General features: G+C 44.0%; 1 protein-coding gene across 2 annotated transcripts; it reads right to left on the reverse strand.

The window, feature by feature from the left end:
* Nucleotides 1–54,106: 54,106 nt before the first annotated feature.
* LOC118376619 (kelch-like protein 25) lies at nucleotides 54,107–103,157 on the reverse strand. 2 transcript variants are annotated; one of them, XM_035763346.2, is made up of 4 exons: nucleotides 103,006–103,145; nucleotides 97,850–97,967; nucleotides 75,044–76,903; nucleotides 54,107–55,119 (listed from the first exon to the last, which is right to left on the reverse strand). In XM_035763346.2, exons 2-3 carry the CDS (start codon nucleotides 97,911–97,913, stop codon nucleotides 75,084–75,086), a joined length of 1,884 nt encoding a protein of 627 aa, XP_035619239.1. In that variant the 5' UTR covers nucleotides 97,914–97,967; nucleotides 103,006–103,145; the 3' UTR covers nucleotides 54,107–55,119; nucleotides 75,044–75,083. The 2 variants fall into 2 exon arrangements, with proteins under 2 accessions (XP_035619239.1, XP_035619240.1); XM_035763347.2 differs by lacking the exon at nucleotides 97,850–97,967 and having other exon boundaries at nucleotides 103,006–103,157.
* Nucleotides 103,158–111,468: the final 8,311 nt, after the last annotated feature.

Consider the following 111,468-nt stretch of genomic DNA (forward strand, 5'->3'; position numbering starts at 1 on the left):
AGTCACCTGGAATGCATTTCAATGAACAGGTGTGCCTTGTTAAAAGTTCATTTGTGGAATTTCTTTCCTTTATAATGCGTTTGAGCCAATCAGGTGAATTTTGACATGGTAGGGGTCTGGTAAAATACCAAGTCCATATTATGGCATATTATGGCAAAAACGGCTCAAATTACAAAAGAGAAACAACAATCCATCATTACTTCAAAACATGAAGGACAGTCGATCCATACATTTTCATGAACTTTCAACGTTTCTTCAAGTGCAGTAGCAAAAACCAACAAGCGCTATGATGAAACTGGCTCTCATGAGGACCGCCACAGGAAAGCAAGACCCAGAGTTACCTCTGCTGCAGATAAATTCATTAGAGTTAACTGCACCTCAGATTGCAGCCCAAATAAATGCTTCACAGAGTTCAAGTAACAGACACATCTCAACATCAACTGTTCAGGGGAGACTGCGTGAATCAGGCATTCATGGTCGAATTGCTGCAGAGAAACCACTACTAAAGGACACCAATAATAAGAAGAGACTTGCTTGGGCCAAGAAACACGAGCAATGGGCATTAGACTGGTGGAAATCTGTCCTTTGGTCTGATGAGTCCAAATTTGACATTTGGAGTGGGTGAACGGATGATGTGTGTGTGGCATGGAGGAGGTGTGATGGTGTGGGGGTGCTTTGCTGGTGACACTGTCTGTGATTTATTTACAATTCAAGGCACACTTAACCAGCATGGCTACCACAGCATTCTGCAGCGATAAACCGGCCCATCTGGTTTACGCTTAGTGGGACTATCATTTGTTTTTCAACAGGACAATGACCCAACTCACCTCCAGGCTGTGTACGGGCTATTTGACCAAGAAGGAGAGTGATGGAGTGCTGCATCAGATGACCCTGACATCCACAATCACCCGACCTCAACCCAATTGAGATGGTTTAGGATGAGTTGGACCGCAGAGTGAAGAAAAGGCAGCCAACAAGTGATCAGCATATGTGGGAATGCCTTCAAGACTGTTGGAAAAGCATTCCTCATGAAGCTGGTTGAGAGAATGCCAAGAGTGTGGAAAGACGTCATCAAGGCAAAGGGTAGCTACTTTTAAGACTCTCAATTATAAAATATATATACCTAGATCTCCTACACAGATAATGTCAGACATGGGCCCTGAGAGTAAATCTCACTAAGACAAAAATAATGGTGTTCCAAAAAAAGGTCCAGTCTCCAGGACCACAGACTCTGCATGCAGAATTCTGCAAAAATATCCTCCACGTACAACGTAAAACACCGAATAATGCATGCAGAGCAGAATTAGGTCGATACCCGCTAATTATCAAAATCCAGAAAAGAGCTGTTAAAGTCTACAACAACCTAAAAGGAAGCTATTCTCAAGCTTTCCATAACAAAGCCATCACCTACAGAGAGATGAACCTGGAGATGAGTCCCCTAAGCAAGCTGGTCCTGGGGCTCTGTTCACAAACACAAACAGACCCCACAGAGCCCCAGGCCAACAACACAATTAGACCCAACTAAATCATGGGAAAACAAAAAGATATTACTTGACACACAAATAATTTACATAAAAACAGAGCAAACTAGAATGCTATTTGGCCCTAAACAGAGAGTAAGTACACAGTGTCAGAACACCTTACCACTGTGACTGACCCAAAATTAAGGAAAGCCTTGCTATTGAGAAAGATTGCCTTTGACAGACCTGGCTCTCAAGAGAAAACAAGCTATGTGCACACTGCCCACTAAATGAGGTGTAAACGGAGCTGCACTTCCTAACCTCCTGACAAATGTATAGAGACACATATTTCCCTTAGATTACACAGACCCACAAAGAATTTGAAAACAAATAAAATTTGGATAAAATCCCATATCTATTGGTTGTTACGGTTACATAAGGCAGAAGATTACTTAAGGCAAAAAATGTAAGTAAGGTGGGTGGGTGTATAACGTAAACGTCTAACAACCCAAGGTTGTGTTTGAATCTTATCACGGACAACATTAGTATTTGAGCTAATTAGCAACTTTTCAACTACTTAGCTAACCCTTCCCGTAACCTAACGCTAACCTTAACCCTTTTAGCTAACCCTTTCCCTAACCTTAACCATTTAACCTAACTTAACCCTAACTCCTAGCCTAACTAACGTTAGCCACCAAGCTGACGTTTGCAACAAAACATTTGAATTCGTAACATATCATGTTGGCAAATTCATAACATAACATTACGAAAATATTCAGACCCCTTGACTTTTTCTACATTTTGTAAAGTTACAGCCTTATTCTAAAATGGATTAAATATTTTTCCCCCTCATCAATCTACACACAATACCCCATAATGACAAAGCATAAACAATTTAGAATTTTTTACAAATGTACATAAAAAAACACTGATATATCACATTTAGCTAAGGATTCAGACCCTTTACTAAGTACTTTGTTGAAGCACCTTTGGTAGAAATTACAGCCTTGAGTCTTCTTGGGTATGACGCTACAAGCTTGGCACACTTATTTGGGGAGTTTTCACATTCTTCTCTGCAGATCCTCTCAATCTCTGTCAGGTTGAATGGGGAGCGTCACTGCACAGCTATTTTCAGGTCTCTCCAGAGATGTTCGATCAGGTTCATGTCCGGCCTCTGTCTGGGCCACTCAAGGATATTCAGAGACTTGTCCCAAAGCCACCCCTGCATTGTCATGGCTGTGTGCTTAGGGTCCTGTTGAAAGGTGAACCTTCCTCCCAGTCTGAGATCCTGAGGGCTCTGGAGCATGTTACCATCAAGGATCTGCCTGTACTGTGCTCCATTCATCTTTCCCTCGATCCTGACTAGTCTCCCAGTCCCTGCAGCTGAAAAACATCCCCACAGCATGAGAATGCCACCACCATGCTTCACCGTAGGGATGGTGCCAGGTTTCCACCAGAGATGACGCTTGTCATTCAGGCCAAAGAGTTCAATCTTGGTTTCATCAGACCAGAGAATCTTGTTTCTCATGGTCTCAGTGTCTTTAGGTTCCTATTGGCAAACTCCAGCGGGCTGTCATGTGCTTTTTACTGAGGAGTGGCTTTCGTCTGGCCACTCTACCATAAAGGCCTGATTGGTGGAGTGCTGAAGAGATGGTTGTCCTTCTGGAATGTTCTCCCATCTCCACAGAGGAACTCTGGATCTCTGTCAGAGTGACCATTGGGTTCTTGGTCACCTCCCCGACCAAGGCCCTTGCTCAGTTTGGCCAGGCGGCCAGCTCTAGGAAGAGTCTTGATGGTTCCAAACCTCTTCCATTTAATAATGATGGAGGCCACTGTGTTCTTGGGAACCTTCAATGCTGCATACATTTTTTGGTACCCTTCCCCAGATCTGTGCCTGGACACATTGCTGTCTCGGAGCTTTACAGAGAATTCCTTTGACCTCATGGCTTGGTTTTTGCTCTGACATGCACGGTCAACTATGGGACCTTATGTAGATATATGTGTGCCTATCCAGATCATGTCCAATCAATTGAATTTACCACAGGTGGTCTCCAATCAAGTTGTAGAAACATCTCAAGGTTGATCAATGGAAACAGGATGTACCTGAGCTCAATTTTGTGTCTCATAGCAAATAGTCTGAATACATACGTAAATAAGGATTTTCAGTTTTTTATTTGTAATAAATGTGCAAAGATTTTGAAAAACCGTTTTTTGTCTTTGTCGTTATGGGGTTGTATGTGTAGATTGATGAGGATCCATTTTAGAATAAGGCTGTAACGTAACAAAATGTGGAAAAAGTCCATGGGTCTGAATACTTTCCCGAATGCACTGTATCATACAAATTCTAATTCGTAAACATGTCATATGAAATGGTTGATGTAAATCCTCAAATTGATACATACCATACGAAACGTAACATATAATATTAAATGGAGTGTGCAAATTTTTGTATAGAAAAGTACGAAATGCTCTGAGACTAGGTTGGGCAGGCATGCAGTTGGGGGGTACGGTCATCATCTTCTGTGCTCCAGTAAATGCTGCCCCTCACAGCATGCTTTGTCATTTGGCTGTTATTTTCTCCACCACCACCTTCTACTCACCAGCCTACCACGACTAGGCTCTCTCCTAATTCTCCTCCAACATCGCCTAGCTTTGAGGCGGCAACTACAAAGGGTGAGAGGGGGAACATGATGGGGGAGGGGAATGAAATTAAAAGAGCATCTTCTTCACCCTCCCCAAAATTGGAGGCTGGGAATATAACGCAAGATTCACAGACACAGGCCACTATAGGACCTATGGGTTGTAGCCGAAGCTGAAGCAATTAAATCCTTTTTGCTCCATTATGGATGTCAACAAGTGTCTTTTAATGTGCCCGTTCACTGGGAGCTTAGCGCTCACGCAGCCGTTGGAGCTGGACTAGTGGAAGGTTCTGGGCTGATTGTGTGTGCTTTCATTAGCACTAGGCTGACCAGGCCCAGCAGCCAGCTAGTGGTGAGCAGGCAGGAAATCGCTCTGGCAGAACAATAGATCAAAGGGGCCGCCGGGCCGGGTGAAAATGTGAGAGTCCAATGGGCTCATGCTTTACTTGCTCTGTGAGAGAGAGAGGATGACTTCATCGCATGCCAACCATGGGCTTGGGGCTCCACCATGCTCTGCTCTGGACAGATCAAACGGACCGTTTATTGATCTGACTGGGCCTCCTGGGGGAGCTGCACCTCACAGCCCACTGGGTGTCCTCTAACCAATTACCACAGCCCTCTGTGTCTGTCTGTCTGTAGGTAAATATACAGTTTTTTGAGGAAGTGCTCATGCCTGTCACAGTACAATATGTTGTATCGGTTGGTAGGTGTTTCTGTGATATTAAAATATTGTTGGTGTCTTTGAAGCAAAACCACAGAGTAGGGGAGAGTGGGGTATGTTGAGTTATTCTTTTACATTCAGCATCACTACATCAAGGGAAATGTAATATTCTTTCTAACAAAGATATCCACATTCAGGATGTTGTATATCCCTGGATCAGAATGCATGTAAACATAAGAGTTTTGAAAACATAGCTTGTCCCGAAAAAAGGTCTCTTGGCACAACTTGGTTAGGGTAAGTTGAGCATAGGGACATGGTAAGTTGAGCCACCTTGGGGTAAGTGGGTGATGGTGCTGGTAGGTCAAAGTTTAATTCATGGAATGGGGGTGTGGTATATTTAAATCTTAAATGTCTGCCTACATTCAGATATAAATAACTATGTTCAATATCACTTACCCTTCCATTGCTTGACCAGTTGTCTGGGACAGGGATATTGTGTCAATGTGCCAATTCGTAGTTCTTTACATTTGAGACAACTAAGCCCATGAAACTGGTGCGCGAGATTGTTAATATGTTTAGCAAGCTAGACTCCATGTCATCAGATAAGACCTTGTGTGCCTCTGCTACTCTACCATAGCCTCTCTTTTGCACAGTTCCATTACATCTTTTGTCAATATACCTCTTCAGTGTCATTCAGTCTATTTTTCATCCCTTGCTGCTGCTCTCATGGTTTTCCCTTCTCTCACTTCCTTGGCTGCTCTCTCAAGAACCTCAAGGCAGGGGCAAAGCCAGAATATTTTTGTTGTTGTTGTTAGGCCTAGAAATATTTAGATAGGCATTTTGTCTACTTGTTTATTACATTATTTTGCGATGTGCACCGTATATTATTTCATAATACAATCATTTATACTAGTGCATAGTACTTGGAGTGACCTCGTTACATGTACAAATAACTACCTATCCCAGCATATTAAAATAAGACAGTAACTTTAGACCAGTTGCCAACAACATAAAACTCATCTTCAGGAGCATTTTAATCTCAATGGACAAACAAGCCTATATTTGATGTTACCATGTACAGTTGAAGTCGGAAGTTTACATACACCTTAGCCAAATAAATTTTAATTCAGTTTTTCACAATTCCTGACATTTAATCCTAGTAAAAATTCCCTGTGTTAGGTCAGTTAGGATCACCACTTCATTTTAAGAATGTGAAATGTCAGAATAATAGTAGAGAGAATATTTTATTTCTTTCATCACATTCCCAATGGGTCAGAAGTTTACATAAACTAAATTAGTATTTGGTAGCGTTGCCTTTAAATTGTTTAACTTGGGTCAAACGTTTCGGGTAGCCTTCTACAAGCTTCCCACAATAAGTTTGGTGAATTTTGGCCCATTCCTCCTGACAGAGCTGCTGTAACTGAGTCAGGTTTGTAGGACTCCTTGCTCGTACACACTTTTTCAGTTCTGCCTACACATTTTCTGTATGATCTAGGTCAGGGCTTTGTGATGGCCACTCCAATACCTTTAATTTGTTGCCACAACTTTGGGAGTATGCTTGGGGTCATTGTCCATTTGGAAGACCCATTTGCGATCAAGCTTTAACTTTAACTGGTGTCTTGAGATGTTGCTTCAATATACCCACATTATTTTAATATAATAATAATAATATAATAATAATATAATATAATAATAATAATAATATAATTTATTATTAATTTATTATTATTTTCCTTCCTCATGAAGCCATCTATTTTGTGAAGTGCACCAGTCCCTTCTGCAGCAAAGCACCCCCACAACATGATGCTGCCACCCCCGTGTTTCACGGTTAGGATGGTTTTCTTCGGCTTGCAAGCCTCCCCCTTTTTCCTCCAAACATAACAATGGTCATTATGGCCAAACAGTTCTATTTTTGTTTCATCAGACCAGAGGACATTTGTCCAAAAAGTACAATCTTTGTCCCCATGTGCAGTTGCAAACCGTAGTCTGGCTTTTTTATGGCACTTTTGGAGCAGTGGCTTCTTCCTTGCTTATGTCAATATAGGACTCGTTTTACTGTGGATATAGATACTTTAGTACCTGTTTCCTCCAGCATCTTCACAAGGTCCTTTGCTGTTGTTCTGGGATTGATTTGCACTTTTCACACCAAAGATCGTTCATCTCTTGAAGACAGAACGCGTCTCCTTCCTGAGCGGAATGACAGCTGCTTGGTCCCATGGTGTTTATACTTGCGTACTATTATTTGTATAGATGAACATGGTACCTTCAGGTGTTTGGAAATTGCTCCCAAGGATGAACCAGACTACAATTTTTTTTCTGAGGTCTTGGCTGATTTCCTTTGATTTTCCCATGATGTCAAGTAAAGAGGCACTGAGTATGAAGGTAGGCCTTGAAATACATCCACAGGAACACCTCCAATGGACTCAAATGATGTCAATTAGCCTATCAGAAGCTTCTAAAGCCATGAAATCATTTTCTGGAATTTTCCAAGCTGTTTAAAGGCACAGTCAACTTAGTGTATGTAAACTTCTGACCCATTGGAATTGCGATATAGTGAATTATAAGTGACATAATATGTCTGTAAACTATTGCTGGAAAAAATGACTTGTGTCATGCACAAAGTAGATGTCCTAACCGACTTTCCAAAACTATAGTTAGTTAACAAGAACTTTGTGGAGTGGTTGAAAAATTAGTTTTAATGACTCCAACTTAAGTGTATGTATACTTCCAACTTCAACTGTATACCACGGCGGCGGCGGGCAGTAGTACTATAAAAAGTTACCTTAACTTTAGTAAACGTGTCATAAGGCGTGACCTACATCACAACGTGCGGCGAGGCTTTGAGTTGAATATGGTGATGATTTCATCATAATCCAATGTACAGTGGGGAAAAAAGTATTTAGTCAGCCACCAATTGTGCAAGTTCTCCCACTTAAAAAAGATGAGAGAGGCCTGTAATTTTCATCATAGGTACACTTCAACTATGACAGACAAAGTGAAAAAAAAGAATCCAGAAAATCACATTGTAGGATTTTTTTAATTAATTAATTTGCAAATTATGGTGGAAAATAACTATTTGGTCAATAACAAAAGTTTATCTCAATACTTTGTTATATACCCTTTGTTGGCAATGACAGAGGTCAAATGTTTTCTGTAAGTCTTCACAAGGTTTTCACACACTGTTGCTGGTATTTTGGCTCATTCCTCCATGCAGATCTCCTCTTGAGCAGTGATGATTTGGGGCTGTTGCTGAGCAACACGGACTTTCAACTCCCTCCAAAGATTTTCTATGACCTATTTAATCATTCCAGCATTAATGGCGGGGGTGAACCTGCAGTAGGTCCACCGACAGATTTGTCTGCCGTTGATGAACCAGCCTGTCAACCAAAGTTAACAAAGTTCCCTTTGAGTATGATAAATGGCAAATCACGCTACTTCGCTTCAAGGTGGTATGACCAGTTCGTGTGGATTGAGTATAGTAAAGCAAAAGATGCAATTCAGCATCGAGAACGAGAGGAGAGGAGACAGTGGGGTAGGCAAGAATGCCTGGCTCAACATGGTATTATTGGTGGTTGTGATGGCGATTGCGGTTGTTTCTATCCTGGCGCCACCTGTTAAATGTCTCATTCTGGAAGCTATCGGTAGATTGATCCAAATAATTTTCTGGCACCCACTCTTTTTCCTCCAGGTGTCTTTTTTTGAAAAACTGAGCGATCGACATTTGATTTGCCATTGCTAGAACTACTAAATGACCTTAGCTGGTGAGTCATTTCGAGTAAGCTAGCGTGGTAGAGCTAGCTAGCTTATGCGCTACAAGGTTTATCCACGTGACGTTGTTCAGATAAACCACCGTATTACTATTATTTTTAAATGTGACCAATATTCGGAAGCCAACTTGATTGTCGCGGACTATTTCTTTATTACATTATATTAAAATGACCCATAGAAAATACATCTCACATGCATTTATTTTAAAAATGTAATAAAATAAATACAAATACAAAATGTATATTGAATAATAATAATAACTTTTTATTATTACAGGCCTGACATGACACATTGTAAAAATATTACGCATAGAACTGACTAAATTAAATAATAATTTGTATGGGGTATTGTGGCCATAGGCTCAACTAACCCCATGGCTATTGGCTCAACTTACCCCAAGCGTTTTGACTATATTAGCCCACACAGCTACAAGGATGAACTTTCATTCTAGGTTTAGGACCTCATATTGTAGTTTATATCAAATAATCTATATTGGTTTAGATACAAGCATCATGAAACCTCTAACTTGCTTACCACTTTTTCCATGTGGTTTCTTCCTTCACAGACTCCATGAAAGGATGACCTCTTTCTAAATATTTGGTCACATGATTCTGTGTATGGTTTCCTAGAAACAAGGGGTGGCAAAAATACAACCACTTCAACTTACCCCACTCTACCCTAATAGTTGTTTTTTTGCTACTGTGCTGCACTGGCTTCAGTAATGGGTTTGTGGATTAATGCAGATGTATAGAAACCCCTAGAATGCTGCATATAGAGTAGCGAACGCCACAGTCCATGGACTGAGTACAAAAACAACTGTGCAGCAAACGCTGTAGTCAGCTTTTTCATCCCCACTCACAGGACATTGTTTGTAATCTAATTATGTGAGAGTATTTTTTCCACCAGTTTGTTGATGTACTTCTATGAAGAAACTCCTTCTATGTCTAGACATGTTATACTGAACAAAAATAATAAACACAAAATATCTTGGTCCCATGTTTTATGAGCTGAAATAGAAGATCCCTGAAGTTTTCCATAAGCACAAAAAGCTTACTTCTCTCAAATGTTGTGCACACATTTGTTTACATCCCTGTTCACAAGCATTTCTCGTTTGCCAAGATAATACGTCCACCTGCCAGTTGTGGCATATCAAGAAGCTGATTAAACAGCATGATCATTACACAGATGCAACTTGTGCTGGGAACAATAAAAGGCCACTCTAAAATGTGCAGTTTTGGACTATGCATTTGGCATGCTGACTGAAAGAATGTCCACCAGAGCTCTTGCCAGAGAAATGAATGTTAATTTTTCTACCATAAACTATCAAGTCGTTTTTTCGAGAATTTGGCAATACATAAGTGTTTCCAGTTTCAGACCACGTGTAACTATGCCAGACCAGGACATCCGCCTTCTTCACCTGCGGGATCGTCTGAGACCAGCCAACCAGGCAACTCATGAAACTGTGGATTTACACAACTGAAGAATTTCTGCACAAACTGTCAGAAATCGTCTCAGGGAAGCTCATCTGTGTGCTCGTCATACTCACCAGGGTCTTGAACTGACTGCAGTTCGGCGGGCAAATGAGGGAAAATGCTCACCTTCGTTGGAGAAGTGTACTCTTCGTGGATGAATGCAGGTTTCAGCTGTACCGGGCAGATGGCGTGTACGGCGTGTACGGCGTTGTGAGGGCGAGCGGTTTGCTGATCAACATTGTGAACAGAGTGCCCAGTGGTGGCAGTGGGGTTATGGTATGGGCAGACAAAAGCTATGGACAACGAACACAATTGCGTTTTATCGATGGCAATTTGAATGCACAGAGATACTGTGATGAGATCCTGGGCCCATTGTCATGCCATTCATCTGCCACCATCACCTCATGTTTCAGCATGATATTGCACAGCCCCACGTCACAAAGATGTGTACACAATTCCTGGAAGCTGAAAATGTCCCAGTTCTTCCATGGCCTGCATACTCACCCGACATGTCACCAATTGAGCACGTTTGGGATGTTCTGGATTGACGCGTACGACAGTGTGTTCCAGTTCATGCCAGTATCCAGTAACTTTGCACAGCCATTGAAGAGGAGTGGGACAACATTCCACATGCTACAATCAACAGCCTGATCAACTCTATGAGAAGGAGATGTGTCGCTGCATGAGGCAAATGGTGGTCACACCAGATACAGACTGGTTTTCTGATCCACATCCCTACCTTTTTTTTAAGGTATCTGTGACCAACAGATGCATATCTGTGTTCCCAGTCATGTGAAATCCATAGATTAGGTCCTAATGAATTTAATTCAATTGGCTGATTTCCTTACATGAACTGTAACTCAGTAAAATCTTTGAAATTGTTGCATGTTGCGTATATAATTTTTGTTCAGTGTAAGTAGGGCCTCTGTCTAAAACAAACATTTGTCGACCACAGCCAAAAGTGGTGAATGTGAATATTTTGTAGGCTGTGATTCAGATGCTTCCTATTGGGCATACCTCCATGGTTACAAGGCTGTCGACACACAACGGCCGAAATTTCCTCAGTGACAGCTGGTTGGCAAATACCGCCCTGTAATGAGAAAGAGGAGGGAAAGAAGACATGTAGTTTGGGGGAATCTTGGCTGGAGGCCAGAGCCATAGTCAGGGTAGGGCACCTTGACTAGTCAGTTGGAATTTCATGGTCTGACCACTCGAGACGTCTCATCATGAGGCATTCGACCAGAAAGAAAGTGTTTTAGGGGTAGAGAAATTGTCTTCTGCACGTCAGAAGGTCACCACACAAACAAATTAACTAGTGAGATTGTTCATTGTATTAATTCTAACAGTATGTACAGTATACACTGGTAGTCTCCCCTTTCTCTTTCAATAAATATATTTTTTGATGCTTAATAATTGCAGTTAGGATCCCCGACAAACTATCTTGAAACTCAAAGTGAAACCTGTTGATTAATGTGTGGGTACTATACAGTATGTAGTGACAGGTAGATGAAGTAGGGGGAGATGAAGTGATGCACAGAGAGGCCTTGGCCTCTGCTCTATATAATAGGGATGAATAAGGTTAGTGAGACTGACTGACAAAAGGCCCTTTTCAGCCACCCTCAAAGGCTGAGGCAGGAGAATAGTTTGGTTGTGAGAGAAACCTCTGCTTCTCACCACCCGGCAATGTCCTCCCTAGCTTTCCCTCCTCGGCCCTAGCCTCCTCCAGCTCTTTCAAATGCTAATCTAGAGGAGAAAAACCCCACTTGGCCCTGCTTTGAGAGCATCAGTTCTAGTGTGCTCCCTGACTGACTGGTAAACTTTCAGAGGCCCTTTCTGGGGGCAAAAATAGGGTTAAAAGCTGCTCTTGGTTCAAGCCAATCAGTGTCCGCTTTGCTGAACTTCACAGTTGAATGCTTTGGAATGGAATGCAGCGAGGAGAGGAGTCACCTTCACTGGGGGAGCTGTGGGAGGAAACTGGGACTCTGATGTCTCAATGTGACGTCCCAACTCAGTCTATGCCAGACTCACAGACAGGAACTTTAATGACCAGCTACAACCACTATGGACAGGTCTCTCCATTGGGCTAGGAGTGTTTCTTTGATGTGAAAACTAACCAGAAAAAACCTCTGTGACCTAGTTATAGCCTTAGATAATAATTCAAAACTAGCTATAACATTTTACTGCAGTGGGATAAATCAGGGTCAGTCACACAGAGTGTTTGTTGGTAGTCTTAAACAAAATCTACTTTGGAACAAAAGTATACACCTCATACACATGGATATGGGCTTACAAAAAAGAAGACAATGTAGACAATGAGTTTGCATCCCAATATTACACTTTATATACATCACAGAAGACTGATCTAAAACAAAGCCGTTTGACATAGAAACACCGGATTATCTGCAGGTTTAAAAGAAAAAGCTTATTAATTATAAAATTATGAAAAATATGAATAACATTCCACTCATAGGTCATTTGACTGCAGGAAAGGGCTACAAGTTTTTTCTGTTATGTAAGTCTCGTAGTCCCTATAGGGTACACTGCTCCTGCTATCTCCCCCTCCTTTCAGTGAACCCTATGGCATGCAGAGTGCATATCTTGGAACAGTTTGATAAAGTGATCAGTCCCGGTGGGTTGCAGGGTTCTTGTGAGTTTTCAGACGGCTGAAGTGCTTGTGCTCAGGACGGACAACTCCTGGGTCTTAGCTGGCTGAAAATAGCTCCTCCACTCAGTTCCTGCACCCATTCCACTTGACTGGAACTCTCGCGACTTAGACTCACAGGAATGCTTTTAAAAAAGAAGATGTGGTTTCTCCTGTGAGTTTAGAAACTACATTATTAGTTACATCAGACATTTATAGACACAGCAACCTACAGACGAGATGGAGTCCTCATATATAATGTATAGGGCTATGATTATTTGGACTCCTGAAAGGGTTTGGTGAAATAATGTTCTGCCCGAAGCTCAGAAGTTCCCTCAGGCCTGTGTTGCAGAACTTGTGCCTGAGGCTGTAGATCTGTAGGTAATTGTCACGTCCACTCCCGTTACCCTCTCCGGCGCTCGCAGGTCTACTAACCACCAGTCCTGGCAAACCCATCATTATGCACACCTGGCAACCTTCATTACGCACACCTGTGCCTCATCATTAGACACACCTGGACTTCATCACTTCCCTGATTATTTACCCTTTGTCTAGCACTCCATTGTTATCACCCATCGGAGAGTATTGTTTCTGTTCATATGCTACGCTTATCCGTGTATTCACGCTTATGGAACTCACTGTCTGTGTCTTTGTTACAGTAGTACACTGAACAGAAATATAAACGCAACAATTTCAAAGATTTTACTGAGTTTCAGTTCATATAAGGAAATCAGTCAATTGAAATACATTCATTAGGCCCTAATCTATGGATTTCCCATGACTGGGAATACAGATGTGCATCTGTTGGTCACAAATACCTTTAAAAAAAGGTAGGGATGTGGATCAGAAAACAAGTCAGACACTGCCTCACGCAGTGTGACACATCTCTTTCGCATAGAGTTGATCAGGTTGTTGATTGTGACCTGTGGAATGTTGTCCCACTCTTCTTCAATGGCTGTGCAAAGTTGCTGGATATTGGCGAGAACTGGAACACACTGTCATACGAGTTGATCCAGAGCATCCAAAACATGCACATTTTTTAAAATGTATTTCACAAGGCAAGTCAGTTAAGAACAAATTATTATTTTCAATGACGGCCTAGGAACAGTGGGTTAACTGCCTTGTTCAGGGGCAGAACAACAGATTTTTACCTTGTCAGCTCTGGGATTCAATCTTGCAACCTTTCGGTTACTAGTCCAACACTCTAACCACTAGGATACCTGCCACCCCAATGGGTGACATGTCTGAGTATGCAGGCTATGGAAGAACTGGGACATTTTCAGCTTCCAGGAATTGTGTACACATCTTTGTGACGTGGGGCTGTGCCATATCATGCTGAAACATGAGGTGATGGCGGCAGATGAATGACATGACAACGAGCCCCAGGATCTTGTCACGGTATCTCTGTGCTTTCAAATTGCCATCAATAAAATGCAATTGTGTTCGTTGTACATAGCTTATGACTGCCCATACCATAACCCCATCACCACCATTGAGCACTCTGTTCACAACGTTGACATCAGCAAATTGCTCGCCCACACAATGCTGTCTGCCATCTGCCCAGTACAGGTGAAACCTGGACTCATTCGTGAAGAGCTCACTTCTCCAATGTGCCAGTGGCCATCAAACGTGACTGCAGTCAGCATGTCAATTGCACGCTCCCTCAAAATCTGAGACATCTATGTGACAAAACTGCACACAATAAAACATCCTTTTATTTTCCCCAGCACATGCTGTTTAATCAGCTTCCGAATATGACACTCTGTCAAGTGGATGGATTATCTTGGCAAAGGATAAATGCTCACTAACAGGGATGCAAACACATTTGTACACACAATGAGAGAAATAAGCTTTTTGTGCTTCCTGAAAATGTTGGGGATCTTTTAATTCAACTCATGAAACACTTCATATGATGCGTTCATATTTTTGTTAATTATAGATCTGTGGTGGAAACAGATTTATCTCTTGGCTATAGTGATCCAGACAGACACAGGCTATGAGGGTTCCAACCCTTCCCACTGTTCAGTCCAATACTATACCACAACTACTGACTGAAACCCTTATTGGTCTGAGGCCAGAGCTGGCTGTAATTACCCGACAGTAATACATGTACATGCTATAATGTGCTCTATATATAAGCTATGGTTCACCACAGAGGTGGAAGACAAGTCGTTATTGCTCCTGCAGCAGCTCAGAATCAAACGTTGTATTTGAGAGAGTGTATTATTAGTGAGTCCGTTGCATATACTGTAGACATTGAAATGCATCTGACACCATATATCTAGAACGTGATCATCTACAATCATCTACAATGATCAGTCTGGTCACACAGGCATTAAAGCCAGTCCTCTCCCATCCCAGGCCGTGTCCAGAGCGTGATGGATTACACCTGGGAGACAGGCGTAATTAACCCGGCTAATATGGTGTGACTATTGAAGACGAGAGTTAATTCTGGAGAGCCTTACTAAACAATGGCATTCTCTTACTGCTTCACTTTTGTCTCTTCGCTTTGGGTGCCTTTGTGATTACGGATGTGTTTCCTTTCCCTTAATTACTTCTTGGACTGTAAATCCAGACAGAGAGTGTGTCTCAGTACAAACAGAGACCAGAGTGTCAAAACATTATGCTTAATTATGGTCAGCCTTTGATTTCCCCGAGTACTTTTTTATGCTGGATGTTGATAAAGACACTTTTCCCATGTCAGTGGAAGGATTACTGTATTTATTAGATTGTTGTTCCTTCAAAATGATTGTACCAATGCCCATCAACCCCTCTCTCTCTCGCCCCCAACCTGCTCTCCTTACAGTCCCTGGCACAGAGGGAAGTTGACAGGTGAGTTATAGAAAGCAGGGTGTAATTACACTGAGCACTGGAGTGTGGAGAGGGGAACCTCAAAACATCAAATAAGGGCCCAACATTTGCTGTCAGGTCATGTTTGTGTGTTCCAATCAGGCTGTCATGCTGCCAGGCAGCATCAAAATAACTCTTTAGATGTGCCATTGACCTTGTAAGAGTCAAGGCAGTGACTTATGTGAGTGATACACAGCTGTGTGGTTGAGTAGTTCAACCAGCTGTCCTCTTCCTAACAGCGTTGGTTACCCCCACACCTGTTTTCACCTGTTTTCAGGTCTCTCTCATTTCATTCATAAAAGAGGGTATACTTTCATTGCTTGTAGTTTAATTGTGTTATTTGTCCATGTTCGTCTGAGAGAAGTGCTGTGAACGTCTAATTCTGCTCTTAATGATTACATTGTACGTGAGGTTGCAGGCTAATCTGCTCCGCAGGAAATGTGACTAGATCAGACTATATATATTAGGCCATATTGGTTCTGGTTCCACATACTGTCCAAGTTGCTGAAGGCTACAGTAAGTGCTTGAACATGCTTATTTTCCTGTGGTTGTGTGAAGAATTCATCCTAATGGCAGCAACTCAGATAGATAGCGGGATCTGCTGTTTTTCACAGAACAGCAGATCCCGCTATCAACCTGATTTTGGACGGAATTACTTGGTATCACCTGGAACGCTTCCTACACCCAAGGATTATTATTCCCAAGCTATACAGAGAATGTTCTGGCAAACTGTCACGGTTTTCATGTGGTGAAGGAGAGTCGGATCAAACTGCAGCGTGTATATTGCGATCCATGTTTAATCACACAACGTAACACGAATCCAAAACACAAACTCTACAAAACAATAAATGTAGTGAAAACCGAAACAGCCTTAACTGGTGCAAACTAACACAGACTAAGGACATCAAGACACTCAGGACAATCACCCACCATACAACCAAAGAATATGGCTGCCTAAATATGGCTCCCAATCAGAGACAATGATAAACACCTGCCTCTGATTGAGAACCACTTCAGACAGCCATAGACTCTCCTAGAATACCCCACTAAGCTACAATCCCACTAAGCTACACACCACATACAAAAACCCATGTCACACCCTGGCCTGACCAAATACATAAAGAGAAACACAAAATACCCGACCAGGGCGTGACAGAACCCCCCTAAGGTGCGGACTCCCGAACGCACCTCAAATCAATAGGAGGGTCCGGGTGGGCGTCTGTCCATGGTGGCGGCTCCGGCGGGGGACGTGGACCCCACTTCACAATTGTCTTAGTCCCCTCTCCTCGCGTCCCTGGATAGACCACCCTCGCCGCCGACCATGGACTAGTAGTCCTCACCCAGAACCCCCCTGGACTGAGGAGCAGATCGGGACTGAAGGACAGCTCGGGACTGAGGCAGCTCGGGACTGAGGGGAAGCTCGGGAGTGAGAAAAAGCTCGGGAGTGAGAAAAAGCTCGGGAGTGAGAAAAAGCTCGGGAGTGAGAAAAAGCTCGGGAGTGAGAAAAAGCTCAGGAGTGAGAAAAAGCTCAGGAGTGAGAAAAAGCTCAGGAGTGAGAAAAAGCTCAGGAGTGAGAGGAAGCTCAGGAGTGAGAGGAAGCTCAGGAGTGAGAGGAAGCTCAGGAGTGAGAGGAAGCTCAGGAGTGAGAGGAAGCTCAGGCAGGTTGATGGATCTACCAGATCCTGGCTTGCTGGTGGTTCCGGCAGATCCTGGCTGACTGGCGGATCCTGGCTGACTAGCAGACCTGGCAGATCCTGGCTGACTGGCGGATCCTGGCTGACTGGCGGATCCTGGCCGACTGGCGGATCCTGGCCGACGGGCACTTCTGGCGGATCCTGGCTGACTAGCAGATCTGGCAGATCCTGGCCGACTGGCAGATCCTGGCCGACGGGCACTTCTGGCAGATCCTGGCTGACGGGCTCTGGCGCCTCTGGGCTGAGGGCTCTGGCGCCGGACAGGCGGCAGACTCCGGCAGCAGCGGCGTCGGACAGGCGGGAGACTCCGGCAGCGGCGCCGGACAGGCGGGAGACTCCGGCAGCGCAGGAGAGGAGAATGGCTCCGACAGCGCACGAGAGGCGAGGCGCACTGTAGGCCTGATGCGTGGTGCTGGCACTGGTGGTACTGGGCCGAGGACACCCACAGGAAGCCTGGTGCGGGGAGCTGCTACCGGAGGGCTGGGGTGTGGAGGTGGTACTGGATAGACCGGACCGTGCAGGCGCACTGGAGCTCTTGAGCACCGAGCCTGCCCAACCTTACCTGGTTGAATACTCTCGGTCGCCCTGCCAGTGCGGCGAGGTGGAATAGCCCGTACTGGGCTATGTAGGCGAACCGGAGACACCGAACGCAAGGCTGGTGCCATGTAAACCGGCCCAAGGAGATGCACTGGGGACCAGATGCGTAGAGCCGGCTTCATGGCATTTGGCTCGACGCTCAATCTAGCCCGGCCGATACACGGAGCTGGAATATACCGCACCGGGCTATGCACCCGCACTGGGGACACCGTGCGCACCACTGCATAACACGGTGCCTGCCCGGTCTCTCTAGCCCCCGGTAAGCACAGGGAGTTTTTGCGCAGGTCTCCTACCAGGCGTTGCCATACTCCCTGTAAGCCCCCCAAGACATTTTTGGGGCTGATTCCCGGGCTTCCGTCCGCGCCGTCGTGCTTGCTTCGCCAACCTCATTCTCCTGTAACCTTCCGCGCACTGCTCCATCGAATCCCAGGCGGGCTCCGGCACTCTCCCTGGGTCGACCGCCCACCTGTCTATCTCCTCCCAAGAAGTATAGTCCATACTGTACTCCTCTTTGGGCTGCTCCTGTTTCCTCTTCTCCTGCTGCACCTTTGGGCGGCTACACTCCCCTGGTTTAGCCCAGGGTCCTCTCCCGTCAAGGATTTCCTCCCATGTCCAGAAATCCTTAATACGCAGCTCCTCTTTGGGCTGCTCCTGCCTGTTGACACGCTGCTTGGTCCGTTTACGGTGGGTGATTCTGTCACGGTTTTCATGTGGTGAAGGAGAGTCGGACCAAACTGCAGCGTGTATATTGCGATCCAAGTTTAATCACACAACGTAACACGAATCCAAAACACAAACTCTACAAAACAATAAACGTAGTGAAAACCGAAACAGCCTTAACTGGTGCAAACTAACACAGACTAAGGACATCAAGACACTCAGGACAATCACCCACAATACAACCAAAGAATATGGCTGCCTAAATATGGCTCCCAATCAGAGACAACGATAAACACCTGCCTCTGATTGAGAACCACTTCAGACAGCCATAGACTCTCCTAGAACACCCCACTAAGCTACAATCCCACTAAGCTACACACCACATACAAAAACCCATGTCACACCCTGGCCTGACCAAATACATAAAGAAAAACACAAAATACTTCGACCAGGGCGTGACACAAACAAACAGAAACCTGAAAACACCGTCCAACCTGGAATGTTTTACTTTAAAAAGCCAAGAAGAAAAATACATTACAATGATACATTTTACTTTATAAGGACTGAATGCTAAGGCTACACAGCTTGCTGGACAAAAATATACAACATCAATTAGCACTGACGTGTGAAGCAAGAGGTGTCCAAGCCCTTGAGCCCAACAATGGCAGGAGAGATCCAGCCAAATGGAGAGGCCTTAGAAGCTGCCAAGCCTAATTAACATACAGTGCCCTCTGTATGTAAAGAATAATAAGACACAAAAAGAATACAAAAGGAAGCTCCTTATGGAAAATCAAGAGACACTTTTTGCTGACTATTATAAAAATGGGAACATAAGCAACCTTATCTTCCACACACACCATCCCCTGGCATGGCACAGCTATATTAGCACGCCAGCCCTCTGTAAGAGGGGGGGTGTTACCAATTGGTGGAAACTCAGGATAGTAGACAACGAGGACTCTGAGTCAGCTAATATAAATCTCGATAAGTCTGGAGCAGTATTGGTACAGGGCAACCCCAAACAGTTTCAGCTGGACTTTCCCCTAATCAAATAAATAGCTCAGCAGGAGAAGCTCTCCCTTGAGAAAGATACCCCAACCCCGGGCAGGTAAGACCAGACTTTTCATTAAACCCCACAGACGAGCAACCCCAAAAGGTGCCCTAAATGCCAGAACCGGAAAATAACCTGTCACCCTCAGCACACAGGGGGACAAATACCTGCCTGGAGGTGACAGCATTCCCTCCCCCATATGCCCCACTAGGCACAACTATGACAACATAACCAACAAAAATGGGTCACAAATCCTGCAGCTCTGTCGCACGCTGGGTATGTACATAGTCAATGGTAGGCTTCGAGTGGACTCCTATGGTAGGTACACCTATAGCTCATCTCTTGGTAGTAGTACTGTAGTCTCTTAGTGTTCACAGTCAGCCCACTGACACCCCTATCAGATCACAGTCTATTTGAACAGAGCAATACTCAATAATGAGGCATCAAAGCCAAAGGAACTCATTAATATTAAGAAATGCTACAGATGGAAGGAACGTAGTGTGGAAACTTACCAAAAAACAATTAGGCAACAACAAATTCAATCCCTTTTAGACAGCTTCCTGGACAAAACATTCCACTGTAATAGTGAAGGTGTAAACTTGGCAGTAGAAAATCTTAACAGTATATTTGACCTCTCAGCTTCCCTGTCAAATCTAAACATTTCAAACAGAAAACCTAAGAAAATTAACAAAAGATGAAGAATGCAAAAACCCAAGAAAGAAATTGAGAATCCTGTCCAACCAAAAACATAGAGACTCAGAAAACCTGAGTCTACGCCTTCACCATGGTGAATCACTAAAACAATACAGAAATACACCACGGAAAAAGAAGGAACAGCACGTCAGAAATCAGCTCAATGTAATTGAAGAATCCATAGACGTACAGGTAAGCCACATCTCCAATATTTTTGTCTCCATAACAAGGAAGAAACAGCAAAAACATATACATGATCAAATACAAATCTTAGAATCAACTATTAAAGATTACCAGAACACACTGGATTATCCAATTACCTTGAATGAACTACAGGACCAAATAAAAACCCTCCAACCCAAAAAGGCCTGTGGTGTTGATAGTATCCTTAATGAAATGATCAAATATACAGACAACAAATTCCAATTGACTAAACTCTTTAACATCATCCTTAGCTCTGGCATCTTCCTGAATATTTGGACCCAAGGATTTATCATCCCAATCCACAAATGTGGAGACAAATTTGACCCCAATAACTACTGTGGGATATCGTCAACTGCAACCTTGGGAAAATCCTCTGCGTTATCATTAACAGCAGACTTGTACATTTCCTCAGTGAAAACAGTGTACTGAGCAAATGTCAAATTGGCCTTATACCAAATTATCGTACGACAGACCACATATTGACCTGGCACACCTAATTGACAAACAAACCAAAACAAAAGCAAAGTCTTCTCATGCTTTGTTGATTTCAAAACAACCTTTGACTCAATTTGGTATGAGGGTCTGCTATACAAATTGATGGAAAGTGATGTTGGAGGAAAAACAAATGACATTATAAAATCCATGTACACAAACAACAAGTCTGCGGTTAAAATTGGCAAAAACATATTTCTTTCCACAGGACTGTGGGGTGAGATTGGGATCAAGCTTAAGCCCCACCCTCTTCAACAGATATATCAACGAATTGGCGAGGGCACTAGAACAGTCTGCAGCACCCGGCCTCGCCCTACTAGAATCTGAAGTAAAATGTCTGCTGTTTGCTGATGATCTGTGTCACGATCGTCGAAGAAGCGGACCAAAATTCAGCGTGGTATATGTTCATTATGATATTTTCATTAAAGAAAGCACTGAACACTGAATACAAAACAATAAACAAAAAATGACCGTGAAGCTATAAGACCTGTGCTGACACAAGCAACTAACATAGACATACAAAGCAAACTATGGTCAGGGGTGTGACAATCTGGTGCTTCTGTCACCAACCAAGGGGGCCTACAGCAGCACCTAGATCTTCTGCACAGATTCTGCCAGACCTGGGCCCTGACAGTAAATCTCAATAAGACAAATATAATGGTGTTCCAAATAAGGTCCAGTTACCAGGACCACAAATACAAATTCCACCAAGACACCGTTGCCCTGGAGCACACAGAAAAACCTTGGCCTAAACATCAGCGCCACAGGTAACTTCCACAAAGCTGTGAACGATCTGAGAGACAAGGCAAGAAGGGCCTTCTATGCCATCAAAAGGAACATAAAATTTGACATACCAATTAGGATCTGGCTAAAAGTACTTGAATCAGCTATAGAACCCATTGCCCTTTATGGTTGTGAGGTCTGCTCACCAACCAAGAATTCAACAAAATGGGACAAATATCAAATTGAGACTCTGCATGCAGAATTCTGCAAAAATATCCTCCATGTACAATGTAAATAATGCATACAGAGCAGAATTAGGTCGATGCCCGCTAATGATCAAATTCCAGAAAAGAGCCATTAAATTCTACAACAACCTAAAAGGAAGCGATTCCCAAAACTTGAAAAAACTGAGCAAACTAGAATTCTATTTGGCCTTAAACAGACCCAAACTTAAGGAACGCTTTGACTATGTACAGACTCCGTGAGCATAGCCTTGCTATTGAGAAAGGCCGCCGTAGGCAGACCTGGCTCTCAAGAGAAGACAGTCTATGTGCACACTGACCACAAAATTCCTGAGAGAGAGAGAGAGAGAGAGAGAGAGAGAGAGAGAGAGAGAGAGAGAGAGAGAGAGAGAGAGAGAGAGAGAGAGAGAGAGAGAGAGAGAGAGAGAGAGAGAGAGAGAGAGAGAGAGAGAGAGAGAGAAAGAGAGAGACAAAGAGAGACAAACAGCCATACAGTGCCACCCATTCTTTAGGTTAGTTATCATTGTTTTAGTTCACAATGGAGCCCCTAGATCCACTCTGCACACCCCTGTTACCTCCTTTGTCCCACCCCCCACACATGCGGTGACCTCACCCATTACAACCAGCATGTCCAGAGATACAACCTCTCTCATCATCACCCAGTGCCTGGGCTTACCTCCGCTGTACCCGCACCCCACCATACCCCTGTCTGCGCATTATGCCCTGAATATATTCTACCATGCCCAGAAACCTGCTCCTCTTATCCTCTGCCCCCAACGCTCTAGGCGACCAGTTTTGTTAGCCTTTAGCCATTCATGAACTTCTTTGAGGAAAAGATTATGATTATTAGAAAGCAAATTACGGACTCCTCTTTAAACCTGCGTATTCCTCCAAACCTCAGTTGTCCTGAGTCTGCACAACTCTGCCAGGACCTAGGATCAAGAGAGACGCTCAAGTGTTTTAGTACTATATCTCTTGACACAATGATGAAAATAATCATGGCCTCTAAACCTTCAAGCTGTATACTGGACCCTATTCCAACTAAACTACTGAAAGAGCTGCTTCCTGTGCTTGGCCCTCCTATGTTGAACATAATAAACGGCTCTCTATCCACTGGATGTGTACCAAACTCACTAAAAGTGGCAGTAATAAAGCCTCTCTTGAAAAAGCCAAACCTTGACCCAGAAAATATAAAAACTATCGGCCTATATCGAATCTTCCATTCCTCTCAAAGATTTTAGAGAAGGCTGTTGCGCAGCAACTCACTGCCTTCCTGAAGACAAACAATGTATACGAAATGCTTCAGTCTGGTTTTAGACCCCATCATAGCACTGAGACGGCACTTGTGAAGGTGGTAAATGACATTTTAATGGCATCGGACCGAGGCTCTGCATCTGTCCTCGTGCTCCTAGACCTTAGTGCTGCTTTTGATACCATCGATCACCACATTCTTTTGGAGAGATTGGAAACCCAAATTGGTCTACACGGACATGTTCTGGCCTGGTTTAGGTCTTATCTGTCGGAAAGATATCAGTTTGTCTCTGTGAATGGTTTGTCCTCTGACAAATCAACTGTACATTTCGGTGTTCCTCAAGGTTCTGTTTTAGGACCACTATTGTTTTCACTATATATTTTACCTCTTGGGGATGTTATTCGAAAACATAATGTAAACTTTCACTGCTATGCGGATGACACACAGCTGTACATTTCAATGAAACATGGTGAAGCCCCAAAATTGCCCTCGCTAGAAGCATGTGTTTCAGACATAAGGAAGTGGATGGCTGCAAACTTTCTATTATTAAACTCGGACAAAACAGAGATGCTTGTTCTAGGTCCCAAGAAACAAAGAGATCTTCTGTTGAATCTGACAATTAATCTTAATGGTTGTACAGTCGTCTCAAATAAAACTGTGAAGGACCTCGGCGTTACTCTGGACCCTGATCTCTCTTTTGAAGAACATATCAAGACCATTTCGAGGACAGCTTTTTCCATCTACGTAACATTGCAAAAATCAGAAACTTTCTGTCCAAAAATGATGCAGAAAAATTAATCCATGCTTTTGTCACTTCTAGGTTAGACTACTGCAATGTTCTATTTTCCGGCTACCCGGATAAAGCACTAAATAAACTTCAGTTAGTGCTAAATACGGCTGCTAGAATCCTGACTAGAACCAAAAAATTTGATCATATTACTCCAGTGCTAGCCTCTCTACACTGGCTTCCTGTCAAAGCAAGGGCTGATTTCAAGGTTTTACTGCTAACCTACAAAGCATTACATGGGCTTGCTCCTACCTACCTCTCTGATTTGGTTCTGCCGTACATACCTACACGTACGCTACGGTCACAAGACGCAGGCCTCCTAATTGTCCCTAGAATTTCTAAGCAAACAGCTGGAGGCAGGGCTTTCTCCTATAGAGCTCCATTTTTATGGAACGGTCTGCCTACCCATGTCAGAGACGCAAACTCGGTCTCAACCTTTAAGTCTTTACTGAAGACTCATCTCTTCAGTGGGTCATATGATTGAGTGTAGTCTGGCCCAGGAGTGGGAAGGTGAACGGAAAGGCTCTGGAGCAACGAACCGCCCTTGCTGTCTCTGCCTGGCCGGTTCCCCTCTTTCCACTGGGATTCTCTGCCTCTAACCCTGTTACGGGGCTGAGTCACTGGCTTGCTGGGCTCTCTCGTGCCGTCCCTGGGGGTGCGTCACCTGGGTGGGTTGATTCACTGTTGTGGTCGGCCTGTCTGGGTTGCCCCCCTTGGGTTGTACCGTGGCGGAGATCTTTGTGGGCTATACTCGGCCTTGTCTCAGGATGGTAAGTTGGTGGTTGAAGATATCCCTCTAGTGGTGTGGGGGCTGTGCTTTGGCAAAGTGGGTGGGGTTATATCCTTCCTGTTTGGCCCTGTCCGGGGTGTCCTCGGATGGGGCCACAGTGTCTCCTGACCCCTCCTGTCTCAGCCTCCAGTATTTATGCTGCAGTAGTTTATGTGTCGGGGGCTAGGGTCAGTTTGTTATATCTGGAGTACTTCTCCTGTCCTATTCGATGTCCTGTGTGAATCTAAGTGTGCGTTCTCTAATTCTCTCCTTCTCTCTTTCTTTCTCTCTCTCGGAGGACCTGAGCCCTAGGACCATGCCCCAGGACTACCTGACATGATGACTCCTTGCTGTCCCCAGTCCACCTGGCCATGCTGCTGCTCCAGTTTCAACTGGCCTGGGCCCTAGGACCATGTCCCAGGACTACCTGACATGAGGACTCCTTGCTGTCCCCAGTCCACCTGGCCATGCTCCTGCTCCAGTTTCAACTGTTCTGCCTTACTATTATTCAACCATGCTGGTCATTTATGAACATTTGAACATCTTGGCCACGTTCTGTTATAATCTCCACCGGCACAGCCAGAAGAGGACTGGCCACCCCACATATGCTCTCTAATTCTCTCTTTCTTTCTCTCTCTCGGAGGACCTGAGCCCTAGGACCGTGCCCCAGGACTACCTGACATGATGGCTCCTTGCTGTCCCCAGTCCACCTGACTGTGCTGCTGCTCCAGTTTCAACTGTTCTGCCTTATTATTATTCGACCATGCTGGTCATTTATGAACATTTGAACATCTTGGTCATGTTCTGTTATAATCTCTACCCGGCACAGCCAGAAGAGGACTGGCCACCCCACATAGCCCGGTTCCTCTCTAGGTTTCTTCCTAGGTTTTGGCCTTTCTAGGGAGTTTTTCCTAGCCACCGTGCTTTTACACCTGCATTGTTTGCTGTTTGGGGTTTTAGGCTGGGTTTCTGTACAGCACTTTGAGATATCAGCTGATGTACGAAGGGCTATATAAATAAATTTGATTTGATTTGATTTGATTTAGCCGCACCCTCATACTACTCCTTCTCTGTTCCGCGGGTGATGTGGAGGTAAACCCAGGCCCTGCATGTCCCCAGGTACCCTCATTTGTTGACTTCTGTGATCGAAAAAGTCTTGGTTTTATGCATGTCAACATCAGAAGCCTCCTCCCTAAGTTTGTTTTACTCACTGCTTTAGCACACTCTGCTAACCCTGATGTCCTTGCCGTGTCTGAATCCTGGCTCAGGAAGGCCACCAAAAATTCAGAGATTTCCATACCCAACTATAACATCTTCCGTCAAGATAGAACTGCCAAAGGGGGCGGAGTCGCAGTCTACTGCAGAGATAGCCTGCAAAGTAATGTCATACTTTCCAGGTCCATACCCAAACAGTTTGAACTACTAATTTAGAAAATTACTCTCTCCAGAAACAAGTCTCTCACTGTTGCCGCCAGCTACCGACCCCCGTCAGCTCCCAGCTGTGCCCTGGACACCATTTGTGAATTGATCGCCCCCCATCTAGCTTCAGAGTTTGTTCTGTTAGGTGACCAGCAGGTGTATCTCACTGATCATCCCTAAAGCCAACACCTCATTTGGCCGCCTTTCGTTCCAGTACTCTGCTGCCTGTGACTGGAACAATTAAAAATCGCTGAAGTTGGAGACTTTTATCTCCCTCACCAACTTCAAACATCAGCTATCCGAGCAGCTAACCGATCGCTGCAGCTGTACATAGTCTATAGGTAAATAGCTCACCCATTTTCACCTACCTCATTCCCATACTGTTTTTATACTGTTTTTATTTATTTACTTTTCTGCTCTTTTGCACACCAATATCTCTACCTGTACATGACCATCTGATCATTTATCACTCCAGTGTTAATCTGCAAAATTGTATTATTCGCCTACCTCCTCATGCCTTTTGCACACATTGTATATAGACTGCCCATTTTTTCTACTGTGTTATTGACTTGCTAATTGTTTACTCCATGTGTAACTCTGTGTTGTCTGTTCACACTGCTATGCTTTATCTTGGCCAGGTCGCAGTTGCAAATGAGAACTTGTTCTCAACTAGCCTACCTGGTTAAATAAAGGTGAAATAAAAATATAAAAAAATTAATAAAAAATCCATCTTTCTGATGGTCATTTATGATGACATATTGGAGATCAAAAAGGATCACTGATAGGTTCAATGGTTGTGCTCAAGGCTGACCTAGCAGTCAGTCTCAGTCTGTTGCTGTTGCATATGATTTTATTGATTTGGTTTATAACAGTGATGGAACACTCACCAGATAGAAACAGCCAAACCCAGCTCCTGTGCTGGTGCTGTATATATCTGGATGTTTAGCATTATGCTTAGCTACCAGGTTGTGCTCTGCCATGTTGTGTTGCTACCATGCTGTGTTGTTGTCTTATATCTCTCTTTATGTAGTGTTGTGGTGTCTCTCTTATCGAGATGTGTGTTTTGTCCTACATTTTTACATGTTTTTGGCCATACGTTAACGACCATTTCAAATATACAGTAGGCTACACAACCACTCTTATACAGTCAGTCAGAGTGACACATAGAAGCGTGCTCTTTTCTCTGCCGATTATAATTGCCGCACATGAATGTTCCATCTGTCAGATCTGACTGCTTCTTAATGATAGTGTCATGGTACTTTAGATTTCTGCTGGAATGGTAACAGCTGATGGATGGCACTGAATTAATGAAGAATTAGTGGTACTATGATAGAATGACAGGAATCTTTTATATCCATCATATATACTCTTCTGATCCACATGGATAAAAGATGGTAAGCTTTGAGGGAGGACAGACATCAATTTCATTGTGTTACATGGCCTTTAAGTAACCTTTGAGGGAATCTAACATACATGCCAGACCAGTAATACAGTATCTTTGATGTGTATACAGGTTTATGGTGAATCCTTCACCTTGTTTCCCTGTTTTCCCCTCCCTCTGACAGTACAGCGTGTTCTCTCTCTCTCTGATTTAATCGGGAAGCTGTGAAATGGGATTTGTAACACCCTGTGCTGAAATCCTCAACACCTAACTTGTAAAAAACAGAAAGTCTCTACTAGAAAGTGTCCTCTTAGCGACCTTATTTTGTCACTCAATGTTTCCTTTCCTATATTCTCTCCTTTTCTCATGAGAATGTGTCATATATTTAACCCAACACCTGCCCAAACACCTTCCTTTGCCCTTCATGGAAACCTAATATCTCAGCCTTGGCTGTGATTACTGTCATTGTCATTCACTAGCTTCTACGGGACCAAAATTACAGCTTGCACCACCTCAGGGGGATAACTCTCCCAGACATAAGTGATGGTTACCCCTCTAAACATGGGGTTTATACCCTTTTCCACCCCCACCTAGTCACAGTGTCCTAAGAATGTCACACAAACATACAGCAACAAGGTGACTCCCAGGCAACAGGAGCATGTGGCGGAGCCCCCTCACTGACCGCCTGAGCCCATCCCACCCCCACCCTGTCACTCCCCTTGGCCCCAGCAGCTGGCTCTGCCAGCCTATATAACCTACTGCAGGAGGGAGGTAAGGAGCAGCTGTATTTACCCTGCACACCGCAGGAGACAATGCGACAGGGTGGCAACTTGAGCCAGAGTAATGTGTTCCACTGCAGTACTGTGAGGGGAAACCAGGGTTATGTGTTCTACTGCAGTACTGTGAGGGGAAACCAGGGTTAGGTGGATGACTGTCCTTCTGTAGCTCAGTTGGTAGAGCATGGCGCTTGTAACGCCAGGGTAGTGGGTTCGATTCCCGGGACCACCCATACGTAGAACGTATGCACACATGATTGTAAGTCGCTTTGGATAAAAGCGTCTGCTAAATGGCATATATTATTATTATTATATTAAACCAGGGTTAGGTGTTCTACTGCCGTACTGTCAGGGGAAACCAAGGTTATGTGTTTCTTGCTGTCCTGTCAGGGGAAACCAAGGTTATGTGTTTCTTGCAGTACTGTCAGGGGAAACCAAGGTTATGTGTTTCTTGCTGTCCTGTCAGGGAAACCAAGGTTCTGTGTTTCTTGCAGTCCTGTCAGGGAAACCAAGGTTATGTGTTTCTTGCTGTCCTGTCAGGGGAAACCAGGGTTATGTGTTTCTTGCTGTTCTGTCAGGGGAAACCAAGGTTATGTGTTTCTTGCAGTCCTGTCAGGGAAACCAAGGTTCTGTGTTTCTTGCAGTCCTGTCAGGGGGAAACCAAGGTTATGTGTTTCTTCCAGTCCTGTCAGGGGAAACCAGGGTTATGTGTTTCTTGCAGCCCTGTCAGGGGAAACCAGAGTTATGTGTTTCTTGCAGTCCTGTCAGGGGAAACCAGGGTTATGTGTTTCTTGCAGTCCTGTCAGGAGAAACCAGGGTTATGTGTTTACATTTACATTTACATTTAAGTCATTTAGCAGACGCTCTTATCCAGAGCGACTTACAAATTGGTGCATTCACCTTATGACATCCAGTGGAACAGCCACTTTACAATAGTGCATCTAAATCTTTTAAGGGGGTGAGAAGGATTACTTTATCCTATCCTAGGTATTCCTTAAAGAGGTGGGGTTTCAGGTGTCTCCGGAAGGTGGTGATTGACTCCGCTGTCCTGGCGTCGTGAGGGAGTTTGTTCCACCATTGGGGGGCCAGAGCAGCGAACAGTTTTGACAGGGCTGAGCAGGAACTGTACTTCCTCAGTGGTAGGGAGGCGAGCAGGCCAGAGGTGGATGAACGCAGTGCCCTTGTTTGGGTGTAGGGCCTGATCAGAGCCTGGAGGTACTGAGGTGCCGTTCCCCTCACAGCTCCGTAGGCAAGCACCATGGTCTTGTAGCGGATGCGAGCTTCAACTGGAAGCCAGTGGAGAGAGCGGAGGAGCGGGGTGACGTGAGAGAACTTGGGAAGGTTGAACACCAGACGGGCTGCAGCGTTCTGGATGAGTTGTAGGGTTTAATGGCACAGGCAGGAGCCCAGCCAACAGCGAGTTGCAGTAATCCAGACGGGAGATGACAAGTGCCTGGATTAGGACCTGCGCCGCTTCCTGTGTGAGGCAGGGTCGTACTCTGCGGATGTTGTAGAGCATGAACCTGCAGGAACGGGCCACCGCCTTGATGTTAGTTGAGAACGACAGGGTGTTGTCCAGGATCACGCCAAGGTTCTTAGCGCTCTGGGAGGAGGACACAATGGAGTTGTCAACCGTGATGGCGAGATCATGGAACGGGCAGTCCTTCCCGGGAGGAAGAGCAGCTCCGTCTTGCCGAGGTTCGGCTTGAGGTGGTGATCCGTCATCCACACTGATATATCTGCCAGACATGCAGAGATGCGATTCGCCACCTGGTCATCAGAAGGGGGAAAGGAGAAGATTAATTGTGTGTCGTCTGCATAGCAATGATAGGAGAGACCATGTGAGGTTATGACAGAGCCAAGTGACTTGGTGTATAGCGAGAATAGGAGAGGGCCTAGAACAGAGCCCTGGGGGACACCAGTGGTGAGAGCGCGTGGTGAGGAGACAGATTCTCGCCACGCCACCTGGTAGGAGCGACCTGTCAGGTAGGGACGCAATCCAAGCGTGGGCCGCGCCGGAGATGCCCAACACGGAGAGGGTGGCGAGGAGGATCTGATGGTTCACAGTATCGAAGGCAACCGATAGGTCTAGAAGGATGAGAGCAGAGGAGAGAGAGTTAGCTTTAGCAGTGCGGAGCGCCTCCGTGATACAGAGAAGAGCAGTCTCAGTTGAATGACTAGTCTTGAAACCTGACTGATTTGGATCAAGAAGGTCATTCTGAGAGAGATAGCGGGAGAGCTGGCCAAGGACGGCACATTCAAGAGTTTTGGAGAGAAAAGAAAGAAGGGATACTGGTCTGTAGTTGTTGACATCGGAGGGATCGAGTGTAGGTTTTTTCAGAAGGGTGCAACTCTCGCTCTCTTGAAGACGGAAGGGACGTAGCCAGCGGTCAGGGATGAGTTGATGAGCGAGGTGAGGTAAGGGAGAAGGTCTCCGGAAATGGTCTGGAGAAGAGAGGAGGGGATAGGGTCGAGCGGGCAGGTTGTTGTGCGGCCGGCCATCACAAGACGCGAGATTTCATCTGGAGAGAGAGGGGAGAAAGAGGTCAGAGCACAGGGTAGGGCAGTGTGAGCAGAACCAGCGGTGTCGTTTGACTTAGCAAACGAGGATCGGATGTCGTCGACCTTCTTTTCAAAATGGTTGACGAAGTCATCTGCAGAGAGGGAGGAGGGGGGAGGAGGATTCAGGAGGGAGGAGAAGGTGGCAAAGAGCTTCCTAGGGTTAGAGGCAGATGCTTGGAATTTAGAGTGGTAGAAAGTGGCTTTAGCAGCAGAGACAGAGGAGGAAAATGTAGAGAGGAGGGAGTGAAAGGATGCCAGGTCCGCAGGGAGGCGAGTTTTCCTCCATTTCCGCTCGGCTGCCCGGAGCCCTGTTCTGTGAGCTCGCAATGAGTCGTCGAGCCACGGAGCGGGAGGGGAGGACCGAGCCGGCCTGGAGGATAGGGGACATAGAGAGTCAAAGGATGCAGAAAGGGAGGAGAGGAGGGTTGAGGAGGCAGAATCAGGAGATAGGTTGGAGAAGGTTTGAGCAGAGGGAAGAGATGATAGGATGGAAGAGGAGAGAGTAGCGGGGAGAGAGAGCGAAGGTTGGGACGGCGCGATACCATCCGAGTAGGGGCAGTGTGGGAAGTGTTGGATGAGAGCGAGAGGGAAAAGGATACAAGGTAGTGGTCGGAGACTTGGAGGGGAGTTGCAATGAGGTTAGTGGAAGAACAGCATCTAGTAAAGATGAGGTCGAGCGTATTGCCTGCCTTGTGAGTAGGGGGAAGGTGAGAGGGTGAGGTCAAAAGAGGAAAGGAGTGGAAAGAAGGAGGCAGAGAGGAATGAGTCAAAGGTAGACGTCGGGAGGTTAAAGTCGCCCAGAACTGTGAGAGGTGAGCCGTCCTCAGGAAAGGAGCTTATCAAGACATCAAGCTCATTGATGAACTCTCCGAGGGGACCTGGAGGGCGATAAATGATAAGGATGTTAAGCTTGAAAAGGCTGGTAACTGTGACAGCATGGAATTCAAAGGAGGCGATAGACAGATGGGTAAGGGGAGAAAGAGAGAATGACCACTTGGGAGAGATGAGGATCCCGGTGCCACCACCCCGCTGACCAGAAGCTCTCGGGTGTGCGAGAACACGTGGGCGGACGAGGAGAGAGCAGTAGGAGTAGCAGTGTTATCTGTGGTGATCCATGTTTCCGTCAGTGCCAAGAAGTCGAGGGACTGGAGGGAGGCATAGGCTGAGATGAACTCTGCCTTGTTGGCCGCAGATCGGCAGTTCCAGAGGCTACCGGAGACCTGGAACTCCACGTGGGTCGTGCGCGCTGGGATCACCAGATTAGGGTGGCCGCGGCCACGCGGTGTGGAGCGTTTGTATGGTCTGTGCAGAGAGGAGAGAACAGGGATAGACAGACACATAGTTGACAGGCTACAGAAGAGGCTACGCTAATGCAAGGAGATTGGAATGACAAGTGGACTACACGTCTCGAATGTTCAGAAAGTTAAGCTTACGTAGCAAGAATCTTATTGACTAAAATGATTAAAATGATACAGTATTGCTGAAGTAGGCTAGCTGGCAGTGGCTGCGTTGTTGACTTTGTAGGCTAGCTGGCAGTGGCTGCGTTGTTGACACTACACTAATCAAGTCGTTCCGTTGAGTGTAATAGTTTCTACAGTGCTGCTATTCGGGGGCTAGCTGGCTAGCTAGCAGTGTTGATTACGTTACGTTGCGTTAAAAGAACGACAATAGCTGGCTAGCTAACCTAGAAAATCGCTCTAGACTACACAATTATCTTTGATACAAAGACGGCTATGTAGCTAGCTATGTAGCTAGCTACGATCAAACAAATCAAACCGTTGTGCTGTAATGAAATGAAATGAAAATGTGATACTACCTGTGGAGCGAAGCGGAATGCGACCGGGTTGTTGAGTGCGGAAGTTCTATTTGGTAGGCGTTGGCTAGCTGTTGGCTAGCTAGCAGTGTCTCCTACGTTAAGGACGACAAATAGCTGGCTAGCTAACCTCGGTAAATTAAGATAATCACTCTAAGACTACACACTCTAAACTACACAATTATCTTGGATACGAAGACAGCAAAGACAACTATGTAGCTAGCTAACACTACACTAATCAAGTCGTTCAGTTGAGTGTAATAGTTTCTACAGTGCTGCTATTCGGTAGACGGTGTTTCACTGCTGTCCTGTAAGGGAAACCAGGGTTATGTGTTTCACTGCAGTCCTGTCAGGGGAAACCAGAGTTATGTGTTTCTTGCTGTCCTGTCAGGGGAAACCAAGGTTATGTGTTTCTTGCTGTCCTGTCAGGGGAAACCAAGGTTATGTGTTTCTTGCTGTCCTGTCAGGGGAAACCAAGGTTATGTGTTTCTTGCTGTCCTGTCAGGGGAAACCAGGGTTATGTGTTTCTTGCTGTTCTGTCAGGGGAAACCAGAGTTATGTGTTTCTTGCAGTCCTGTCAGGGGAAACCAAGGTTATGTGTTTCTTGCTGTCCTGTCAGGGGAAACCAGAGTTATGTGTTTCTTGCTGTCCTGTCAGGGGAAACCAAGGTTATGTGTTTCTTGCTGTCCTGTCAGGGGAAACCAAGGTTATGTGTTTCACTGCTGTCCTGTCAGGGGAAACCAGGGTTATGTGTTTCACTGCTGTCCTGTCAGGGGAAACCAGAGTTATGTGTTTCTTGCAATCCTGTCAGGGGAAACCAGGGTTATGTGTTCCACTGCTGTCCTGTCAGGGGAAACCAGGGTTATGTGTTTCTTGCTGTCCTGTCAGGGGAAACCAAGGTTATGTGTTTCTTGCAGTCCTGTCAGGGGAAACCAGGGTTATGTGTTTCTTGCAGTCCTGTCAGGGGAAACCAAGGTTATGTGTTTCTTGCTGTCCTGTCAGGGGAAACCAGGGTTATGTGTTTCTTGCTGTCCTGTCAGGGGAAACCAAGGTTATGTGTTTCTTGCTGTCCTGTCAGGGGAAACCAAGGTTATGTGTTTCTTGCAGTCCTGTCAGGGGAAACCAAGGTTATGTGTTTCTTGCTGTCCTGTCAGGGGAAACCAAGGTTATGTGTTTCTTGCTGTCCTGTCAGGGGAAACCAAGGTTATGTGTTTCTTGCAGTCCTGTCAGGGGAAACCAAGGTTATGTGTTACTTGCTGTCCTGTCAGGGGAAACCAGGGTTATGTGTTTCACTGCTGTCCTGTCAGGGGAAACCAGGGTTATGTGTTTCTTCCAGTCCTGTCAGGGGAAACCAGGGTTATGTGTTCCACTGCTGTCCTGTCAGGGGAAACCAGGGTTATGTGTTTCTTGCTGTCCTGTCAGGGGAAACCAAGGTTATGTGTTTCTTGCTGTCCTGTCAGGGGAAACCAAGGTTATGTGTTTCTTGCTGTCCTGTCAGGGGAAACCAAGGTTATGTGTTTCTTGCAGTCCTGTCAGGGGAAACCAAGGTTATGTGTTTCTTGCTGTCCTGTCAGGGGAAACCAGGGTTATGTGTTTCTTGCAGTCCTGTCTGGAGAAACCAGGGTTATGTGTTTCACTGCTGTCCTGTCAGGGGAAACCAAGGTTATGTGTTTCTTGCAGTCCTGTCAGGGGAAACCAGGGTTATGTGTTTCTTGCAGTCCTGTCAGGGGAAACCAGGGTTATGTGTTTCTTGCAGTCCTGTCTGGAGAAACCAGGGTTATGTGTTTCACTGCTGTCCTGTCAGGGGAAACCAGGGTTATGTGTTTCATTGCTGTCCTGTCAGGGGAAACCAGGGTTATGTGTTTCTTGCTGTCCTGTCAGGGGAAACCAAGGTTATGTGTTTCTTGCTGTCCTGTCAGGGGAAACCAAGGTTATGTGTTTCTTGCTGTCCTGTCAGGGGAAACCAAGGTTATGTGTTTCTTGCAGTCCTGTCAGGGAAACCAAGGTTATGTGTTACTTGCTGTCCTGTCAGGGGAAACCAGGGTTATGTGTTTCACTGCTGTCCTGTCAGGGGAAACCAGAGTTATGTGTTTCTTGCAGTCCTGTCAGGGGAAACCAGGGTTATGTGTTTCACTGCTGTCCTGTCAGGGGAAACCAGGGTTATGTGTTTCTTGCAGTCCTGTCTGGAGAAACCAGGGTTATGTGTTTCCTGCTGTCCTGTCAGGGGAAACCAAGGTTATGTGTTTCTTGCAGTCCTGTCAGGGGAAACCAAGGTTATGTGTTTCTTGCAGTCCTGTCAGGGGAAACCAAGGTTATGTGTTTCTTGCTGTCCTGTCAGGGGAAACCAGGGTTATGTGTTTCTTGCAGTCCTGTCTGGAGAAACCAGGGTTATGTGTTTCACTGCTGTCCTGTCAGGGGAAACCAAGGTTATGTGTTTCTTGCTGTCCTGTCAGGGGAAACCAAGGTTATGTGTTTCTTGCAATCCTGTCAGGGGATACCAGGGTTATGTGTTTCTTGCAGTCCTGTCAGGGGAAACCAGGGTTATGTGTTTCACTGCTGTCCTGTCAGGGAAACCAGGGTTATTTGTCTCTTGCTGTCCTGTCAGGGGAAACCAGGGTTATGTGTTTCTTGCTGTCCTGTCAGGGAAACCAAGGTTATGTGTTTCTTGCTGTCCTGTCAGGGGAAACCAAGGTTATGTGTTTCTTGCTGTCCTGTCAGGGGAAACCAAGGTTATGTGTTTCTTGCTGTCCTGTCAGGGGAAACCAGGGTTATGTGTTTCTTGCTGTCCTGTCAGGGGAAACCAAGGTTATGTGTTTCTTGCTGTCCTGTCAGGGAAACCAAGGTTATGTGTTTCTTGCAGTCCTGTCAGGGGAAACCAAGGTTATGTGTTACTTGCTGTCCTGTCAGGGGAAACCAAGGTTATGTGTTTCTTGCTGTCCTGTCAGGGGAAACCAAGGTTATGTGTTTCTTGCAGTCCTGTCAGGGAAACCAAGGTTATGTGTTACTTGCTGTCCTGTCAGGGGAAACCAGGGTTATGTGTTTCACTGCTGTCCTGTCAGGGGAAACCAGAGTTATGTGTTTCTTGCAATCCTGTCAGGGGAAACCAGGGTTATGTGTTCCACTGCTGTCCTGTCAGGGGAAACCAGGGTTATGTGTTTCTTGCTGTCCTGTCAGGGGAAACCAAGGTTATGTGTTTCTTGCTGTCCTGTCAGGGGAAACCAAGGTTATGTGTTTCTTGCTGTCCTGTCAGGGAAACCAAGGTTATGTGTTTCTTGCAGTCCTGTCAGGGAAACCAAGGTTATGTGTTTCTTGCTGTCCTGTCAGGGGAAACCAGGGTTATGTGTTTCTTGCAGTCCTGTCTGGAGAAACCAGGGTTATGTGTTTCTTGCAGTCCTGTCAGGGGAAACCAGGGTTATGTGTTTCTTGCAGTCCTGTCAGGGGAAACCAGGGTTATGTGTTTCTTGCAGTCCTGTCTGGAGAAACCAGGGTTATGTGTTTCACTGCTGTCCTGTCAGGGGAAACCAGGGTTATGTGTTTCACTGCAGTCCTGTCAGGGGAAACCAGAGTTATGTGTTTCTTGCTGTCCTGTCAGGGGAAACCAAGGTTATGTGTTTCTTGCTGTCCTGTCAGGGGAAACCAAGGTTATGTGTTTCTTGCTGTCCTGTCAGGGGAAACCAAGGTTATGTGTTTCTTGCTGTCCTGTCAGGGGAAACCAGGGTTATGTGTTTCTTGCTGTTCTGTCAGGGGAAACCAGAGTTATGTGTTTCTTGCAGTCCTGTCAGGGGAAACCAAGGTTATGTGTTTCTTGCTGTCCTGTCAGGGGAAACCAGAGTTATGTGTTTCTTGCAGTCCTGTCAGGGGAAACCAGGGTTATGTGTTTCACTGCTGTCCTGTCAGGGAAACCAGGGTTATTTGTCTCTTGCTGTCCTGTCAGGGAAACCAGGGTTATGTGTTTCTTGCTGTCCTGTCAGGGGAAACCAAGGTTATGTGTTTCTTGCTGTCCTGTCAGGGAAACCAAGGTTATGTGTTTCTTGCTGTCCTGTCAGGGGAAACCAGGGTTATGTGTTTCTTGCTGTCCTGTCAGGGGAAACCAGGGTTATGTGTTTCACTGCAGTCCTGTCAGGGGAAACCAGGGTTATGTGTTTCTTCCAGTCCTGTCAGGGGAAACCAGAGTTATGTGTTTCTTGCAGTCCTGTCAGGGGAAACCAGGGTTATGTGTTTCACTGCTGTCCTGTCAGGGGAAACCAGAGTTATGTGTTTCTTGCAGTCCTGTCAGGGGAAACCAGGGTTATGTGTTTCTTCCAGTCCTGTCAGGGGAAACCAGAGTTATGTGTTTCTTGCAGTCCTGTCAGGGGAAACCAGGGTTATGTGTTTCACTGCTGTCCTGTCAGGGGAAACCAGGGTTATGTGTTTCACTGCTGTCCTGTCAGGGGAAACCAGGGTTATGTGTTTCACTGCTGTCCTGTCAGGGGAAACCAGAGTTATGTGTTTCTTGCAATCCTGTCAGGGGAAACCAGGGTTATGTGTTTCACTGCTGTCCTGTCAGGGGAAACCAGGGTTATGTGTTTCACTGCTGTCCTGTCAGGGGAAACCAGGGTTATGTGTTTCACTGCAGTCCTGTCAGGGGAAACCAGAGTTATGTGTTTCTTGCAATCCTGTCAGGGGAAACCAGAGTTATGTGTTTCTTGCAGTCCTGTCAGGGGAAACCAGGGTTATGTGTTTCTTGCAGTCCTGTCAGGGGAAACCAGGGTTATGTGTTTCACTGCAGTCCTGTCAGGGGAAACCAGGGTTATGTGTTTCTTGCAGTCCTGTCAGGGGAAACCAAGGTTATGTGTTTCACTGCAGTCCTGTCAGGGGAAACCAGGGTTATGTGTTTCTTGCAGTCCTGTCAGGGGAAACCAGGGTTATGTGTTTCTTGCAGTCCTGTCAGGGGAAACCAGGGTTATGTGTTTCACTGCAGTCCTGTCAGGGGAAACCAGGGTTATGTGTTTCTTGCAGTCCTGTCAGGGGAAACCAAGGTTATGTGTTTCACTGCAGTCCTGTCAGGGGAAACCAGGGTTATGTGTTTCTTGCAGTCCTGTCAGGGGAAACCAGGGTTATGTGTTTCACTGCAGTCCTGTCAGGGGAAACCAGGGTTATGTGTTTCTTGCAGTCCTGTCAGGGGAAACCAGGGTTATGTGTTTCACTGCAGTACTGTCAGGGGAAACCAGGGTTATGTGTTTCTTGCAGTCCTGTCAGGGGAAACCAGGGTTATGTGTTTCACTGCAGTCCTGTCAGGGGAAACCAGGGTTATGTGTTTCTTGCAGTCCTGTCAGGGGAAACCAAGGTTATGTGTTTCACTGCAGTCCTGTCAGGGGAAACCAGGGTTATGTGTTTCTTGCAATCCTGTCAGGGGAAACCAGGGTTATGTGTTTCACTGCTGTCCTGTCAGGGGAAACCAGGGTTATGTGTTTCTTGCTGTCCTGTCAGGGGAAACCAGGGTTATGTGTTCCACTGCTGTCCTGTCAGGGGAAACCAGGGTTATGTGTTTCTTGCTGTCCTGTCAGGGGAAACCAAGGTTATGTGTTTCTTGCTGTCCTGTCAGGGGAAACCAAGGTTATGTGTTTCTTGCTGTCCTGTCAGGGGAAACCAAGGTTATGTGTTTCTTGCTGTCCTGTCAGGGGAAACCAAGGTTATGTGTTTCTTGCTGTCCTGTCAGGGGAAACCAGGGTTATGTGTTTCTTGCAGTCCTGTCAGGGGAAACCAGGGTTATGTGTTTCACTGCTGTCCTGTCAGGGGAAACCAGGGTTATGTGTTTCTTGCTGTCCTGTCAGGGGAGACCAGGGTTATGTGTTTCTTGCTGTCCTGTCAGGGGAAACCAAGGTTATGTGTTTCTTGCTGTCCTGTCAGGGAAACCAAGGTTATGTGTTTCTTGCTGTCCTGTCAGGGGAAACCAAGGTTATGTGTTTCTTGCTGTCCTGTCAGGGGAAACCAGGGTTATGTGTTTCTTGCTGTCCTGTCAGGGGAAACCAGGGTTATGTGTTTCTTGCTGTCCTGTCAGGGGAAACCAGAGTTATGTGTTTCTTGCAGTCCTGTCAGGGGAAACCAGGGTTATGTGTTTCACTGCTGTCCTGTCAGGGGAAACCAGAGTTATGTGTTTCTTGCAGTCCTGTCAGGGGAAACCAGGGTTATGTGTTTCACTGCTGTCCTGTCAGGGGAAACCAGGGTTATGTGTTTCACTGCTGTCCTGTCAGGGGAAACCAGAGTTATGTGTTTCTTGCATTCCTGTCAGGGGAAACCAGAGTTATGTGTTTCTTGCTGTCCTGTCAGGGGAAACCAGGGTTATGTGTTTCTTGCAGTCCTGTCAGGGGAAACCAGAGTTATGTGTTTCACTGCAGTCCTGTCAGGGGAAACCAGGGTTATGTGTTTCTTGCAATCCTGTCAGGGGAAACCAGGGTTATGTGTTTCACTGCAGTCCTGTCAGGGGAAACCAGGGTTATGTGTTTCTTGCAGTCCTGTCAGGGGAAACCAAGGTTATGTGTTTCACTGCAGTCCTGTCAGGGGAAACCAGGGTTATGTGTTTCTTGCAGTCCTGTCAGGGGAAACCAGGGTTATGTGTTTCACTGCAGTACTGTCAGGGGAAACCAGGGTTATGTGTTTCTTGCAGTCCTGTCAGGGGAAACCAGGGTTATGTGTTTCACTGCAGTACTGTCAGGGGAAACCAGGGTTATGTGTTTCTTGCAGTCCTGTCAGGGGAAACCAGGGTTATGTGTTTCTTGCAGTCCTGTCAGGGGAAACCAAGGTTATGTGTTTCACTGCAGTCCTGTCAGGGGAAACCAGGGTTATGTGTTTCTTGCAATCCTGTCAGGGGAAACCAGGGTTATGTGTTTCACTGCTGTCCTGTCAGGGGAAACCAGAGTTATGTGTTTCTTGCTGTCCTGTCAGGGGAAACCAGGGTTATGTGTTCCACTGCTGTCCTGTCAGGGGAAACCAGGGTTATGTGTTTCTTGCTGTCCTGTCAGGGGAAACCAAGGTTATGTGTTTCTTGCTGTCCTGTCAGGGGAAACCAAGGTTATGTGTTTCTTGCTGTCCTGTCAGGGGAAACCAAGGTTATGTGTTTCTTGCTGTCCTGTCAGGGGAAACCAAGGTTATGTGTTTCTTGCTGTCCTGTCAGGGGAAACCAGAGTTATGTGTTTCTTGCAGTCCTGTCAGGGGAAACCAGGGTTATGTGTTTCACTGCTGTCCTGTCAGGGGAAACCAGGGTTATGTGTTTCTTGCTGTCCTGTCAGGGGAAACCAGGGTTATGTGTTTCTTGCTGTCCTGTCAGGGGAAACCAAGGTTATGTGTTTCTTGCTGTCCTGTCAGGGGAAACCAAGGTTATGTGTTTCTTGCTGTCCTGTCAGGGGAAACCAAGGTTATGTGTTTCTTGCTGTCCTGTCAGGGGAAACCAAGGTTATGTGTTTCTTGCTGTCCTGTCAGGGGAAACCAGGGTTATGTGTTTCTTGCTGTCCTGTCAGGGGAAACCAGAGTTATGTGTTTCTTGCAGTCCTGTCAGGGGAAACCAGGGTTATGTGTTTCACTGCTGTCCTGTCAGGGGAAACCAGGGTTATGTGTTTCTTGCTGTCCTGTCAGGGGAAACCAGGGTTATGTGTTTCTTGCAGTCCTGTCAGGGGAAACCAAGGTTATGTGTTTCTTGCAGTCCTGTCAGGGGAAACCAGGGTTATGTGTTTCTTGCAGTCCTGTCAGGGGAAACCAGGGTTATGTGTTTCACTGCAGTCCTGTCAGGGGAAACCAGGGTTATGTGTTTCTTGCTGTCCTGTCAGGGGAAACCAGGGTTATGTGTTTCTTGCAGTCCTGTCAGGGGAAACCAGGGTTATGTGTTTCACTGCAGTCCTGTCAGGGGAAACCAGGGTTATGTGTTTCTTGCAGTCCTGTCAGGGGAAACCAAGGTTATGTGTTTCACTGCAGTCCTGTCAGGGGAAACCAGGGTTATGTGTTTCTTGCAGTCCTGTCAGGGGAAACCAGGGTTATGTGTTTCACTGCAGTACTGTCAGGGGAAACCAGGGTTATGTGTTTCTTGCAGTCCTGTCAGGGGAAACCAGGGTTATGTGTTTCACTGCAGTACTGTCAGGGGAAACCAGGGTTATGTGTTTCTTGCAGTCCTGTCAGGGGAAACCAGGGTTATGTGTTTCTTGCAGTCCTGTCAGGGGAAACCAAGGTTATGTGTTTCACTGCAGTCCTGTCAGGGGAAACCAGGGTTATGTGTTTCTTGCAATCCTGTCAGGGGAAACCAGGGTTATGTGTTTCACTGCTGTCCTGTCAGGGGAAACCAGAGTTATGTGTTTCTTGCAATCCTGTCAGGGGAAACCAGGGTTATGTGTTTCACTGCTGTCCTGTCAGGGGAAACCAGAGTTATGTGTTTCTTGCAGTCCTGTCAGGGGAAACCAGAGTTATGTGTTTCTTGCAGTCCTGTCAGGGGAAACCAGGGTTATGTGTTTCTTGCTGTCCTGTCAGGGGAAACCAAGGTTATGTGTTTCTTGCTGTCCTGTCAGGGGAAACCAGGGTTATGTGTTTCTTGCTGTCCTGTCAGGGGAAACCAGAGTTATGTGTTTCTTGCAGTCCTGTCAGGGGAAACCAGGGTTATGTGTTTCACTGCTGTCCTGTCAGGGGAAACCAGGGTTATGTGTTTCTTGCTGTCCTGTCAGGGGAAACCAGGGTTATGTGTTTCTTGCTGTCCTGTCAGGGGAAACCAAGGTTATGTGTTTCTTGCTGTCCTGTCAGGGGAAACCAAGGTTATGTGTTTCTTGCTGTCCTGTCAGGGGAAACCAAGGTTATGTGTTTCTTGCTGTCCTGTCAGGGGAAACCAAGGTTATGTGTTTCTTGCTGTCCTGTCAGGGGAAACCAAGGTTATGTGTTTCTTGCTGTCCTGTCAGGGGAAACCAGGGTTATGTGTTTCTTGCAGTCCTGTCAGGGGAAACCAAGGTTATGTGTTTCTTGCTGTCCTGTCAGGGGAAACCAAGGTTATGTGTTTCTTCCAGTCCTGTCAGGGGAAACCAGGGTTATGTGTTTCTTCCAGTCCTGTCAGGGGAAACCAGGGTTATGTGTTTCACTGCAGTCCTGTCAGGGGAAACCAGAGTTATGTGTTTCTTGCTGTCCTGTCAGGGGAAACCAGGGTTATGTGTTTCACTGCTGTCCTGTCAGGGGAAACCAGAGTTATGTGTTTCTTGCAGTCCTGTCAGGGGAAACCAGAGTTATGTGTTTCTTGCAGTCCTGTCAGGGGAAACCAGGGTTATGTGTTTCTTGCAATCCTGTCAGGGGAAACCAGAGTTATGTGTTTCTTGCAATCCTGTCAGTGGAAACCAGGGTTATGTGTTTCTTGCTGTCCTGTCAGGGGAAACCAGAGTTATGTGTTTCTTGCAGTCCTGTCAGGGGAAACCAGGGTTATGTGTTTCTTGCAATCCTGTCAGGGGAAACCAGGGTTATGTGTTTCACTGCTGTCCTGTCAGGGGAAACCAGGGTTATGTGTTTCACTGCTGTCCTGTCAGGGGAAACCAGGGTTATGTGTTTTTGCAGTCCTGTCAGGGGAAACCAGGGTTATGTGTTTCTTGCAGTCCTGTCAGGGGAAACCAAGGTTATGTGTTTCTTGCTGTCCTGTCAGGGGAAACCAAGGTTATGTGTTTCTTGCTGTCCTGTCAGGGGAAACCAGGGTTATGTGTTTCACTGCTGTCCTGTCAGGGGAAACCAGGGTTATGTGTTTCACTGCTGTCCTGTCAGGGGAAACCAGGGTTATGTGTTTCACTGCTGTCCTGTCAGGGGAAACCAGGGTTATGTGTTTCACTGCTGTCCTGTCAGGGGAAACCAGGGTTATGTGTTTCACTGCTGTCCTGTCAGGGGAAACCAGGGTTATGTGTTTCACTGCTGTCCTGTCAGGGGAAACCAGGGTTATGTGTTTCACTGCTGTCCTGTCAGGGGAAACCAGAGTTATGTGTTTTTGCAATCCTGTCAGGGGAAACCAGAGTTATGTGTTTCATTGCAGTCCTGTCAGGGGAAACCAGAGTTATGTGTTTTTGCAATCCTGTCAGGGGAAACCAAGGTTATGTGTTTTGCAATCCTGTCAGGGAAACCAGAGTTATGTGTTTTTGCAATCCTGTCAGGGGAAACCAGAGTTATGTGTTTCTTGCAGTCCTGTCAGGGGAAACCAGGGTTATGTGTTTCTTGCAGTCCTGTCAGGGAAACCAAGGTTATGTGTTTCACTGCAGTCCTGTCAGGGGAAACCAGGGTTATGTGTTTCTTGCAGTCCTGTCAGGGGAAACCAGGGTTATGTGTTTCTTGCAGTCCTGTCAGGGAAACCAGGGTTATGTGTTTCTTGCTGTCCTGTCAGGGAAACCAAGGTTATGTGTTTCTTGCAGTCCTGTCTGGAGAAACCAGGGTTATGTGTTTCACTGCTGTCCTGTCAGGGGAAACCAAGGTTATGTGTTTCTTGCAGTCCTGTCAGGGGAAACCAAGGTTATGTGTTTCTTGCAGTCCTGTCAGGGGAAACCAGAGTTATGTGTTTCTTGCTGTCCTGTCAGGGGAAACCAAGGTTATGTGTTTCTTGCAGTCCTGTCTGGAGAAACCAGGGTTATGTGTTTCACTGCTGTCCTGTCAGGGGAAACCAAGGTTATGTGTTTCTTGCAGTCCTGTCAGGGGAAACCAAGGTTATGTGTTTCTTGCAGTCCTGTCAGGGAAACCAGAGTTATGTGTTTCTTGCTGTCCTGTCAGGGGAAACCAAGGTTATGTGTTTCTTGCTGTCCTGTCAGGGGAAACCAGGGTTATGTGTTTCACTGCGGTCCTGTCAGGGGAAACCAGGGTTATGTGTTTCTTGCAGTCCTGTCAGGGGAAACCAGGGTTATGTGTTTCTTGCAGTCCTGTCAGGGGAAACCAGAGTTATGTGTTTCTTGCAGTCCTGTCAGGGGAAACCAGGGTTATGTGTTTCTTGCTGTCCTGTCAGGGGAAACCAGGGTTATGTGTTTCTTGCAGTCCTGTCAGGGGAAACCAGGGTTATGTGTTTCTTGCAGTCCTGTCAGGGGAAACCAGAGTTATGTGTTTCTTGCAGTCCTGTCAGGGGAAACCAGGGTTATGTGTTTCTTGCAATCCTGTCAGGGGAAACCAGAGTTATGTGTTTCTTGCAATCCTGTCAGTGGAAACCAGGGTTATGTGTTTCTTGCTGTCCTGTCAGGGGAAACCAGGGTTATGTGTTTCATTGCTGTCCTGTCAGGGGAAACCAAGGTTATGTGTTTCTTGCTGTCCTGTCAGGGGGAAACCAAGGTTATGTGTTTCTTGCTGTCCTGTCAGGGGAAATCAAGGTTATGTGTTTCACTGCTGTCCTGTCAGGGAAACCAGAGTTATGTGTTTCTTGCAATCCTGTCAGGGGAAACCAGGGTTATGTGTTTCTTGCAATCCTGTCAGGGGAAACCAGGGTTATGTGTTTCTTGCAGTCCTGTCAGGGGAAACCAGGGTTATGTGTTTCTTGCTGTCCTGTCAGGGGAAACCAGGGTTATGTGTTTCTTGCTGTCCTGTCAGGGGAAACCAGGGTTATGTGTTTCTTGCAGTCCTGTCAGGGGAAACCAGAGTTATGTGTTTCTTGCAGTCCTGTCAGGGGAAACCAGGGTTATGTGTTTCACTGCTGTCCTGTCAGGGGAAACCAGGGTTATGTGTTTCACTGCTGTCCTGTCAGGGGAAACCAGGGTTATGTGTTTCACTGCTGTCCTGTCAGGGGAAACCAGGGTTATGTGTTTCTTGCAGTCCTGTCAGGGGAAACCAGGGTTATGTGTTTCTTGCTGTCCTGTCAGGGGAAACCAAGGTTATGTGTTTCTTGCTGTCCTGTCAGGGGAAACCAGGGTTATGTGTTTCACTGCTGTCCTGTCAGGGGAAACCAGGGTTATGTGTTTCACTGCTGTCCTGTCAGGGAAACCAGGGTTATGTGTTTCACTGCTGTCCTGTCAGGGAAACCAGGGTTATGTGTTTCACTGCTGTCCTGTCAGGGAAACCAGGGTTATGTGTTTCACTGCTGTCCTGTCAGGGGAAACCAAGGTTATGTGTTTCACTGCTGTCCTGTCAGGGGAAACCAGGGTTATGTGTTTCACTGCTGTCCTGTCAGGGGAAACCAGAGTTATGTGTTTTTGCAATCCTGTCAGGGGAAACCAGAGTTATGTGTTTTTGCAATCCTGTCAGGGGACACCAGAGTTATGTGTTTTTGCAATCCTGTCAGGGGAAACCAAGGTTATGTGTTTTTGCAGTCCTGTCAGGGGAAACCAGGGTTATGTGTTTCTTGCAATCCTGTCAGGGGAAACCAGAGTTATGTGTTTCTTGCAGTCCTGTCAGGGGAAACCAGGGTTATGTGTTTCTTGCAGTCCTGTCAGGGGAAACCATGGTTATGTGTTTCACTGCAGTCCTGTCAGGGGAAACCAGGGTTATGTGTTTCTTGCAGTCCTGTCAGGGGAAACCAGGGTTATGTGTTTCTTGCAGTCCTGTCAGGGGAAACCAGGGTTATGTGTTTCATTGCTGTCCTGTCAGGGGAAACCAGGGTTATGTGTTTCTTGCAGTCCTGTCTGGAGAAACCAGGGTTATGTGTTTCACTGCTGTCCTGTCAGGGGAAACCAAGGTTATGTGTTTCTTGCAGTCCTGTCAGGGGAAACCAGGGTTATGTGTTTCTTGCAGTCCTGTCAGGGGAAACCAGGGTTATGTGTTTCTTGCAGTCCTGTCAGGGGAAACCAGAGTTATGTGTTTCTTGCAGTCCTGTCAGGGGAAACCAGGGTTATGTGTTTCACTGCTGTCCTGTCAGGGGAAACCAAGGTTATGTGTTTCTTGCAGTCCTGTCAGGGGAAACCAGGGTTATGTGTTTCTTGCAGTCCTGTCAGGGGAAACCAGAGTTATGTGTTTCTTGCAGTCCTGTCAGGGGAAACCAGAGTTATGTGTTTCTTGCTGTCCTGTCAGGGGAAACCAGGGTTATGTGTTTCTTGCAGTCCTGTCAGGGGAAACCAGGGTTATGTGTTTCTTGCAGTCCTGTCAGGGGAAACCAGAGTTATGTGTTTCTTGCAGTCCTGTCAGGGGAAACCAGGGTTATGTGTTTCTTGCAGTCCTGTCAGGGGAAACCAGGGTTATGTGTTTCTTGCTGTCCTGTCAGGGGAAACCAGGGTTATGTGTTTCTTGCTGTCCTGTCAGGGGAAACCAAGGTTATGTGTTTCTTGCTGTCCTGTCAGGGGAAACCAAGGTTATGTGTTTCTTGCTGTCCTGTCAGGGGAAACCAAGGTTATGTGTTTCTTGCTGTCCTGTCAGGGGAAATCAAGGTTATGTGTTTCACTGCTGTCCTGTCAGGGGAAACCAGGGTTATGTGTTTCTTGCAGTCCTGTCAGGGGAAACCAAGGTTATGTGTTTCTTGCTGTCCTGTCAGGGGAAACCAGGGTTATGTGTTTCTTGCTGTCCTGTCAGGGGAAACCAAGGTTATGTGTTTCTTGCAGTCCTGTCAGGGGAAACCAGGGTTATGTGTTTCTTGCAGTCCTGTCAGGGGAAACCAAGGTTATGTGTTTCTTGCTGTCCTGTCAGGGGAAACCAAGGTTCTGTGTTTCTTGCTGTCCTGTCAGGGGAAACCAAGGTTATGTGTTTCTTGCTGTCCTGTCAGGGGAAACCAGGGTTATGTGTTTCTTGCTGTCTTGTCAGGGAAACCAAGGTTCTGTGTTTCTTGCTGTCCTGTCAGGGAAACCAAGGTTATGTGTTTCTTGCAGTCCTGTCAGGGGAAACCAAGGTTCTGTGTTTCTTGCTGTCCTGTCAGGGGAAACCAAGGTTATGTGTTTCTTGCAGTCCTGTCAGGGGAAACCAAGGTTATGTGTTTCTTGCAGTCCTGTCAGGGGAAACCAGGGTTATGTGTTTCACTGCAGTACTGTCAGGGGAAACCAGGGTTATGTGTTTCTTGCAGTCCTGTCAGGGGAAACCAAGGTTATGTGTTTCTTGCTGTTCTGTCAGGGGAAACCAAGGTTATGTGTTTCTTGCAGTCCTGTCAGGGGAAACCAGGGAGAGAGGAAAGGCCACTCAGAGAATTGGAGAGAGCAGGGGAGATAAGACTAGACTAGAGAATAACAGAAGTTTGGCTGCTCTGCTATCTGGGTATAATATCAGGGCAAATAGATTACTATGCACCAACTGTGACCTTTCATAACAGTTTCATACTGAAAATCTATATATCCATTTTCAAAAATGTTGGTAAATTAGCTTTTATTGTTTGAAGAACTTCTGAAAGAGATTTGTGTGCTTTTTCACCATCTATTCATGTTATGGGGTTGTTCGATAACAGACATGTATTTGTTTGAAATCTGTCACTTGAAGGTTTCATTTCAGAAATTTTGTAAATCAATTTTATAAATCAATATAGCATATGAGATTTGTATGTAAAATATTCGTAGTTTAGCAGATACTCTTATCCAGAGCGACTTACAGTAAGTGCATTCATTTTAAGATACCTAGGTGAGACAACCACATATCACAGTCAAATATACAGGATACAGGCATTCTATTCCAGCTAAACAATGGATATATAGTGTTTTGGAACATAACCCATTTTAAAACACAACAGCAATATTTACACACACATGAAGGCAATGATAAGCAATCACTTCTGATGAAAAAACACAAGTAAATTACTGTTTTGGAACGAAAATCGAATATTATTGTCACAACACCTTACCATGTACTATATCTAGGAAATAACTGGATAATATGTTGTATCAAAGCTTGAAACTAAGGTCTCCTTTGCAGTGACTTGTAATATAACATAGTTAAAGAGCTTTTATTGTTATATTGTATTATGACCCGGTATCCTACTGTATTCTTGAGAGGCATGGTGCCTTTAATCCTCTGTGCAGCAGAATGATTCAGCATATAGCAGGGTAGCAGGGTTGGGTTCTAAAGTGCAGAGTGATTCGATAAAGGACCGGAGTGCCAGGTAAGGTCCATTATACTGCACATCCTGTCTCTGACTCACACTGCCTGTGCTTTGAACCCATGGCTGCCTGCTATTGATTTCCAGAGAGAGGTAGAGCGACTCCTCGCAGAGAGGAGACAGGTAGACTGCTCCGTACACCAGAGATCTCCCTCCAACAGGCCAGGACAACAGCATTACACAGGCTGTTAATTGTGCTGTTAAAATGGATGAGCCCTGGGTGGGAGGAATCATCTGTCCAGGGGACCACACCTCTCTCCTCTCCTCCCCTCTACTGTCTTAACCACATCTGTACAGAGGGCCCCTGGCAGCCCCGGTGCTCTACCTGGTGCCTGCTCCCTGCACCGCACTGTACACTTGTACCTCTTGTGACTAACAACGGGCCCTGTCACACCAATGTCGCCAGGAATGGAAGCGGTGGGAGGCCTTTGACCTTCCATCCACCTTTGTGTATCTAGAGAAAATATTTCACAGTGATATATTTACTATGGAACAGCAAAGTATTACAATTGCATCAGTATAAAATGTGTTGGGGGAATCTATAGAACAAGATTACAGTATAAAAAGGAACAATACAAATAAATGATGACTGATGCCATGTTATCTGTATAGTATTCCTCTGGGGGTAGAAAGACAGCAGGCTGTGCTGCTACAGGTTATGCTCTCTGAGTATTAGGAGGACCCATCAAACCCCCCACTGTGCCCCATTCACACGCCTGACATGACTGCCTCCAAAATAACTTCTTCCATGCGGCGTGAGGATAGAAACTACTCCCCCCTCCAACCCTCCTCCCTCCTGCAATCTTTACACCCCCCCCCTCTCCCCATCTTTCACCAGTGAACATAATTGCGTAATGTGCCTCTCACATCCGAGACAATGGAAGCAGCAACGCAAACAATGACAACAAACAAACAGAGTCCTATTTTGAAAGGCAGTGCAGCAAAGTGGCTAAATCCCTGTGCTCAGATTCATTCCTCTGTGTGCTGTAGACATGAGCACACTGCTCTCCCCTGGCGTGCTGCTTCCTCCACTCAGCTACAGGAAATGTGCATTAGAAGATTATCTCTCAAGGATTGGCAAAGATTAAAGAGTTGTACAGTGGCTTGCGAAAGTATTCACCTCCCTTGGCATTTTTCCTATTTTGTTGCCTTACAACCTGGAATTAAAATTGATTTTTGGGGGGTTTGTATCATTTGATTTACAAAGCTTTGAAGATGCAAAATATTTTTTATTGTGATACAAACAAGAAATAAGACAAACATACTGAAAACTTGAGCGTGCATAACTATTCTCCCCGCCAAAGTCAATACTTTGTAGAGCCACCTTTTGCAGCAATTACAGCTGCAAGTCTCTTGGGGTATGTCTCTATACGTTTGACATATCGAGCCACTGGGATTTTTGCCCATTCTGCTCCAGCTCCTTCAAGTTGGATGGGTTCCACTTTAAGTCATACCACAGATTCTCAATTGGATTGAGTTCTGGACTTTCCAAGACATTTAAATGTTTCCCCTTAAACCACTCAAGTGTTGCTTTAGCAGTATGCTTCGTGTTATTGTCCTGCTGGAAGGTGAAACAAGTTTCCCTCAAGAATTTCCCCGTGTTTAGCCCCATCCATCATTCGTTCAATTCTGACCAGTTTCCCAGTTCCTGCCGATGAAAAACCACCATGCTTCACTGTGGGGATAGTGTTCTTGGGGTTTGCACCAGACATATGGTTTTCCTTGATGGCCAAAAAGCTACATTTTAGTCTCATCTGACCAGAGCACCGTCTTCCATATGTTTGGGGAGTCTCCCACATGCTTTTTGGCAAACACCAAACGTATTTGCTTATTTTCTCTTTAAGCAATGGCTTTTTTTGTGGCCACTCTTCCGTAAAGCCCAGCCCTGTGTGGTGTACAGCTTAAAGTGGTCCTATGGACAGATACTCCAATTTCCGCTGTAGAGCTTTGCAGCTCCTTCAGGGTTATCTTTGGTTTCTTTGTTGCCTCTTTGATTAATGCCCTCCTTGCCTGGTCCGTGAGTTTTGAAGGGCAGCCCTCTCTGAGCAGGTTTGTTGTGGTGCAATATTTTTAAAATGTTTAAATCATGGATTTAATGGTGCTCCATGGGATGTTCAAAGTTTTTTTGAACAAGTAATTTTTTTCATTTCACTTCACCAATTTGGACTATTTTATGTATGACCATTACATGAAATACAAATAAATGCCAAGGGGGATGAATACTTTTACAAGGAACTGTATATTGTAGTTTGTGTGTGTGTGGATCTGTTCGTGCACGTGTGTGTCCGCGTGGCTTATGAGTGTGTGTCTGTGGCATCCGGCACAAGCTTTGTTGTCATTGCCAAGTTTTTCACTGCTGCTGCAGCTAACATGTTTCAGCACTGCTCTGGGAGGTCACCTCCGATTTTACAGTAGCCCTTTTCACATAGTTCTTCCTACACTTGGCACTTGTACTACCAGACAGACAGAAAGATGACATCACCCCAGAGTAATGCAGACAGAGCACCTGGGTTGGCGAGCACTGGGCTTACCTGTACTGCAGCTCCAGACTCCGTTATGTAAACTTAAAATCTTAAGGAGTCGGGCTTTCCATAGAACCTAGGTGGAGCGTGTCTCAGCTTGACCGGAAAGCACACACATTTCTGTAGAATTGTAATATTCTCTCCTACATTCCCCTCTTTTTGGAATTAAACAGTACAGCATTAGTCAGATGAGGATGTTCTCAGCAGGTTTACATAAAATGATTCACATAACGGTAAATAATGATACAATTATTCGCTGAACAGGTGCAGGATCTTAATTTGACCACCCTGTTGTTGCAGGAAACTTCCTTTAAAAAGGATTCTAAAGTCTGTAATATCTACTTTAAAATGTCTGAGTTGATTTGCCCTAACTAAAAATGTATCAATCCCTACACAAATGTCCATTAAAGCTGGAATCTGCATTAAGTGAAAAATCACCACCGTTTGCCCCAGCAAATTTGTTAATGTTTTGTTTATGTTATGTAGGAGAGGCGCCTCCGGCACTGTGAGAAAATGCATTCACATGTTCTATCGCTCGTGCAGTGTGGGGCTTCACAGATGCCCATCGCTCTTCACTTGACACATCATAATTCCATTCTCAAGCTTGATTGGGTTGTTTTGAAGGTGATCTCAGTCATCCATCCACTAGACATTCCCCTCTCCATTCCTTTGCATGAATAGCTACTAGGCTCAAAATTCCAATATCACATTCCTGATCCTAAATGTAATAAGACATTCATGAAAACTGGATATGTGAAAACCTGCAAATAGGAACTAATGAATAAATTCAGCTTTTTGGAAAAAATAATCTAGAATCTAAAACCATGGCTGCTATACATTATTTACAATAAAAGGGGGTTGTGTCCTTCTGGAAACTCTGGGTTTATAATATTTAGCTCTGAATTCCAGCTCAGCTTAAAGTCCATGGATAGTTGAAAAATATTGTATTTTCAAAGGCTTTTCAACCTTATGCACTACACCTTTTTTTTTTAAATGTATTATTTTACCCGTTGGGAACTTGGTACCTGTAGGTTGAGTACATTTAAGATAAACTCTTATAATAGCTATCTATATAATACACTATAATTGTAGTACTGTTCGTAGTGGAAGTGTGTTGTAGTTCCTGTTTATCAGCTGTCTGTCCCAGTGGTGCAGTCAGGCCAGTCCAATCCTGCTGCTCTCTTCTCCACAACGACAGAAACACCAGCCACCCCTTACAAACAATACGGCTGCAGCCAACCATCAGCTTGACCTCTGACCCCTCAACCCCCCAGGAGAGTCTGTGTATCCAAGGCGTTCAGAGAGAAGGTCGATAAGACATCCTGCAGAACAGAACTGCATGTTAAGCAATTGGGGTTAAGAGCAGCAGACCACTGTCAACCCCATCGGTGGGGAGGGAGATGAGCTGCTCATGTTGTTGACCTATTATGACACACAGGGCTAATGGAACTTGTTTTTTTTCACATCTGTTAATCAGCGGTAAATAAAAGATGAGCTGGTGGAGCATCAGACAGGCCCTGATCTATGAATGGCATTACAGCGTGAAGTGAGTGTGAATGACTCTGTGCTCTTAATGGGATGATTTTCTGACCATCATGCATTACTCCTCCACTCAACTGTACTGTGTCCATGACCTCTCTGGGAAGCTTCCAGGTTATTAGCCTTTTATATGTACAGTATGGCTCACAGTATGGTGGTCACACAGTGTGGCTCACAGTATGGTGGTCACACAGTGTGGCTCACAGTATACGTCGGATCCTTTTCCTTGTTCATTGAGAGATACTCAAGTTTACAGACAGCAAAAGCCTTTTAAAACACCAAAGCATTTCAGAATTTCAATAGCTCTAGTCGACAGAGTTCCAGAGTTGTGAACAGCTTCATGGAGCTTGCAGGGGTAAGGGATTGTTCATGTTCAAGCCTTATGAACAGTATCATTTCAGAAGAGATTTACTAGATGTCAGTTATCTCAAAGTGATGCACATGGCAACACTAAAGGAGAGACAAGAGAGAACTGATATGGATGAATGTTCCTACATAATTGGACATCGAGAGATCTGTATTTATTGCTAGCTGGTTCTTTTATTGTTGGGGACGAACTGTCACGTGTAGTGATTGTGTAAATGCAGAAAATGCAAGAAATGAGCTTGAAAAAAAAAGGCATTCTTTATTCTCTTTTCGGGAACAGTAAAAAAGCTGTTGGCTAAAGGATATTTAGTTATTAAAAACAGTAGACAAGACTTCAATGTACTATGTAATAGCATTTCATGAAAATAAAATTGTTGCACTTCATTGTACTTTGAACTCCTGTGAAGTTTAGCGAGAGTTAAGTATTGCTTGAGGGATTTTGTGAACTGGGAAGAGAGGTGTGGATATGCTCAAATATACATGAGCAAGGATGCTCCAAGATTGCTCAATCATGAAGCAGCTAAGGGGAAAAAAAGCAGAACAACTCTGCTGCTGCATTTCAATGAGTCCCTGTGAATGCTTGCATGCTATTACTGTCATACACAGACTATCCCATTAGGAGTTTAGTGGTGCTGCAGCCTGAAAGCAGTTAGGTGGAGTAGCTCATTATGTAGTACAGTGATATACCTCTGCCATCATATTAGAATGTAAAACAGCATAGGCCTATACTGGCAAATTCTGTTTTCTCAGTAAAATAAGTATGGAAAAGCAACTCATATATTTTGTTTTTGGGGGGTGGGGGGGATCAGTTCCATCCCAATTCAACACCTGGCTGTAGTTCCTATGCAGAACAAGCCCAGAGATCTACTAGGTCATTGAAAACATACAATCTTAATTGTTCATAATGTAAAAGGAGTGCGATGGTAGCACTCCCTCATAGAACCCTAAGGGCATTGTATGTGTGTTGGAAGGAGGGTGATCTTGGATGATATGTGATATCAGTGATGACAAAGGGCAGCAGGTGGTCTGTCCAGACGGCTGAGTGGCAGGTCGGACAGTCTCCTGGCAGAGGACTCACCTTCCACCTGCCCAGGGGGCTTGCTATGCTGCCTGGCGACGCCTGCCTGTGCCCTTGGCTGCCTTTGGAACTCCTGCTAAAGCTTCTGGGCTGACTAGAGAGGAGGGGAAAATATGTCTAATGGGCTATAAAACAGCAATGCAACAGCCTTGTGGCCATTCTGTCACTGATTGGCGAATGGGTGGTTGACTAAATGACTTCGGGTGGTTGTTATTTGGACAAACATAAGGATGAGTGAACGTCTAAAGGAATATACCCATTTAAACTTTTTTTTTTATGGCTGGAGCCTAGGGATTACTTGTTCCTTTCAGCTAAAAAAAATAGAAGCTGAGAGAATCAAACGTGTGTTTCTCTTAACCCTGAGGGGCCATGAAGAAGCAGGAAATATCACTGATGTGGTCTGCGTCCACACCAGTCAGTCCCATCCTAATAGCTTCTCACTGTAGCAGTGCAAACATTACAGAAGACCCTTGTATCCTGGGGAGGAGAGGATCGTTAGGCAAACTGAGTTATGAATAAAACCTTAAATCATTCATTTACGCAGACAATGTATTCAGCAGGCAGAGCCAGGCTAACTTACCGTTGCCTTCGCTAGGTTTGTCTTGGGGTCTTTATATTGGTGCTCATAAAGGAAGGAAAGATTGTATATACATTTTAAAATACAGGAGTCATTTGAGTTTGCATACTGCAATAGTTAGTGTTTTCCTATAGCAAAATAAAATATGGACTGAAGTGTGCTTCCAAAAAACCTTGCATTAAATAATTAATCATGAGAACATTATTTGCATTGTTGAAGTGAGCTTACTACCATTTCTACCATTTGGCTGACTTAGCAGAACACTTCTGAGTGACCTAACATTCTCATCAGAGTAACCACGTCAGAAAATAAATCCCCACTGGTTTTAAGCCAACTCAAATTATTATCATAAGCTGATTTTCTCTACTTCAAAGCCCTCTGGAATGTCTGCATTAGAGTTGTCACAAATCAAGACAAGTTGAGGCACTTATTTAAGCCATTTCCCTGTACTTATGGAACCAGTCAACATGCATCAAAAAGTCATTTATTCAAACACTTCAGAGTGAAATGACAAACCTTCCTACCAGTATTAGGCACAAGGAATTCAGTTCACAAAGAGGCCTTATTACAGTCCTTGAAGGCACCCCTCACATGGAAAACTGCAGTTTAAAAGTGAGTCCTTATCATTAAAACGTTCCTGTTAAGTTCTCCTTCCTATCAGGGACTGCTGGGAAAAAAATGTTGCTTCTGTGCGGCTGTCATCCCACAAACTAACTCCAGAAATAAAACACAATTCAGAGAAAAAAAATGTCTTAGTATCAAAAGGTTAGTACCCTCATTGTACCATTATCAACAAACCGAGCAAAAACTGGTTGAATCAATGTTGTTTCCATGTAAAAAAACAACTATTTCCTTTGAAAAGGTCAATGATACAATGTGTTTCTTTGATATATCTCATTGTTTTATAAAGTTGACTTGCACTGTAGGCTATTTGTTGGATATGAGCGTTTGCCGAGTTCATAAATCCGGTGTGCTGAGAGCCTACAGCACCACCTATGATGGAACGGATAGTGTTCCTGCTTACTGTAGTTTATCAATTGTCATTTACAAAAACACATCAGCCCTTGAGGCTATTTCACCCGGGTTGAGAGGTGGAATGATCTAGTAGTGGATCCCTCAAAAGAAAAACACATTTCAAAAATAGCCTCAGTCAAAAATACTGAGCAATAAACCCAACCCAAGTCAGTGGTCTGTCTATAAAGTGTCTCTCTCTCTCTCTCCATGGTCATGGATAAGACAGTTTGGAAGCATGGTGTGGATGTCTCTTTGTGCTATGAAGGAGTAGAGCCAGTTGATGACATCCCTCTTGGAGGACCTTGTGTTCAGATCATCTGGAACGGGGAGGGGGGTTTGGAGGAGCAGGAATGGGCGACGCTGGCGGAGCCACACCCGTCACCCGATGGACACACGTCACGCTGTGCTGCGGGCAGGCAAGCCCTAGCAAGCCTCTGCCAGTCACTACGGTCAGAAACATGTGACACCTGTGAACAGAAAGGATGGGGGGGACAACTGTGAAACCCAAGTCTCAGGAGGGAGAAAACAGCAACCGACACAACAGCTCCAATGAGAAATACAGACTCATGCCATCTCAGTTCTGGATTGTGTAAGCGCAAGATGATTACTGTACATTCATGTCGTGCAAAATATTGATTCACAGTAAGACTACTGTACAATAAATCATGCAGTTCAACAGTTGTTTTTAAAGCCCCCCATAAACAATGTGTACGGAATTGACAGAGGCATGACTTCTCTTGGGAAACGGGTGCACACAGTTTGTACATCTGCTGTTGTATTCCTCTGGTTTTGTCTTTGAGGCAACCCCTCCCCCAGCAACCAATCCCTGTTGTCAGCATTCCATATATTGTGCAAATGATCCTGCATACTACTCCCTTCACAGAACAGCACAAACTAGCCCTAACCAGAATAGAAAGAGGAGTGGGAGGACCCGTTGCACAACTGAGCAAGAGGACAAGTACATTAGAGTGTCAAGTTTGAGAAACAGAAGCCTCACAAGTCCTTAACTGGTAGCTTCATTAAATAGTACCCACAAAACACCAGTCTCAACGTCAACAGTGAAGAGGCGACTCCGGGATGCTGGCCTGGAGTTCCTCTGTCCAGTTCTTTTTTGCACATGTTAATATTTTATTGGCCAGTCTGAGATATGGCTTTTCTTTGCAACTCTGCCTAGAAGGCCAGCATCCCAGAGTCACCTCTTCACTGTTGATGTTGATGTTGAGACTGGTCTTTTGCGGGTACTATTAAATGAAGCTGCCAGTTGAGGACTTGTGATGATTCTATTTCTCAAACTTGACACTAATGTACTTGTCCTCTTGCTCAGTTGTGCAACGGGTCCTCCCACTCCTCTTTCTATTCTGGTTAGGGCTAGTTTGTGCAGTTCTGTGAAGGGAGTAGTACACAGCGTTGGACAAGATCTTCAGTTTCTTGGCAATTTCTCACGTGGAAAAGCCTTCATTTCTCAGAACAAGAATAGACTGACGAGTTCCAAAATAAAGTTATTTGTTTCTGTCCATTTTGAGCCTGTAATCGAACCCACAAATGCTGATGCTCCAAATACTCAACTAGTCTAAAGAAGGCCAGTTTTGTTTCTTTAATCAGAACAGCAGTTTTCAGCTGTGCTAACATAATTGCAAAATCAATTAGCCTTTTATATGATAAACTTGGATTAGCTAACACAGGAAGGATGGTAGCTGATAATGGGCCTATGTTTAATGGAATATCTTCATAGGCATACAATCTGCTGTTTCCAGCTACAACATTAACCATTTCTGACCAATTTGATGTTATTTTAAATGGACCAAAAATGTGTTTTTCTTTAAAAAACAAGGACATTTCAAAGTGACCCCAAATTTTTGAATGGCAGTGTGTATATATAAACATCTTTTTTAAATTATTTTTTTTACAAAGGAGTTACTGCAGTTACTATCGGTCAGGTATCACATCCCTTTTCATGGGCAATGTCAACTCCCAGAGGTAGGATAAACCAAACAGGTGTGGAAACATGCTTATCGTGTTAACTGATGCGTGACATGGTTTTACAGGATTATTTACAGTATGGAGACTCCTGAGGACAGGCAGCATGGCTGCTCAGTGCTTACATTAAACAGGTATTAGAACTAGGCCATGCGTACAGTTTCTAATTCAACTTTGGCCTACACACTTCCGGAAAGGCTGAGAAATCCCACTAGAGGTAGAACTGGTTTCAAAATCCCCCAGCGAGACTTTTTTTTTTTTTTTTTTTGCATTAAGAAATGGAATGCATCTGGATTAAATGAGATGGTGAGAGCCTTTCCTCTGAGCCGCTCTCTTTCTCCTGGTCCTATAGAGTGAGGCGGGGATTTGAAGTTAAGCTTTCTTTACGTTTCCCTTCCTCTGCTCCTCTGTGATCCGCTCTCGGCAGTAGCAGCAGCCGCGAGCAGAGTGTTTACCCAGAGGATTTGGAGAAGAGAAACCCCTCGTCCCACCTCTGCGGTCCTCCGAGCTAAACACCGTTAATCCTCTTCTCGTCACCTTGACATGTTTTCACTGCACTCCAATTTAATGCTAATCCTTTCCCTTTGAGAGTGCAGAGGCATTAAATAGCAGCAATCAAACCATTTCAGAACATACCGGTGTACTGGATATTATGGGTGCATCCAGGTAGCAAGGGGAAAGATACATTCACACAATGCACTGCTGTGCTTACACACCTCTTTGATCATCACTACAGAAGTCACTAAATCACATAAAGATAACATTTTCATGTAATTCACATCTGTTCACTGGGACTCATGAATAAAGCAATAAGGTTTCTCTCTCAGGTTTGCATATTTATTGGACAACAGCAGCATAGCATGCAGCATGAAGTTTTAAAAGTGAGTTATCATCCCCTTCCTATCAAGGGCAGCTGAAAAAAAAGAAGGTTTTAGCTTCTGTGCGGCTGTCATCCAACAAACAAACTCTAGAAATAAACCAAATTCAGAGAAAAAATACTTTTGTAGAAAATGTTATGATCCATGTGGAATTAAATGAAATTCCAGGAATCTTGAAGTCGTTTTAATTACGTACAAAATTGCTGCTGCATTAAGTAGCTTAAAGGCAGCTAAAATGACAGTTTACGATGACAATGTTGCTTCGCTGGTAATGAAAGGGGTTAAAACACTTTAAACAGGGAATAATATTTATGAGTAATCCTGCAGTATCAACCTCCAAAGCCTGTAAAGGACTCTTCTAACAAATCAGTAAAGGGAGAAGACAGACAATTAAGCCCAATTATCTTTTAATTCCTTCTGCATCAGCCTACGATTGTGTCGCTTTTAGACAAGATGCAACAAGCCCTGGAAGTGGAGACCAACAAGGCTCCATTAAGTCTACCAAACCTTTGTGTTGGTAACATCTCTGCACATCCTGCTCTTACACCCCATACAGAGAGTGTCATAACCCTTTACACTCGTGGGAATTGGCCTATGTGGATAGGGCTACATTTCATTGTTTCTTACAGAAGAAATATGAAAAGCATAACCATGATAGCAATTGAAAGTTCGGGAAAATGATTAGACCAAAGTTGAGGACAACAGTTCACCTGACAAGTCTGAATCCAAACATTACACTGTTGATTTTACATTTACTGTACTTGTCGCCACAGTCTGTTGATGATCAAATCTGAAAACACTCTGGACACATTCAGTAACATAAGATTATTCCTGGAAAATGTAGGGTCGGTGCAACATGACAAAAACATTGCAAGGGTTTGAGTGAGACGACCAACTCGTGTCTCAAAGTGGCACAAACCTATCCAGTGTGCACAGTTCCTAAGCAATTTCAATGCACATTTATGACTCAAAGAAGAGTCTTCCACTATAAGGTACCTTTTGAGCTCTACTAGCTGGTCAAGAACTAGAGCAAGCACACTAATAGTTTCATTTGGAATACAACCCCGCATCTCTGCCAGCACACAATGACTGCCGTTGCAGTCCAATGGTTCATTATAAAAATCGCAATCTGGGTCAGGTGGGCATGATTTGAAAGCCTGTTCTATTGCAAACATGACTAGCTAAGTTATAAAATACAATTTTACAGTGCTGGCTTTCACAAGACTATTCAGAGAAACAGACTGTAATTGTGGTGTGCATAGAAGGAGTCATGATTGCATTCAGGTGTGTGTGTGTGTGTGCACTGGTGAATTGTGAATCAAATCAAACTGTATATATACACACTATATATAAACATTTCAGCCACACCCATTGCTGATGGGTGTATAAAAGAATTGAGCACAGCGCCATGCGATCTCTATAGACAAACATTGGCAGTAAAATGGCCTTACTGAAGAGCTCAGTGACTTTCAACGTGGCACCATCATAGAATGCCACCTTTCGAACAAGTCAGTTCGTCAAATATCTGTCCTTGATAGAGCTGCCTAGGTCAACTGTAAGTGCTGTTATTGTGAAGTGGAAATGCCTAGGAGCAACAACGGCTCAGCCGCGAAGTGGTAGGCCACACAAGCTCACAGAACGGGACCACCGAGTGCTGAAGCGCGTAAAAATCATCTGTTCTCGGTTACCAACACTCACTACCGCTACTTTCTCTGGAAGCAACATCAGCACAACAACTGCTTATCAGGAGCTTCATGAAATGGGTTTCCATGGCTGAGCAGCCGCACACAAGCCTAAGATCCCCATGCGCAATGCCAAGCGTCAGTTGGAGTGGTGTAAAGCTTGCCGCAGTTGGATTCTGGAGCAGTGGAAATGTATTCTCTGGAGTGATGAATCACGCTTCATCATCTGGCAGTCCGCTGTACGAATCTGGGGTTTGGCAGACGCCAGGAGAACGGTACCTGCCCGATTGCATATTGCCAACTGTAAAGTTTGGTGGAGGAGGAATAATGGTCTGGGGCGGTTTTTCATGGTTCGGGCAAGGCCCGAACAAATTCTAAACAATTCTGTGCTTCCAACTTTGTGGCAACAGTTTGGGAAGGCCCTTTCCTGTTTCAGCATGACATTACACCTGTGCACAAAGCGAGGTCCATACAGAAATGGTTTATCGATACTGGTGTGGAAGAACTTGACAGAACAAATCCTTGACCTCAAACCCCAACAAACACCTTTGGGATGAATTGGAATGCCAACTGCGAGCCAGGCCTAATCACCCAACATCAGTGCCCGACCTCACCAATGCTCTTGTGGCTGAACGGAAGCAAGTCCTCACAACAATGTTCCAACATCTAGTGGAAAGCCTTCCGAGAAGAGTGTTATAGGAGCAAATGGGGGACCAACTTCATATCAATGCCCATGATTTTGGAATAAGATGTCCTATGAACAGGTGTCCATACACATTTGGTCATACAGTGTATATATAGCACATTTCATATATGGATGCAACGCAGTGCTCTTCACAGGAGAAAACAATGAAAACTGAATTAGTTACTACACAACAGAGAGGATAAAAAAATGAAAGAATAACAAAAACTGAAATACCACTAAGGTACCTTAAGGAAAAGCCGATCTAAAAAGATCTGTTAATTAAATATGCCCACTGTTTCAGCCCCCCTCAAGTTATCTGGCAGGCTATTCCAAAGGCTGGGGGAATAGTATTTAAAGGCTGCCTCTCCATGCCTCTTGGTCCTAGGCTTTGGGAAAGTTAAAAGGCCAGTGCCAGAGGACCTGAGGGACCTACTGGGTTCATAACTAAAAAGCATGTCTGACAATGGTGTGCACAATCGTGGATTGTGAAGTGCACATTTGGACTCATGGGTGTTTGGCTTGCTTGTTTTACATCAAAGCGGTATTAATTCTAACTCTCAATGTCTCATCTTTCAAAATGCATCCTCTTGAGTCCTCTTAAACTTACAGCAGTTCCCTGATGAAAAATAAAATGGGCCAAAGTTGCCCAATTACTTGGAGGAATGTGGGCAACTTCTTATCGCTTGCTGTGTTTATGTTCAGAGCAGTACGTATTGCGATTTTGGGGTTACGGTACAGCGGGAAAATTAAATGCCAACAGTTGCTGTAAATATTTTTTATTGGGCAAAAGACGCAAAACTAATAATCACCCTACTTGTGGCCTAAGTCCGGTGTGTGACAACATTCAATGTCCCTGGCACTGTCTGTTGTGACAACGATTGTTATGTGGGGCCTCACGTAGAGGTCTTCACAGGTCCAAAAAGTATGACCAGTTTCGTATAGACCTCGTCGGATCCAGCCCAGGTCCGATTCAAGTGAGGGGAGCAGCAGAAAAGTCAATCTGTAAGCTACCTACTTTATTAACCAGAGTTGATAAAGTACAAGGGAGAAAAAAGTGCTGCTTTGGGAGATCATGGCGGAAGTGGATGTCGAGAGTGAAACAAGAAGCGTGTCTAGTGGAGTTGGAGAAGAGGAATGGAGAACAGTAGTATCAAAGAATGGAATTAAAATGATAAAGTGTTGAAAACTGAAAGGGATGATAAGGGGATGTTGGGATGGATTTTTTTTGATAAGGATGTGTATCATCTGGGAGATCCATTTGGGGAAAAAGTGGGATCAATCAGAGTGACCAGGAGAGGACTTGTGCCATCTGAAGTGTAGTTCTTTGAACTCTGAAGTAGAGCACCTGTTAAGGGAGTAACCTCTGTGACAGTGGAAATAAAGCAGAAAATCCTTGCGACAAGAATCCCAGATGTGGTTAAGGACGACACCGCCTGCGTTCATTGAAACTGTGATAAACTGCATGGCTCAAGTAGCAACGAAGTCAAAGAAATTGGACATAATTGTGCCTGCGGTAGGAAAGTATCTGAGGCTTCAGGAATTCACAGTGGAAAAGCTGCAAGGGTTATTGGTGACGGAAGATGTGCCACCGTCCCAGGCTCCTGAGCCTGTGTAGCGGTCAGACATGGACTATTGCTTTTAACAGTAGAGGAGCATGTTGAGTGACTTTCTGGTAGTCAGTTTGAGTTAGGCATGGGTGACATACCGTATATACTTGGGTATTTCGAAATACCGTTATGATTTTCAATACCGCGGTGCTACACCACTGATTATAACTATAACTAGAAATCTAAGATGTCTCAAATAAATTATATCCAGCTGAGCATTTGGTTTGCTAACTAGCAATGTGGCTAGATGTCAAGATCAAGCTTTTTGGTTACAGCAGAGATCAAAATCCAAGTTGCCTCAATTGTTTTGAGCGTCAAAATAAAATGTGCCGCGTGTGCACTTCCTGTAATACTGTATACCCTGGTATGGTACAGAAACGATATGAACATCTGGTTACCGCTCAACGCGAGTAGGATTATTTTAAATCGACATACATTTAGTCTTTTGGGATCTTTTATTTTCATCCGCACAGTAGGTGGCGGCAATACAACTTTTGGATGTAGTTCGCCGTAAAACCTCAACGAAGAAGAAGAGGTGCCTCTAGCAGGTGGAGGGGCCTTGCAGTGTGTGTACTGTGTGCGAGTGACACAGGGAGCAAGGGAGAGACAGACGGCAACCAACCATAGCAAACCAACTCGTGCTTGTAGACTAAACAGGCTGACCACACTGCTCACGCACGTCTGCGTTGCCAACGGCTAAAATAGAACTCCTTTCTATTTCTTTTTTTTTTTTTTTTTTTTACATTTCTTTAAAAAAAAATGTTTTAAATTATTTGACCCCTTTTTTCTCCCCAATTTCGTGGTATCCAATTGTTTAGTAGCTACTATCTTGTCTCATCGCTACAACTCCCGTACGGGCTCGGGAGAGACGAAGGTTGAAAGTCATGCGTCCTCCGACAACACAACCCAACCAAGCCGCACTGCTTCTTAACACAGCGCACATCCAACCCGGAAGACAGTCGCACCAATGTATCGGAGGAAACACCGTGCACCTGGCAACCTTGGTTAGTGCCCGCCACAGGAGTCGCTGGTGCGTGATGAGACAAGGACATCCCTACCGGCCAAACCCTCCCTAACCCGGACGACGCTGGGCCAATTGTGCGTCGCCCCACAGACCTCCCGGTTGCGGCCGGTTACGACAGAGCTTGGGCGCGAACCCAGAGTCTCTGGTGGCACAGCTGGCGCTGCAATACAGCGCCCTTAACCACTGCGCCACCCGGGAGGCCTCCTTTCTATTTCTGACGCAGATCGCGCTGCAAGTCCTGCCTTTCCCATCTCCTCATTGGTTTATAGAATCAATCACCTACGTGGGTGATTGAAAGACTAACTGTGTTGCCAGTCGGCGTAGTAATACTATGAAAGTTTAGATGCCAATCACCATATAAGTTCAAAGATGAAAAAGCCTGGAAGGAGGAGAGATGACTAGAAACGATCTCGGTTGACCGTTTTATGTGTGGACCTTGTGTATTTCAGGTAAAATAACAACTCAATGTTTATATCCCTGGACTAATTAGCTAGCAACAGCAAGCTAGCTAAATAGGACAAATTAGCTAGCAAGTGCAAGCTAACTAGCTAAATTGCCATAAATGTTTAATGCTTTCGACCTGTGCCCAAATGAATGTAATTGGTTCAGAGTTTGTTTTGATATTTTAACCTGCGTGTCGTGCTCGCATTTGGTGTAGGGGGACAAAATACATTTATGCACAATGGCGCACCCATGCAGCCGGTTTGGGTTCCATGTTACGAGCTAGCTTGTCATAGCTAGATTGTCATCAATATGATATCTGTAGTACTGGTCTTGACTGCATCAAATTGAGAGAAGCTAGTTAGCTAAGCTAGCTCACAAAGCTAGGTAGGCTAGCTGAGGCTGCCTGTCCCCCAGGGCTCTGTTCTAGGCCCTCTCTTATTCTCGCTATACACCAAGTCACTTGGCTCTGTCATAACCTCACATGGTCTCTCCTATCATTGCTATGCAGACGACACACAATTAATCTTCTCCTTTCCCCCTTCTGACCAGGTGGCGAATCGCATCTCTGCATGTCTGGCAGACATATCAGTGTGGATGACGGATCACCACCTCAAGCTGAACCTCAGCAAGACGGAGCTCCTCTTCCTCCCGGGGAAGGACTGCCCGTTCCATGATCTCGCCATCACGGTTGACAACTCCATTGTGTCCTCCTCCCAGAGCGCTAAGAACCTTGGCGTGATCCTGGACAACACCCTGTCGTTCTCAACTAACATCAAGGCGGTGTCCCGTTCCTGTAGGTTCATGCTCTACAACATCCGCAGAGTACGACCCTGCCTCACACAGGAAGCGGCGCAGGTCCTAATCCAGGCACTTGTCATCTCCCGTCTTGATTACTGCAACTCGCTGTTGGCTGGGCTCCCTGCCTGTGCCATTAAACCCCTACAACTCATCCAGAACGCCGCAGCCCGTCTGGTGTTCAACCTTCCCAAGTTCTCTCCACGTCACCCCGCTCCTCCGCTCTCTCCACTGGCTTCCAGTTGAAGCTCGCATCCGCTACGAGACCATGGTGCTTGCCTACGGAGCTGTGAGGGGAACGGCACCTCAGTACTCCAGGCTCTGATCAGGCCCTACACCCAAACAAGGGCACTGCGTTCATCCACCTCTGGCCTGCTCGCCTCCCTACCACTGAGGAAGTACAGTTCCCGCTCAGCCCAGTCAAAACTGTTCGCTGCTCTGGCCCCCAATGGTGGAACAAACTCCCTCACGACGCCAGGACAGCGGAGTCAATCACCACCTTCCGGAGACACCTGAAACCCCACCTCTTCAAGGAATACCTAGGATAGGGTAAGTAATCCTTCTTACCCCCCTAAAAAGATTTAGATGCACTATTGTAAGTGGCTGTTCCACTGGATGTCATAAGGTGTATGCACCAATTTGTAAGTCGCTCTGGATAAGAGCGTCTGCTAAATGACTTAAATGTAATGTAAATGTAATGAGCTTTCTCCGTGTCCTACAGTTAAATAACTCCATTCAGATTATTAAGTAGCAGCCACCTGTTGGCTGCTAGTCATTGTAGCCTATCCTTCTCATTTAACTTTTAAATCCATGATTTGAATTCTAAATCTCCTAACTTTTTTTGCCACACACAAGGAGGCTCTATGACAACAACAAGCTACACGTTCCACTCTGCATAGGCTATTGTTGAGCAGTGGCGACATACTGTTAACATTTTATCCACAACTGTCTTGTCTGTCGCGGTTGTAATCTACGGTGAAGTCAAAATGTTTCCAAACTGGAGATTTAAGCGATAATCATCCAATTCTGATTTACCGATTCCACCACTTGCCATTTGACAGAACTAGTTACCGACTGCGCCTCACAAAAAAATAGATTGTTTGAAATTAGCCAGTTAAGATTTTAATTATAAACGTGGCAATAAACTCTAGCTAGTTTTTAACGGAATAGCCTACAATGTTATTTTTTTTCAGCTCAAATTTACTCAGGAGGCAATGGCATACAACGTAGCATAGGCATATCCTATAGGCCTAGTGTTTTTATTAGGGATGTTAAAATGGTTAACCGTTAACTGGTTAGCCGCCGAAAATAACATTTGACAATTTGCGGAATTAAATTGGCGCGTTTGTATGTCAGTCGTCGTGGATCTTATTTATCACAAGTTTCTAATGGAGATTTTCATCTCTGGCACAACTGCTCGCATTTGGTTTAGAACAGTGTTTTCCTAATTGTATTTTGGCAAAATGTTTGAAAATGACTTTATTCCCTGATTCATTACAGGAGTTGCATGCAGGTAGCCTAGTGGTTAAAGCATTGGGCCAGTAACTGAAAGGTTGCTAGATCAAATCCCCGAGCTGACAAGGTAAAAATCTGTCATTCTGTCCCTGAACAAGGCATGTAACTGACAGTTAGACTTACAGGTTATGTCGTTGTCTTTTGTTTGAATTGTTTGTGTCCGCTGTGCGGGGGAAATGATAATACAAGCGGAACTACGTAGCTAATACTGTTGTAACGGGGATCCTTATTGTAGCAACACACTTTTGGAGGGAAGGCAATCCTGTGCTGCGTTAGCTAAGTTGTCATGTCATCGGGTGTAGTTCATAAAGGTTGAAGAGTGTATGTTAGGATGAAGTGTGAATTCATGCCAGGAATAATAAGTGTGAAGTTTGATTTCCTCCCTTCTGTAATAAGCAGCCAATGAGGTATTTTTTCCATTATGTGTTTAATCTGAACCCGTTATAACGCCGGTTAAACTGTTATGTATGTAAGCACTTCAGAGTTATACCAAGCTAATAAGTCACTCGTAAGATAAGGTTGTAAGAGTGTGCTTAACTGTATTTTTCATTGACTTTATAGTTCTCACGGAAGGTGATAATTCTGACTAAAACTACAGAATAAAGCCGCCAGTTAAAATCAAGGAACGGCTGTGCTCGTGGTTACTGAAGGGAGCTACAAGGCAGCCAACCCACTGTTCCTAGGCCGTCATTGTAAATAAGAATTTGTTCTTAACTGACTTGCCATTGTTGCATGTTTCTATTAAGCTCTTATTTTTATTTTACCTTTATAGGCAAGTCAGTTAAGAACAAATTCGTATTTTCAATGACGGCCTAGGAACAGTGGGTTAACTGCCTGTACCTTGTCAGCTCGGGGATTCGAACTTGCAACCTTTCGGTTACTAGTCCAACGCTCTAACCACTAGGCTACTCTGCCGCCCCATGAATGAAAAAAGTCTGGTCCGTGTATGTATACAGCGATAGCTTTCACTCTCCAAAATCTGTCCAAACCAAGCCCAATGTGTTTCTATGTCGCCTGCCTTCCTGCCTTGGGACGACTACCATTGTTAGGGATGAGAAATAAACATCTCGTCATTATATACAGATCTCTGATGGTATAATTACGTGGCCAACAGAAAATACTACTTGTTTTATACCATTTGTTAACCGGTTAATGAGGGTCAGTTAGTCAGCAGCAACATTTTACAAAATTTGAATCCCTAGATTTTGTAAATATATTTATGTATTCATTCGGATTCACAGTACGGACCGAAATGTGGTTCCCATACCGAAAGGTTCGGTATGAATAAGGGTACCGTTACACCCCTAAGCTGTCAGTCAAAACCCATACAGCGCTGTGAAGGCAGAGCCAGCGCTCTGATGTCACATATAGCATTTTACTGTTCAGCCACTACGTCCCAATTTAGGTGCTTATTAGTGCCCAAATTTGATCTGCCATGTTCAACCCGTATAAGGGCATGAATGGAAAGGGCTAAAACTACATTTAAGTGGAAAAGTAATAGCTAAGTGTGAAAGGCAATTTTATTTGCAGAAAAAAACAAGAGGAGAAAGCACAATAGCATATCACCCTGTTCCTGGTAATTGTATGATAGGAGCCAGATTTTTTAATTACAGTCTGCTGTATAACAGCTCATGATATTCTTATCTACACGAGACACCAGTCTAGACTGGAGCATAATGAACACAGCTTTGCGGCCTAATGCGATGATGATAAAGTTGGAAATTTCAGGGCGGATAGAGATAGCAATGAGCCAGTGGATTCCAGGAAAGGGAAGTCCAGTGCAATGGCATGTCAGAATGTTGCTTAAATCCACTGCCAATTTACACAGGGCAGACCGAACAAGCAAAGCTTAGCCCTACTATTCTGGGGAGAGGAAGTTGTGTGTTTATATGTAGTCTGTCTGAATATGTTTGTGAGTGAGTGAGTGAGTGAGTGAGAGAGAGAGAGAGAGAGAGAGAGAGACTGCTCGATCTGTGATTCACTGTGTCTAGCTATCAGGTAAAAAGCACTGCTTTACAGTTGTTTCTCCAGTACATTGGGCCAAAATGCCATGTTTCGTGCGACAGTACCATGTACTGTGCCAAAAAGAGAGATCAGATTAATATCCACACAATCCGATTTAGTGCCTCTGCAACATTGACACAATTAGCTGGTTTAGTCTTTCTGGAAGCAGGGGGTGGTGGTTGGCATGGGGTCAGGACTGTTCCAACTGTTGGCAAATTACCTGGATTACTGAGGCACAGTCGAATGCAGCTGCTCAACACAATCCCTCTGGACTGGAGGCAAGAGAAGGAGTAACATCCAGTGTACCCAACTCAAAAACAATGTCACGTGTTGGGACACACACACACACACAAGCTGTAATTACTTTAACTGGCAAAGCTCTGCCAGTGCCATGAGTAAAATACCAGACAAATATATCATGATGACTATTTATTACCAAAATAATACCCAGACTTTATCTTCAGCCATAACATAGGCAAAGCTGAACGTAATAACTTTCAAAAGGCCATTAATGGATGGCTATGAAAACGTTCACAGTATTGTCAGAGTTTATTGACCAATTGATACTTGTCATTGTAGAGCTGGTAAAAGCAGAAGTCGCCTCAGTGCTGACATCTCCACAACTACAATGAGGACAGACCGACGAGAGGTCAGAGCAGGGACAACGGCAAGGAATAATGCCATCCTTGTATGCACAGCAGAGTTAGTTTCTAGTAAATCTAAACGTCGACCTAAGGAAATGTTTTCTTTCCCCTCCTCGAAGGCGTTGCCCGTTGTGTAAAATGATTCAAATTACATATGTCACCAGGGCTTGGAGGCTAAAGCAATGAGGTCTCATGGATTCAGTTGCCTGGATCGCGCTCTGTGTAGATTAGGCTACATAGTCAACATTCGCTAGAGTGGTATAAAACAGCACAACATTGTTTCTCAGAGACCACCCATTGTATCTGATAAATGGTTACAGTAAAACACCCAGGCCACTAGCATTAGGCCTACATTCCCTTGTAAAAGCAGAGGAAATGGTCATGTCTAACATTCCCCATTTACTACACCCATTAAGGCTTGTCTACAGTGTTGCAGTTTCAGATGGAAAGTTCTGGTGAGCGAGCAGGCAGACTGTATGTAGCCTGAGGTGTGTAGCAGCTTGGCAGGCTTCCGCTCTCTGGCCCATTGACTGTGTTGAAGCTCAGATGTTGTCTTTGATAGGAGACCCCTGGCACCCACACAGTCACACATCTCTGCTGCCACTTTGCCAAATTGCCCAGGGCATTGCTGGGTAGCTCACAGGCTGGTTCATTATAGAAAGACACCATTACTGTATTTCTGTTCAGAATGTTATGGTCAACCATCATTACATTGACGCCTCTGGGTCTGATGGGTTCATAAAAACATGCTATAAAATATAATAGCATAGGATGGGAGCAGAAGACCTTCAGTGCAGTGACTTGATTCATACTGAATCTAGGCTAATATTTGGTTTGCTGACAGAGTGAAAGATCATGATGTTACAGTAGTATGTTCTTATTTTCTGCTTGGGCATAATTCAATCAAACCTGAAGTCACTGTATAACAGATCAGGAAAACTCCCTGTCTCCAAGCAAGCCAAGACACACATCTTTTCTCTTCATTGCCTGGACTCTTCCCCTTCTCTTCCTCCCATAACCAACCTCTGTCCTACTTCATATTGTACAGGAGTCAGCTGTAAGCTACACTCAAGCCTATTATAAAATCATCGCAGCTCAAGTCAGCCACTGCAAACAGTGTTGAGCGGATCTGTGTGCTGCTGTAAGTAGGGTCTCATTAAGGCCTTGCAAAACAGTGAGTGTGGGCAGGGGGAGAAGATGGCCAGCGGATGTGGAAGGAAGGTCTCTCTCAAGGAGCAGTGAAGAGGCATTCCTCCTCTGACTGCATTCCTCCAGACCACAGCAGCAGCTCGGACACAATGAATCGGCTCAATGTGGAGTTTTTACTGTGTCCTCTGACACTCCACCTATCCTGTTGACACAACACAGCCCCACGGCCAACAGATTATTCCATAACAGAGCCTGAGCGGGAGAAAAGTCCCTGTGTGTGACTGTTGTCAACAAACAAATGTCAGGAGTGAGTAGAGTCACCCCTGTGACAGCTGATTAGAGGCATGACGCTGTGCTAAGAGAGCTTTCCAATAGGCAGACACCTCCCTTTGGACATTCATTAAAGCCAAAACGACAGCTTTTGGGGGGGAGGGGGCAAAGCCTGTGAGACCAACATTGTAGAAACACTGTATAGAAACTATCTGCCGTACTGATATGATTAATTTGTCCTGCTAGAATGTGACGGCGTGAAAAACGCCATAAATGTATAATGGACAAGATGATTCTAAATGCAATGAATTATACTTCAGGAAACAGTCGTCGTACTGGATTGGATTAGCCTAATAAGCCTGACTATTCGACCACCCATATCCATCCACATTGTAACCCTAATCCTCCTCGTGTGCTGGCCAGGAGTCAGGGGAACAACGAAGTTAGATAAGGTTATTGCTTAAGCCCACATTAAATGTGTTCGCTTGTGTTTCACAAGCCCTGAGATTTGATAGGTGTAAGAGGCTAATGCCCAGCTTTAGGCTAATGGCCAGAGGAGCTTGGGATGCCCTTTTAAAGTACTAAAATATGTCTCTGATAAGAGGAACCAGACTCCAGTGGAGTCCAAAATGATAAGGATACACATGCTTGACATATAATGTACCGACTGACATGTGGTAGACTGTCCACTGTTGACATAATAATAATCCTATTATTGTCATATTAAATAGTATTATATTAATAGTGTTTAGTTATTAATGTATTGATGTGAGTAGCAATGTGTACATCTCAGCAGTCTCAGCAGGACTCCCCGTCAAAAGAAAGGTTATATAAATATTGCCTGGGCGATATGGTAAAGTTCAGGTGCAGTACCAGAGAGACCCTTGAAAAACTGGTGGAATGTGGCAGGCTGCTGTCAGGTAGTCCCTCTCTCTTCCGCCTGCTGCAGTTGTTTAAAAATGTATGGGCTAAAACAGGATTCCCAGCCGCTGCATCCTCCAGCCGAGGAGGGAGGAAGGGCAGTCACCCTGGGGATCTAGCCTCTGTAGCCTGGCCCGCAGGAGCTAATTATGAAGCTGGGCCACCTGCTCCTCTGTGAAATGGAGCCCTGTGATGTTGGCTTTGAGGTGGGTGCTAATGATTACACACAGGAACAGTCATTAACCCTATCAGTCCTGAGACCCCAGCAAAAATCGTCTTTTCATTTGTTCAGCCCTTATATTTAGCCTCACAATGAAGTGTTTTACCATTTACTTTTCAGGACAACCAGGGCTACAAGTAGAACACAAAAGTGCTTTATGTAAACAGTTCATGAGTTTTATTGACAAATGTCAATAACAAAAAAAATGTCAGTCAAAGAAAAAAAAAAAATAATAATTTATATGAATGCTGGAAGTACAGAAATTGTTTGCTCACTAGTCGGTGACAATGGTGTGGAGTTTGTGAAAGGAACAATGTGAGAGTATAACAGTATTATAGACACTTTGTCCTGGGATTTCCTTTGATATATGTATTAGAACTCAGTTATCTTCTAACAACTCTTGTCTAGCATATGAGCGTCATAGAACAAAACGTTACGTGCTTGTTTGTAAGTCTCCGCTCTTCATAGATAACTACTCATAGTTTGGAGCTGAAACCATTCGGACTCGACAGACGTTTTTTGTAAAAAGACCAGGCCCCTTAAAACCTCTTGGTGCTAGGGGGCAGTATTTTCATCTTTGGAAAAGAAACATTCCCGTTTTAAACTGGATATTTTGTCAGGAAAAGATGCCATCTAGCTTTCGATAGAAAACACTAACGTTTCCAAAACTGTAAAGATATCGTCTGTGAGTATAACAGAACTGATGTTGAAGGCAAAAGCCTGAGAAAAATCCAATCCGGAAGTGCCCCAGGTTTTAAAAGCGCTGTGTTCCAACGACTCCCTATTCGGCTGTGAATGTACCATCAACGAGCTTACGCTTTCTACATATTCCCCAAGGTGTCTACAGCATTGTGATTTGGTTTTACGGATTTCTGTTGAAGAATAGCCGTAGGCGGCCACATTGCGTAAGTGGTCACATGGTGGCTCCGAGAGAGATTCTCGCGTAAAATACAGAGGTAGCCGTTACTCCAATCGGTCCTAGTGAAAAACGAACTGTCCCGACGGATATATTATCGAATAGATATTAGAAAAACACCTTGAGGATGGATTCTAAACAACGTTTGCCATGTTTCTGTCGATATTATGGAGCTAATTTGGAATATTTTTTTCAGTTTTCGGGACTGCAATTTCCGGGTGATTTCTCAGCCAAACGTGAAGAACAAACAGAGCTGTTTCGCCTACAAAAATAATCATTTGGGAAAAAATGAATTTGGCTATCTACCTGGGAGTCTCGTGAGTGAAAACATCCAAAGTTCATCAAAGGTAAACGATTACTTTTCTGATTTCCGTGACAAGGTTGCCTGCTGCTAGCAAGGCATAATGCTATGCTAGGCTATCGATAAAAATACACCAATGCTTGTCTAGTGTTGCCTGTAAAAAATATTTTGAAAATCTGAGATGACAGGGTGATTAACAAAAGGCTAAGCTGTGTCTCAATATATTTTATTTGTGATTTTCATGAATAGGAATATTTTCTAGGGATATTTATGTCCGTTGTGTTATGCTAATTAGTTTCAGGCGGTGATTACGCTCCCGCATGCGGGTTTGGGAGTCACTAGAGGTTAAGGAATCCACCCTCGTCTCACGAACACCGTTAATCACAGACTATTGTTTGGTCTGTAGCTCAAACACACAATGTTTTAAAAAAGGCAGTTAAGTCCAAAACGCACTGATGTTATGTTGGGACTAATTGGGTTAACCCTTCAGAGGAAGGGATACTCCACCTCTGTGCTGTGAGCTGAGGTTGTGTGTCTCTGAACTTATATAGGTCTGCTACTCTCACCACCCTAGTGGCTGATGCCTGGACACGGACTTGAGTCTCCCTGTTCCCCGCGGCAACATCTTCCAAGCAATACCCTAACCCCCATTATAGTAGCTCAGCTCCAGCAAACACACACCTCCCAGATAAGATAACCATAGATTATTAGAAACCAAATGCTATGCTCAATAACATTGAACAACTGAGGCACAACCATAACCTTAAAATGCCTGCGTTGGGCTTATCTGGTCATTATTTATTCATGATAAAAACAGGACATGTCAACAGTTTAGGAAACCATTACAGTGTACTTTAGACTCTATATAAATGTAATGGGTAACGGTACATTTGGGACCTCCTGGCTTTCACAAGGCAATGGCACCCACCCCCCATTAGAGTAGCTCTCTGTGGTCTCTCCAGTCTCTGTGTAATTACACTGATTGAGCCCCAGTGTGTTCTCCAGCTTGTGTGCTAATAGCCAATTGACTGGAAAGTCTCTAATGCAGAACACAAATCAATGTCTGAGTGGCTATCCACCGTACTGCACCACTGGGTGGGATGTGTCACTTTGATCCCGACTGAGAAACACAGGGATTTCCTCCAGATAAACTTTACTTTACTACCACTCCCAGAAGCCACCATGAGAGGTCCTGCAGTGTTTGTGCTTTTCTTTGTTGCCACTTCGATGGTTTCTCCGGGTATAATTGTTTTAATTTTTTGAGTAGCCCCACCACACACTTCAAACAGCAGGACCTAGACAAGCTTAACTGATACCTGGTTTAGTATTACGATACTCAATACCACCACGATACTCAATTCCAAAACGATACCAAGGCAAAAAAAATAAGGCATATTAGCCAAAGTCAGAGAATGGCACTTGACCCAGACAGATCTTTGAGTTCAATATTATTACATTTATGTCCATTTTTCAGATAGCCATGTATAAATTAATGAATCTAATCATACAATAAATTTGACTTTGTTTTATCAATCTAACTACATAAAATAATTTGTTATAATAATGTTATAATAATTTGTTATAATAATGTTTAAATGGACACATCTCAAATCAGGCTACTTGATGCAGAAAATCGACAATCACAATAAACTTTCTACCACAGCGACCATGTCAATTTTGGGAAGCATATTTGATTCGGAGTTCGGACAAAGTTTGCATGTGAAAACTACTTCTAAAACGCATACGTTCAGTTGTTCCGAACTCACTTCACTTGCGCTAAAGAGAGAGGCTGGCACAGATCAAATACACTGTTAGAACGCTGTGTTTATTTGTCCGAATAATAATAATTATAAAATGAAACATTGCGCAGAAAACCAAGTGTTTTAATAGGCATATGCTTACTTGAATTTTGACCTAACGCCGATTAGGATAAGCAGAGTAAGGTGTTCACGAGGGCTGTTGCGGTGATCGTATTACCACAACAACGGCCGTTATGAGTCATGACCGCAGTCAAATTCCACGTGATCTCCTCTTATGCCCTCTGGACATGCGTTGGAAGTGACTGTCAGGTTGCTAATCGCCTGGTACTCAGTTCTCCATTGTCCGGTATTGATGGACAGACCGGTTTGGGTTTTTACTTTACCTTCTATAACAGTATTTGAATGTTTGGTTTGTTAAATGTGATATGCTGTGTGTAACGTCCATTTTTAGAGTTTACCTCGCTACTTGAGTCATCTTTCGCTGCCCTCTCTTTCTCCATGCTGCTTTCTAGACCTAGCTCCTCCCCCTGACACTCAAAGAACACATGTTGTTGTTGCATGGTCAATGCAGCACATGCAACAATGTTGATGACAACAATGCCGTTTTCACTTTGCATCTGTAAGAACCTGCTTCCTCTGGGTAGTCCCAGAGCCACTCCGCTGCTGTCTTTTCAGGGAGTCCAGCTGCTGCATCTCCCAGCCGTGGAGGGAGATAGGGCAGCCACCCTGGGGATCCAGCATCTGTAGCCTGATTTATAAGATATTCTAAAAAGGTGTGTATCATTCACTAAAGTTGCCAAATAACTCTAAATCTAGCTAGCCACTTCATATGCACACTCGCTCTGGAATGGGAAAAGTTAAATTAGCATGACAATAACCAGTGGACAAATGGTCATGGCCACCAGTCCTATAGGGTAGTGAATTGATGTTAGCTTCAGCTGTAAGCTAGCAAGGAAAGTTAGCCTACAAAGCTGAAAGCTACCGGTATGTTCTTCCATTGCAAAGTGTTCTGGCCTCTAATGGACATTGTTTTGCGAACAGTAATTAACAGTTGCAACCTTTCCACATAACGCGTTCCATTATTCAAGTGTGTGAGTGGGGCGCTAACATGAAGCAGCCCAGACTGAGTGAGTGCAGTGGTTCCTTAGTGCAGGCTAGAGATAGCATTGAGTAAGTGAGCAGGCACAGTATGTTCACACTATAAGGAGACATCGGCTGCATTGATAGACTCGATGCTCTCTAAAATCAGTAGACAACGCGAGACACATTTGACAGAAGTACCGAAAGTAACAAAAATTATAGTACTGAACCGTTTTTTCATGTTCTAGTACTGAAAAAGTACAGAAGTTTCGGTACTGGGCAACACTAGTCTGCTGAGTGTGTACGTCAAAAGCTAGCAGACTTCTGAAGCTCTTTCACTTGAAAGCATTTGAGTGAGAAAAGACAGTCAGTGTTTGGGGAAATATAGGACATGTTATGTAAAGTGCTCTATTAATATTGTCATGTACACGGTGCACGTGCTTGCATAGGAATTCTTACAAATATTACATTTCTTACCAACATCTATTACTAGGATAAAACAATATGCTTATTGCTCACCCAGTTCTGGAGACCTCTCCTTATTCTTGTAGAGAGGCAGCTAGGCTGGTAGATGTTTCCAGGTGCTTACGAAGGCAGTAGGAATTAGTGAGTAAGGCACTGTGGTTATACTGTTCCAGCTATCGGACGTGGGGTCATAACAGTCTAGCGTCTTGCAGCGCTGCGTCCCAAAGTAGCCCCCCACCACGTACAGTTTGTTTCCAGAGGCCACAGCATGGCAGCTCATTCTTTTAGAAGTCATGTCCCCAACACGAGACCACTGGTTGGTCTCACAGTCAAAGCGGTAGGCAGAGGCGGCGGTGAACTCCGTGTCTCCGCCCATGATGAAGATCTGACTGCCTAGAACAGCGGCGGCCGTGTATCTCCACGGCTGCGGACACTCTGCTGCGATGGCCCAACGGTTCCCTAGAGGGTCATAGCACTGCACCTTGGAGGCCTTGTCTCTGTGGATGGTGGTGCCACCAAATACAAACAGCTTCAGCTTGGCGCTGACCACGGCTGCATTGCTAACACCATCTCTAAGTGGCGCCATCATGGTCCATTTGTTTGTAAGCGGGTCATACCGCTCTACCTGTTTGAGGGAGACTGAGGGGGAGGCAGGGAAGACACCTGCTATGGCAGTGTGGCCGCCCACCACATACAGGCAGTTCTCCAGTTCAGCAGAGCCATGGCCGAAACGTGCTATCAACATGGGTGCTCCTTTAGACCACTCCTCGTGGACCGTGTCATAGATCCAAACATCCTTAGACACCCCGTTCTCAGAACCCCTCCCCCCAGTCACGTAGACCTTACACCCGATGGCACAGGCACTGAACTCCTTCCTGGGGCTGGGCAGGTCAGATTTGGGGATGATCTCCTTGGCTTTGTGGTCCACCTGGTAGATCTTATCACACATGAAGGTCTGTCCTCCCAGGATGAGCAGTGTGTGGCCTGCCTTGCGGGGTCGGGCACAGGGGCTGGTGACCACCCCATCGTTCTGCAGAATTTTCTTCTTGCACTGCATGGCCTCCTCCACGATCTGCCGGCTCCTCTTGTCTGACATCACCAGCTCCTCGCAGGCCACCGCCTCGATCAGACACTCAGAGGGCAGCAGGGCCAGGCGGATGCCCCGCAGCAGCTCAGGGAGGTAGTCTCTGCGGCCATCCAGGTCATATCGCACCCAGCGCATCACAGCATTGAACACGATCTGCTCATCCTCGATCTCCAGCTCGTCACTGAGGATCAGGTCCAGCAGCTTGTCCTTGTTGAGGCCGTAGAAGTCCTCAGTGTCCCGCACCGCCTCAAAGTGCACCAGGCACATCCTCCAGGAGAGCTCATATAGCCGTTTGCACTGGTGGGCGTCGGACAGCAGCATCATGCCCAGGCAGTTGGACGAGTGCAGGTTCTTCTCCAGGAACTCTGCGGCAGCGTCTCGGATGTCGTGGAACTGCAGCATGTCTCCCGCTTCGAGTAACGACTCTGCGTTCTCCTCATTGATGATGACGCGTGATGAGTAGGCAAAGTCAAGCAGCAGCTCCAGCACCTCTGGATGCACACTGTCTCTGAAGTTCACCTCATTGTCCAGGCTCTCCCTCAAGCCTCCACTGAACATGGCCTCAAAGTAGCGGCTGCATGCAGCTAGTACGGCCCGATGGCAGGGGAAGGAGCGGTCCCCCGCCCACAGTGTCACATCAGTGAACATGCATTGCTTTCGGAGGGTGTTGAGGTGGGTGAGCACACTGTCTGGATGCGAGGGCTTATGGAACAGAGAGATGTTCATGGAGCCCGTGCTGGTCCGGGACTTTCGGTTCTCGTGGACGGTGACTGACATGGTTTCAGAGATCTCCAGACCCAGGGAGTCGCTCGTCTCAATTTCTCCAACTAAAGAAAAAACAAAAACAGAAAAATAAATGAGATATGGAACTAATTGCTTGATGTTTTTCCCCAGATATACACTACCATTCAAACGTTTGGGGTCACTTGGAAATGTCCTTGTTTTTGAAAGAAAAGCACTTGTTGTCCATTAAAATAACATCAAATTTATCAGAAATACAGTGTAGACATTGTTAATGTTGTAAATGACTGTTGTAGCTGGAAACGGCAGATTTTTTATGGAATATCTACATAGGCGTAGAGTAGAGGTCGACCGATTTATCGGAATGGCCGATTAATTAGGGCCGATTTCACGTTTTCATAACAATCGGAAATCTGTATTTTTGGGCGTCGATTTTTTAAATATTTTTTATACCTTTATTTTAACTAGGCAAGTCAGTTAAGAACACTTTCTTATTTTCAATGACGGCCTAGGAACGGTGGGCTAACTGCCTTGTTCAGGGGCAGAACGACAGATTTTTACCTTGTTAGCTCAATCTTGCAACCTTACAGTTAACTAGTCCAACACCGTAACCACCTGCCTCTCACGAGGAGCCTGCCTGTTATGCGAATGCAGTAGTAGCTAAGGTAAGTTGCTAGCTAGCATTAAACTTATCTTCTAAAAAACAATCAATTATAATCACTAGTTATAACTACACATGGTTGATGATTTACTCGTTTATCTAGCGTGTCCTTCGTTGCATATAATCGATGCAACGCTGGGGGAGGGTTTAACAAAAGCGCATTTGTGAAAAAAAGCACAATCGTTGGACGACTGTACCTAACCATAAACACCAATGCCTTTCTTAAAATCAATACACAAGGGGTATATATTTTTAAACCTGCATATTTAGCTAAAAGAAATCCAGGTTAGCAGGCAATATTAACCAGGTGAAATTCTGTAATTTCTCTTGCGTTCATTGCACGCAGAGTCAGGGTATATGCAACAGTTTGGGCAGCCTGGCTCATTGCGAACTAATTTGCCAGAATTTTACGTAATTATGACATACCATTGAAGGTTGTGCAATGTAACAAGAATATTTAGACTTAGGGATGCCACCCGTTAGATAAAATACCGAAAGGTTCCGTATTTCACTGAAATAATAAAACTTTTGTTTTCGAAATGATAGTTTTCGGATTCGACCATATTAAATGACCAAAGGCTCGTATTTCGGTGTGTTATTATGTTATAACTAAGTCTATGATTTGATAGAGCAGTCTGACTGACCGATGGTAGGCAGCAGCATGCTTGTAAGCATTCATTCAAACAGCACATTCATGCATTTTGCCAGCAACTCTTCGCAAGCACAGCACTGTTTATGACTTCAAGCCTATCAACCTAATGGCTGGTGTAACCGATGTGAAATGGCTAGCTAGTTAGCTGGGTGTGCACTAATAGCATTTCGAACGTCACTCGCTCTGAGACTTGGGGTAGTTATTCACCTTGCTCTGCAAGGGTCGCGGCATTTGTGGAGCGATGGGTAACGCTGCTTCGAGTGTTGCTGTTGTTGAGGTGTTCCTGGTTCGAGCCCAGGTTGGAGCGAGGAGAGGGACGGAAGCTATACTGTTACACTGGCAACACTAGTGGAACCACCAACTTTCATATGTTCTCATGTTCTGAGCAAGGAACTCAAACGTTAGCTTTTTACATGGCACATATTGCACTTTTACTTCTCCAACACTTTGTTTTTGCATTATTTAAACCAAATTGAACATGTTTCATTATTTATTTGAGGTGAAATGGATTTTTATTGATGTATTATATTAAGTTAAAATAAGTGTTCATTCAGTATTGTTGTAATTGTCATTATTACAAGTAAATAAAAATCGTCCTGCTTTTTTGGTCCTCCAATAATCGGTATCGGCATTGAAAAATCACACTCGGTCAACCATTTTGCAATTCTGTTAGCTGAAAACTGTTGTCCTAATTAAAGAAGCAATAAACTGGCCTTCTTTTGGAGCATCAGCATTTGTGGGTTCGATAAAATGGCCAGAAACAAATAACTTTATTTTGGAACTCGTCAGTCTATTCTTGTTCTGAGAAATGAAGGCTATTCCATGCCAGAAATTGCCAAGAAACCGAAGATATCGTACAACGCTGTGTACTACTTCCTTCACAACTGAGCAAGAGGACAAGTACATTAGTGTCTAGTTTGAGAAACAGACACCTCACAAGTCCTCAACTGGCAGCTTCATTAAATAGTACCCGCAAAACACCAGTCTCAACATCAACAGCGAAGAGGCGACTGGGATGCTGGCCTTCTAGGCAGAGTTCCTCTGTCCAGTGTCTGTTCTTTTGCCCATCTTAATATTTGTTTATTTTCTTTGCAACCCTGCCTAGAAGGCCAGCATCTCAGAGTCGTTTGTACATATTTAGAAGCATGCATTGATGCAAACTTCAACGGAAAGTATGCAAAGAAATATGACGCAACCATGTAAAAAAGGATGCACATTTTCAAGAAACCAATGGCGGACATTATTTGAGCTGAAGCAAGAGAAAATACACTCCAACTTCAGAATAAAAATGTTGCCTATTCACATCTCACATGTTGCCTGTCTACAATATTATCTTGATGCATTAATAAAAAAATTCACCTTTATTTAACCAGGTAGGCCGGTTGAGAACATGTTCTCATTTACAACTGCACTTGGCTAAGATAAAGCAAAGCGACACAGAGTTACACATGGAATAAACAAACAAAGTCAAAAATACAATAGAAAAAGGGTGGCAAGCCCATAGTAAGGCAATAGAGCTAACTGGCTAACGACTACTGTTAGCCACAAAGAATTGTTAACTAGCTACCCACAAAGAATTTACATCTACTCTACCTTGCATAATATTATTTTTAGGTCCTTTTTGCCTGTTTATCTAGCTAGATTACAATAATTCACATATATCTAGCTGATAATTATGAAGTAAAATGTTTGCTTTGTGTATATCTTGTTTAATCTCTATTGTTGCCATTGCCCTGGCTGGAGATGCATCGTAAGGCCATACAGTAGGGGGAGTGCGAGTGCTTCTCAAATGTAATGTTTTATGCATTCTCCACACTCAAGAGAACATCCTCAGAGAATGCACTTGGAGCATGAGTGGGGATCACGGTATTACAGTAAATTCGGAAAGTATTCAGACCACTTTACTCTCCCCACTTTGTTACATTACAGCCTTATTCTAAAATGGATTTTAAAAATCCTCAATCTACCCACAATGACAAAGGTTTCGAAATTTTAGCAAATGTATTACAAGTATGGTGGTGGAAGCATCATGTGGGGATATTTTATCAGAGGCAGGGACTGGGAGACTAGTCAGGATCGAGGGAAAGATGAACGGTGCAAAGTACAGAGAGACCCTTGATAAAAGCCTGCTCCAGAGTGCTCAGGACCTCAGAATGGGGCGAAGGTTCACCTTCCAACAGGACAACAATGCTAAGCCCCCGTGATATGCAACTGTTCAGGGAAGTCAGGAACCAATACACGCAGTCAGTCAGGAAAGCTAAGGCCAGCTTCTTCAGGCAGAAGTTTGCATCCTGTAACTCCAACTCCAAAAAGTTCTGGGACACTGTGAAGTCCATGGAGAACAAGAGCACCTCCTCCCAGCTGCCCACTGCACTGAGGCTAGGAAACACGGTCTCCACCGATAAATCCATGATTATCGAAAACTTCAATAAGCACTTCTCAACGGCTGGCCATGCCTTCCGCCTGGCTACTCCAACCTCGGCCAACAGCTCCGCCCCCCCGTAGTTCCTCACCCAAGCCTCTCCAGGTTCTCCTTTACCCAAATCCAGATAGCAGATGTTCTGAAAGAGCTGCAAAACCTGGACCCGTACAAATCAGCTGGGCTTGATAATCTGGACCCGCTATTTCTGAAACTATCTGCCGCCATTGTCGCAACCCCTATTACCAGCCTGTTCAACCTCTCTTTCATATCGTCTGAGATCCCCAAGGATTGAAAGCTGCCGCAGTCATCCCCTCTTCAAAGGGGGAGACACCCTGGACCCAAACTGCTATAGACCTATATCCATCCTGCCCTGCCTATCTAAGGTCTTTGAAAGCCAAGTCAACAAACAGGTCACTGACCATCTCGAATCCCACCGTACCTTCTCCGCTGTGCAATCTGGTTTCCGAGCCGGTCACGGGTGCACCTCAGCCACACTCAAGGTACTAAATGATATCATAACCGCCATCGATAAAAGACAGTACTGTGCAGCCGTCTTCATACCTCGCCAAGGCTTTCGACTCTGTCAATCACCAAATTCTTATCGGCAGACTCAACAGCCTCGGTTTTTCGGATGACTGCCTTGCCTGGTTCACCAATTACTTTGCAGACAGAGTTCAGTGTGTCAAATCGGAGGGCATGCTGTCCGGTCCTCTGGCAGTCTCTATGGGGGTGCCACAGGGTTCAATTCTCGGGCCGACTCTTTTCTCTGTATATATCAATGATGTTGCTCTTGCTGCGGGCGATTCCCTGATCCACCTCTACGCAGACGACACCATTCTATATACTTTCGGCCCGTCATTGGACACTGTGCTATCCAACCTCCAAACGAGCTTCAATGCCATACAGCACTCCTTCCGTGGCCTCCAACTGCTCCTAAACGCGAGTAAAACCAAATGCATGCTTTTCAACCGATCGCTGCCTGCACCCGCATGCCCGACTAGCATCACCACCCTGGATGGTTCCAACCTTGAATATGTGGACATCTATAAGTACCTAGGTGTCTGGCTAGACTGCAAACTCTCCTTCCAGACTCACATCAAACATCTCCAATCAAAAATCAAATCCAGAGTCGGCTTTCTATTCCGCAACAAAGCCTCCTTCACTCACGCTGCCAAGCTTACCCTAGTAAAACTGACTATCCTACCGATCCTCGACTTCGGCGATGTCATCTACAAAATGGCTTCCAACACTCTACTCAGCAAACTGGATGCAGTCTATCACAGTGCCATCCGTTTTGTCACTAAAGCACCTTATACCACCCACCACTGCGACTTGTATGCTCTAGTCGGCTGGCCCTCACTACATATTCGTCGCCAGACCCACTGGCTCCAGGTCATCTACAAGTCCATGCTAGGTAAAGCTCCGCCTTATCTCAGTTCACTGGTCACGATGGCAACACCCATCCGTAGCACGCGCTCCAGCAGGTGTATCTCACTGATCATCCCTAAAGCCAACACCTCATTTGGCCGCCTTCGTTCCAGTACTCTGCTGCCTGTGACTGGAACGAATTGCAAAAATCGCTGAAGTTGGAGACTTTTATCTCCTCACCAACTTCAAACATCAGCTATCCGAGCAGCTAACCGATCGCTGCAGCTGTACATAGTCTATTGGTAAATAGCTCACCCTTTTTCACCTACCTCATTCCCATACTGTTTTTATACTGTTTTTATTTATTTACTTTTCTGCTCTTTTGCACACCAATATCTCTACCTGTACATGCCCATCTGATCATTTATCACCAGTGTTAATCTGCAAAATTGTATTATTCGCCTACCTCCTCATGCCTTTTGCACACATTGTATATAGACTGCCCATTTTTTTCTACTGTGTTATTGACTTGCTAAATTGTTTACTCCATGTGTAACTCTGTGTTGTCTGTTCACACTGCTATGCTTTATCTTGGCCAGGTCGCAGTTGCAAATGAGAACTTGTTCTCAACTAGCCTACCTGGTTAAATAAAGGTGAAATAAAAAATAAAAAAAAATAAAAAATCAAATGTTATGTCACATACACATGGTTAGCAGCCAAGACAATGCAGGAGTGGCTTCGGGACAAGTCTCTAAATGTCCTTCAAATCCAACATGTCTGGAGAGACCTGAAAATAGCTGTGTGGTGATGCTCTCCATCCAACCTGACAGAGCTTGAGAGGATCTGCAGAGAAGAATGGAAAAACTCCCCAAATACAGACGTGCTAAGCTTGTAGCGTCATACCCAAGAAGACTCGAGGCTGTAATCCATACCAAAGGTGCGTCAACAAAGTACTGAGTAATGGGTAGGAATATTTATGTAAATGTGATTTCAGTTTTTTAAATTTTATACATTGACAAAAATTTTAAAAACGTTTTGCTTTGTCATTTATGAGTTAGTGTGTAGATTGATGAGGGGGGGAAATGATTTAATCCATTTTAGAATAAGGCTGTAATGTAACAACATGTGGGAAAAGTGAAGGGGTCTGAATACTGAATGCACACTGGGAAACAACCCATGTTGTGGGCCGTTTTAAACTAATCCCGGGTTGCTAATTGGTTTGATAACAAACAACTTTGTTCAGTCACGTTACCTATCTAGCAAACAACTTGACAGTAGGTTTAGGCAAATTTGATTGTCACAGGACTGAAGGGTCTGCTACTATGAATCCTACCTTTTTTGAAGCACATAGGCCTATTGTAAGCTTAAAATTAGGGATGCATGAAATCGGTGAACATATCGGAATTGGCCAATATTCGCTAAAAATGCCAACATCGGTATTGGCCCGATATCAGTTTTTAACATTGCCGTTAAACTAGACGACAAACCTGACGTGCATACATATATTATGTAGTGACATGACTTAATAATGGCACCCAAAAGTTTGCGCAACACAGCATTCATAACCTAGCCCACAATGTCTGCTATGTGGATCGAGCAGTCAACAAGTCAAGCAGTCATTTGAAAGAGTAACAACATTTCAGCGAGACAACTCAAAGGCAAAATCCATTAAAGCCAAGATAATGGAATTCATTGCCCTTGACAATCAACCGTTCTCTGTCGTGGGTGATGTTGGCTTTCACCGACTGGTCGAGCACCAGTACACACTACCAGGTGCGCTATCTTTCAGATGTTGCCCTACTGGAGTTACACAGTAATAGTATCACTTCTATTAGCTTCACGATATACATACTATGGAATGCCATTTGGGTCTTTGCGTGTCAAAAACAAAATACAGTAGCACTGTCAAAGCTGTACAAAAGAAAAGTCTGCAAACAAACAAACAAACACCGGCCCCGAGCGATGTGTTTACAATACCGAGTTGATAATAAAGCATAATTTGTTCAACCGCAACTTCTGGGGTAGCTAGCTTTAGCTAAGTACCTAGCTAGCACCAATACAACCAGCCTGAAAACAATGACCAGTAAGTATTAGCAATGACCGGAGTCCTTGAGTAAGTATTAGCAATGACCAGAATCCTTGAGTAAGTATTAGCAATGACCGGAAGTATTAGCAATGACCGGAGTCCTTGAGTAAGTATTAGCAATGACCAGAATCCTTGAGTAAGTATTAGCAATGACCAGAATCCTTGAGTAAGTATTAACTAGGTTGCCACTTGTTGTTCAGTTCATGAAAATAAATAGCTAGCGAGCCATTTAACCCTGTTGCCCAAAGCTTCCGTTATAAGCAGCCAGCTAGCTTCATCTGGCTAGTGAGGTTCGACCAGACCAGGTTGTGTTGTGAAGCTAGCCACAATAAGGATTAGGCACAACAGTGGAATTTGCAGTTTGCCTTCAAAATAAAAAGTGTGTAATTGACAGTGATGCAAATGAATACAAATAGTAGAATTATGCCACTTTTATTTTTGAAAGCTAACCAAAGTCCACTATTGTGCCTAATCATTATTGTAATCCTTAGGTTTAGATTATGTCTGGATTCGAACCAGGGACTGTAGTGACGCCTCTTGCACCGAGATGCAGTGTCTAAGACCACTGTGTCCATGTTTAACTATTTAACTGTGCTCGAATGCTTAAGGCAGCTAAAAATGCGTTTTTTTTTTTGGCAAGGAAAATATTTGATAACGGCCAAAAATGTAATATCGGTGCATCAACTAGTTAAACTATTTATTTCGGGGGCTCTTTGATGCCTAAAGTTTAAAAAGTTGAGAGCAGTGTGTGTGTGTGAGGAAGGGAGGGAGAGTGTGTGAGGAAGGGAGGGAGTGTGTGTGAGGAAGGGAGGGAGTGTGTGTGAGGAAGGGAGGGAGTGTGTGTGAGGAAGGGAGGGAGAGTGTTAACTAAAGAGTGAAACCGGTTTTGTGCAGTGTCTTCCCCTTACCGACACAAGGATATGCAGATCATTATGCATGTATATCATAGGAGGTTGGTGGTACCTTAACTGGGGAGGATGGACTCGTGGTAATTTCTGGAGCGGAATTCAATGTGCTGTATTGAGTAGAAGTGTGAATTCAATGACAGGTTTTTGGAGAACGTTTAGAAAACATGAACAAGCTTCCGGGGGACGGGGCGAGCTGGATGCTAGGCCACTGAATTTCTCCACTGTGGTATCTCGATACTACTCGGTATTGTGATACTTGTCCTGGTAATGTATCGTTTGTAAAATTGTTTTTTGTGACAAGCCTAGCAGAAACTGATACTCAGCTATTCTGTGCTATCAATCCACTTGATGAATCTCCTTCATAAAGCACAGCCTTGTTAAGAGTTTGTGGGGGGGGGGGACTTGAAAGTAGCCTTATCCTATTCATTCAATTGTAGTAGATACATTATCCAGCCTATGTAATGTCTCACCTATGGCCTCCAAGCATATTGAATTCTATTTAGCGAACTCCTTGGCACTTGCTTCAGAGCATATCAGCAAACCTAGAGTTTTGAGACAGTTGATTAATGGTCAACAGTTAGCATCCCTTTTAAAACTGTGGTTCTCTCCCTTGCCCTCAACATCCACCATGCAGTGGAACATTCATTCATACAAACCGGAGCTTTCAAACCATTATACCACAGAGCATTCAATTATTGAGGTCATTCTAATACGAGACAAGCAGATATTGCATTCAATATTGATTAGAATGGGTTGCTTTTCCTCCTGTAGCCTAACGGAGGGGAAATATTGTGGGGTGTACACTGCTTCTCACTCTGTTAGTACTTCTACCTCATTGTGATGCTCAAATCCCCACAGGATCAAGTGTTATTTTAACTAAAGGCCCTGGAAACAAACATCAGACAACAAAGAGTATATAAAAGCCCCATTTCAGCAACTGAATTTCATAGCAGCAGCTCAGTGTGTGTGTGTTACTGTTGTACGATTAATTGAATTCAGATAGAATGTGCAATATCCATATTGCAAGAGGCTGAGATTTTCTTCTTTAATACAACAAAAACTAGACTATGGTACCTCCAATGCACTGGACTCGGTACATCCACTTCCAACATGCATATAGGATGCTGACCAATCACAAGCAGGCACTTTCACTACCTGCATGGCATGCTGGCCAATCAGAATCATCCCTGCTTAGCGTGTGCAGTTAGATGCTAGTGAAGAGAGAAAGGGCTTCACACAGCATTGCCAACCCCTCCAGTGTGCTGTTCTCTGCATTCTGCTCCTGGTCCACAGCTCCGCCTCCTTGCTTTGGACAATTTCTCATTGCATGAGACTGAACGCTAGCATAAGCATAAAAATATATATTTGTTAATGCGCATGCGCAAATTAACGTTATGACGTTACTATGTCATGAAAGGGCTTCTTGCGACAAATGGAGCAACCAACAACTTTACTTGAAAAATTGTTGGCAACACTGGCTTCACAGACTGTCGGAAACACGAGTGCTGCTAGTGCTAATGAGTGTCGATTTGGTGCCAATGGGCGCATTTCCGGTGCTATGGCAGTATTTTGGCTACAGGCAAACCAATAGACCAAATACAAGTGTTGTGCAAAAAGTGCCTTAGAGTCATCGTGACAACAAGACACATTTAACTAGTCTCTGACCCCTCCTGTCTCAGCCTCCAGTATTTATGCTGCAGTAGTTTGTGTCGGGGGGCTAGGGTCAGTTTGTTATATCTGGAGTACTTCTCCTGTCCTGATGAACCATCCACTACTTTACAACAATTGCATGGTGAAAATAAAGCACCCAACAGCATCAAAGACCGTCAGCCATAGTAGCCACCTATGTTAAGCAGGCATTGGTTACCAATGCGTTTAAGTGCGCCCTAAGAAAAACCATCCCATAGACACATAGGTGATAGCTATATGATAGATTGATTTCTAAGACGACTGAAACCGAGCTCACACATGATTATTACGCGACTACAACAGACCTTTGGTCTAGTAGAACAACCGAGCCCTACATTCGTTTGAAAGTACACTTTATTGATGAGAAGTTTCAACTGAAAGATTGGTGCTTGCAAACATCATAGGCTACTTCCCCTGGGATCAAAACGGGAGAAAACATTGCTCGGGGGTTGAGAGAAACTTTAGCCGCCTGGAGCCTGAATGAGGAGCAACAAGTGTATATATAGATAATGGCGCAAACGTGGAATAGCTTCCTATTCCATATGCAGACTAAGGCTGCCTGAATAAATAATTAACTTAGATTATTTAAGAACTCAAAAGGAAATATGAACTCATGCTATTAATTAATTAATTAATTAGTTACGTGCTGTGCTCTGCTTATAAGCATACCCATTAAGCCCACTTCCATCTTTGGATTCAATTAAAAAATATTTATGCTGTTTAACATTTCAACCAATTAATCTGGTTATTGTATCCATAACAGCTTTTATTCTAAGCCAATCAGATGTTTTATTATTAAGTTACACAACTGTCTAAGTTCCCACTAGTGACCAATTTCAAAGCTGCAAAAAGAATTTCAGCCAAAAACTCAGATAAACACATTTTCCAGATATTGTTTGGACCTTCTCAGATAAGTAAAAATACTTTATTGTACTGATATATGGACATGCAAGCATATTTCATGGGCATTAATGACTATTTCTTGCCAATTAAAAATGTGTTTTTCACACTAGCAGTTGTCAGTTAGGGCTGTGGCAGTCATGAAATTGTCAGCCAGTGATTGTCAAGCAAATAACTGCCGGTCTCATGGGAATTGACTGTTAATTAACATAAACACATTCAGCATCTCCTGGCCTCCACACATAGCCTTACAAGCCACTGATGCAGTCCTTTGGAACATTTACATGTTAAAAAGTCAAATAAATCCATGTAATATAGCCTACACCATCACAATGAATCCATGATTTATTTTAGACAGGTCTAAAGAAACATGATATGAAGTAAAGGAACAGAAAGAGGAACAGAATAGCATACTCTGCGTTGTCCTTATGTTAGGTCCTGAGCTGGCTATGCCAAATGGCTGTGGGCTACACTAGCTCATTAAGCAGACAAGATTTGCTTAGAATTCCGTGGCATTATTTTATAGTACCAAGAATACAATTAAACATAGCTGAAAAAATATAAATTATATTTTCTCCAAACGATTTGAGGCAGTGTGCACATGCAGCAATTCTTTGTTGAGTGGTTAAGAAACAGCTACTCCTTAATTAATGCTAAATTTAGAGTTATTTATCTAAAATTAGTTGTGATACAAATGTTGAGCTATATGTTTTGATTTTAATACATTCTAAGGCTGCATGATGTGACTAATGATGATTACAAAAAGTCAAATGAAAGTCATGAGCTCTGCTTTGTTTTGTTTTTTTGCACAGGCTGTACACACTTCATCAGTCTCTCATTCACAATTTGTCAAGCACTTGATAATGCCTCGAATTTTCCGGCTGCATTTCCTTTGTGAGGCCATAACTCCCCTAAAAAAAGCACCTCTCACTCACATGATCAGGTCTTTCTAACAGGCTACAAGAGAAGACACACATACGGGAAGCAACTACACGTGTCCTTATCCATTTCCGAGGCGCATAATGAAGATATTGGAAGAACTGTCCACATTTACTTTTCATCAGCCAACAAGCTGAGTAGGTCTAACGAACAGCAAAAGTACTAGCCTATGTCAATCTACTATCACCCATAGTACAAAAGTCAACCTATTCTATTCTGTGCAATAAATAAATATTCCAAACAGTCTGGGACAGTTGTGGGATGCGATAGATGCCAAATTAATACAACCACGAGCATCAAAAAACCTGCTTTAAGCAATGCGCCGATGCAACAGAGAACGTTTAAGCTTAAAATGTTGATAAACGATAAGACTATTTCTTCACATTATAAGTGGAGCAATGCACACACGGCAGAAGGCCATAAATACAAATGTTCCATTAGCAGGAAAACACCCATCTCAAGTGACCACAATTGTGATTTTGCTAGTACTGCTTTTATTACAAAGGTGCATTTTTATTATCAAAATTATCTTCCCCAAACTTGAAACTGACTTAATGCGAATGTATGCCAGTTAGGCTCTACACCCGTTGCAAAGTGGATTAATGTGCTTAATTTGAAGAAGTTATTTGGCCACTTTAGTTGTGATACAACCCTGATTGAAACATATGCCTATGAGCTACATGAGGTGTGATTATGATTTGAAAAAGTAGCAAAAAAGAAAAAAGCATGCACTGTTTGCATTAAGCTGGGTATCATTCACAAGTGATAATATACACTGCTCAAAAAAATAAAGGGAACACTTAAACAACACAATGTAACTAGACAACAGGTGGAAATTATAGGCAATTAGCAAGACACCCCCAATAAAGGAGTGGTGCTGCAGGTGGTGACCACAGACCACTTCTCAGTTCCTATGCTTCCTGGCTGATGTTTTGGTCACTTTTGAATGCTGGCGGTGCTTTCAATATAGTGGTAGCATGAGACGGAGTCTACATCCCACAAGTGGCTCAGGTAGTGCAGCTCATCCAGGATGGCACATCAATGCGAGCTGTGGCAAGAAGGTTTGCGGTGTCTGTCAGCGTAGTGTCCAGAGCATGGAGGCGCTACCAGGAGACAGGCCAGGACATCAGGAGACGTGGAGGAGGCCAGGCCGTAGGAGGGCAACAACCCAGCAGCAGGACCGCTACCTCCACCTTTGTGCAAGGAGGAGCAGGAGGAGCACTGCCAGAGCCCTGCAAAATGACCTCCAGCAGGCCACAAATGTGCATGTGTCTGCTCAAACGGTCAGAAACAGACTCCGTGAGGGTGGTATGAGGGCCTGACGTCCACAGGTGGGGGTTGTGCTTACAGCCCAACACCGTGCAGGACATTTGGCATTTGCCAGAGAACACCAAGATTGGCAAATTCGCCACTGGCCCCCTGTGCTCTTCACAGATGAAAGCAGGTTCACACCGAGCACATGTGACAGAGTCTGGAGACGCCGTGGAGAACGTTCTGCTGCCTGCAACATCCTCCAGCATGACCGGTTTGGCAGTGGGTCAGTCATGGTGTGCGGTGGCATTTATTTGGGGGGCCGCACAGCCCTCCATGTGCTCGCCAGAGGTAGCCTGACTGCCATTAGGTACCGAGATGAGATCCTCAGAACCCTTGTGAGACCATATGCTGGTGCGGTTGGCCCTGGGTTCCTCCTAATGTAAGACAATGCTAGACCTCATGTGGCTGGAGTGTGTCAGCATTTCCTGCAAGTGGAAGGCATTGATGCTATGGACTGGCCCGTCCGTTCCCCAGACCTGAATCCAATTGAGCACATCATGTCTTGCTCCATCCACCAATGCCACGTTGCACCAGATTGTCCAGGAGTTGGCGGATGCTTTAGTCCAGGTCTGGGAGAAGATCCCTCAGGAGACCATCCGCCACCTCATCAGGAGCATGCCCAGGCGTTGTAGGGAGGTCATACAGGCACGTGGAGGCCACACACACTACTGAGCCTCATTTTGACTTGTTTTAAGGACATTACATCAAGGTTGGATCAGCCTGTAGTGTGGTTTTCCACTTTAATTTTGAGTGACTCCAAATCCAGACCTCCATGGGTTGATAAATTTGATTTCCATTGATAATTTGTGTGATTTTGTTGTCAGCACATTCAACTATGTAAATATAAAAGTAATTCATAAGAATTTAATTCATTCAGATCTAGGATGCGTTATTTTAGTGTTCCCTTAATTTTTTTGAGCAGTGTATTTTACAAGTGATATTGTCAACCATTACACTATTCTTGATTTAATCGTCTTCACAAGTGATGCGTCGATATTACATTTTTGGATGATACAGATATTTTCCGTGCCCAAAGAAAACGATACCGATACTTAACATTTTAGCAGCCTTTTAAGCATTCTAGTACAGTTAAATAGTAAACACACACACATGGACACAGCGGTCTAAGGCACTGCATTTCAATGCAAGAGGTGTCACTACAGACCCTGGTTCGAATCCAGGCTGTATCACATACGGCCGTGATTGGGAGTCGCATAGGGCGGCGCACAATTGGCCCAGCATCATCTGGGTTTGGCTGTCAGTGTCAATAAGAGTTTGTTCTTAACTGACCTGCCTAGTTAAAAATAAAGGTCTCTCACACAACAAAAAGTTATTTTGTTGGCATTTACTTATGTCCCCATTACCAGTAAAACATAATCAAAACCTATGTCTTTCTAGCACTTACTTGCTGTGCTGTTTTGTTGTTCAGTCATTTCATTCTCAACCAGGATTTCTATGGAATGCTGTTTGGGTCTTTGCGTGTCAAACAATACTATTAAACGTGTCAAATAAGCTTGCTGACCAATCAGGACCTGAATATGACTGCACATCATAATTTAATGTGTTCATACATTTGACATAGTTATTACACATTGATTACACTGTCACTCATATGTCACAACGATTCATCGAGATGTATGCTATGATGCTGGTAGAGTTGTCTCGCACACCTACAGTGAGTGCTGTTCATTTTTAAAAAAGCTAGCTAGCTCATGGATGAAAACTACGTTCCCCCAGGACCAGGATTGAGAACCACTACACATCCTATAGAAATGTTGTGCAACATGAGCGCTCATGAAGTGTTTGATTAGATTTGCATTGGTGTCAGAGTGATTAGAGGGACAATAGAGTGCTGAGTACCAGGCAGTTAGCACGTTTGGTAGGCTACTAATGACCCTCAGCAGCATCAGAGCTTGGAGAAGCCTAATTACCGTAACTAAACGTTCAAATGGTATTTGACTGCCATCATGACTCGTGACCGCCAGTGTGGCAGTAATACGGTCCCCAAAACACCCCTAGTCACAGTCACACAGTGGCATCATAACTTGGTGAACTACAACAAGATTGCCTGAAATCTTTCATAGCTAACGTTAAATATATTTTGTCTTATTTTACTGTTAAATTAAGCTTGCATTGTTATATAGATTACATTTATTTCAGGTGGGCTTAAAGGGTACAGTAGCACAAAAAGCACTCCCTCTATAATGAATGTAAATGACAATAAATAAACATTGTTCAATATGATCACAACTAACTGTGCATAATATTGTAGTCTGTAGTGTTTATGTATACCCCAAACCACTGGTTTCCAAATAGTTCAGTAGTAGACTTTGCTATTCACCATAATCACAGTTGTTCCTATCAGGCCCAGTATGCTCCTATTAGGCCTGGTTTGTATTGACACAAATTGGGATAGTGTGTTGATATCCCTAATATTCAATGATCAAGAGCATAATTTTGTTGTTCAGATTTATGTTGATTAAAAACAAACTACAGTGACACATTATGCATCTAGCTATGGTGCGATTACCAAGATTGGAAACCTCTGTACTCTCTCCAAGACTTTTGGGGTGGACAGGTAGTCCTTGATGCAGAGAGAGAAGAATAAGATCAGGGTTGAAGGATAGAAGACCTACAAGAGCTGGACAAAAATGCAAACAAATGAGGGACAAGAGGATGACTATTGGGTGACTGCTCATGCACTTCTGGGTGGGGGCATTGTCATATTGTTGTCCTTTATTCATACAGCTGATCCTGTTTTTGGTCCACCAGCTGTCCATTTGTAATACAAATCAAATCACATTTTATTTGTCACATACACATGGTTAGCAGATGTTAATGCGAGTGTAGCGAAATGCTTGTGCTTCTAGTTCCGACAATGAGTAATAACCAACAAGTAATCTAACTAACAATTCCAAAACTACTGTCTTATACACAGTGTAAGGGGATAAAGAATATGTACATAAATATATATGAATGAGTGATGGTACAGAGCAGCATAGGCAAGATACAGTAGATGGTATCGAGTACAGTATATACATATGAGATGAGTATGTAAACAAAGTGGCATAGTTAAAGTGGCTCGTGATACATGTATTACATAAGGATGCAGTAGATGATAGAGTACAGTATATACGTATGCATATGAGATGAATACTGTAGGGTAAGTAACATTATATAAGGTAGCATTGTTTAAAGTGGCTAGTGATATATTTTACATCATTTCCCATCAATTCCCATTATTAAAGTGGCTAATAATAATAAATAATAAGCTGTTTTTAGTCCCTCGGTCCCAGCTTTGATGCACGTTGACCTTTTATTGTCCTTGATGATCTTTATGGCCTTCCTGATAACCGGGTGGTGTAGGTGTCCTGGAGGGCAGGTAGTTTGCCCCCGGTGATGCGTTGTGCAGACCTCACTACCCTCTGAGAGCCTTACGGTTGTGGGCGAAGCAGTTGCCGTACCAGGCGGTGATACAGCCCGCCAGGATGCTCTCGATTGTGCATCTGTAGAAGTTTGTGAGTGCTTTTGGTGACAAGCCGAATTTCTTCAGCCTCCTGAGGTTGAAGAGGCGCTGCTGCGCCTTCTTCACGATGCTGTCTGTGTGAGTGGACCAATTCAGTTTGTCTGTGATGTGTTGGTGTTCCAGTGGATAGGGGTGTTCCCTCTGCTGTTTCCAAGCGTTGAGTGTGAGGTTATTTTCCTGACACCACACTCGAGGGCACTCACTCCCTGTAGGCAGTCTCGTCGTTGGTGGTAGTCAAGCCTACCACTGTTGTGTTGTCCGCAAACTTGATGATTGAGTTGGAAGCGTGCGTGGCCACGCAGTCGTGGGTGAACAGGGAGTACAGGAGAGGGCCCCAGTGTTGAGGATCAGCGGGGTGGAGATGTTGTTGCCTACCCTCACCACCTGGGGGCAGCCTGTCAGGAAGTCCAGTTCCCAGTTGCACAGGGTGGGGTCGAGACCCAGGGTCTCGAGCTTGGAGGGTACTATGGTGTTGAATGCCGAGCTGTAGTCGATGAACAGCATTCTCACATAGGTATTCCTCTTGTCCAGATGGGTTAGGGCAGTGTGCAGTGTGATTGAGATTGCATCGTCTGTGGACCTATTTGGGCGGTAAGCAAATTGGAGTGGGTCTAGGGTGTCAGGTAGGGTGGAGGTGATATGGTCATTGACTAGTCTCAAAGCACTTCATGATGACGGAAGTGAGTGCTACGGGGCGGTAGTCGTTTAGCTCAGTTACCTTAGCTTTCTTGGGAACAGGAACAATGGTGGCCCTCTTGAAGCATGTGGGAACAGCAGACTGGTATAGGGATTGATTGAATATGTCCGTAAACACACCGGCCTGCTGGTCTGCGCGTGCTCTGAGGGCGCGGCTGGGGATGCCGTCTGGGCCTGCAGCCTCGCGAGGGTTAACACGTTTAAATGTTTTACTCACCTCGGCTGCAGTGAAGGAGAGCCTGCATGTTTTCGTTGCAGGCCGTGTCAGTGGCACTGTATTGTCCTCAAAGCGGGCAAAAAAGTTATTTAGTCTGCCTGGGAGCAAGACATCCTGGTCCGTGACTGGGCTGGTTTTCTTCTTGTAGTCCGTGATTGACTGTCGAGCCTGCCACATACCTCTTGTGTCTGAGCCGTTGAATTGAGATTCTACTTTGTCTCTATACTGACGCTTAGCTTGTTTGATAGCCTTGCAGAGGGAATAGCCGCACTGTTTGTATTCAGTCATGTTACCAGTCACCTTGCCCTGATTAAAAGCAGTGGTTCGCGCTTTCAGTTTCACGTGAATGCTGCCATCAATGCACGGTTTCTGGTTAGGGAATGTTTTCATCATTGCTATGGGAACGACATCTTCAACTCACGTTCTAATGAACTCGCACACCGAATCAGCGTATTCGTCAATGTTGTTATCTGACGCAATACGAAACATATCCCAGCCCACGTGATGGAAGCAGTCTTGGAGTGTGGAATCAGCTTGGTCGGACCAGCATTGGACAGACCTCGGACCAGCGTTGGACAGACCTCAGCGTGGGAGCTTCTTGTTTTAGTTTCTGTCTGTAGGCAGGGCTCAACAAAATGGAGTCGTGGTCAGCTTTTCCGAAAGGAGGGCGGGGCAGGGCCTTATATGCGTCGCGGAAGTTAGAGTAACAATGATCCAAGGTTTTTCCAGCCCTGGTTGCACAATCGATATGCTGATACAATTTAGGGAGTCTTGTTTTCAGATTAGCCTAGTTAAAATCCCCAGCTACAATGAATGCAGCCTCAGGATGTATGGAATCCAATTTGCAAAGAGTCAAATAAAGTTTGTTCAGAGCCATCGATGTGTCTGCTTGGGGGGGGAATATATACGGCTGTGATTATAATCGAAGAGAATTCTCTTGGTAGATAATGCGGTCGACATTTGATTGTGAGGAATTCTAAATCAGGTGAACAGAAGGATTTGAGTTCCTGTATGGAGAGAGGTTTGAAACAGTCTTCATATAGGCTTTAAGAAGACAAGCTGTACTAATTAACAAGAATAGCAGTACCAATTAAGCCCAGTCCAGACTTTTTATATATTTAATATTATAAAGATTAAGTCTTATTAAAAAAAAGGTTAATTAAAGTAAAAAAAGAGATTCATCTATTATTTTACCTCGACTTAAACACATTTTTTAAGAGGGCAGTACATGTTAGAAATGTCTTAACTTAGATTTTGGTGGGCTTAGTAGGTACACTGACCCAATACCTCCATGATCATGTTAAAGATTAAAGTTTGGTAATCCACTACATAACAAAAAGTATGTAGGCACCTGCTCACCATAATCATGGGCATTAATATGGAGTTGGTCCTCCCTTTGCTGCTATAACAGCCTCCACTCTTCTGTGAAGTAGTGAGGAAATTTGACGAACTGAGTTGTTGGAAAGGTGGCATACTATGACAGTGTCACTTTGAAAATCACTGAGCTCTTCAGTAAGGCCATTCTACTGCTAATGTTTTGTCTATGGTGATTGCATGGCTGTGTACTCGATTTTATACACCCATCAGCAACAGCTGTGGATGAAATAGACAAATCCATTCCCTGACGAAGGCCATGCAGCCGAAACATATATATATTTTTTTATTAAAAACTGTTTCCATTGAACATGCCATACAAATAAAGGTGTTTTAAAATGTATTAATTATATGAAGTGCCTTGGTCCTCCTTTCTTTTTGATGACCAATTTACAACTTTTACCAAAGAGCACCTTGTGTCTACCAAGATCTACTATCGTGTACCTTGGCAGCGCTTCCCTTCCTCCTCTTTTTCTACAAGCCAAATCCACTCATTTGAAGGGGTGTCCACATACTCTATATATACAAATGTATGTAGGTGTAATAACCTTATCTATCATCATATGTATAACATATGATGCTCCAGTGTGTACTTAACCATAAACATCAATGCCTTTCTTAAAATCAATACACAAGTATATTTTTAAACCTGCATATTTAGCTAAAAAAATCCAGGTTAGCAGGCAATATTAACCAGGTGAAATTGTGTCATCTCTTGCGTTCATTGCACGCAGAGTCAGTCTATATGCAACAGTTTGGGCCGCCTGGCTCTTTGCGAACTAATTTGCCAGAATTTTACGTAATTATGACATAACATTGAAGGTTGTGCAATGTAACAGGAATATTTAGACTCATGGATGCCACCCATTAGATAAAATACGAAACGGAATAAACGTTTTGTTTTCGAGGTGATTGTTTACGGATTTGGCCTAAGGCTCGTATTTCTGTGTGTTTATTATAGTTAAGTCTTATGATTTGATAGAGCAGTCTGACTGAGGGGTGGTAGGCAGCAGCAGGCTCGTAATAGTCAAAGGTATATGGTTTAGAGAGAAATAGCAGACGTGTTATAATTCCTGTAAGAACTTGCGGCTGAACATAAACTTCCGTAGAGAATGTCTTGATCTACTTCAAATAAGGTCTGTGTTTCGTACAGGCTTAAACCGCCTCTGCATTTTGATACCCGTGTAAATTTCACTAGGATAAGGTAACGTTTGTCAAAATATTTTCATAAATCCACTCTACAAAAAAAATGATCTTCGCTTATATTTAGCTAATATTGATCAGAGTTACTTTGTCCTATGGATATCTACACAGTTATAAAATTGGCACGGTGGTGTAAGCCTACACGAAACAGACCTTATTTTAAGTGAATCTAAAAATATCCTATGGAATAAATTAATGAAGGAACCGCTTTTCAGATTTTGCTAGAAGGTGTCATGGGAATTATGACTCACACTGTGGTAGTCAATTCTTACCATGCCCATTATTAAAATAGGATTTCCTGCATATAGAAATTACAGTTTTTGTTTTCAACAATCATTCATGTTATTTGAGACAATTGATTTTATTTATATATTATATTAAGTTAAAATAAGTGTTCATTGTTCATTCAGTATTGTTGCAATTGTCATTACCAAAATATGTGTAATATATATATATATATATTTAAAAAATGATTTATTTTTTAATTATTATTATTTAAAATCGGTATCGGCTTTTTTTGTCCTCCAATAATCGGTATCAGCGGTGAAAAATCATAATCGGTCGACCTCTATACTCTACCCTGACATGTTTAAACCATGTCTGATGGAATTATCAAGTTTTCACCCAATTGTTTGAAAATCGCAATTCATAAAATCGTAACTGCAAATATCTGCAAATAAATAAATAAATATTTTGTCCAAATCGTGCAGCGTGTTGATGTGCTGACATGCAGTTTGAATTCTGCAGCGGAGAGGGGTTTGGGGTCAGTTGTGGCAGGTTGGGGGAGCAGGCAGGCAGGCAGGCAGGCAGGCAGGCACACACACACACACACATACATACATACATACATACATACATACATACATACATACATATCAGCAGGGTGATTCACAATGTCAGGTTGACAGGAAACACAATGCATGGGTCAGTCACAAAAGATGGGGCACACAGCAAGCTGTGCAGATGCAGAGGGGAGGGAGGGGGCGCATGGAACGGTGGGGTGGACCGTTGGGGTTTGCCAAAATCAAGGGGGGCTGGAAGAGGGGGACGTGCAGCCAATTGTCCTGTACCACTTACGCCGGCAAAAGTTGCTGACCCAGGTGCAGGCACTGACAGTGAGGATCTGAGGGGGGGTCTGCATCGGTCCCAAAAAGTGTTCCCTCTAGAGGCTGAGCTGATAGAGCTGCTGTGACGTCTGAGGGGTGATAAAAAAATAATTTTATAAAAAAATAAAAATAAAAAAAACACATGATTTCCATTGTGCTTTTTCTTTGTGGGGTTGCCTAACTGGCTTCTCGTCTGTCTATTCAACCTAAGAAAAGTTATTTTCTAACAGAAGGTAAAATAAATCAATATCACATTAAGGATAATTGCAATACAGGTTATTATTGGCGGATTTCAGCTTACTTCCAACACAGCGGCAGTTTCATTATGATATACATTTATGCCCATATCGTCCAGAGACAGTAAACAAAGCATTTTAAGTCAGAAGGGAAACAGCAATACAGCTTGTGTTCGGACATAACTTAGGCCGGGTAACCATAACATGGCCAAAGAAGTTCCTGTGGTGGTTGATATTGCCAATAGTAACTGTCAGTCAACCCCAGCGGGATTGGGACGTTGCTGAATCATTCACTGTGAGACTAGACCTAACCTCCAGGACATCCACACATGAATGGGACCTTTAAATTACATTGCCACTAGGCAACCTGGAAACAAAGGTCCCTATTTTCCATCTTGTTTCTTCCCTCCGTACACATCTCAGCCCTTCTGACTGAATGCCTTTCCAGGATCTTTTCACAGAGAGTGTTGGTATTCCAGTGCTACTCCTCCATGTCAGAGACAGGGAGGATGGAGGAGGACGGGGGGCTTTTTCAGGGCGAGTCAGAAGCTGGCAACTTGTCTCTGCGTTAGTAATGCTTAATGGATTACCAGCTGGCTTGCAGTCTGTCCTAATATCCAAGAGCTTCTATCAATCTGCAGGGACTCGACCAGGAACCAACGGCAATTGGGAAATGGCTGGTATCTGTGCAACTGAGGCCATGTGGGTTCAAACCATCACACTACTTTGACAGCCAGTGAGTGAGTCTAATGACATTGTGTTTGAAATAATGGCTCAAGGGAGTCAGGGACATTCAAGCCAGAAGCTTTCAAAAATGAGATTCTCCTGAGTAGAATAGAGGTGATCTTTGGGGGTGGGGGTATGAGGAGTTGGGAGGGACTTATTCCTTCAAGGCTGAGAAACAATGGTTATAGAGGCCACTTTGCCCTCCTTGTTCCCAATGGACCAGAGAGAAAAGCCGAACACTAAAAGCAAGAAGAGACTAGAGCAGGATATTAGCGGCACTTACAATCTAAAACAGAAATAATTATATTCTGGACTGAATCTCCCATCTAAAGTGGAACCAACTTAATAATGGGTCTGCGAACTTGTGCGACTGGGAAAAGGGAAAATCCCTGTCCCAAGTTGTGTTGTCAATGCCATCGGTCATTGCAAATGAAACAATTTTCTACAACTAATGAGGCTATTTAGTTTTACTGCAGCACTAATATTAGCTTTATTTTCTGAGTCTCCAAGGTCCCAGTTCGCTCCTAGTCTTATTATGTAGACCTCTAATTATGCAGTAGGGGGCCAAATAACATCTATTTTTCTTCTTAGAACAACTTATTTACGTAAATAAAATCAACAGTATGTGTTATGATCATTATTAAACAGAGACCTTAAATGACATCCCTATATGCCAGCCATCAAGATGTAGCTCGGCTGATGAATCATCTTCAAAACCTGGATGGTGGGCAGCTAGCCTAACTTCCCATCCAAACCTAGCTAGCAGATTGTAACGGGCTAATGTGATGCTCCATTAGCCGGTACAGGTTTGCAAATAAAAAGATCTACACCCATGCAAAAATATGGTACAAAACATGGATTTAAAGTAGAACTGAGTATTTTAGCAACATGAAATCTTAAAACTTGTTCATGTACACTCCCAGGTAGAATATGTTTTTTTATTTTTTTATTCTGACGAGCGAGCACTTAGATAACCTATAATTGCAAAAGTATGTGGACATCCTTCAAAATTTGTGACTTTGGCAATTCCAGCCAAATCCGTTGCTGACAGGTCTATAAAAATAAAGCACACAGCCAGGCAATTTCCATAGATAAACATTGGCAATACAATGGCCTTACTGAAGAGCTCAGCAACTTTCAATGTGGCACCATCATAGGATGCCACCTTTCCAACAAGTCAGTTTGTCAAATTTCTTCCCTGCTAGAGCTTCTCCGGTCAACTGTAAGTGCTGTTATTATGAAGTGGAAGCATCTAGGAGCAACAACAACTCAGCCACGAGGTGGTAGGCCACACAAGCTTAAAGAACAGGACCGCCGAGTGCCAAAGCTCGTAGTGAGTAAAACTGTCTGTCCTCGGTTGCAACACTCACTACCGAGTTCCAAACTGCCTCTGGAAGCAATGTCAGCACAATAACTGTTTGTCGGGAGCTTCATGAAATTGATTTCCATGGCCGAGCAGCTGCACACAAGCCTAAGATCACCATGCGCAATGCCAAGTGTCGACTGGAATGGTGTAAAGCTCGTCGCCATTGGACTCTGGAGCAGTGGAAATGTGTTCTCTGGAGCAACGAAGCACGCTTCACCATCTGGCAGTCCGAAGGACAAATCTGGGTTTGGTGGATTCCAGGAGAACGCTACCTGCCCAAATGCATAGTGCCCACTGTAAAGTTTGGTGGAGGAGGAATAATGGTCTGTGGCTATTTTTCATGGTTCGGGCCTACCCTTAGTTCCAGTGAAGGGAAATCTTAACGCTACAGCATACAATGATATTCTAGACAATTCTGTGCTTCCAACTTTGTGGGTCCAACAGTTTGTGGAAGGTCCTTTCCTGTTTCAGCATGACAATGCCCCCGTGCACAAAGCGATGTCCATACAGAAATGGTTTGTCGAGATCAGTGTGGAAGAAATTGACTGGCCTGAACAGAGCCCTGACCTCAACCCCATCAAACACCTTTGGAATTAATTGGAACGCAGACTGAGTCAGGCCTAATCACCCAACATCAGTGCCTGACCTCAATAATGCTCTTTTTAGCTGAATGGAAACAAATCCTCGCAGCAATGTTCCAACATCTAGTGGAAAGCCTACCCAGAAGAGTGGAGGCTGTAATAGCAGGACGCTCTGGCCGAGGAGTAGGGTTCCTCACTATTGGCAGTCAAGCACACAAGCTAACTGGCTAAAGTTGGCTAGCTTACTAGCTACTTACAGACACAAATGAGAGAGCACCTCACTCTGACCATTTTACTCGCCCTAGCCCGAGCTGGTTAGGCTGTTTTCATGTTATGTAGAATGTTAGTCACTAACTGTGCTGCTGGCAAAATTTGTATTACTTTCTTTGCTGACACCAGTCACTTTCAGCAGGTGTTGCATGTTCGTAAATTCATCAATTAATCTGCACTCTGGTACACTCAGACGTTAGTGCTCTAAAATCAGAGTAGACAGGCAGAGTGAATTTACAAACACAAGAGATATGCTAACTGTGGATAACAATCATTCAAGTTCAGCATAGCTAGCTAGCAAAGCGATTTACATTTTTTGCAAGCTAACCAAATGATACCTGTATCTACCTAGCTGTAGCCACTGAAAAAAGTTAGTCACTCAATCACATGCCATCCTCCCAGCAGCTAGCTAGCTAACGTTAAGCTCTGTGTTTTTAACCTGTTAAATAAATAGCTACATAAATAGATACGCTAGCCTATTAGCCACATTATGACGGACTTGTGATCATTTCCTTTGCTAGTTTGATTGTATTGACATTCCCTGCCTTAGTTACATTTGTCCGTTTTTGTCCAAAATAGTCAACTGAAACAGTGCATCCATTATAGGTGGAGGCAGCAAACAATGTACCAGGCCAGCTGTGATTTACAACCTGACAGCAATATATTTTGGACTACCAAGAAATGTATTGGTGAATTATATTAATCATGCATTGAACTGCATCCATCTATTCTACCATCAATGCCTTACTCTGTCATGGAATTTTGAATCAAATATAACCTTTTTTTAAAACCTCTTATAAAAGTTGTTTTTGAAGCATAAACTGTGAATGTGATATTATGATTGTGTGCGTTTCATATCTGCAAAGTAGTTCAAATGCTGTCATTTCCACTTGAATATCTTTATGAGTTATCTGGTTTTTGTCGAACAGACATTTCTAAGAAATGTTAACCTGAATCGAGAATTTAGACAGTATCTCCAAAGACATCACATGGAGCATCACATCAGCCCGTTACAATCTGCTAGCTAATAAAACTAATGTGTGAGAAATAATATGGTAACAAAGTATCACCTCGCCTACAACTGTTGAAACAGCTCAGGGACCTCTAGCCAACAGCAGTTTTAACATTTGTTAGAATGAAAACAAAAAGTGTAAACAAAAGGTGTGTGTGTGTGTGTGGGGGGGAGAATCGATCAGATTTCAATGGCTATTCAATTAGTCATATTCAATGATTCAGTAATTATTAGTAACGTTAGATGCTAATGGATTTTCAGTTTTGTTATTGAGTGGGGATGTCAATTGAGTTAGTCCATATCTAAAAAGTACTAAAAGTTGAATACATCCAAATGTGGTTTCTTAGCTAGTTGGCTTGGCTAGAAAGCTTCCACATGCTATTGGACCGAACTGACCGAACCGTCAAAGCATCCCAACGTTGCTTCAGTCTGATTATGATTGGAAAAGCTCACATTGGTAAGGGAAGTTAACCTGGCTGCTGACATAGCCACGGCCAAACATCGTTTTATTTTGAAAATATAAAAACTACGAGGTCTGCGCTTTCACGATGGTTTTGTAAATGAGTAACGTTAGCCAGCTAGTTAACCTAATCTACCTAACCGCTTTGCAAGCTAACTACAGTAGCCTGTTACATTAGCTAGGGCGGAGGGGGGGGTCTAGTCTAGTGACCACAAAGTGGCACCAAGGAAATAAGATTAACCTTGTTTTAGCTATCTACCTAGCTAGCTAGCTAGTTACGTATACTAGGCAAATAAGTTATTCAACAGCCTAACCAGGCACTTCGCTAGGCTAACAGTTAGCAAGCTAGCAAACAACCCAACTTTAGCTAGCTAAATGTTACCCCTGTTCTGTCAAGACTTTAGTCAGACAAGCTAGCAAACATTATCCACATAAACGAACATTTGTAAAGTAATAACGCTTGACTGTATACTCACATAAATATGGTTGTTAGACAGGAACCCAAGAGGTGTACAGTTTCTGGTCAATTGCTAAAGCCATTATTTAAATTTCACTCTAGTAGTTGAGGTCCTTTCAAGCCACTTTGTCTGCAGCTGAGTTCTGTCTGAGGTGGGAAATCAGAAAAATTCATATCCAGTGGCCTCGATTGCAAGTGATTGACGTGTCCTCACCCAATCCCGTTAACCTATTTCATGCAAATCTGCACAACAGCCAATAAAAGTAGACCTTTCTGGAAATGGGCGCGAATTTGACAACTAATACACCAATCGAATTGAATGACGAAGTGGGTTTCGCCCTTCTCCTCTTGACAGTAACAGCAAAACAATAGCACGCCCGTCGACAATTAATTACAGTACAGAGATACAGTAATTTGCAAGAACGCTCGCCACAACCTCTATAATTTGTCTTAAATTACTGTTTTTCTCATGTCTTCCCACAAATGTTAGGGCACTCTATCCCTAGCCATGATATTACTCGAAAAACAAGGCTTTTTACAAAATATGCCACATCAACTCAAAAATGAAAAGGAACAAACAAGGAAAAATACAACATGCTAGTTAATCTGGTAGGTATTTTTATTCGGTTCATTTTTTGCACTGCGACTTGATATAGCCTTTTTTTTGTGGTGTGGGTTAATCTACCATTTTGCATTTACCTAGTGTAGAGTTCCCTCTAGTGGAACTAGGCCTACAACTGTACCCCGATGCATACATTTTTGCATATAGTGCAAATAAAACGTCACTTTGTCCACAGAAAAGCCATTTTCAAGGGAATTAATAAGTCACTTACAAAAGGAGGTATAAGCAAGCAAGGTACATTATGCAGTCCAATAAACTCTAATGAGGTTTTAGGAGGAACTAGTATAGAATTGAAATGAAACAGTATCTATTGAATGCAAGAGGGCAACAGAGAAACATACCTAATACTGGTGCTTGCTAATTAATTACACTTGAGATTTGTACTGCTGCAGGTACAGTGCCTTCATTTAATTGTCTTTTTTTGTTGTCAACAATCAACACAACATTCTCTGTCATTTCAAAGTGTTAAGAAAAATGCTAACTTTTGTAAACAATTAAAATAAACAACATTTTTAACACTAGTATATATCTTGATTATGTAAGTATTCAACACATGTTAGAATCACCTTTGGTAGCGAATACAGCTTTGAGTCTTTCTGGGTAAGTCTCTAAGACCTTTGCACACCTGGATTGTACAATTATAAAAACTAAAAAAACATTTTCAAGATTAAATTTAACAATCATGTTAAACTACATTTGTACTCCTGAACTTTAAGCTTGCCATAACAAACTGGTTAAATATTTATTGACTCAAGATATTTCATCTTTTCATTGTTTATTCATTTGTAAAAATGTCTAAAAACAGAATTCCACTTTGACATTACAGGGTATTGTGTGTAAATTCAGTCTGTAACACAACAAAATGTGGAAAAAGTCAAGGGGTATGAATACTTTCTGAAGGCACTGAGATTCCTCTTAATCTGAAAATATATTGGTTTGTCAGCAGTTCTTTACTGAAGCTCTTCAACATCAGTATTATAAGGTAGGGAAATATGAAAACTGAAAACTGACACATACAACCAAGCCATTTTCAAACCTCAGTGGTTGTTTGGCCATTCTAGCATGACAAAAACAGAGATTGCATTCACTTGGACCCAACTCTTTATTGTTGGCAGATCTGATGAAACTGCTAGAGGGAGGTGGGAGCAACAACACAAGACTGAAGGATCAGACTGAGGTGTGCTCCCACACTGTATCAGGTTAGGTTAGATATGCTGAGTGGGCTGTCTCTCACAGTTGATAGTAAATTAGCAAATGTCAGGTCATTGAGCTCGTTGTGGTTTTGTAGCAGTCCCATATTTAGATGTCTGATAGCTATCAGTGAAACTGAATAATGTGTTGAGAACAGCCTGTGATCTGGCACCAGATGGATTATTAAAATACATCTATGAAAGTAGGCAGAGATTTGAACAGCTGGGAGTGGTATTTGCACCTTCAGTTGCTTGTTTGTAATATTATACAGCCGATTTGGCACCAACATTTTTTTTGTAGAACAGAATGTTTATTGCGCAAAGGCTTCATGACACGGCTCATGGTTTGTGAGCAGATTAGTGAGCAGATTCTCATATGTGTGATTGACAATGACGTTCTGGTTATCCATGATTATTCTGTACAATATGTTGACTCTGCCTTATCAACACATTTTGTTTACCAGTATATTCTTTTTTTGGGTTAAATACACACAGGGACAATATCCCTTTACCAATCTATTCAGTAGACGAGAGGGTAGTTATCCCTGCAAACATACTTACCCCAGCAAACATGCTCATCTTGATCCTCTCCTGAATAACATATATACAGTATTGTGTAGTATTAAATAGTAACATGTAAATGTGACTGTATGTTTGAACTGCTTTATGATCTCATGTGGTTTACCTGGAATTCACTTGAAACAACTTGGTGATAACAGTCTAATTACATTCTTATCACCTATGAAATAAAAAGTGTGGTGAAAGTAATCTATTGAAAGGCAGTGCATCTGATGTTAAATTATTGTACATTAACAACGTTGCTAGTACTAAAAAGTCAGAAAGATGACAAGTGTGGCTTTTTGGAGGTTTAAACACATCATTGGAGCAGTAACATTTAAATTCAGACTGGTGGATTCTGTATCCATCTGGTGTTGTTTATGTTGCTCTGTATCCTGCCATTTGGTGTTTTTATGTTGCTCTGTATCCTGCCATCTGGTGTTGTTTATGTTGCTTTGTATCCTGCCATCTGGTGTGTTTATGTTGCTCTGTATCCTGCCATCTGGTGTTGTTTATGTTGCTCTGTATCCTGTCATCTGGTGTTGTTTATGTTGCTCTGTATCCTGCCATCTGGTGTTTTTATGTTGCTCTGTATCCTGCCATCTGGTGTTGTTTATGTTTCTCTGTATCCTGCCATCTGGTGTTGTTTATGTTGCTCTGTATCCTGTCATCTGGTGTGTTTATGTTACTCTGTATCCTGCCATCTGGTGTGTTTATGTTGCTCTGTATCCTGCCATGTGGTGTTTTTATGTTGCTCTGTATCCTGCCATCTGGTGTTTTTATGTTGCTCTGTATCCTGCCATCTGGTGTTGTTTATGTTACTCTGTATCCTGCCATCTGGTGTGTTTATGTTGCTCTGTATCCTGCCATCTGGTGTGTTTATGTTACTCTGTATCCTGCCAACTGGTGTTGTTTATGTTGCTCTGTATCCTGCCAACTGGTGTTGTTTATGTTCCTCTGTATCCTGCCAACCGGTGTTGTTTATGTTGCTCTGTATCCTGCCATCTGGTGTTGTTTATGTTGCTCTGTATCCTGCCATCTGGTGTGTTTATGTTGCTCTGTATCCTGCCATCTGGTGTTTTTATGTTGCTCTGTATCCTGCCATCTGGTGTTGTTTATGTTACTCTGTATCCTGCCAACCGGTGTTGCTCTGTATCCTGCCATCTGGTGTTGTTTATGTTGCTCTGTCCCTTAAGAAAAGTAGAGAAAGGTTGGGGTGAAAGATATGAGGCATTGAGACAGAGTTACTCTGAAAATGTGAAGAATCATCATAGATGACCACTGAAAATGTGTCCAGGCGCATTGCACACCTTTGACCTTTTTGTAAGTACATCCTGTCCTTTAATGGTTGTATAACAAGGGTCACTTTCCCCCTTTGGATTTGGACCAAACTTCTTCCTACCAATGAGTAAGACATGGTGGGTGAAAAAAAACAGTATCAATTGTTTATATTTGAGAAGAAGTATGAAATAGTGCCTATAAGTAAGTAGTATGAAGTTGTGGCTTGTAGTATTGCTTCTCCATGCTATGTAATGTATTCCCTGTGAATCTGGAATGTTTTTTCCCCTGTTCAGAGAAATTAGTCACTGAAAAGTAGTATGAAAGTTAATGTCTGGTCATCCTCACAATTCAAGCCAATCCTCTATGAAAGCAATTAAATGTGTCCTTCTCTCCAACCTAATGCTTCAACCCAACTCTCCTTGAATAGTCCAACAAGTGGCAGCTCTCTGAGAGGGCTATTCACATGGTACAATTCTCACATGAAGACTTTTCCCACAAGCCCAAAACGTTGATGGAGAAATGGACTTGCGACTAAAATATTATGACAACCCCAATAGAACCCAATGTCATTACCATTGCAAAACACTATACAGTGTGTGTTTGGGACTTTTACCATTGAAGACCATTAGAGACCATAACATTGCAACCATTAGAACTACTGTAGCCTAATGGTTTGCTTGTTCACCAAGAATGGTCTAACAGTAACTAATCTAGACCCTTTTTTAAGGGAATACACCACACACAAGGGGGATATTTAGTGGACACAGATTTAGTGTAAGACTAGGACAAACTGAATTACTTTAATGAAGGACTGGCTTGAATTGCAAGGATGACCACACAATGTATTTTCATCATGAGCCAAATCTATTGATTTTCTACCGCAAGTTGCAAATTAAATGTTGTGATTTATTTAATAAACACAAGAGACTTTTGTCACATCTAGTCCCGCCCTTCCCCTGTGGCGTTCTCTTCCCCTCTGGCGTTCGACGTCGCTGGTCTACTAACCATCGGTCCTGGCAACCACCATTACGCACACCTGCATCCCGTCAGTTACACGTGGCCCTCATTACTCCTTGATTACTTAGCCTTCTTATAGCACTCTTCTGTTAGTAGTAGTTAGGCAGTATTGTTTGTGTTTCATGTCAGACACTTCTCTTCTTTTGTATCAGTCCATGTTCATTGTTTTTAAGCTCACTAACTGCACCTGTTTTCTGACTCCCTGTGTCAATGTTACAAAAGTGGATTAAAAAATCAATGCTTATGTCACGACTTTCTCCTTGTTCGGGCGGTGTTCGGCGGTCAGCGTCACCGGTCTTCTAGCCATTGTCGATCCACTTTTCATTTTCCATTTGTTTTGTCTTGTTTTCCTACACACCTGGTTTCCACTTCCCTCATTAAGTGTTGTGTATTTAACCCTCTGTTCCCCCCATGTCCTTGTGTAGAATTGTTTGTTTGTAAGTGCTTGTGCACTATGTTAGTGGTGCGCGTCGGGTTTTGTACCCATGTAGGTTATTTTTTATTTTCCGTTGGTTTTGAAATTAAACTGCTCCGGTGATTACCTATTTCTGCTCTCCTACATCTGATTTCACTGCCACCAGTTCCGCAACACTTACAGCTTACTTACAAGCCCTTAACCAACAATGCAGTTTTAGGTTTTACTAAATAAACCGATGTAAACAAATAAATAAAATGAAGAAAATCAAAAAATAATTCAAGTGCAACAATAAAATAACAGTAATGAGGCTATATACAGGGGGTACCGGTACAGAGTCAATGGGTGGGGGCACCGATTAGTTGAGGTAATTGAGGTATGTACATGTAGGTAGAGGTAAAGTGACAATGCATAGATACTGAACAGAGTAGTAGCAGTGTAAAAATGGGGGGGGTCAACGCAAATAGTCCAGGTAGTGATTTGGTTAGCTGTTCAGGAGTCTTATGTCATGGGGGTAGATGCTGTTAATAAGCCTTCTGGACCTAGACTACGCGCTACAGTACCACTTGTTGTGCGGTAGCAGAGAGAGCAGTCTATGAATAGCATGGCTGGAGTCTTTGGCAATTTCTATGGTCTTCCTCTGACATCACCTGGTATAGAGGTCCTGGATGGCAGGAAGCTTTGCCCCAGTGATGTACTGGGCTGTATGCATTACCCTCTGTAGTGCCTTGCAGTCGGAGGCAGAGCAGTTGCCATACCAGGCAGGGATGCAACCAGTCAGGGTGCTCTTGATGGTGCAGCTGTAGAATTGTTTGAGGATCTGAGGACCTATGCCAAATCTCCTGAGGGGGAATAGGCATTGTCGTACCCTCAGAGGGCATAGCGGGAGTTCTTATAAGCATCCGGGTTAGGGTCCCCTCCTTGAAAGCGGAGGTTGTACCCTTTAGATCAGTGAGGATAATGCCTGTAATCCATGGCTTCTGGTTGGGTATGTATGTACAGTCACTGTGGGGACGACATCATTGATGCACTTACTGATGAAGCCAGTGACTGATGTGGTGTACTCCTCAATGCCATAGGAAAAATCCCGGAACATATTCCAGTCTGTGTTAGCAAAACAGCCCTGTAGCTTAGCATCTACGTCCTCTATGTCCACTTTAGTATTTGCTTGTAAGCAGGAATCAGGAGGATAAAGTATTGTCAGATTTTCCAAATGGAGGGCGAGGGAGAGCTTTGTTCCCGTCTCCGTGTGTGGAGTAATGGTGTTCTAGAGTTTTTTTCCCCCTCTGGTTGCACATGTTTACATTTTTACATTTACATTTAAGTCATTTAGCAGACGCTCTTATCCAGAGCGACTTACAAATTGGTGCATTCACCTTATGACATCCAGTGGAACAGCCACTTTACAATAGTGCATCTAAATCTTTTAAGGGGGGGGGGGGTGAGAAGGATTACTTTATCCTATCCTAGGTATTCCTTAAAGAGGTGGGGTTTCAGGTGTCTCCGGAAGGTGGTGATTGACTCCGCTGTCCTGGCGTCGTGAGGGAGTTTGTAACATGTAACATGCTGGTAGAAATGAGGTAAAACGGATTTAAGTTTCCCAGCATTAAAGTCCCCGGCCACTAGGAGCGCCACCTTTGGATGAGCATTTTCTTTGCTTATGGCCTTATACAGCTCGTTGAGGGCGGTCTTAGTGCCAGCATTGGTTTGTGGTGTTAAATAGACAGCAACGAAAAATATCGATGACAACATTTTTGGTTAATATTGTGGTCTACAACTTATCATGAGATAATTCACCTCAGGCGAGTAAACCATCGAGACTTCATTCATATAAAATTTTGTGCACCAGCTGTGTAGCGATGTAGAAAAGTGTAGCAACTTAGCAGGAAACATGGCACTTTCACACTACTTTATAGTAAATAATGCAAGTGACTTCAATTATTAATTTCTTTGAACAGGGGAAAATAACCACCACCAGATTCACAGGGAATCCCTTTCTAGCTCCAGAAACTTCAGAACAATCTGAGATGGTGGGTTGCTGAGGAAATGAGGAAATGAGGATCGACTCTTTTGTATTCAGCAGGAGATATATACAGCATTAGTTTCCCTTCTGCTGTGTTAGTGTAGTGCAAATCCAATACGTGGTGCGTGTTTCTGACTTGATCCAAGAGTTGTGATATGCCAGCCAAGCCATGCTATTCATGCACATCTGTGACTTTGATACCCTGCAAGTCTCAACGCTCTATAGCTGCAGAATCAGAGTAAATAATACCTGTAAAACACTTGATGACAGAAAAGCTGAAATTAAATCTTCATGAACTATTCTAATTTCTTAGTCAGTGTTCATTTAAAGAATGTGTCTCCAATATCCCAATAAATGAGTATCACTTTAATATGGTCTATTATTTCATACCTTATGGTCTAACACAGGGATGGGCAACATTGATGGGGGTGGGGGTCACAAAAAATCCTAACTCGTCATGAGGGGTTGCAGTGGCTCAGGGGCCTGCGTACCCTCATCCCTACCCACACATGCAGACAGATCTGGCTCTAGCCTTTAGGGGGCCCAAGTGAAATTCTGCCATAGGGTGGAGAGAAGATTTAGAAAATGTTGAACTAACTTCATGCATTTCTACATATTTTGCCATAGGGTGGAGAGAAATTATTGCAGTTTTTAATATGATATCTTCTTGAGCGTGACTAACAAAATCAATGGTGCTCATGGTCGGTAATTCAACCATTATTACTACTAGTTTAGATAGCTGGCTAGACTAACTTACCAATCTAAAAAATGTTAGCTGACATGGGCTAATTGAGCAACTGACAGTCACGGACAAGAGAAAAACTGATGCACAACCAAATTTCAACAAAGGGCCGTCAGTTGCCCATCCCTTGAATAGATCATATGGTACATGTGATTTCGATTGGAAAACAATGGCTAACTAACCGATTCAGCTCATGTGAATGAAACCCTTTCTAAATTTTGCAACTGATATGACATCTATTTTAATCCTTCTATTTAACCCATTTGAATCCTGAGTGCTTATACTGTAGAATATTGTGTATACCATTACATTGCTCTCAAATCATGCATTATTTAAAAGAAAATTGAGTTTAGAGTTCACGCTTTAAAAAAAAACGAATGCAATTCCTGTTTAAATGTTATCAAATTATATCAAATGGTATAACCAATGCTTCTGGTATATCAGATTCCTCTAGGAACAGGTGTGCACCTATGATACTCTTGATAAAGTGGCCTGAGAGAGGGTGTCATTTCAGTGGCTCTGTGTGTTTTCAGTCCTCGCTGCACATGTTCCAAAGTTTGTGTGAGGTGGAGTATATGTGTGTGTGTGTGTGAAATAGTTGTCGGTGTAGAGGGGTGGTGTGGGGGAAGATTGC

This window comes from Oncorhynchus keta, chromosome 17 (genome assembly GCF_023373465.1).
Source record: "Oncorhynchus keta strain PuntledgeMale-10-30-2019 chromosome 17, Oket_V2, whole genome shotgun sequence".
Classification (NCBI taxonomy): Eukaryota; Metazoa; Chordata; class Actinopteri; order Salmoniformes; family Salmonidae; genus Oncorhynchus; species Oncorhynchus keta.

Excerpts from the sequence above, each read along its gene's own strand:
- LOC118376619 (XM_035763346.2), bottom strand. The coding sequence starts at position 97,913 with ATGCAGACCCCCCCTCAGATCCTCACTGTCAGTGCCTGCACCTGGGTC. Across the intron at positions 76,904-97,849 it reads GGTCAGCAACTTTTGCCGGC|TTGGAGAAATTGAGACGAGC; the intron begins GTAAGTGGTACA and ends TTTTTTCTTTAG.